Below are 144,179 nucleotides of genomic sequence, written 5' to 3' on the forward strand. Positions count from 1 at the left end.
AAAAAAGTAACACACAAACGCACCATATGGTAACGGTAACAAAGTTACTTTATTTAAAAAGTAATGAGTTACAGTATTAGTTACTGTCAAAAGTAACTGTGTTAAAGTAACACGCTACACTGATTAACACTAAGGTAAAAAAAAAGATAAATTAATAAAATAGAGCAAATAGGGAAATATAGTGGAACATACGCAGCCAACATGCCAAAGCCAAAAATATCCATCTCACTGTACTACACAAAATAGAAAATATTTCTGGAATAATGCTGAAAACATTTCACGGCTTAATAATTAAGGATTCGGTTTATTTAGACATCTATAATTTTAAGTGGATTAATGTTAAATTAGTAATCCAGGAAGTAAAACTTATATTAAAAACTTAACAAGAAGATGGAGTTAGTATAAGAACAAACCATCCCAGATCAAATGAACGTGATAAAATCATCGGAAATGACGGATCTAAACCCAGAATCATCTTCTTTATGGTACACAAAAATTATATTATTTTTAAAAATACATATACAGCTCACTTTTTTGTACCCAATTCCTTATGAGCATGGCTTCACAACCGGGACAGAATTTAAAGAGTTAATAACTGTTGTTGGTTTTTTAGTTTTTTGTTGAAAAATAATGTTTAAGACGGATTCTGAAACTGTGGAGTTTTTTTTAAAGGATTACAATTAAAGAACCTGTTATTTTAGGATAAGAATGATGCTTACTGTCACAGATCTTGAGGTTTGAGTGGTGGAGAAGAGAGAAAGCATATTATTTACCACATCCTAACCCACATGACTGGTGAATAAACCATACACACAGACACAAAGTCTCAAGAACTGTTCAATAAGATCGGACGTCTGATAAACACATCCAATTAAAAATGATCAAAACAAACAAATAAGAAAGATTCCTGTTTTTTCACAGGAGCATTTAAACAAGAAATGTAGTATTAAAAAATATTAAAAAAAAAAACCAAAACATCGGATCTAGTGGAAGCTCCTGTCATTTGTACATAAGGAGACCCACTGATCAGCTTCACCGAGTTACAAGATGCTTATATATAGCTAATTAATTAACTAATTTAATGAGCGTTTTATAGAACATACATTGATAATCTTAACAAATTCACTGAAATGAATCGACTCATCCTGAGGCTGACGGTTTGTAGAAATGTTTGTACTGTTTACATTGTACTGTATAATGTCAGATTCTTTCCTTGTTAAAAAAGAAAGAAAAGAAAAGAAAGAACCCTAATTTATTATAATGGGCAATTAATATTTTATTTCAATATGTTACAAGGCTATGTGTGTTTAAAAAAATAAATGAAATATTATAAATACATTATTATGCTAATATAATTTAATCTGATTTCATTTTTTATAATGAGTTTTATTTCTTATTTAGTTTTCTTACATTTTATCATATGGGATTGATGTGTGTAAAACTAAGTACAATGAATAAATAAATAAAATAATATTTTATTTTATGTTATAGAGCTTACCGTTTCAAAAAAATCGAATTTAATATAATAGAGCTGTGTGTGTGAAATAAAATCCAAGAAAAATAAATATATTAAGGCATATTTTATTTTATAAGTCTGCATGTAAAATAAAATTCAAGTACAATAAATATTTTATTTTATTGTATAAAATTAATAGATACGTTCAGCAAATAAGAAGAGTACTTGCACAGTTACATTCAAATATTTTTAAGCAAAAAGACAAAGAGAAACTGAGAGCTGGTGATGCAATGAGAACTTTCTTGGTATAGTTTGGAGTGTATTTGAGAAATAAGTCAACTGAAGTGATGAGAATAAATGGGCTAAATGTTTTTTTAGTGTCGTTTTAATCTGAAGCCGATTCTCTGAGGTATTCTATATTAAAAGCTTCAATAATAAAAGCTGTCCTTATTTCTAAAGCACACAGAAAGTATTCTCTAACACACCTAGCTTATATTGCAGATTAAAGCTATTTTAGATAGAAACATGAATCTTCGGTGTTAATAAAGAGGCCTGCATCTTTTAATGCTGTAATTATCGTGATGATAATTCTCTCCTGGGATTTCCACCACTGCACATTTCAGAACAGAGTCACTACCACTAGCTAGAGTAATAATCAGAATGTCAGGGTGTGTTCGGTCATCTCCTAAACGCGACCTCGTGCTCGGTGCTGTCAGGCACGTGGAAGCTGTTAAATGGGTCGCTGGCACCGTCGTCTCCGACGCTCTGAAGGTCGTATTCGTCGCTGGTGCTGTCGCTGGCACTGTCACAGGCGGCTCCTGGCTGACACTCATTTGAGTTGCTCTGCTTGCTATTGGTCGACTCGGCAGACTCGGTAGACTCATGACTCTCGCTGCTGGAGCTGTTGCTGCTTTTCATGGCGCTGTTCTCGACACTGTTGCTCTCGCTGCTGCTGTCAGAAGCTTTCGGCTGATTTTCATTCGACTCGGCACTGTTGCTCTCGCTGCTGCTGCTACTGCTGCTGCTGCTGCTGCTGTTGGAGTTGTTCTCTTGGCTCTCGATCGACTCGCTGCTTTCGCTGCTGCTGTTGGAGTTCTTCTCTAGGTTGCTGCTCTCACTGCTTTCACTGCTCTCTGTAGACTCGCTGCTCTCGCTACTGCTGCTGCTGCTCTTGGAACTGTTCTCCTGGATTTCTGCAGATTTGCTGTTCTCGCTGCTAACTAACGCCATGCTGACTGATGTGCTGTTGTCTTCAGAACTGATCTCCTGGGGGCTAAAGACACGGATCCAATTCTGTAGAAAAAGAGATCAGAAGTGAGATATTTTGAACCACAAAATATCAAAAATTGCTTACAAAACCACTTCATTTTAAGGTTTCTTCCATGTAAAATTTCATGAAGGTGAATCACCACAAACTCTCGAAAATGAACAAAAAGTGGAGGATCTTTGAGATGTGAATTTCCTGTATTAGATCAATGCAAAATAACAAATCTTATTATGATACATCAAGACATTTCTCAGATACACACAAGGTATCATAGGAAACATATAGTATATACTGTATATATAAAACATGTTAGGGTTACCTGTGAAACAAAATGTATTGAATAAAAATTCGACTTTTCATACAAAAGTGTAATGTTTTTTAATGTTTATTGACAGAAAAATTAAAATTGGCATCATATTAACTACTTCAAATCTGAGATCATTATATGTATAATGATGATGTCAGCCAAATGGACTAATTGTCAGACTAAACCATTTTTTCCTCCTGGTTCACATCCTATTGTGTCTCATCTCTTCAATCTGATTCTCTACTTTATTTGTTTATATCCCACACAAATAATACTAGAGTCTCACCATTTCTCTGGAGAATAATCTTACCTAGATGCTGTAGACTCGTACCTAAGAACTGCTCCTGTAATGATAGATGACTGCACTGTGGGGCATCTGTTCTTCCTGAACATCCTGTAAAGACTTGTCTCTAATCATTTACGCTCCCACTATCTAGACTCTATTTTGGAGATTTGTCTCAGGGAGTTTTTCCATGGCACAAATGCCTCTAGCTCACTCAGTAGTGGTCTTCATCTACGTCTGGAGTTTCTTAAAGAGGATCTTGGACAGTGTCTGTTGTTAAAAGCACTATACAGTTACTGTGTAAAAAATTTGAACTGACCCTTAAGTGTAAAACGAATACAAGAATGTTTGCATCCTTACACATGAACAGCAACTTTAAGGTGCAAGAAAAAAAAAAACAAACAAAAAAAATCCACTTGACAATACAATACACATGACAATATGTTACACTAACTAACATTCCTACCTTGCGCAAGTTCTCGTTGCTTCCTTGGCTGTCATCGACCGTCGTTCCAGTCTCTCCAGTGGCAAACTATCCCAAAATATAAATAATTATATTATTATAAAATATGTAATAGATAAAATGGACAAATATTTTTTTTTCCATTTGATCTTGTAGGGATGCATTTAAAAAAATAAATAAAATTTTATTACTTAATAGGCCTTAATAGTATGTAAAATAAAATCCAATAAAAAATATTTAAATTTAATAATTTTGCATGTAAAATAAAATTCTTGTATAATAAAAAATGCTGCATATTTAACTTTATTTCATTTCTATATAAATGTGACTAATCATCATAATACAATCTATAAAACAACATGGATCATGAAGTCTGAAGAAGTTTTAATGAGATCATTACCCGTTCTTCCAGAGAGTGGCTTTGGCTTTTTTCCGAAGTCTGTTCATACAAACAAACAAACAAACAAACAAACAAATGAATAAATAAATAAATAAATACATGTGTTAAAAAACTCAATATATCAAATATTAGACAGAATCCAATCTCTTTGACGTACCTGCTCAGAAGAGCTGGACTCTGTAGATTCTGAGGTCTGTTCAGAAATTTAGTTTAAAAAGCTTAGTTCGTTATTTGTACGGCTTAATATTGTGCAAAATAAAGTCTGAATATCAACTGCACGTACCGTGTCCTCAGAAGTATTTTCCTGTGAGCTCTGAATAAACAACAGCAACAACAAGAACAAACCCATGTTAGAAGATCATTTTAAAATGCATTTTTCAAACTGCTTTAAGAATTACAATTAAGCCTACATCTTGGTCTACAGCATTGATTTCTTCAGTAGATTCCGACATTGAGGAGGTCTGTGATGGAAAAAAATATGGAGTGTATTAGTAGTGTGTAACATTAGTAAAAATTTGATTATTATACATAGGAAAGCTGATTGAGAATACTCACAGAGTTTGACGCAGCATCTGTTGTCTCCATGGCAACGCTGTGCAAAATCTGTAAGAAATGGTTTATTTTTTCTTCATGTTGCATTCTTATGTTAAATTCTTTGTATTTTTTTTTTTAATTTTACATCCACTTACTGGATTTGCACTGGCAGCTCCGAGGAGGCAGAGAATCACCAAAGTCAGCTTCATTCTGCAACACACAATAAAAATCTGAGTTTCTTGTTAAAACAAAAGAGAGAGAGAGAGAGAGAGAGAGAGAGAGAGAGAGAGAGAGAGAGAGAGAGAGAGAGAGAGAGAGAGAGAGAGAGAGAGAGTCTTACCTGCTTACTTTCTATGTAAATCCCAGCGAGTGTCTGGTGTGTCTTCTTGTGCTGCTGAGTCGCAATGGAAAGTGTGGATTAAACACTTGTGCTGAAGTCAGGGATGAGAGAGCTGCTATATATCTGCCAGACTTTACGTTAAAGTGAGCACATCACTTCCTCCTTGCCAGCTCAGCTTTAGTGTAGTGTTGTGGGGGCATGTGCACACACACACACACACACACACACACACACACACACACACACACACACACACACACACACACACACACACACACACAGACACACGAACACTGTCCCACTACTTCCGCTTCTGTCTGTCTATTTTAAGACAGTAAACTATAGGGTGTGTGGACAGAGCGCACTGAGCATGCCCGTAGTCTCATCCCACACACAGGATGTGTAGAACGAAGACATAATAACTTTTTGTGGTAACTTTCTGCGGGCAGGTTATCCCCCCCCCCCCACCCCTTAAGCTCTGAATACTAATTATGTGTGTTACTGTATACAGACGCACTATGAAACACATGCAGTGTGTGATTTGATGTTAATTGAGAGGGGCAGTTGGTGTTTGGCTAGACATTCCTGTGTTTTACACATATAGCAGCACTTATATATATACATACACAGATGCACACAAAAAACAGTAATGTCTCATATGCACACACACACAAGCACAAAATGGCTCAGACATACACGTTTGGAAAAAAGTAAACGTCTCAGACACTTGCACAAGTGAATAAACAAACACTCACAAGTGCAAATAAAGAAGCATAAATGTCTCATCTATACACACAAACACAAACACACACAATCACAAGTAAAAATGTATTTTTTACACACACACACACACACACACACACACACACACACACACACACACACACACACACACACACACACACACACACAGACACACACAGACACACACACAGACACACACACAGACACACACACACACACACACACACACACACAGACACACACACACACAGACACACAGACACACACACACACACACACACACACACACACACACACACACACACACACACACACACACAACCACACACACACACACACACACACACACACACACACACACACACACACACACACACACACACACACACACACACACACACACACACACACACAAAATTGCTCTCCAACTTTTTCAGTATACACAGGATAGTTTGGAAGACAAAACTAACATGTAGTAATTTGTTAGCGTGCAAAAGTGTTCTAAAGAGCATTTTGTAAACTGAATGAGACACAAATTGAACGGGTAAAGGATGAGTGATCAAAAAATGTATGTGTGTATATTTTTCCTCAGGCATTGTGTGTAAAGGAAACCTGTGTGTGTGTGTGTGTGTGTGTGTGTGTGTGTGTGTGTGTGTGTGTGTGTGTGTGTGTGTATGTAGATGAAACATTTTTACATGGAAGATTGATACACTGCCTGACCGTTTTAAAATAAACTCTTGGCTGAATTATTTAGTCACTTTGCTTAGCTACTGTTTAAATTGTTTATATTTAGCAGGGGTATAGTGTAGGATTCTTAGGAAACCATTCAGCCTAATATTTTGAAGATTTCCCTCAAATTTGCAAAATACCTTCAATCTCAAGAGCACAACTACAATAAAAGCATTAATATTAGGAACATTTCAGAAAACATTCCTACAACAGTAAATATTTTTGACTTATCCCTTTTTCTCAAACCAAACATTATATCCGGACATTCCTTATTTGGTCTGCTGCATGCAACCAGAGGAAGTAGTATTCTCACTGTACAAACATTCCCCATAATAACAGCACATAATCAAGTCAGGACAGCTGCCAGACAATCCCACAGACACACTCACAGACACACAGCATGCACACACCCCACATGTCTGTCTGTAAGGACGTCTGAGTGAAACGAGGCCTCAGAAAGTCAGACGGAAAACTCTGGGTTACAAATGAGCATTGGGAGTTCTTTCAGTCGGGTTGGAGTTTAACTCCTGATTACTGTTTGTCTAAAACGGATATAAAAATTTACAAAAAACAACAAAAAAGAATTAAATATTTTAAGGACAAACAGGAAAATAAATAACAAAAAAAAACATGGTTGCATAAGTATGTACACCATCTTTTAACTGGGGCTGCGGCTGTGTTTAGGACGAACCAATCACAAACAGTTAAACAGTAATCATCATGCAGCTCACTCACGAAAGCCATCCAAATAAAGACTCGATAATTCCGTAGGATTTTTCTTCTCGGTTTCATCCGAATGCTGAATCAATGGCTCACAATAAGGTTACAAAAATGCATGGTCGAAATGTATTAATTACGAGAGGGTTATAAAATAATTCCCAAAACATTGGGTGTACCATGGAACAATGTAAAGACATAGATACTCATTAATACATAGAGAAAATGACATCACCATGAAAATGACAAGACAAAAACGTATCTGATAGGTTGCCAGGAAACCAAGAGCAACATTGAAAGAGCTGTAAAAAAAATCTGACATGTATTGAATACTCTGCATGAGAGAATCTGTCATATTCATCACATCTGCACTATGGGGCACGGTGGCTAAATTGCAGATGAATAGCAAAAATAATTTAAAAGAATTCAGATCAATAATTAGACCTTAACATAGGTTCATAACAACACTCGTCCCCATAGAAATCAGTGAATAAGTTACTATAGGAACACTAACGTATTAAAAAAAGCACATTAATTTGATCATGTGATTTACAGCTGCTGTTATTAAATAACAGTTAATTAATAAAAATAAATCTTCTTACCAAACTTGAAAATTCAGCATCACTCTGGTATAAAACATCATAAAGCCTGAACATCGCAGTCACACAGTGGTGCTGAGCTTCCAAATATCTAGAGAAAAAAATATCAAACTTTCTCTATTTTAAGGTTTGGAATACCCAAATATTATCCAGTATGATTATACTATTAAACCTACACCAATATGTGATGAAAAAAATGACAAAAAATTAAATTATAATATTTCCTGTATCATTCTAGACATTATATATGTGTCTATTTTGTCTCTGGAGGAAAAGTTCAATATGCCAAAAAGTTTGTGTAAGAGTGTTGAGTTCTCATTACAAGTCTATCATGAAATAGCTACAATAATGTGTACATGTGTCTCTGTGGTGAATTAATAACATATTGCTCTTCTGATTGAATCTTTGAGCCTTATTTGAAATTATTTGTCTAAAAATTTAATTTTCCACAAATTATTAGTTAAAATTTTAATAACTTATCAAGCGAAAATATCACTATAACGTATGTGATATGTGGATACAAGTACAATGCTTTAATTTAGTGACCAGTGTCTGTAAGAAAACCTGAATCACTGAAGCAAACAAGAAAGAAACAACTCCTAGTACAACCTTTTAGTGTAAATGTTTATTTAATATATTTTTACATTTAAAATGTATTTTTATGGCAAAAAACCCCAGACATATCTTGGGAGAATATCCAAAAGCCACCATTGCACCAAAACATTTTCTGTATTTGCTAGACGATGTCAGTCCTCTCAGCCACATGCTGTGGTTTATACATAAATGTGACATATAATTAGTCCACCCACACGAATGTGTAAGTCTTTTCAAGGTTTTGGCAGATGGTCTGCATGATGCCAGCTTCAAACAAACACACAGAGCTACTCATACTTTTCACTGGCTTACTTTCAATTCGGTTTCTTTAAAGACAGTAAACAGATTAAACGTTACCAAATGTCACTCATACTACTGTCCAAACTGCTTTGAGAAATCCTACAATTTATTGGGTTTAGATTAACGGAGTAATAAATGGAACAAACCATTTGTAACAATGCACCAATTTAAAATGACTCTTGAAACAAATCATTATATAATCAGTTATTATCTTAGGTTTATGTTTATGTTCTGTAAAGCTGCTTTGAGACAATATCCTTTGTTAGTATTGCTGTACAACTAAATTTTTATTTTAATTTGAATATCTGTAAGGTATTACCTGAAAGATTTGCACATAATTCTGATATTTTAGAGAATTATTTTCTACATCATCACTCACAAACTAACCATAGACCAGCCCCAGATTCTGAACAATGTTGGTCACATAACGTTTCAGTGTTATCGTTAAACCTACTTCTTGATTTGCAGTGTTCGTATGTACAGAGTAGCTCATTTAGGTCATTTAGAAAATTTTCCATATCTGAGCTGAAGAAATCTGTCAAACATGTTGTATACATACTAAACCCTGATTGACCAATGGTGGCCTGTTTTTCCAGTAATTAGGGATCATTAATAATCCATTTACAGGATATCACCTAGATGCACACTAACAAATTCCAGCTTGACCGGCTTTGCCGTTTCTGAGTAACAGCTATTTGAACCTAAACACCACCCATGAAAATGTTCTTCCAGTTTGATTCCAATCTATGTATAAAAATATGAATTACAGTTATTTGAGTAGAGCAGCTCTACATTCAGAATTGATTGACATATGGCACCAATATAGATTATAAATGTCAATTTCTACAGGTTATTACTTCTAAATGTTTTTGATAATTATGAAATTCACACGGGGGCACGGTGGCTTAGTGGTTAGCACGTGAGATAGGCACAGGCATCCCGTGACTTGAGTAGTTCGGATAAGCGGTAGAAAATGAATGAATGAATGAATGAATGAATGAAATTCACATGCTCCTGACTACTTAAACTGTTCACACTTTCCTGAATAATTTGACACCTGGTTTGGGAAAACCTTGGGCTTCAGAGGAAAGGTTCATCCAAAGCACGAAAAGGAATTTTGAGTGCCACTTACATTTCCCAGATTTCTTACCAAGTGCAACTTAGATTATCTAATTATTTTTTATAAAACTGAACATTAAGGGGCTTGGTTAAGGGCTCAGAAGCAGCAACTTGGTAAACCTGGAATTGAACTCACAACCCTCCAACTGGTAGCCCAACACCTTAACCAATAGGCTACCACATGCCCTGCACACACTTAAGCGTCTATGCTATAGCACTACCATTAGGCTGGACGCTTTACTTTAAGTGGTGGTGGGAATTCTGTACCATGTGACAAAGTTTGGTAAAATATTTTTTTTTAATAAAAATACTCAATAACATTTTGGCAATTCGAGCAACAGAAGCAATTATAGTTAGCATTCAGTAATGATTATTATTTATCTGGTGTTCTTGGTAGCATTTGTATTTGAGTTGTATTTATTTCATATTATAATCCCCAGCTAATCCTTAGTCGTGAAAACCACCAAAAATACAAACAAAACCCTAAGACTGGAAACTATGAACCTACACAATTCAGAAACTAGGGTAATAGTAAACATGGTTTAATTTTGCATTATAAACAAACAGGGTTATAAAATACACTTAATGAGCCATAATGAGAATAATGATAAAGGGAATGAGGGAATGGAGAATATTTGAAAACAGGAAGCTAGCCTTAATACCCATGAGAGTCTTGTGTGTTTGTAAAGTCTTGCGTATGTTTCTGCAGCCCTTGTAAGCCCAGTCTGCTAGCGTTCCTGCTATTTTGTGGTTTTGGCTTCTGTCTGCTTTCTGTAGCTGTGGTTTAAATTGTGATTTCTCTGTTTATTGTGTCTGCTGCTTTCTGAACCTTCCTATGAATTTTGACTAGGAGGCATGAAAATCCCTAAATAAAGTGATAAAGTGACCGCTATATGTGCTTAACACATATAGACCTTTATATATATATATATATATATATATATATATATATATATATATATATATATATATATATATATATATATATATATATGTACAAACAAACTGACCAAAACTGTGAAAAATAAAACCATTAATATGGACTATAAATTTGATATAAATATAAATCTTGAATTAAAACATATAAAACATAAATGTTTGTAGTTCTGTGCCATTTGACACTATAATGACACTATAACACCACTATAAGTAGTTCCAGGGGTAAGGCAAAAAAAAAAAAGTAGTAATGTTCTCTAAGAATCATAAATAATAAAATAATTTTAAATATATTGAAATTGAACACAGAACAATATGTACAATTGTTGATTTAAAATTTTTGTAAAAAGATATATATTTGTAAAGGTATTTGAGTCTTTAGTGTCAGTGGTTTTGTAAATACAGAAAGAAGACTTGTAGTTTCTCAATATGGAAAACAGAGAGAGTGCTGTGGGATATGCTATAACATAAATGATAACAGGTACCAGCTTTTGTGGATGTTCCCCAAAAATACATAAACATATTTGGTTAAGATACAAAATGTTATGTGTTAATAAATGAAATGTGTGATTATTGATGAATTGTAGTGGTATTAGAGGACAAAAATTCATCAGGCTGTGGTGTGAAAGAACAAAAATAATTGATTTTCACGCTAGAAACTGTAAACTCCTTTTATAGCATGCTTTGTAGAGGTTTTTATACAAAATACTCATAATCTTGACTACAGTAAGTTTAAATTTGTTTGTACTTTACTCGTAACTCGTTTCTTCTTGGATTTAAACACAGCAGTTTAGTTTGAAGCAGTTTGGTAAGTTCTGCCTCCTAGCTAAATGCTAGCAAGATTTTTAAACATAGTAGGAGATAAATAACAATTTAACAAACTGGAAAATCTGCATGTAAAGGTAAAGATGTGTATGTTCATCAACTGAATTCAGCACCTTCTAGAGGAGTTTTATTTATTCATTGACCCAGAGTTTGAAAAGTGCTTAGAAGTGAAGCTTTTACAGTGAAGTAATTTTGCCTACATGCAACACTTTATTTCACATTGTGACACATAGTTAAAGCAGGAAAGGATAATTATGAGTACGAATGACTCAGTGCAGAAAGGGCGTGTACACAGCAACACGGTGGAGGTCAGATCTCGGCTAAATATTTTGAGTTTCTCGTGCAAGCTTTATTACATGTCCAGCCTCTGAACGATGCTGCTGATTTTAGACAGGAAAAAAATTATTATGTCAATCGGGTTACAGGACAAAAAGATCACAAGAATAGAAGTGCAATGATTATTGCAAAAATATGCTATATAAAGTATATAAGTAAATAAATATATAAAAAAAATTCACACAATTTTTTTCTATCATTAAAATGTTAAAGATATCACTTTATATCTACAGAGATGTATATAGATATCAATAGAGGGAAAAACATAGGTCTCAAGGATAGTGCAAAGTCCTTTACCCTGAAAACTTTCCTGTGCTGGGAAACTTAAAAAAAAAGACAAAAAAAAAAAAAAACGAAAAACAGAAAAGTTAAAGCTTTACTTCTGACTACTAGACACTGATACAGGAGACTCCTTATGTAAATGTTGATTTTTTTAATGTTGTCTTACAGGCAACTTCACCACAGCAACTGTGGTAGAACATGTGGCATAGGTAATCATAGCTCAGTGGTTTTGAGTTTATACTAAATAATGAACGGATATGAGTTCAGTTCTCAGAAGCACCAATCTGCCACTGCCGTGCCCTAAAGCAAATAGCCTTTAACACCCACTTGCTCAGTAGTATAAAAAAGGAATCTCTTTTGACCAATCCGATTTGTTGCTCTCAGGGAAGTGCTTTTGCTCCTTGAAGGCAAACACAGAGAGAATGAGAACAAGCTTCTTCCCACAGGTCATTCAAACCATCAACCAAGAGAACACCAACAGTAGAGCTTGGACATTTCTGGAATAAACTGACTTTGCACAGCACCCTTTGCATTTTGTATTCACTTAAAAACTGCACACAGCTTTATTCACAACAGCCATTTTTTATTTATATTCACATCATTCTATATCATAAGTCATTGTATTGCTTTCATATGCATTTAAAAATATGTATATAGATTATTTTTCTTTTGGTGAAATGCACAGACAATTTAAATTGATTGAATGTAATTAATTTTTAATTTTACTAAATTAAATTAATATAAATGAATTTTAATCCCCTTTTTTCTATCTTATAACACAGACAGTTTTTGAGAGCAGCATTTTACTTTGTCGTATGTATGATTGCATGTATGTGACAAAGAAAACTTTAAATCGGATGTGAACTAGATAAAGTACTGCACTGCAGTAAACTGACAATATGTAAAATGATGCAAACAAACATCTAAGAATAAATGTCTAATGTTACAGGAGTGTTATGAAATAATCAATATAATACTAAATAAACGAATGCTAGATGTCACCTTGTGTTTCTGTATGCCCCCTATACCCCCCTCTCTACAGCCAGTCCTGGAGGCATGCTTTTCTTTCTTTGGCAGGAGCAGTGTTAGAGATGAGCAGAGTTTAGCACAAGAGTCAAACCTTCACACGCTCTTCCTGCTGAGCACAACATCCTATTAATACACTCATCTGTTCATCTTCGAAACTTTCCAGGTAGAGCTCTTTAATCTTATATATCAACTTGTTAAAGCCTTTCTTCAGACCTTTTGGACATTTGTATTGTGTTTTGTCTAATAGTAAGCTTGTTTTTATCATATTTAGCATATATATTTTGCTATCATTGCAAGTTGTAGTTTGGAGTAATATTTTATACAAAATTTCATTAAAACTAACATTGCCTAATGTAAAAATATTAATAAACACTAACCTCATCACTACAAGTAATGTTAGTGAATTTATGCTAACCACCACACCAAATAATTACAATTCTGAACAGTTTAATTAATCCACTCTTTATTTCATCCATGAGTAAACATATGTCCACAATAACCAATAAGAACATGTGTCTTAATTAATATGTAACATGTTCTTACATACATTTTAAACACAATGAATTTATGTTGTGGAACAAACAATTAGATGATTTCCTCATAAAACTGCATATCATTGTACCTAAGAGATTTTATACGGTTTTGCAGGCAAATTATCTATATTCTATTCCTCCATTTTTATTTTGCTTTACAAATCTTGAATATTTTACTGTATTTTCAGAGAAATTTTTGTGATTCCTGTATTTCTATTTTATATATTCATCCCTTGAGAAACCTATCTTCAGAGATATTGTCCTCTCTTACTGATCCAATAATGGCTGCTTTTTCTGTTGAAAAATAAAAGAAGTTTGTGTACATAGTCAGCTCTTTTTCCAAGCTACTAGCTTCTGATATTTGCTTTGCTTCTCCCGTTTGGAATGTGACTTTTGACTGAGGCGAGTCTCCCAAGCCTGTCACCATGACGACCCAGGCCATCATAATATGAGGCCTGGGTCGTCATGGTGACAGGCTTGGGAGACTCGCCTCAGTCAAAAGTCACAGGTCACAGAAAAAAGTCACAAAAGTCATTGGAGAAATTCACTGGGACAACTTTGTCCATCACACTAGTCCACTGTTGAGATGGACAAAGTTGTCCCAGTGAATTTCTCCAATGACTGCTATTTTTATTTTTAGGCAATACTTTTTAGCCAATTCTAGATCCATTTGCTGTTCTGGAACATCTCCATAACAGGTTAGATCCTGTTACAGCAGCTATTAACACTCACCCCTCACCAGCCTCCATTTTAAAGTCAATAACGCAAAAAAACAGCTTGCCATGATACAGAGAAACTGCAAATCAGAAGCCTTTCCTGTTACCACTTCCAACTTCTTTGATACTTAGTTCCTGATTTGACAATACATATTATTAATAGGGATACAGTGACCATGAAGTAAGCAAGCAACATTTTCCATGTTCTCCTTAGCTGTGGAAACGTAATTACATTATTGTCTTGTATACAGATATGGAGGTTGATATTCTGTGCCTCATCCTGTTGGCCTCCCTGTTAACTGTGTCTGTAAGTAAAAACTTTGGTAATGCTGCATTTCAAGCATCCCTTAAATGACACTGAAACAATACAATTATAGAAGAAACAAATCCTCTAGGATTGACATAATTGGCAGTTATTTTTAATAAGGCATAGTCAATAATTAATATAGAGAAACCATATTTGAACCTCCTTGTGACCATGAGCTATGTTTCATGAGGTCTACTAATTCCACAAAATCCCTAACTCAGACATCTCAGACATTTAAAATGTGTGAGACAGAAATTTTTGATCGGTTGAATTTAACCGTTCTGACTACAGAAAACTGATTGTTACAATTTATTTCTTAAAATTAATAAATTAATTAAAAAGGACATACTGGAATCACTGGCTTTACAACATGGAGGTTTTATTAGTCTGAAAAAATGTATGCAAGCCAATATGTTATTCCACAAGTATTAAGTCCTAGACTTAAAGGTGGGGTCTCTGTTGTTTGAGAAATGCTTCAGAAAACTGCGTTGGGCCACAAAACAAAACAAAAACAAAACTAACGTGTAGCCAATGAGCAGAAAGGGGCGTGTCTTGTCTATATGGGTGGAGAGAGTGTTCAGTGCGCATGTGTGACATTAGCAGAAAGCGGTTTTAACATTGACATGGCGGATAAAAACAAAGAAAAAGCGAAGAAAGGCTTACATTTGGGTTACATTTGGGTTATGGTTGTGTTTGCATTGGTGATTTCAAATGTCAACATTGGCTTTCAAACAACGGAGACCCCACCTTTAAGTTACACAATTTCATGGCTTATTTTGTCTTTATTTGTGGATTAAAATTTAAGGTGCAAAGTGCTCCTCATGAGAAGCAGAAGTCTCTCAATAGATGGACCCAAAATTCAGAGGAGAAGGTAATTTTCCCATAATACAATTTGGGATCACACGGTACTTTCTATTATACCTGAAGAATATGTTTGTATATGTTTTTTTTTCTTTTTCTTGCCCCAGGATGATGAGTTCCCAAATATTAAAGATTCAATTTTGCCAACATTCTTCCCTTTCGAGGCCAGTAGTTCAGAACCGGCAAATGAGGATGTGCGAAAGGAGATGTCAAATGGTGGTGATAAAACATCTGAAGTATATTCACTAAACTTGGAGGTATCTGATGGGACAGGCATTCCAGTGCTGCTGAGTGAAGAGATGCTCGCTCAACTTATAAAGGCTTCTGAGGAAGAACATCAAGATGTGGAGAACGATGAGGAAGATAGTGATGAAGATGACATCGAAAAAGTAGCAGATACAAATGTTAGGAATGTGGAAATATCATCAAAGCCTATAAACGATGGAGAGGAACAGCAATGGCAGCAAAAAGAGAAAGATTTTGTAGAGGGGGAGGTGGGGAGTAGCCCAGACTCAGAGATACCAGTAGATTTAGACTATGCTGATGACAGCATATCTACACAAGCTCAAAATTCCAAGATGTTTGGAGAGGAAGAGAACGTGGACAATGAGCTTCCCACAGCCATGGAAGACTATGATACACAGCCTAATCAAGATTATGAAAATTCCAAAGATGGACAGGAAGAAAAACTTGACCAAGCTATGCTTTCTGAAAATCTCCAAGATAAGCAGATCCTACCAAATCCTGAGACTGAAACAAGCAGTACAGATGAAGTCAAGGAGAGTAGAGACCTTGAAGAAAAGACACCCAAAGTACAGATGGAAAGCAAGAGTCTGGAAAAAGGGCAGATCGACCAGGCTTTGAGTGCTGAGGTGACCTCAGAGCATTCACCAGACCAAGAGGCTAAGAAAGAGACACAGATCTCACTCAACACGGTACAAAAGACAGAAGATTTATAGATCCATGAAACAGATACATAAGTTTTGGAATTTCTATAGAGCTTTATACTCAGCAATGTACACATTTCATCCTTTTTACAGTGGCTGACTTTGAAGAGTATAGCTATATAATATACATTTTTTCAGGTTTAATGTTTGTATTTTCAACTTGACTTGTCAGTAATGTTCTCAGTGCAAAGATATCCTCATCTCCCCAGGCCTCCTTTTTGGGAATGAACCCAGTGCAGATCAGGGCTGCAATGGATCTTTTCCCCAGAGACAGACCGACAGCTCAACCCAAATCCAGAACTGGAGCTGATCCAGGACAGGAAGCTTCAGTTGGTGGGTGTTGTAGACTCTTGTCTGAACAATACATAGTGCCAGATTCTGATCAAGAATGCGCTGAGCTTGGATTTCTTTAATACACACTGTCACCACACAGCTAATGGCTACCTAAACAAATTGTACTCCATCTCGGCCAGTGGGCTTAAGAAATCAGTGAGAGAGCTGGTTGGATTTGTGCTCTGACCAAACTGCCAGAACAAAAAGAATGTAGGCTCTAAAAGGCATCCCATAAAAATATAAATTATTGGAGATCGCATGAGCATTTAGTTACTGTATAGGAAAACTAAATATGCCAAACCTAAAAGTATGACAATAAAACAATGTGGTGTATATCTCAAAACAGGAATTTTGATAAAAATAAATAAATAAATAAATAAATGAATTTTTGGGGTGGATCACTTTGTTTACGATCTCTGAAAAAGTACAAATGCCATTTTTATCACTACGATTTTAAAGAACATAGCTGGGTCTGTGTTTGCTTTTTTAATAATAATAATAATAATATGGTTCCAGTAGGCAGGAAAGAAGGGTCAAAGGTAGATGACCTTCTGTTTATCTCAGAACTTAGAACTAAGTGCAGTACTAAACTTAATATTTTTATTCACAGGCTTGAAATCACAAACAAACAAATTTGTTACCATATATGTGCATTTTTCAGAGCCTAAAATCAATCAACAATAACTCATATTCATTCACTGCTTTATCCTAGTCAGAATTCTGGTGAAACTGGAGCCTATCCAGGGAACAGTGTGGACATTGCATTTCACTCTATATACACAATTCACTCTATATACACAAACATTAGCTATGACAGCAGAACTAAAAATGGAGAAAGATGCTAACACAGAGAACAATTTCAGACAGAGCAGACTGTACTGAGCAATGCAATATCTGTGATCACACTCTTAGATCAAACAGGAACAAGTACTTGAGTACTCGCAAAGGGTGCATGTGAAAGTCTGGGTTATTTCAGGGAATTTGTAAATTAAAGCAGGTGATTGTGATCAGTATTAAGGGGACTGTAAATGTAGATTGTGTGACTAGTCAGGTGATATTGCTTGTGGCATATGGGTTGACTGAAAACTCTTGGATATGGAATTTGTGGTTGATTGCCTTGCTGGCTGTGATGTGGTTTACTCAAGGGTATTCAGAATGTTATAGTTTGAGATGTGAACTGAAAATGAACAGTGTCTGCTTCAGTTAAAGTATCTATTAATCATGCCACATCCAGACTCGTGTGAGAACTTCCACTGTAAGCGAGGAAAGACATGCAAGCTGAACAATATGAAGAAGCCCGGCTGTGTGTGTCAAGAACCTGCAGACTGTCCACCAAGTCTTAGTGAGTTTGACCATGTAAGTACTGCAGTGTACTGCATTTTAAACTAATATTGTTAACCCTTGTTTTACCAGTACAATGGCATCCGATTCCACCAGCAGAATGGAAATCAATTTATGGGACATTTTTGATCAGTTTAAACAAATGATTTATTTTATAGGTGCAAGTCTGATATAAAACGAGTCAGGACTCATTGCTGGCTTTTTTTAGTGGTTGAAGAAAACTATTTCAAATTTTAGCTGCTTATGAACAAGAACTGATATTGATATCTCCATTTTATTTGATGACAGGAACATTCCTATGAAAAAAACTGTTCTATAAATATTTCGCCCCTAGTAGGCTAGATAAATACAGAAATACTTATGATAAACTACAAAACTACCCTGAGTGTCTACTTTATATGAGCCATTAACCACTGTGGTGTGTGACATGACAAAGACATGCAATGCTGAACATGGAGACAACAAAACTGGAGCAAATTCCATTTTGTGGCCTCTTGGAAAAAGTGTTAATTTTGTCCAAAATGGCTGCTCTTTCTTCGTAGGTGTGTGGAACAGATAACCAGACCTATGAATCATCCTGCCAGTTATTTGCCATCAAGTGCAGCCTTGAGGGCAGCAAGAAAGGTCACAGACTACATCTGGACTACACCGGCTCCTGCAAATGTAGGTCATGTCTCTTTCTGCTGTGAACCGGTGGAAGCCTTGGAAGCAAATGATGTAAATTCCAAAGAATTAGCTTAATGCTCAAACAAACAAATTCTAAAGGTGTGAAGCATTTAAAAAAATCTGATGAGATGATTCATAATAAGTCTACATAGTATTTTTTATGGTTTTTGCATGTGTGTGTGTGTGTATCAGTTATTCCACCATGTCTGAAGACAGAACTGATATATTTTCCACTACGCATGAGAGACTGGATGAAAAATGTGCTGCTGCAGCTCTACAAACAAGACTTCCTTACAGCCAAGCAGAGATCCATTGTGAGTATACATATATAAAATAAATTCACTTTAAGCAATTATCTGTATCAGGTCTGACCTTTTGTAAAATTTTGAATAGTTCTTCCAGTACAAGAAAACAATAATCACAATACTATATTAAAATGTATTTTAATTATTTTCCTATAGGGTGTGTTACTATAAATTGTACCTCCACACAATCAAATAAATTATTCTCTTTTGGTTTAAGTAATTTTCTATAACAGCAGCTTTGACAGTAGTTTTGGGCTGCCAGGCAAAACATAAGTTTATATTAACACACTTCTAAAAAAAAAATAACCTGTATGGTAGACACTCAACACAATCTAAGACTAACAATGGACAGATTTTAAAAAATGTGTACAAAAAGAAAAATGAGTCTGGAATCAGGAATGAGTCTCCAGGCTTAGTGCTTTGTAACACTGTGCTTGGTATCTAAAAGGTATTTCATTATGTGGGAATGACAATTTATAGCTGCTAGAATGCAATTGTAGAACTGACTTGTTTCATGGAAGCTATAGAGTTTTGTATAAACTTTAACTCATTATAAATCATTGGCAGGTTGCTGTGGTATGAGAAGAATAAAACATTTCTCATATGTTGTTATGGGAAAAAATTGAATTGAATTGATGGTTTATAAACTTCTTTGTATGTTCCACCCTGCTTTATTTATTTACAGTACTTCTCTGCAATCTGTGCTCTGGTCTGTTTAGGTTCAGAAGATGTACGAGGATGAGAGGCGTCTCCATGAAGGCGATCACCCTGCTGCACTCCTGACTCGGGACTTTGAGAAGAATTACAGCATGTACATATATCCAGTGCATTGGCAGTTTGCACAATTGGACCAACATCCATCAGACCAGTGTGTATTTCTTTTTAGAGCCGTTTCATTTTTTTATACCCATGAGGCATTTTTATCTCAGTCACATTAAGATTAAAGACTATGTCTTACTAGTATGAAATACAATATCCCACATACACTCCTCACACTTTTGTAAATATTTTATTATATCTTTTCATGTGACAACACTGAAGAAATTTTTTTTTTGCTAGAATATAAAGTAGTGAGTGTATAACAGTGAAAATTTGCTGTCCCCTTAAAATAACTCAACACACAGGTATTAATGTCTAAACCACCAGCCACAAAAGTGAGTACACCCCTAAGTGAAGATGTCCAAATTGGTCAATATTTTGTGTGGCCACAATTATTTTCCAGCAATTTCCTAAGCCTTTTGTGCATGTAGCTCACCAGAGCATAACAGGTTGCCACTGGAGTCCTTTTCTACTCCTCCATGATGACAATACAAAGCTGATGGATGTCCAAGTCAAGTTGGAAGACCTTGAGCTCCTTCACCTTCCATTTAAGGATGCCCCACAGTTACTCAGTAGGGTTAGTTTTGGAGACATGCTTGGCCAGTCCATCACCTTTACCCTCAGTTTTTTAAGCAAGGTATGGTCATCTTGAAAGTGTGTTTGAGGTCGTTTTTATGTTGGAATACTGCCCTGGGGCTCAGTTTCTGAAGGGAAGGGATCATGCTCTGCTTCAGTATGTCACAGTACATGTTGGCATTCATGGTTCCCTCAATGAACTGTAGCTCCCCAGTGTTGGCAGCACTCATGCAGCCTCAGAACATGACACTCCCACCACCATGCTTGACTGTAGGCAAGACACACTTGTCTTTGTACTCCTTACTTTGTCGTCCCCCACACACACTTGACACCATCTGAACAAAATTAGTTTATGATGGTCATATTAGAGCACAGGACATGGTTCCAGTAATCCATGTCCTTAGTCTGCTTGTCTTCAGCAAACTGTTTGCGGGTATTCTTGTGCATCATCTTTAGAAGAGGCTTCCCTCTGGGACAACAGCCATGCAGTTCGGTTTAATGCAGTGTGCGGCATATGGTCTGAGCACTGACAGGCTGAACCCCCACCAATTCAACTTCTGTAGCAATGCTGGCACATTCATACGTCTATTTCCCAAACACAACCTCTGGATATGACGCTGACCACGTGCACTCAACTTCATTGGTCGACCATGGCAAGGCTTGTTCTGAGAAAATCCTGTCCAGATAAATTGCTCTATGGTCTTGGCCACCATGGTGCAATTCAATTTCAGGGTCTTGGCAAACTTCTTACAGCCTACGCCATCTTTATGTAGAGCAACAATTCTTTTTTTCAGTTCCTCAGGGAGTTCTTTGCCATGAGGTGCCATGTTGAACTTCCATTGACCAGTATGAGAGAGTAAGAGCGATACACCTGCTCCCCATTCACACCTGAGACCTTGTTACACTAACGAGTCACATGACACCGGGGCAAGAAAATGGCTAATTGGGCCCAATTTGGACATTTTCACTTAGGGGTGTATTCATTTTTGTGAGAAACTTTTTTCTTGTTCTGGAATGTTATTTTTTTCATGTTTTCCTGGTTTAGGCTTCCTTGAGATACTTTAGAGTTGCTGTTATACTGGACTTCTGTCCAATGCTTTACCTGTCCACTACCTGTCCAGGTTCCTGTCTCACTCAGAGCTTGCTCCTCTGCGTGCTCCTCTGGTTCCTATGGAGCACTGCACTTCAGTGTTTTTCCATGAGTGTGATGCAGACAAGGACAAGCAGATCTCTTTCAGAGAGTGGTGCCAGTGTTTTGCGATTAAGGATGGTAAGATGCACAAAAGATTGAAGCTTTTCTTGACTTTTGATTCTTTTTAGGAATTCCGATATTACACTATACACTGCTGTTTAATTGTAACAATTAACTGCTTTCAATCAGAAGGATTTTCTGGCTGTGAGTCTGATATAAAATGACTCAGGACTCATTCGTGTGAGACATGTGTTTTTCCCTCTGATGGATAACTTTACACAGAACTTTAGTGGTTGTATATAACATAACGCCTTCAAATTTTAGATTATTATGAACAAGAACTTGGTGTATCTCAAAGAACAGAATTGGTTTATTTAAAGATTTTCAGGATATATTTGTAGGAGGAAAAAAATGTTTTGTGAATTTTTTTTTAAGGGTGGGGTGGTGTGGGGTGTGGGGTTTCGGTCAATTTGTTGCCTCTAGTAAGTTGGTAAAGACGGAAACATTTACGAAACACTACAAATTCTTAAAGCCTTGAGTATTTACTTACAAAAATTTCAATGCTAAACATGGCCACCACAAAACCAATTCTTTTTTTTTGATACCTACTGGGATAGTTTTGGTCGATTGACTAAAAGGAAACTAGAGAATGCAGAGGAACCCACATAGATATAGAAAAGAACATGCCAGATAGACAGTAACTTGAGCTCAATTTCAAAGCAAGGATAAGTTACTGTAACATCAGCTATGTCAGAAATCTAACACAAATATTTGAAATCATAATGATAATTAGAATGTTATGAAGCAGTGAATCAACAGTTAAGAATATCAACCATGTGGAACAACTTTACAGTTTTTTATGCAAATAGATTATTCAAGAGATTTATAAAAGAGCTATATATCAAAATTGTACTCTAACTCCCACCCCCACCCCCCTGTAAATGACAGCTATTCTACTAACAATACATGTAGCGCAATTGCTAAATATTGTGTTAATATCTTTCCTTCATGTCTTTTGTCCATGATTCCACATGAGCAGAGGACATGGACTCCAAGCTGCTGTTCTGAATGAAGGAAGTTTCTCACCATCAGAGTGTTCAAGCTAGTAGAGCTCTTTCAAAGGAGAGAAAGAAGAACTATTTTGATAGCAAACAAAGGAGTAAAAAATCTCTAGTGGAAGGACAAAGATGTTTTGTTTCTTACTATGTGATTTTTTTTTAATTGAGAAGCAATAGCTGCTCTTAAACTGAATATAGAAGTAAAGCAGTTTGTATTAGCATAGTGTTTTCTTTCTATTTTAATATTGATATAAATGAAATTGTGTATGTTATATCAATTAAAGCAAGGGAAAGGTTTCCAACTCAACAGAGTGTAGTAAATAGGTGTGGTTTTGAATTGATATGGTTTTAAACATTTAATTTGAAAGTTTTTTGAATGGAAACAACCTTTGGCACATGAAAAAATTATACACAATATTGCATAAATTACCACACAATTTGCATACAATGTTATAAAAATAGCTTAAAATGAACACATTGTCCATACAGTTTTGAGATGATTCCATAAAAAACATGAGCTTTTAAGAGCTTTTAGCATCAGATTTTAAGCAGCACTATTTACACAGGGCTCACAAGTATCACGCATTGAGCATGACAGTCCCTCATTTGGGTCTTTTGTCACGCTCTCCCGCCACACATTGTATTTGTCACACAGAAAAACTTACTATTTATCTTATCTTTAAAATGCCACAGCGCCCCAAAATGTCTCTGTCTGCACTGCTGTCTCTATGGAACCGGGCAGGAATCAAGCGTGTCTCCCCTGGAGTTCTTAGTCGAGCCTGACACTTTTCAGCCAATCAAAAAAAAGAGGCTACACAATAGCCAATCAGAAAATAGCACTATCTGCATAAGATTATGGGATGGAATTGTTCAGCATCATCCTCGTTCACCCACAAAGAAAACCACTGGAGCTGCGAGCATCACTTTGAGTACAGAGTAAGTCATGATCTCCTGTTTTAATGTTACAACAAATTCACTTGTTTGACACAAACAATGACATTGTGACTGCTGTTAGAGACGTTTCCCAGATAATCAGCATCAGTTTTTCATGAGTGTCTGTAACTTAGCCAACAGTTTTACAGCCTGTTCACTGACAACACTTGCTCAGGACAAGTAGTCTAGGCCAGTGGTTCTCAAACTGGGAGCCCTGAGATGGTGCCAGGGTGCCCTGCTTCACTGACAACACCTACTCAGGACAAGTAGCCTTGGTTTTCCTGCTTCCACATTCTAATGCTGATGCTGAGAGGGTATTTTTGATGGTCAGTTTGAACAAAACCTCAACACAAAATGGCTTGTCTCTGGACGGGACATTGTCTTCAATCATGACCCTAAAAATGGCTGGGCTTGAGCCGAACTGTTTTAAATGGGAGCAACATTACAAATGATAAAGGAGTCCAAAAATTCAAAAAACACTTACAATAAACAACACCAGTCATAATCTATCTATCTATCTATCTATCTATCTATCTATCTATCTATCTATCTATCTATCTATCTATCTATCTATCTATCTATCTATCTATCTATCTATCTATCCCTCTTTCTCTCTCTCTCTTTCTCTCTCTGTCACACGCACACACACACACACACACACACACACACACACACACACACACACACACACACACACACACACACACACACACACATACACACACACACACACACACACAAATACTTTGTATTTGGGTAAATTGTGTTCAGTTTGGTTTTATTTTTTGGAGGGTGGGGTGGGAAAAGGAGAGGTTGGGTTCGGAGATGTCACTCTTGCTTATCTTCAAAAGATTTTAAATATTTAATTAATTGTCACATTCTGCATTGATTCACCTCAAATTTGCTAAGGATTATGTTTGTCAGTCTATTTCTTTTGTCCTGCTTCCTAATAAAGCTATAATAGAGTGAAATTTAACCCTTCTAGTGCAGGGATACACTTTTTTGCAAAAAGCAGGGTTGACAATGGCAAGACGGAAAAGAAAGCTCCCTGAAATGGATCTAAATGTTTACAGAATATTCAGCATGAGCAGACTATCTAAAGAAAACAAAAAATTCTGTCTCATTTTATGATGCTTTCTTCAAATTTCATTAGCTAGATGTATAAGTCACAAACTATAAGGAGAGACAAAATCACACACTGAGGGTTAAACCTCCTCAAATATATCAAGAATACACATCAAAGTCAAAAATGACTTCAAGTTCAAAAGTTCAAAAATAGTACCATATCTCTCTAATATCAGACATTCAAAGCACATAAGAAAGTAGGGCTCTTTTAGATGAATCTCTGACACTAGAGATGATTACAAGGCTGTGTCTATGTGCTTTGACATTACGTATTGCATTCCGTTCAGTACCTACTTAATTCTATTCAATGTCAATTGCAGTCAACTGTGTACCTTCTGCAGTCAATTAGGTGCCTAATGCAATCATGTCAGTACCTACTGCACTGGATTCACATCTACTGCATTCAATTCAGTTCTTACTGCATTTGTTTCAGTACCTACTGCTTTCTATCCAGTACCTACGGCATTTGATTCAGTAATTACTATATTTGATTCAGTGCATACTGCTCAGCCATTGAAATGGTAGGTACTGATTATTATTTGTGTATTTATATGGTTATTTTTTCTCAAATAAGACCTGTCTATCTTGATACTTTATATCTGTCTTCACTCTGAAAGCAACTGCTCTCAAATATGTTCTGTGTTCACACAATGATCTCTTGGTCTACTGTCTTCTGTAGGTTCCTCACAGTCAGAATAGATTTTTTCAGTTTTCTACTAAATATAGTTACTGCTCTTACTGTTGCTTTATTGTTGCTTTATCACACATTCCACAGTGGATGATGATGATGATGATGATGATGATGATGATGATGATGATGATGATGATGATGATGACAGTAGTCGGATGCACATTACAGTTTTTCTCATTTGCTAAGACACACTAAATGAAACTGGGATCCGCTTGATCTTCCTCATCACATTATTAGCACAGCAGAAGTCTACTCTTGCAAATGTTTTAACACTTTTTCATTTGTTTCACACATTTTTCACACCCTTTGTCAAAACAGTTACCACAGATCTCGTTAAAAGACCCCAAACTCTATTGGATTCACTGTGTTGAACAAAAGAAAAAAATCTATTCCATAAATCTCTATGCACCTGTGTGAAACTCATTTGCACAACTCTTCAATCAGCAATCAGTCCTCATGCATCTATAAAAGATGCCACCTCTGTGTTGCTATTTGCAAACATGGGTCAAACAGACCGTAGGCATGGAAGGAGAGTAAAAGGCCATGGCAGAGGGGCCAGAGGAAGAGGAGTTTGTATGCATGGTGGAGGAGCTGCAGCAGCAAGAGGACAAAATCAAGCTCAAGTTTCAAATGAAATCTGGGCAACAATTATTGACCATGTCATCAATCTTGGCTTGTCCTTTAGAAAGGCTGGACAAAAGGTCCAGCCCATTCTGAGTGGGAGCACTGTGGCATCTATTGTCAGGCTTTTTCGGAATGAGAATGAGTAATTCACAATGTTACTGTAATGTATACCACTGTGTATTTTAGCTTTACTGTATTTCCCTCTTAGCAGAACAAACTGTGTCTACTGTAATGCAGATGTTTTATCAATCCCGTTTAGGTAACTGTTATACAGTAATGTCAATTTTGACATGCTTTTTTGCTTTTACTTGATAAGAGTTTGTTTAGTTCGCTGTGTTAATTGTTTTGAGAACTGTTACCTGAGTTTGGAGAAATGTACCAAATCGATTGAGAAAAACTGTAATTGGATTTCATCTGTATCTCATCAGATATAAAGTATATTTAATTTAGGACTATATATCAAAGTAACTCTGGGCATATCCATGCAAATTCATGCACTATCTATAACTAATGACTCTAATCTTGGAATGGATGTTAATATCATATGGGCTGCTATGAGTATGTAGAAACTGCTGATTTCCTGGAAATTTCAGGATGGTGCAAAAAATAAACCCAACAAACAAACAAACAAAATCAAACAAACAAAAACACTCTGAGTGAGTAACTGTTTGGTAGGTCAAAACACTTTGCTGTTAAGAAAGACTTAGAAGAATGTGGTTAGATGGTGTGGTTGAAGATGCCAGGAATGATATAGTAACCCCAGTTATCACTCTTTACAACTTTAGTAAGCGGAAAAGCATCTCACCATGCACAAAACATTAAGGTGGATGAGCTACAACAGCAGAAAGCTACACTGGGTTCCATTTCTTTCATCCAAGCAAAGGATCTGAGGTTATCATCAGAAAAATTATTACCTTGTCTTTTTCCTGTCTTCTTCTGTCCACTTTGGGCGACTCTCAAAAGTGCTATAAGAAGGATGAGTGAATGAATAAATGAGTTAACAAGCTCAATAAACAATAGTCATATAAAGGGAATGGAATGGAAACAGATGTTGTAGAGCAGGGGTATTCAATTAAAATTCAAAGAGGTCCAGTTACTAAAATTTCCTCCCAGCAAAGGTCCGAATCTTATATTGTCACTTAAAATAGTGTTCCCTCATGTTAATAAAATCAATAACGCACATACATTTCTATATAATTTATTGTTAAATTTCAAGTGTTTTCAAAGTCTGAACTTGTATGGCACTTGAATGGAAAACAATACTGTAGTTGTCTTTACTACATGTCAACAGACAACAGACACCGAATTTCTTCTGAATAAAATAAATAAAAATTGCAAACACAGCTTTGAGAAGCCTGAACACTTTTAATCTTTAAGAAAAAAAATTAAACAAAAGACTTTTTAGCTGCCCCCTTTTTAAATATTAACTACATTAATAACACAGGAACCTTGGGCAAAAAAACATTTCAAGTAAGATAGAACAGGGCAGAATTTACTAAATAAAAGAAAAGTGCAAAGCTTTGAGCAGCTCCCTTTTTCCTCTCTCCTTTCCACCTCTCCTTACCCCCTTTCCATCTTCCGTTCCTAGTGAGAGCAATGGGCATGTAACTGTCCTGCCAGCAGTTTGAATCTTAATTGTCCTGCCAGCGTAATTAGGTGCATTACTGCCACCTTCTGCTCTGGAGTATGGAACAGAAACAATCTTAAGATTAACTGCACATGAACAAAAGATTTATCTTTTTATTAATATCAAAGAGCTTATATAATCGTATAATATTAGATTATAATAAGGAGATGCTTAATATGATAATATTAGAATTTTAACGGGTCCGGGCAGACCCGTCACTCGGTCTGGATCCGGACCGCGGTCCGCCATTTGGTGATGCCTGTTGTAGAGCATATGAAAAGGCATGAGGTACAGAAGAAAGTTGGAAATTTGCCCAATTATCTTACAAATATGATATGATGATTATATGTATGATGTTTTATCCAAAAATCTGTCTTCTCAGTTTTCTAAGGCAGGCATCACTGTGTTGATATTTCTTACTTTCTACATTTACCAGACACCCTTATCCAGAGCAACTTACATTTATCTCGTTTATAGAGCTGAGCAATTAAGGGTTAATGGCCTTGCACAGGGGCCCAGGAGTGGCACCTTGGGGGCCTGGGGACTCAAACTCACAACCTTCCAGTCAGTAGTCCAACACATTAACTTCTGAGCTATCACTTCCTTACAGACACGTTCTTTCTACATTCTGCATTTTTACACCTTTGGCATGTGCTGTAAAGGTTTATTATCATTATTTTTAATTTAACTAAGATTCCTCAACACATATATGTATTGTATGGAATATAATTTCTACCTCGATTAGAGTTTCTGTATGTGGATTCTTGAGCGTCAGTAGATTATTTTGTTATGGACAGCAGATGGCAGTATTGCTCTACAGATACTTGATCTTTCTTTCTTTCAGACAATAGATGGCAATGTTGTTCTTCGGAGCACAAGAAACACCATTCTTTGGTCTAATTTATGGATGTGTAGCTTATTTATACTTATGTCTTTCTACCGATCCCGAGGCATCCAGAAATTGTACCAGCTCAGATCGTCTTTCGTGCCATGAAGATTTTGGACCTCCACTGAGATGAGGCCGACTCTGAGAATCCTGAGGCATCTAGAGATCTACCAGCTCCAGTTGGACTCTGTGATACTATATAGAGGAGATGTGAACTCCATGTGATCTTTTGCATCAATAATATTTTGCAAAATAATATTGATGCAAATCATTAATTAAAATCAGACTGTATATTTATAATCACATAGCGGTAGATTATTATTATTATTATTATTATTATTATTATTATTATTATTATTATTATTATTAGTGAATTTTTTCTTATTTTTTTAAACATAATTCACTATTTCATGTGGTCAGAAGCAGGAAGCAGGAAGTGGATAAATGCTGTATTTGATTTATGAGGGCCATTCCAAGAAAGTCATTATTAGAGCAAAAACACAGACAGGTCAGTTTGAACAAGGATAATAAATGATGAAAAATGTATGAAATAGTCAAGGAATAAATGCAAAATTCAAAACATTTTGATACATGGACACCATATTTTAAACCATACTTTATGTATGTATGCACTGGTCCTGGAAGAACAGTGTTTCATTCCACTGTGTTCTGCACCAGTGGTATAGGCTTGAAATGACAATAAAATATTCTTGACTTGAATTTGAATAACGTTTGACACTACGCACTTACACTGTGGATGAATTTTAGAATGGAAGTAGCATCTCAACTTGAGCACTGATGGATTGTTAATAACTGGGAGACAGACAGACAGACAGACAGACAGACAGACAGACAGACAGACAGATAGATAGATAGATAGATAGATAGATAGATAGATAGATAGATAGATAGATAGATAGATAGATAGATAGATAGATAGATAGATAGATAGATGTTTCAGTGTGAACAGGCTATTCACACTATGTATTGTACATAATGGCCTAGAATAGTATGTGATACATGCACAGCTATACAAAAACAAATCAAGGACTAACACAGAACAGGTGAACACAATCAGGTAACTGTACATTTGTGTGGTCAGGACACAAGCACAAGGTGAAGCAGGAATTATGTTAATCCGTTACTAAATTTTACTCCAGAATGTCACTTAATTTGACATATCACTGAGGCCAGCTTGGATAATGTTCGGTTCTATTTTACATAAAAAGACTTCGTTTCAGATAAACAAGTGATTTAGCATGAGAAGGAGATCAATATAGATGCTAACTCATTATCCTCGTCCTCATAGACTTCACCAAGTCTCTGTGGCATAAACAGTCCAATTAACACTAATTGGGTTAAAATATAGCGGTAGATTCAGCCTTGTAAACAGAAGTTAATTGAACATCGTTTAGCAGAGCACAAATTATGCATTGTTCGTGAATATAAATGAATCTTGTGGAGCTCAGGCTGCTTATTATTCTATAGAGACCGTTTATATGAATTAAATTATTCGCCTGGCGACTGGATGCAGAAAGTTTTCTGTTTTCCGGAGTCACTGCAACATTCACTTCCTGTTAGAAAATTCATGTCCTGTTGTTCTGCTGTTGTTTTCTACTCGTGATGTCGTTTATCAAAGAAATGAGCTCTGAGGTCTGTTACAGGGGCTCTGGTCTCCTTATTTAACCTGCTGTTCGGTGTGCCATTCGCTGGGTTGGTGTTAATAAATATACATGTTTATAAGGTGCAAACTAATTATGTGTATTCCAGCTAAAGTTAATGCTGATGCAAATTCCATTCATACCCATGTAACTAATTACAATGGTTCTTAACTCTGTGTGTGTGTGTTCTTTTTTACAGCTCTGATTGGATACAATGAGTTTTCAGCCTTTTTCACACATCTGAGCTACAGTGAAGTCAAAAAGAAATCGCTGCTAAACCTATGTCATCCTACATGCTTTCAGAGTTTCACAGTTTAATTAGATAAACATTTGCTGAGCAATTTATTAGGAACACCTACAAACCTGCTCAATCACAAAATTATTTGCTCAGCAGCACAAAGAATACAGTCATGCAGAGCTTCAGGTAAACATCACATCACATGTCATGTCAAGTCAAGAATCTTTTATTGTTATTTCAAGCATACAGCATATAGCTGATGCAGTACATGGTGAAATGAAATGTTTCTCCAGGACCATGGTGCTATATAGAACAAAAACAGAGCTAAGGACTTAAAGTAAATTGTCCTAGCCATAGAAAGCATTGTGAGGAACCTAGTGCAAACAGTGCAAGACAAAATCAGTGCAAACAGACAATACAGAACACTACAGGACAGATACACAGAATAGCACTAACCAGTGTGCATACTGTATAGAAATACTGCATCTCATGCAAAATATAGGATTATGAACAAAGAGGGTTCTTGTAAAGATTTATATACTGTACTTGTGTGTAATATCAGCATTTGGATGGGGTATTGAATTGTCAGCAACTGAGTGAATGTGCAAGACAGCATGTAAACAGTTTAATATGGATGGGGCTGTAGACATGGGTGTATATTGAATGAGTGTTGGAGTGTGTTTTTGATTTGGTACAGTTCACACAGGCACACAGGCTGGTTGCAGTATTTAACTATATAACTGCTTATCTGGGATTTTCACACACAGCAATCTATAAAGTTTACTCAGAGACAGTTCTGTTACTATAAATGTATTTGTGATGAGAGAGAGCAGAGGAAAATGATTAGCTAGGACTTTGTCTCAAAGCAGCTTTAGAGAACATAAGACATATAATACAAAAAGTTAAGATTAACATTATACAAAAGTTCAAGATTAATATTATACTTTAATTTGTTTTTGTATTTATCACCAATAAGCAAACCTGAGGCGACTGAGGCGACTGTGGTGAGGAAAAACTTCCTTAGATGGAAGAGGAAGAAATGTGAAAAGGAACCAGACTCAAAAGTGAACATCATCCTCATTTGGGTGACAGTGGACGGTGTGATTATAAACTGTTATAAACACCAGAGAGTGTTATGAATTATGCATAGTCATATACAGCCTGACATACAGTGTACACTGGCACATAATGTACAAACAAGGGTTTTAATGAATAGTGCAGAAAATCAGGTCAAACTGAGGTTATTGGAAATATAGCAAATTTTAATGTTATTGTTATCTTTGCATCCGCTTTGTTATATTGAGTTTTAATTAAACCATTTCGGGTCCATTTGTATATTGTGATGATTTCTTAACAAACTCTTACATTCTGGAGTCAGTTACTTCCTGCTTCTGAAACTTCAAGGTGTGTGTCCTCTTCATAAAACCTCTCCGGAATCATTAGCTGCTCCTGACGTAGATAATTTGATCATTACTGTGTCAGACTGACAGTTCATATTTGCAACGATATGGGTCAATAAGCAATTAGCAAATGAGTTTGATTGAGTTTAATCTAGCATGCTGAACCGTGTCTCCCCCTGAACAAGCCTTGAAATTGATCTTCCACTTGCGTGTCAGTAAATGAAAATAAGATGTTGTGCAAGCGTATCTTTCTGGATCATTTATAATTCAATATAAATCGACTTTTTCAGAGAATTTCTTTAGATGAGGAATGAACACGGGCTGCTACTTAATCTGTAATCTGCAGCACCATTCAGTTTAGAACCTCAGTGTGTGTGTGTGTGTGTGTGTGTGTGTGTGTGTGTGTGTGTGTGTGTGTGTGTGTGTGTGTGTGTGTGTGTGTGTCAGGGTAATGTAATGCCATCTATTCAAAATGTTTAAAAATATCTAAACATTCATCATTCATCTACCTGATAAAGAATTGTAGAATTAAAAATTGCACCACTGAATTCTTGAGTCTGATTGAAGGTGTAAATTCATTTTCTATACTCTAGTCCCCAGCTATCTGACAAATCACAGGTTTATATCAATTACATGCAGCCGGAAGGAGACCTAAAACCCGGAAACAAGCATTTTTTCAATGGACTTTTGGCTAAATGTCTGAAATAAAGTCTTTCATATCAATATATGTTCACGCTTTATTGTGTAACATAAAATCCATTAGTGATTCCCAACTCTTTATGCTTTTGTGTCTTGAAGAAGGTGGTTACTATTAAGTATCTAAACAGGACTACAGATGTTGTCGGGGACGTTAATTGTCATCAAACAGAACAGAAAAACTAATTTACTACAAGTTTGTTGTGTTTTTACTAATAACACACTTACAAACTTAGTTTGTTTAGTTCACAATGCTTGAGGCATATAAGAGACACAAATTAGTAAACTCTTATAAGACACCAGGTGTGAATCGTCACTGCTAGTTTAACCCGCCTTCTCTCTGTCCACAGCTAGCACTTGACCTTTCACCCCACCGCCACACAGTGATACATATCAGCAGCAGGTAAATGTACACTAAATCATTCTAATCTAGATCTAATCTAAATTGTAGATTTTCAAGATTAGTAAATACATAAATATGATAATAATCGTGACAGAGAAGGGTCAGAAGTTTTAAGAGAGATTTAATGACACTGTGCATAAGATTTCAAAAGACTTTAGAGTTCATAAATTTAATTTTATACCTTTGTTATATAGTTTTTCTGTTAATATTCTTCGGTAAAGCTGCTCAGAAATGATTTAAATTGTTAAAAGCGCAATACAAATAAATTGAATTGACTAACGCCTATTTGGGGTCGTTTGCATGTCTGCAGTTTGTATTGATAGCTTTGTCCCTTTGACTCACACACACACACACACACACACACACACACACACACACACACACACACACACACACACACACACACACACACACACACACACACACACACAGTAGTAGCAGGTGCAGTATCATGATTGCCGGCTGTTACACACCACACATGGAAAGCTGCAGGAATTCCCACAGGCTGGAAATAAACAGCACGCAGCAGGCACTAAAACCTCAATCCTAGAACAATATGTAATGTTTTTCATCCCACTGTTTTCACATTAACTCCACAGCTGCATCATTTTCTGTTTTCACCTGCTTCAGAAATGCAGACCCGCTGCATTACAGAGTACGATTTGGGCCAAAATATTATATTACAAAAAATTTTTTATGTAAACTATGTGTAATATTTTCACTGAAATCTGATTGCGTTTCTTCTTTAATGTGTATGAGATATAAGCAGCAAAAAAGCAGCAGACTCAATTATTTCTCACCTTTATACTGTAAATACTACAGGACTTAAACTAAATCTTAGATTCATTCATTTCTATGCATGCAGCTAATGTGAATGATACCATGACGACGGCTTTGGACTGCAGTTGATACAAATGGCTTTGCACGCAAGTCTCCAGCGGTGAACTGTTCATAACTTTAACATTTAGAATTAAAAATTAGAAAGAACTTCTAGAAGTGCATATATATATATATATATATATATATATATATATATATATATATATATATATATATAAAAATTTATTATCACACCCGCCGGTGTTTGCTCAGATGAACATAGCTTCCCGATTTGAGTCTTGAGGTTTCTTCCTCCTATGATCTCCTATAATCTCTTCTTGCATGCTCATTAGGGATAAATTGATTGATATATTTATGAATGTAAAGCTATTAAGCTGCTTTGTGGCAATTCCTATGGTTAAAAGTGTTATACAAAAAAAAAAAAAAAAAACTAAATTGAATTGAATGTGGTATACTGTAATGTTACCCTATACAAGTGTACACATAGAGTTCATCCTACAACATCTCTAATCTCAGTGGAGGGTTTCTTCTGCTTTTAGAGGAATAAATATAATGTGTACAGCTGCTGTGTTTTTTCATGGTCCCTGCAATATACAGTAGCTATTATTATAAGAACTGATAAAAAGAGCAGATTCACACAATTCTGTGTCAGAGAATTCCCAGAGTCTGTGTTTATCATACTATATATGTGCTGCTTCAACTTTTTTTGGCTTCAAGCTGAAGAGCATCTGGGATCTGGACAAACTAATGCAGGTTGCTAATCATTATGATGTTCTTTATTGCTGTGTGCTCTCCGGTCCTTGCTTCTAAGAACCATTTGAGCACAAAGACAGCTGCTCTATGAAACCCTCAAGGCCACGAAAGTGCGATCTCGGATAAATACATGGCATGATATGAAGTGAAGTCTTCGGAAATTTCTGGCATGTGTATAAATAATTCCTTGACTTGCTAAGTAACTCAGATGTCTAGCATGTTTCCTTTATCTGTGAAGTTAAAAGCTGAATGTAAAGGACATGTCAATGTGTCGTTATATCAGAATGAAAAAAAAAGTTATAATAAATTAATAATCCAATAAACAAACATTCACTTTATTTATTTATTTATTTATTTATTTGTTTGTTTGTTTGTTTGATAATTATAAAAATAGTTACAATACTTTTTAATATTTCTATAGAGTTTGTGCAAACAAACAAACAAATATAATTTACTTTCATATTTATTTATTTACATTGTTTGTTTGTTTGTTTGTTTGTTGTACAAACACCATAAATTTAATTACAAATATTTTTGGAAAATGATGTAATAATGATTATAACTAGTTTTCACTGAAATGTTTAAACTGTTTATTCTAGGTGTTCAGATGTATTGCAATCTAAAGGCAATAATTTGTTCTTGTTGTTTTTTTTTTTATTCAGATAATAAAGTGAGAATCATTTTGAAGAGCCAGATGTTCAAACATGAACACAAGGCTTGTTACCTCAGGAGAAAAGTCTACAGTGCACAATACATCACAACTTGTACATTATTGTAAAGAACTGATTCTCAACTGACTCACCTGGTTAAATAAAGAAATAACAACTAAGGGGTTGTGAGATTAAAACCGATTAAGGTTGTATTATAATATTTAAAAATATAAAACAAAAGTTGATTTCTAATCCTAATGTTTTGCTCAGAACAAAAATAATTTCCTCTAATTGTTTGAGTAGAACATTTCTCATTATTGTGTTTTAATGTTTATATTATGGATGTTGGCATGATATTTGGACAGCACTGTACTTATAACTCTCAGTTTAACATTATCTTTTATATATATTTATGTATTTATCATAGCTATTTACATTTGTATATTGGTCATAATTCATAGAAGAACACGTAGAAGTTTTTTTTATGTTATGTATGTTTTGTTTATTAATATTTCAATACGTTATATAATGTATATTTCAGGGGTTACATTTCTCTGTTTCTCAAACAAATCCCTATGATCTACATCTGACTATAAAATGTAGTCAAATGCTTTCAAATTCAAGATTTTATCCCATGAACTTCTTCAAAGTTCTAGAACAAATATGAATAAAAAAGATTTCCACAAAATATGAGTCAGTATGTATCAGTTATATCAAAAATATGTATCAGTAACTGAAGATGCTTCTCGGGTTTAGGTGATCTTGGTTGAATGAGATGGAGTGATTAATTCAATTCAATTCAAGTTTATTTGTATAGCGCTTTTTACAATAGACATTGTCTCAAAGCAGCTTTACAGAACATAAACATAAAGCAGAAGGTAAACATAATTAATGATAAAGGAAATAATGAATAATAAAAGAAATAAGAATTAACAGAATAAAAATTCTAGATTATTATTAGATGTATATAGTTCACAGTGTGTATGTATTTATTCCCCTATGAGCAAGTCTGAGATGACTCAGGCAGCAGTGGCAAGGAAAAACTCCCTTAAATTGGTAAAGGAAGAAACCTTGAGAGGAACCGGACTCAAGGGGGAACCCATCCTCATATGGGTGACACTGGGGGTGTGATTGTAATATACAGTCAGTTAAATGTTGTATTGGTGTGAGGTTTAAGGACTTCTGATCTTCTGAGTACCACAGAGTCTAACTGGAGATGTCTCAGGATTCTTAGAGTCGGCCTCGGCTCAGTGGATGTCCAAAGGCTTCGTCCCACAGAGGACGATGGGAGCTGGTACAGTGTCTGGATGCCTCGGGATGGGTACAAAGAGAAAAGCAGTGGAAAGGGATTAACATATCTGCCGTTCATAAAAATGTGCTGGTCTGATGTACTGGTGCATGATATTATGGGATGTATTATGTGTACGCCTGACTGAAGAGATGAGTTTTTAATCTACATTTAAACTGGGAAAGTGTGTCTGAGCCCCGAACACTATCAGGAAGACTATTCCAAAGTTTGGGAGCTAAATAAGAAAATGCTCTACCACCTTTAGTAGACTTAGATATTCTGGGAACTACCAAAAGCCCTGAGTTTTGTGATCTCAGAGAGCGTGAAGGATTGTAACGTGTTAGCAGACTAGTTAGATACATGGGAGCTAAACCATTAAGAGCCTTGTACGTAAGTAGCAGCAGTTTGTAGTCAATTCTATACCTAACAGGTAGCCAGTGTAGAGATGATAAAATTGGGGTTATATGGTCATACTTTCTTGTCCTAGTGAGAACTCTGGCAGCTGCATTTTGGACTAACTGTAACCTATTTATTAAAGATGCAGGACAACCACCTAGTAATGCATTACAATAGTCCAGTCTAGAGGTCATGAACGCATGAACTAGCTTCTCAGCATCAGATACAGACAGGATGTTTCTCAGCTTGGCAATATTTCTAAGGTGGAAGAAGGCTGTTTTGGTAGTATGGGCGATATGATTTTTAAAAGACAAGTTACTGTCTAGTATAACACCGAGGTCTTTCACTGTCGAGCTACTTGTAATAGTACATCCCTCTAAATGGGAGTTAAGGTGTGAGAGTTTATGTGCACTGGTTTTTGGACCTATGAGTAGTATTTCAGTCTTATCGGAGTTTAACAATAGAAAGTTGCAGCTCATCCAGTCTTTTATCTCTCTAAGGCACCGAGTTAATTTGGACACTGTGGCTATTTCATCTGGTTTTGATGAGATATATAACTGTGTGTCATCAGCATAACAATGGAAACTAATCCCATGTCTTCTAATAATGTTCCCTAATGGAAGCATGTATATAGAGAAAAGCAGAGGTCCTAGAACTGATCCTTGAGGGACCCCATAATTAACTGGTAGTAAACTGGAGGATTCACCATTTAATTCTACAAAATGGTATCGGTCAGACAGATAGGATCTAAACCAGCTTAAAGCCTGACCATGAATACCTGTGTAATATTGTAAGCGATCTAGAAGAATGTTGTGATCTATAGTGTCGAATGCAGCACTAAGGTCAAGTAGAACTAATAGTGACATACAGTCTTGGTCCGAAGCTAAGAACAAGTCGTTTGTAACTTTAACAAGTGCAGTTTCTGTGCTATGATGGGGCCTGAAACCTGACTGAAACTCTTCAAGGATGTTGCTCTCCTGTAAGAAGGAGCTCAGTTGAACAGACACAACCTTTTCAAGTATTTTAGACATAAACGGGAGGTGTGAGATAGGTCTGTAATTTGATAGTTCATTAGGGTCTAAGTTAGGTTTTTTGATGAGTGGCCTAATAACTGCCAACTTAAAAGACTTCGGGACGTAACCTAAAGATAACGAGGAGTTAATGATATTAAGAAGAGGCTCACCAGCTTTATGTAACACTTCTTTCAGTAATTTAGTTGGGATGGGGTCTAGTGAACATGTTGTTGATTTAGCTGTAGTAATAAGTTTATCTAACTCTTCCTGTCCTGTACTTGTAAAGCTGTGTAAAGCCTTAGGTGAGATTGTGTCACTGGTTGCTCTCATATGTTGGGCGTCACCTATTTTATTCCTGATACTTTCGATTTTATCAGTGAAGAATCTCATAAAGTCCTCACTACTGAAATGTGATGGAATAGTGTGTTCAGATTTCTGATTTTTTGTTAAACTAGCCACTGTGCTAAATAAAAACCTGGGATTGTTCTGGTTATTTTCTATGAGTTTGCTCAGGTGCTCAGCCCTAGCAGCTTTTAGAGCCTGTCTATAGCTGGACATACTGTCCTTATACGCAATTCTAAACACCTCTAATTTAGTTTTTCTCCATTTCCGTTCGAGGTTACGGGTTTCTCTCTTGAGGGTGTGAGTGTGACTATTATACCATGGTGCAAGTGTTTTATCTCTAACCTTCTGTAATCTGACTGGGGCAACAGTGTCTAATGTGCTAGTGAATATAGCGTCTATGCTGTTAGTCATTGCATCTAGGTCGTTTGAGTTTGAGGGTACATTAAGAAGTCCAGACAGATCAGGCAGGTTATTTGTGAATCTGTCTTTGGTGGTCGAAATAATGGTTCTACCGAGTCGATAACGTGGTGAGACACAGTTAGTCTGTTCTATAGGTAGTGTGTACATTATAAGGTAATGGTCTGTGATGTCATCACTTTGGGGTATGATATCTATATCAGTGACTTCTATTCTGTGTGATATTATTAAATCTAGTGTGTGGTTACGTCGGTGAGTTGCACCAGTGATGTTTTGTTTGAGCCCAAGTGAGTTTAGTAAGTCCATAAATGTGAGTCCTAAAGCGTCGTTTGTGTCGTCAACATGAATGTTAAAGTCTCCTACAATTAATGCTTTGTCAAAGTTAACTAATAGGTCTGAGAGAAAATCTGTGAATTCTCTAAGAAAAACTGTGTAGGGCCCTGGGGGTCTGTACACGGTCGCTAGAGCAAGAGACATCAGGGATTTCTTCGTGTGCACGTGCGATAGTGTAACATTAAGGACGAGCACTTCAAAAGAACTAAATCTAGGCTGTGTTCTCTGGGTAACAGTGAGGTAATCACTAAGGATAGTGGCGACACCACCTCCACGACCAGTCAGACGAGGTTCGTGCTTATAGATATATCCTGATGGTGTAGACTCGTTTAGACTGATGTATTCATTTGGTTTAATCCACGTTTCGGTGAGGCAGAGTGCAGTAAGGCTATTATCTAAGATCATTTCATTTACAATAAGTGCTTTGGGTGCAAGAGATCTAATGTTCAGAAGTCCAAACTTTAAGAACTGTTTTTGTTTGTTTCTTTGGCATTTTTCTGGTCTAATTACAGTAAGATTATTTCGAGGACTTCTCGTGTATTTACTTTTGGATCTCACTGCTCGGGGAACAGACACAGTTTCTATAGGGTGAGCTATGTGTGCATTTTCTGTGTCAATGTGCTGAGGTGAAGGATGGCTATTAAGATTTAAATTTAAAGAGTAGTTTACCAGTCAGAAGGTGTTCAGCGCCCTGGAGATGTGGTCCGAGAGGATCTCCGCTCCAACTCTGCTGGGGTGCAGGCCGTCAGCACGGAATAGCCTAGGACGCTCCCAGAAAACATTCCAATTATCGATAAAGAGTAGTTTCTGAGCCTGACACCATGACTGTAACCATTCATTTAAAGCGAAAAGTCTACTGAACCTTTCAATTCCTCACTGGTAAGTTGGAAGTGGTCCAGACACGATGATCCTCGTCGTGGGTGATGTGCTGCGAACCGTCTCCACCAGGGTGTTGAAGTCCCTCTTCAGGATCTCTGACTGCCTCAGGCTGGTGTCATTCGAGCCGACATGAAGAACCACAGCTTTGGTGTTTCTGCTCACGACTCTAGGTACCTGTGCAGAGACATCAAGAACACGAGCACCAGGTAAGCAGTTAACAGTGAGCACCTGCTTGCTGTTAATCATAACAGCAAGCAGGTTATGGAGTATCCTTCACTCTGCTCCATCCCCCAGAGGATGTGGTTTGACTCCGGTGTTGATGTTGTTGATGCCGATAGAATTCACGACTGTTTGCTATTGTAGTCCATGTCTGCCAAGCACTGTGTGCTTCTGAATGATTCATAGCAATCTGGGACTTGTAATGATGTGTCAAAACCTGGTGTTGTTAACAATAGTCTTAAAGCACAGATGAAATCATAGACTCACAGAACAGTGAGAATTCAAAATAACATCCAATAGCAGACAACTAAGTACAAAACTCAGGACAAAATGATATATGAAAATAAAACCCAACTAATGAGAGCATTAATAATAATAGAGATATGAATTCAGCTACTACTGCCAATGTCAATACACACATTTTAATCTTTTAAAAAGATTATATGGATTATGTGGAGCAACCTTCACACAAGGCCACTGTGTATGTGATGCTTCTATAGAAACAAGAACATATTACACCAAACCGTGCTGTTGTGCAAGAATACTGTGCATTTTGACCAATCAGATTTTGAGAATTCAACAGCACTGTGGTATAATCATAAGTGTTAATGAGTCGCAACCCTCACACTTTGTCATCTGCCCTTGTTAAACTCACTGCTGAATTTTATTGTGGTAATGTTTCCTTTCTGACAAGCATCAGCTTGTGCTGTGGATTTTAATGCACTGACTAGAGACGGACCATAAAATCAAAACAAATAAAAGATGTCCTGTTCCCCTTGAATAAAAATTAGCCATAGGAGATTATAGGAGTTCAAATCCAAGCTGCATTGTCCTGACTGTAGATAAATAGTCTGTATCTCATTATTACATTGTAAACTTGCTGACATTTGCTGTGTCATAATTTTCCTAAAACTAGCTAGCATCCTCAACAGGTGGTTCCATCCCTGAGGTGCGACATATTTGGTCTGGTGTATGTATGGTGTGTTTTAGTTGCTGCAACTTAATCATTTTTCAACCGAGCACGCCATCTGTTCAAAACAGAGCTCATCTGTGCTCGCATTACTGTTTATCTTATTAGGCGCCCCTGCTTCTAAAAATACCTGGCTAAATGATTTAGCTCTTCCTCTCCACCTGGCATGAGCTTCTCATCATCCCAAGTTAAACCCACGCATCCCATCAAAACCTTGACAAGTGCAGTTTTTTTATGTATTGGTACTATCTAAAAGCAATTAAACTAAGAGGAGAAGAAAGGTTAAAAATAATTTAGGAGGTGGGGTTTAGGGTGATGGTGATTTATTATCTGTCCAAGGTGAAACGTCTATAATATCTGCTTGGTTGCACTATGGATTTACTCCGACAGCAGGACAAAAAAGCAATTACTGCTTCATTTGATGATGAATTAAGCACAATGAGAAGAGTTTGTTCTGTTTTTTGAGTTATGAGAACAGTATGCACCATCAAGTTGTTTCACTAAACGCATTGATTCGGTTTGTACGTCAAGCCATGATTGCTTTTGATTGGTCCTGTTATAGAGTTCTTAAACACTGCTGTATTTTTCATCTATATATCTTGAAATTAAAGCTAATGCATGATGCATACTCCTGTCTCCTAATCACATAACCTAAAGCAAACATGTCATACAGAGAATGTGTGTTAGAAAATATGCAGAAATAACAACTGAATATTTTGTTCGTAATGACGTTTTTAGGTGTTGAAATTCTCACTCATTTTCTCACAGCTGTTTTTGTCCATTTGCTATATCTGAAGGACTTCATTCGGTATTCCACAGAGGAGGTCTCACCGTAGGTGTTGTTTATTTGGTATGGTCGAAGTAATGGAGTCTCTGAATAAAAAAAAAATTGCTTTAATTATGTCCCACAGCATACATACACACAAATGGAATATTAATATTGGATCATTTTTACAGGGTTGCTCTATTTCACCTACATCTCTAGCTAACAAAACACACTATCCAGGAAGAGATTAAGACTATCACATGCTTATTAAATGAATGCTAATTAACAAGTAGAAAAGGAATCTTGTATTTTTTGAGAACAGGACAGTCTAGGCATCCAATCCATACATTTACATTTATGGAATTTGGCAGATGCCCTTATCTAAAGTATAATACTGGTTCACTTGGACACAGACTAGGGAATCCATCGATCAAAAATTCTGTTAGGAGGAAATTTTGAGAACCTAGATGATTCTGAAAAGCCTTCTGATCATAATCTTGTCTCTGGGGTAAAATTCTCAGAAGAGATACTCCTACAAACTCTTGTTTTTTTCTTTTGAAGAAAAGATCTCAGCAAAAACTCAGATCTTTATCCATTCCTGGATCCTCACATCTTCTTTTTCTTGTCATCTGCCCCCAGTGTGTGTTTACATTCAATCAGTCTGTTTCCATACCATTACACACACACACACACACACACACACACACACACACACACACACACACACACACACACACACACACACACACACATATACACACACACACGTCATAACTAACTTATGTCACACTGTCATATTTTCACCAGCATGCTTTATCGCCCTGCCAGTTAAACACACACAACCCTGTCATCCTCAAAACGACGAAGCTCGACAAATCAAACAGAAATGTCAGAAATGTCTCTCAGACTGAGAGAAAAAACCTGCTATGCATATCTTAACATCAAAGCATCTGAGATGATGGAAGCAAACCCACATCTTATGTATCTGTTTTTTTTTTTTTTGTATCTTCTGACCACAATTTGCATTGCATTACTTTGAATGATAAATATTATCTCCTTTTATAACAAAATCCTTTTTTCTGACACATTATCACTTATTTATATTCTCATCTCACATCACTGAAGCATCATTGATTAACACTTCAGTGCCTCATGGGACTGTTTTTCCTCTAAATCCATTTCAGTGTTGTGTTACAGAGCTTCATCTCCCTCTGGGATGTTGTGTTTGATTTATTAGAGCAGGTCACTGAGATCCTCGCAGAGGACTAATAAATAAAGGTTTTTCCTCCATTCCACTCTCTCTCTGCAAACTTAAACATGACCGTAAACTGTTTTTTTTTTTTGTCCCCGTATTTATTATTTTTCCAATGAGCCATAAAAGAGAAATGTTTTAGGCAAGTAAAGCTGTTGTAGTTGTGGTGCTAGATCGTTCAATTCTGGGCACATTCAGACAAGAACAAATAGATATGAATGTTGGCGTTTCTATAGTAACAGCTTAATAATTTGAATGGTACACGCTTCTGATTAATGTGGAAACATGATGGGATATCCTTATAATAAGAATACATTATTTTCAATTTATTTTTAGGAGTCTGCAGTGTCAGGTCTGTGTAACAGAAGAACGGGGGCATAGAAGCCTTTATTATCGCCTCATGTACATTACAACACAGTGGAATTCTTTTCTTCACATACCCCAACTGAGGAGGTTGGGGTCAGAGTGCAGGGGCTATGATACAGTGCCCCAAAGCATCTACATTGGACACTGAGCATCAGAACTGGACCACTGGGGAATAGAAAAAGGTGGCCTGGTGTGACAAATCAATTTTTTATTTACATGTTAATTAAACAGGTAAAATTAAACAAATTAAACAGGTGGAATCCGGTGAGAGTCCTGCTTGATTGGGATGAAAGCCTGCATCAGTGCAAGAACTCACTGAAATAAAGGTGTAGATACACTCCTAGAGAAAAGGGAGGGAGTAAAGCAGAGACCCTAGAAAAAATGGATTTAAGGCTCTGGGTTAGAGATTAGAAAGTCAGGATTCAGGCCCCATCACCAACAAGCTGCCACTGTTGCATGCTCCACATGCTGTATCATAGCTGACCCTGCACTCTGACCCCAACCTCATAACAAGCACTTTAGACACTGATGATTCTTGGTTTTCCTTTAATAACTTGTTTGTAATAAAAGGTTTTTGCACTCCATCATCTAACCACTATACATTACATTAATTTGTGATATTCATATATTAGTGTAAAGATCATATCCAAGATTGATGTTTTAACAAAACACAGAGGCTGCATTTTCTTGTAACTTTTTTCAATCTTATTACTGAAACAGGAAAAATACTCCTGTACAGTAAGTCCTGTTTTCTTCTGTGTAATGTGTGTATTTGGTTGAGATTAATGCTGCACTAAGAGCACCAGTGTCCACTGGGACTTTATTAAGACTGTGTGTGAGATAAGTCTCTCTCTCTCTCTCTCTCTCTCTCTCTCTCTCTCTCTCTCTCTCTCTCTCTCTCTCTCTCTCTCTCTCTCTCTCTCTCTCTCTCTCTCTCTCTCTCTCTCTCTCTCTCCTTCCTGTAGAGCTGCAAATCCATTTTCTTTCCATTTATTTACACTTGTATGAAACCCAGGGTGTTCAGGGACCTCTGCTGAATCCTCACAGCTCATTTACACTGTATATAGTCCACTATATGTGTATTGTATTTTTAACCAATTAACCTTATCTACACAGTAAATCTTGGATAATGAGTTGGTCTTGAATATAGTGTCTAGTTGCCTCAGTTAAGCTTTTTTTTGCCAACAAATTAGAACTGGTGTTTTCTGTTGTCCATGTAGTTAAATGAAGACTCAAGAGAGCAATTTGTAAAAAAGTTTTCCATTATAATGGTTATGTTATAATAATGGGTCTTCCTGTAGCACTTAGATGTCTACAAATATCAGGAAAAAATACTTATAATAAACAGAATCACAAGTAAATATAAACACGCTATTGAATTTTAGAGAAATTAGCCACAATAATAGTATTTGATTTGATTTGACTATTGAACATTTTTATTATTTAACTTTGTTTGTTTGCTGCTTTTCAAGGACTGTTTCTCTTTTTCTTTTAAAACTAAGGCATCCAGAGACTGTACCAGCTCCAGTTGTATTCTGTGTCATGAAGATTTCAGACCTTTATTGAGAAGAGACCAACTTTGTGAGGATCTGGAGGCATCGAATAATATACCAGCTCCATTTGGATTCTGGTTCATGAGGATTTCGGGTATTCAAAGAGGAGACTACATGTGGTCTTCGAGGACAAACTCCTAAGAAATACAAAATGGTCAGACTTTATATTTATAATCACACCCAAATGAGGATGAGGTTCCCTTTTAAGCCTGGTTCCTCTCAAGGTTTCTTCCTCATCCATCTAAGGGAGTTTTCCTTGTCACAGTCACCTCTGGCTTGATCATTTGGGATAAACAAATCCAATATGTCTAATATTCGTTCTGAAATTTTGCATTATATTATCTTTGTATACCATAAAACTTTTTGTATTACGTTTCTTATGTTTTGTAAAGCTCCTTTGAGACACAAAATTTTTTTTAATTGAATTGTAACATGTTACAATTCTGCAGCATCTTGACTGCAACATTTTGTCACTATGGTAATTACCATGCTTATCATAATTGCCTTTGCTATGTAAAAAGTACATTGCAGTGCAGTGCAGTAATATTCACCAAGGGGCCTAATAACTGTGTTTACAATCTTTGCTCTAATAGGGACTGATCTGTCGTTTGTGGCTTTCCATTTTTCTTCTCCACCATGACAACAGCCATAGCTAAATGCTAATCAAATGCTAAATTGTGTTGTGTTTACATGGTAGACTGAATCACACCCATGAATTGACTCAGCAGTTACTGTTCTTCATGCAATTACCATGACAGTAATTACCTAAAGTATCGATCTGAACCATCCATCCATCCATCCATCCATCCATCCATCCATCCATCCATCCATCCATCCATCTAATATATTTTTAATGTGTAGTATCTCTGCTCTAGTTCTATGACCGGTGGCCCATACACTTTCCAGTGGTTTTGTTGTTTTTCATTGCAAAACAAATCCATTTTATCTTATTGAAAGTTAATTAACTGTCTAAATTAAGAAATATAACAATAATACTGTAATAAAATAATAATATTGTCTCAAATACATTAAATGTCTAAGCAACTATACTTCTACTTCCTGATTTTAACTGTTTTCCAGATCCATATTGATTACTAATGTCTTTGTTATGTCTCACTCCACAGTGGTTAATATGAAGCTCATATGAAAATAGACACTTAGGACTTTAAGAATTTGTAGTTGTTCATAGTTATTTCACTTTTATCTAGCCTACTAGGGGTCAGCTCTCTGACATGCCCCAAGTGCTTGGTTATAAGCATCTAAAATTTGAAGAATGTTATCCCCTACCAATAAAATTCAGTGTTAGGTTATGAACGGTCCTGTTCATTACTTATATGGACAGGATTTCTAGGCGCAGTATGGGGCCGGAGGGAGTCCGGTTTGGGGACCACAAGATTTCGTCTCTGCTTTTTGCTGAAGATGTTGTCCTGCTGGCTTCCTCAAACCAGGACCTTAAGCGTGCACTGGGACGGTTTGCAGCCGAGTGTGAAGCGGCGGTGATGAGAATCAGCACCTCCAAGTCCGAGGCCATGGTTCTCAGTCGGAAAAGGGTGGCTTGCCCCCTTCAGGTTGGTGGAGAGCTCCTGCCTCAAGTGGAGGAGTTTAAGTATCTTGGGGTCTCATTTACGAGTGAGGGAAGGATGGAGCGGGAGATCGAGATCTGTTGTGGTGAAGAAAGTTTACCGGTTGATCTACGTTCCTACCCTCACCTATGGTCACGAAATGACGAGATCCCGGATACAGGTGGCCGAAATGAGTTTCCTCTACAGGGTGGCTGGGTGCTCCCTTAGAGATAGGGTGAGGAGCTCGGTCACTCGGGAGGAGCTCAGAGTAGAGCCGCTGCTCCTCCACATCGAGAGGAGTCAGCTGAGGTGGCTTGGGCATCTGTTTCGGATGCCTCCTGGACGCCTCCCTGGGGAGGTGTTCCGGGCATGTCCAACCGGGAGGAGGCCCCGGGGAAGACCTAGGACACGCTGGAGGGACTATGTCTCTCGGCTGGCCTGGGAACGCCTCGGTATTCCCCTGGAAGAGCTGGAGGAAGTGTCTGGGGAGAGGGAAGTCTGGGCATCCCTGCTTAGACTGCTGCCCCCGCGACCCGGCCCCGGATAAGCGGTAGAAGAAGAAGAAGGTTATGAACAGAGACAAAAACACACGACTCACACTGAAAGACAACATATTCCTGACTCATTTTAGATCAGACTCACAGCTAGAAAATCATTCATTTGTTTATACTGATTGAAAGTGTCCCATAAGTTGACTTCTATTCTACCAGCAGAATGCAGCACCAGTATACTGAGAAAATGGTTTAACAGGTTAATTTAAGAATACCTGCTTGATCTGTTAGTGCATAAGAACCAAAAAGAACCTTTCAAATGACTCAGCCTCTCCTCCATAATTACTGAGAACACTGACAACACACAGAATCCTTTCAAACACAATAATTACAATCCCGATGTTTACACTCTGCAGTAATGGAGTTTTTAGTCTGAAATTCATGAAAAAATAATAAGAAACAAAGGAACTGCAAAGCCACTGAAAATAGTCTCACGAAGGGAACAATCTCTAACAAAACAAGAACAAAAAACATTGAAGTGTGCTTTAGTTTTCATTTTAATTTGAATTCAGAAAATCACAGGCAAAGTCGCTATGTGCTCATATTTCTGCTCTTATATTAGTTTATATTAATTCAATTCAATTCAATTCAAGTTTATTTGTATAGCGCTTTTTACAGTAGACATTGTCTCAAAGCAGCTTTACAGAACATAAACATAGAGCAGAAGGTAAACATAATTAATGATAAAGGAATAACGAATAATAAAAGTAAAAGAATTAACAGAATAAAAATTCAAGATTATTATTAGATAAATATAGTTCACAATCTGTATGTATTATCCCCCTATGAGCAAGTCTGAGGTGACTCAGGCAGCAGTGGCAAGGAAAAACTCCCTTAAATTGGTAAAGGAAGAAACCTTGAGAGGAACCGGACTCAAGGGGGACCCATCCTGATATGGGTGACACTGGGGGTGTGATTGTAATATACAGTCAGATAAATGTTGTATTGGTGTAAGGATCATGGACTTCAGATCTCCTTAGTATCACAGAGTCTAACTGGAGATGTCTCAGGATTCTTAGAGTCGGCCTCGACTCAGTGGACGTCCAAAGGCTACGTCCCACAGAGGACGTTGGGAGCTGGTACAATGTCTGGACGCCTCGGGATAGGTACAAAGAGAGAAGCAGTGGAGAGGGATTAACATATTTGCTGTTCATAAAAATGTGCTGGTCTGATGTACTAGTGCATGATACTATAGAATGTATTATGTGTACGCCTGACTAAAGAGATGAGTTTTTAATCTACATTTAAACTGGGAAAGTGTGTCTGAGCCCCGAACACTATCAGGAAGACTATTTCAAAGTTTGGGAGATAGATAAGAAAACGCTCTACCACCTTTAGTAGACTTAGATATTCTGGGAACTACCAGAAGTCCTGAGTTTTGTGATTTCAGAGAGCATGAAGGATTGTAGCGTGTTAGAATACTAGTTAGATACATGGGAGCTAAACCATTAAGAGCCTTGTACGTAAGTAGCAGCAGTTTGTAATCAATTCTAAACTTAACAGTTAGCCAGTGTAGAGATGATAAAATTGGGTTTCTATGATCATACTTTCTTGTCCTAGTGAGAACTCTGGCAGCTGCATTTTGGACTAACTGTAACCTATTTATTAAAGATGCAGGACAACCACCTAGTAATGCATTACAATAGTCCAGTCTAGAGGTCATGAATGCATGAACTAGCTTCTCAGCATCAGATACAGACAGGATGTTTCTCATTATTATTATTATTATTATATTATATTATATTATATTATATTATATTATATTATATTATATTATATTATATTAACAAGGTGTTTTTTTTGTTTTTTTTTAGATCTGTTGATTAACTGATATTGCTTAATCGTTGTGCTGCCTTCGTTAGCAGCAGCTGGTTTTGTTCAGGTGAAATGCGTGGAAATGAATGCATGCTGAGGCAAATAGAAAAATCAATAAAACCCTACCCTTTTAGCTTCGATGTTATGGAACGAAGCTGCAAGCTCGGCCAGCATCATACGATTCATCAGGTAGCTGATGACTCTCTAAGTCATTCTTATTTTTACACAAAACCAGAAGGAAGTCCAAAAGTTTCTCGTCTTCAGCTAAATAAGACAATATAGACTTTTATTATAAGATTTTCATTGTCCTTCTGTTATGAAATGTCCAAATGGTGTAAATAAGGAATTATGCTATGAAATGTAAAATGTTTTTTATCATTAATGGCAATGCATGATCCAGTAACATTTTCTGCACATTTCCTGCACAAGGCCCATTTTGTGGCAACATTCCTGGAATTTCTCTTGTTTATTTTCCTTCCATCCTTCCATCTTTTCTACCATTTATCCTACTCACAGTTACATGAAGCTTGGAGACTATCCCAGGTGACTTGGGAACGAGGCAAGAAACAGGGTGCCAGGACGGAGTGTCGGTCCATATCAGGGCACAGTTCCACCCACAACTGTTCTCACACCCATTTGCACACTACAGATTTAGAGATGCTAATCAGCCTACAACGCAAGTCTCTGGACTAAGGGAAGAAACAAGAGAACCCAGAGGAAACTCCTGAAGCACAGGGAATACATGCAAACCACACACACCCAGGCCAGATGCAGAAATCAAACCCCCAGTCCTTCAGCTGTGTAGCAGCTACCTATTCCATATGTAGTTTTGCTTTTATAATACAAATACTATATTATTATTATTATTATTATTATTATTATAAATATGATATATGATGTCTAATGAGTCTGTTTCTGTTTCTTTATTTTAGCTATTCTTTACAACACAATAAACACGGATTTATTTGTGGTGCTGTTTTTAAATAAATTACCACTTTTATGTGTTGGTGAAGGCAGATACTATATTTTTAATGAGGTGAAATTGTGTTTGGATTGCTGCAGACTGGGATTAAAAAAAGGAGTAGGTATCCTTGAGAATATCGGCAGGTTTGCCTCCTGCAAGTGAAAAATAACATTGATTTATGACACAAGAGCCCTTCAGCTTTCGACCTGTTCAGCCTGTTACCTAATGACCCTTCTCAAAATGTTACTTCCTTTCAGCTTTGGAAATCATGTTGTTTTTCTCTCACCTCTGCTTTTGAGAAATCTGTTTTGTAGTTAGAACATTTGCAATGCTAGATCTTTTCTCTTTTTGGACAATACATGTCAAATAGATGGACTGACTGACTGACTGACTGACTAACTAACTAACTAACTAAAATATGAAGTCCTTATATTTATCACCTGAAATCCTTTTCTTTGTGCCACAGTATTATATTTTCTGTCATTATGACAATTAGCTAATATCCAAATCATGTGTGATTATGACTTATAGGACATTTAAAGTATAAACAAATGAATGATTTTCTGGAAGTGAGTCCGATAAATCAAGTCAGGACTTTCAGTGTGAGACCTGTGTTTTTTCCACTGTAGATGTCACGATTGGAGCACCTGCCTCACCTCCCGAGAACCAACACCGAGAAGCGTCTCCGGAGTACTAGTCACTTCCAGACTGCAGTTCCACCAGCTGTTGCCTATTTCCCATGCTATATAATGCGACCCCAGTGCAAAGTCTCGATTTGCTATTGCGACCAGTCTGAGCCTTTTCCTGTGTTTTTCTAGTTCTGGTTTTGTCTACTCTATTTTGGTTTATCAATTGTTTGCCACTTGCCCTCACCTTCTGCCTGTATTTCCAACCACGATTTCTGCCTTTGCTATGTTGTTGTGTTTGCCGACCTCGCCTTTTGTTTACTAGTTTGTACAATAAAGCTGCAAATGGATCATCAGCCTTACAACGCGTGATTACAGTATATAACCTTACACAGAATTTTATCGGTTGAAGATAACACCTTCAAATTAGAGATGATTATGAACAAAAATTTCATACTTCTTAAAGCCTGTCTACTTTCATAGGAGCTTTATATTAACCACCACTGTGGAATAAGGCATGACAAACACATTCAATGCTGAACATGAACACAACAAAACAATTCCTTTTTTTAGCCTCTGTGAGATAGAGTTAAGTCAAATGATATGTGAAGTTGAAACATTTGAGGATTACATTACTCAGGATATACAATTATTTCCAGATATACAAAATTTTCAAAAATACCAAATCTATTCTAAGAAAGATCATACAAATGATTTACAAATAAACAACATATCCAGCTTGATATAAAAGGCCTTGATATAGCCAACCTTTCTTCAGCATAATTATTAATGCAGCTAATTACTGCTATTACTAAACATGGTTTGTATTTATTGCTTGTTATAGCCGAAGAGACAATTATGTTTTTTGTTCAAATATTTTGTCTATAATTTGTATCTTTTCTTTTTCCATATTTGCATTTTTTCTTTAAATGTATGTTTTTATGTTGTTTCAATGAAACATGTTTTCATTTTACTCATTTAGTGTCTTTTTTCTTAATCTCAGATGTCAGTACTCAAAGGTTCATCTGACAGTTTACCTCTTTTTCCTGCCGGATTTTTGCTGCTGTGAACTGTACACATTTATTCAACTTATGTTACACAAATAAAGTGATTTAGGGTTAAAGTACTGCTTCAATATATGGATAAGGTTGTTAATGCAGGATATGCACTTCACATTTAGTTAACATGGATTTTGTTATGAAATCATCAATCATTCAATCAATCAATGGTTGAACGTATGGCTGGATTATAGAAACTTGTGTATGATACCATAATTTTCATACTATTTAGAAAATACAGAAATATTCCATTGCATGAAATAGCGCTGGATGCACTTTCTCCGCTAGAGCAGGTTTAACTGGAACAGGGTTTTTTTTGGTCCCAGCAGCTTCTAGTCATTTCCTACTACATTAATCATACAATCCAAATGAAATCTGCTGTGAAATGTATCACGGCCATCTATAGAGGATCTCAGTGGCATGAGTAAAACGCTTGCTATGCTGGTATGATTTTAAACTTGTATTTTTATTTTCTAATCTTATAGATAAAAACTGAACATTCTGTATTTAAGATACAGGATGTAAAATTTATTTCAAAGCAGATACAAATCAATACAATTTAATGTGATAAACTTAATTAGGGTTTGTTTAAATTTACGTTAAACTTTACTATGTTGCTTGAGTTCCTGAGAATTGTTGTTTTTCAATGTCTTTTTTCCACCTAGGTTAGATATTGGAAACTAGGTTAGAGGTTTACACATACAGTACTGTACTTCACAGATTCACCTGTTCTTATGGTTATTGATAGTGTACCTGTTAAAAATTCTGCTTGTCTTGAAAAAACAAATATTACTTCAGTAGAAAAGGATCAGATTATAAACAAATTGGGAAATGTTCATATAGACCATTTTAACACATTCTACCAAAGTCAGATTTTTCTCGTGCGATCGGTTGACATTCAGAATCCAAAATATGTGGAGCCCACGAAACATCATAAAAGCACAAAAAGGGAACAAACCGAATACTCAGAAACTCGAAATTCAGATCAAGATACTATTTTCACTCAAGTCGCTGTAAAGATCATTTTAAATGATAATTCTCATGTACGATTATTTAATGTTACGTTATTACAAGTGCTGTTTATTTATTACAAGTTCCAAATTGCAAGTTGCTGGTTAACTGCTAAGTGATACTGAAGACTGTAGCACTTTCATTCTACACTCAATAAAAATGTAAATCACCAGCATTGCTTCTCCCATTTGATTAAGAGGGGAACAACCCAAAATTTTACTCAATGGTAAGAAGGCTAAACAAACAGTATACAAGAGCAATTACCTTGTGTACAAAACTTTATTATAAAGTGAAATTAAGGAACAAAAAGATTTGAATTATCTTTTTTTGGATTAAATATATCAAGGATATTCAGCAATTAGGGATAATGGTAAAAAATAAAAGGGTACAGAAATTGGTTTCAGCTAATGGTATGTGGAAAAGTGCAAGACATTAACTTTAAGAGACTTCAATCAAATATACATTTTTCTATAATCTGCTTAAACAAAAGAGAACCAACAGAAAGAAACAACATACACGAATGTGGAAAGAGGGGGAAACACAAGCAAGCAAACATTTTACTGTTTGTGTAGTAGGACCAAATAGGTATATATCAGAACTGCTTCCTAACCAGAGCTCATGTATAATAATTACTGCTTAAGTCTACATTAATACCCAGTAATTAACCTTATCTGTATGACATTTCCCATTTGGCAGACACCCTTATGCAAAGAAATATACATTTTATCTTATTTTATACAGCTTGAGCAATTGAAGTTTGAGGACCTTTGGTCAGAGGCCCAGTGATGGTGGTGGACCCGGGGCTCAATCTAACAACCTTCTGAGCTGTAGTCCAACACCTTAACCCCTAAGCTACCACATCCCCAGTATGAGATATTATAGTGTCAGTGTGGTGTTTTATTTAGCCAGTTATGTCTAAAGAAAGAAAGAAATAGACAACAAAAATCTATAAAAAGTGGGGTTTCCATGCCTGGCTCAAGGGCACCTCAGTCATGGCCTGCCCGAGACTGGAACCCACAACCTTAGGGTTAAGAGTCAGACTCTCAAACCTTTAGGCCACGGCTTAAAAGTGTAAGATTGTACCATAGGAATGAGTAACAAATGTTTCTCATTAACATTCTTGCAAAAGTGTATAAATAATTTGCTATTAAACAAAAACAAGCATTATTATGCATTAAACAATGCATTATTATGTTAAATACTATCACATTATCATTATTAACTACTGAAGAACACCACATTAAGTAATACTTCATTAGACCAAACATCATGATGGAATTTACATACAATTCAGTCTTTGTTCATCGATTTGCTCCTTCTCATCAAAATCTCAGAGGCGGTGTGGTTTCATTTTGCCATTTACAAGCATGCAGTGACGGTGAAGTGACATTTTCTTTGTTCCCTCTTTTGAAAATAAAATCGGGAATGTGAATATAGTGGAGTGTAAATATGAAGCACCTTTCCTGTATTTTCACCAGAACCTGTTTTTATACACACCCATTATTCTAGTGAACAAAGTGGAAGGTTGGGTTTCTGCAAAAAATATAATTATAAATATAAAATATAATTAGCTGTGACTTCTGGATGTGAGCTAGGCATTTAACTTGAACATTACTCAACGGATTGTAAACCTAAATAAATCGGTAAAATAAAACGGAAAATCATTACAGCAAATATATTGGACACACCAACTATAGAACTGTGAAAATGACTGCTTAATTCTCCATACTATTAATATAAAGCTATCAACCTGGTTACATTTACAGTACAAGTAAAACCTTAATTTCAAGCAAGCTGGTCATAAAGTCATAAGACAACTTACATTTTTTTTCTCTCAATTTTATACAAATGAGCAAAGAGGCCCAGCAGAGGCAGCTGGATGGACTTGGGGTTCAAACCTACAAGCTTCCGATTGGTAGTCTAACGTCTTAACCGCTAGGCTACCACATCCCACATCTGACACAGACAGGATTATTATAAAGTAGTGCAATAAAGAATTACTTTTCGTAAATGATCATATGTATGTGGACACCTGACTATTGAACATCCCATTCTGAAAACACTGGCATGTATGATACAACAGTCTATACCCTTCTGGGTGTGGATGTTGGAATTTAGTTTTGTGGGGATTTGTGTTCGTTTAGCTACAAGAGCATTAGTGAGATCAGACACTAATGTCGGGTGAGTACACACCATTTCCAATTCATCCCAAAGGTTTTCAGTGGGTTTGGATCAGGGCTCTAGTCAGAGGACACTCAAGTTCTTTTAGTCCAACCTTAACCTTTACACCATGTCTTCATGGAGCTCAGGGGCTTGGTGCACAGCAGCATTGTCAAGCTGGAACAATGTTTGGGCCTCTAAGTTCCAGTGAAGTTGAATTGTAATGCTGTTGCATCCCAAATCACATACATGTGCAGGTGTGTAGTAGATGCTGAGTGAGAAAATAAAAAAAAGAATAATAAATAAATAATCAAGACAGCTGTCAACACGCTTACAGACGGTCTTATAAATTAGCCCATGTGTGTTGTGTCAAAGTAAGCAGTGTTGCGTTATGTGCATTTGATTTGTGTCATTTGACAATCAACACAACAGTTCCATTTACTTCTATTTAAGTAAATACTACCCTTCGAACAATCATACACTAGATGGGAGAGTACATAGTGTAGGTGTGTAGTGTGTAGTACAGGGGTGGCCAACCAGTCAGAGACCTAGAGCCACATTTTTTACTGTGTTACCGCAAAAAGCCACCATACACATGGGCACACTTTAACATCACCTTTTTTTCCCACTGCCATTTTGAGAGCGAAACTTGACAAATTGTTTACTCAAATGATCTTGCTCCTACTGGGAAACTTTGAGGTATTTTCATCCCACTCACATGCGTGTTTGACAAAAATACTGTATTGAACTCAAGCGACACGAACACGCATATTAAAAACACACAAATATAAACTTCGGTATGAAAGTAAATCCTGCATGAAACCGGGAAAAGAGCCGCATGCGGCTCGGGAGCCGCGGGTTGGCCACCCCTGCGGTAAAAACATTTGGAGAAGAACCATACATAGGCATCATGTGTCAGTAAAGTTTTGACTGTAAACCATCATACGCTTGTCTTTTTTTTTTTTTTTTAACATATCTGATTAAGTGAAGCATTTCCAAGACTGTCAGCAGTAAAAGTCTTATTGTCTGTCTGAACGCACGAATGACTTTTAACATGTCGTTTGTCACCAAAACTCTTCCCGCACTGCATGCAAGAATATGGCTTCTCTCCTGTGTGGAGGTTCTGGTGGCGCTGGAGATCGATCTGCTGCGTAAACCCCTTTCCGCACAGTTCACAGTAATATGGCCTCTCTCCTGTGTGCACAAGCTGATGCCTTCTGAGGTTGTGTCTGCTGATGAAACCTTTTCCACACTGTGAGCACCGGTGCGGCTTCACTCCTGTGTGAATGTGATCGTGTTGCTGGAGAGAACTCTGGCACGAAAAAGTCTTTCCGCACTGTGAGCAGCGGTACAGCTTCTCACCGGTATGGATGCGCTCGTGCTGGCGGAGGTGACTGTGCCGGAAGAAGTTCTTCCCGCACTGCGAGCAGTAATATGGTTTTTCTCCAGTATGAACGCGTTGGTGGCGCTGGAGGTCATTCTGCTGAGTAAAACTCTTCCCGCACTGCAAGCAGTAAAACGGTTTCTCTCCAGTGTGAATAAGATGATGCCTCCTGAGGTTGTGTCCGCTCATAAAGCCCTTTCCGCACTGCAAGCATTTGTACGGCATCTCTCCGGTATGAACAAGTTGATGGTGCTGGAGACGGCTATGTCGAGTGAACCCCTTGCCACACTGCGAGCAGTGATGTGGCTTCTCTCCTGTGTGAATCAGCTGGTGCTCTTTGAGACTGCTTTGTTTACGGAAACTCTTTCCACACTGCAAGCAGTAAAACGGTTTCTCTCCGGTGTGAATGAGATGGTGCCGCTGGAGATCACAGCGCTGAGTAAAACTCTTTCCACAGTACGAACAGCGAAACGGCTTCTCTCCGGTGTGAATGCGCCGGTGGGTTTTTAGATTGATTTGTTGACTGAAATCTTTTCCGCACTGTAAGCACCGATATGGTCTCTCTCCGGTGTGAACGCGCTGATGTTGCTGGAGATGACTCTTTTTAGTAAAATTCTTTCCGCAGTGCACGCAGCAGTGACTTACCCTCTCCTTGCCCATTTCTTTATGAATCTGTCTATGATGATGAGAGAGAACCGGTCAATGACATTCCTCTCTGGGGCTGAACAGCTAGAGAAAAGAATGTTAGAAGACAGCATGAATGCAACGTATTACTCAGTAAAAAAAATAACTGAATCAGATTTGAAGTGATTAGAAATATTGTAGAACATAAAATTATATCTAGGTAGATTGATCTAAAATAATTGTTACTGAAGAAAACAGGAAATCTACCACAGCAATTAGCCAAGGACAACATCTTTTCATTTACTAATTAATAGCTTTGCGTGTTTTTTCACAGTTTATCACCAAGCTAAGCCATGTAATAACTTATGTCTCAGGTTCATAAGCCTGGTCCTGAAGTATGTAGTTATGCATAATTTCACTACGTGTTACCTTAGCTCTAAATGACACTTCATAGCCAAATTGTATTAGATGTGGTGAGAGAGAGAAACGAGGGAGGAAAAAAAACAACAAATAAACAACCAAAAAGGTTCTGGAGACTTTCACACTTCGACTCACACTGTACCCCTTATTACAACAACAAATATGCCTTTATAAAATGTTAATTTATGTCCTAAAAGAAAGCTTCAGCATACTAATGGGCAGATACTGTATGTTTCTCTATTAAGTAAAAAATTAAAAACAATATGTTTGTTACTAGCTATAGATTACTGTGTAGTATCTACTGTGATAGGAGTTATTTTAAGTAATTTTCATGTGGTAAATCCAAGTGGAACCCCTGCAGCCTTGGTCTGGCTTCAGACTCACTTGATATAAACTCTGGAATAACCATATTTTCTGTTTTTGTGTTTTTTTTTAAACTATTATTTCAGTGCTATTATACATAGTAAGGTATCTCATCTCTTCTGTGTCTCACAATGTTCTCCTTTCACTCATTCTACACGTTTACACTAACAATTGTCAACTAAAACATAAGCAGAGGTTTCTTAACCTCCTAAAAATAGTGAGGATGCGAGTTCGAGTCGCGTTCACATCCGCTGTAATAGCAGAACAGTGCAGAACAGCACTAGGGTCAAAACAGCTGTTACAGCAAATGACATAACATTGACACGCCAAAATCATTCCAGAATCTCACACTACTGTGCTGTTATAGGTCGACCCATTCACCTTCAAAAAGAAGTAGGTGAAGGTCTGGGGTTGATTGTGTGGTCAATTTTTCAAAGAAGGAATCTTCTCCTTTTGTGGTTATAATGAATTAAGCAAATGCAGATTACCTAAAGCTCAAGAATCTTCGTTCAGTTTACAACAATTCCCCTCATACATTTAAATATTTTTCTTGTGTATCAAACTTTATATTCTACTTAGAGGTTTGACACAATGAGCCTTGGCTGTAGGTAATAAGGCAGCAAAACCAGAGGATGGTTGACTAGATTATTTATTTCTGCTGGCGTTAGAAGGGAATTTTCCCCCAATATTCTCCCCAAAGCAGTCTTGCGTAATTCCCACCCCTCTGTCTGCCCTATCATACAACAGGTAACAACCCCAGGAGGGCAGATGTTACAAAGTGCTTACTCAGAGACATGTAAAGCCAGCCAGCTTTCTGCACTGATATTTAGGAACGTTCTATTCACCCTGTCCTCGTGCATGAGCTTAGACAACCAATGAATGCTTAGAGTGACTGTGATTGACAGCATGCCCAGTTTCTGCACTCTCAAGACTCCTGGCTACAGGTATATGAATAAATGCTTTTAATGGTCAAATGCTAGATTTTATCATTATTTATTAAAAAAAAACCACAAAGTTCCCAAAGACACCCTTTTCTTAAATTTGGTCATTTTAGACAGCTATGCTAACAGAGACAGTCATTAAAACTAAAATAAGACTGGAGTGGGAAAGACAAATGAATAGGAAGGAAATAAAAGTAAAGAGATTTACTTTGAACATGAAAATGATTCATGAGTATATGGAAAATCAGTCACGAAATCAGGACAAGAGACAAATACTGAACCTAAATCAGTGAAATAAAGTTTTCATTTAAATAGCAGAAGCACATGTAGCCTATTGCTCTATTTGCTATAAAAGAATAAATAACATACAACTTATATAAAAGAATAAATAGAAATGATTAGACATCTAATTCCAGATTTCATCCCACTTTGCTGTTGTAATAACCTGCACTCTTAAAGGAAGACTTTCCAGTAGATTTTTCATTTATAGTGTTTGACAGATGCCTGAACCGGAGACTTACATAAGTACTTTGAAGTCTCTATTAAAAAATACATCCTAATAACATTTCAGTGGGACAATGACCACGAAAACCAGTAGTCATTAAAATTGTTTGGGGAAATAATATAGTAAGAAAAGCACAGACAGACAATCACAAGGCAACACAAGCGATAATTTAAGTACCTCGGGAAGAAGTAGGTGTGTAAACATCCTAGGTGTGTAAAGAAGTAGAAGTAGGTGTGTAAATATGAAGACCGCAGGTGACTGATGATCAGATGTGGAAATATCTGAAATATGCACACAAAAAAATATTTTGCCTTTACATTATGTACATATCTTTAAATAAAATCTAAAATCGGGCTTCTGACTACAACGGCGGTATCATATATAGTTAATGATAGATTTTGACCGGGAAATAAATTCAAGAAGAAATAAAACTATAAATTAAACTATTAAAAAAAGTATGACAACATTAATAAATAGTTAAAACACAACCTGCTGTGCGGTAATGAGGAATAAAGCAGTACTTAACCATATCAAACAGGGCCACATGTATTCACTCTGTTGTTGATTACTTTCTTACAATGATCACCATTGTTCCCATTGACCAATCAGTGATCACCATTGTTCCCATTGACCAATCAATGACCACCATTGCTCCCATTGACCAACCAATGACCACCATTGCTCCCATTGACAATCAATAATCACCATTGTTCACATCGACCAATCAATGTCTACTATTGTCCCTATTGTTCCTAAACTAATGGTTCCACCTTCTTATCATTTCCTTCATGTTTATTTCCCGATTCATCTCCATTACTACTACTTGTCTGCATTTTTGACTGAAATATCGAATACAATTTGCAAATGTAAAACAATTCGACAAATAAATAACACTACGAAGTCTTACACTACTGATAATAAACATTCAGAGCAGGCGACAAATACTAAAACGTTCATTAACAACAAACAATTTTAACAAAATATGCTTCCGGAACTTACAAAGTCACGAATTTTAGAGTCAAACGACACTAACGAGTAAAGATTGTGACTCCGCAACAGTGACGAGACTTCCGGGTTGCTCGCTGCGTCAGTTCAACTACTGCGCATGCGCAGATTATTTTATCCATTCTGTACTGAGCATGCGTGCCATTTTTTTTACAGCATTACTTAAGATTCTTTATACCATTTACTCTGTGATCGTATTAATCACTTCTCATATACAAGTCCTTCAGTATGAGCTGTTATAATGATGCATTATAATACAATTATTATAGCTATAGCGTATTAATATTAATCATTCCTGTCACAGCCAATCAATCAACCAACCAACCAACCAATCAATCAATCAATCAATCAATCAAGTTAAAAGTAGATAAAAGTTCATACTACTGGCTCCATGTTGTATTTATATGTTTATAAAGGTAAAAAAATATTGAAACTATCCAGTAATGGTGTCAACTGGCCCAGTATTTCATTCACAAAAGCATACCATGCTACATAAATGTATATGTATACATGTATACTGTATGTGTATGTATTGTATTGTAATGTAACATCATATTATAATTATATGTTTGTAGGGATAAATCAGAATCAGAATCAGAAAGATCTTTATTGCCAAGTATGTTTTCACAAATGAAGAATTTGTTCTAGTACAGAAGCTCCACAGTGTTAACAGAATGGCATTGACAAGACATGAACATATATATAAAATATAGAGAGTTGTATGTACAGTGGAAAAATGTGCAAATTGAAATATAAATGTGCAAATTGAAATATATAAATAGTAAGTAGGTATGTGTTTTAAGTAAATAATGTAAGAATAGAGTTGTGTGATCTGTCAAGTGTTCATCCGATGGATTGTGTGTGTGTGTGTTCTGGGGTGAATAATCCAACCTCACACCTGAAGAAGTCTAAAGCATTTGCTGAAGAGAAATGGATGGATGGATGGATGAATAAATGAATGGATGGATGAATGAATGAATTAATGTATTGGTGGAAAAACAAACAAACAAACAAACGAATGAATGAATAAATAAATAAATAAATAAATAAATAAATAGATAGATAGATAGATAGATAGATAGATAGATAGATAGATAGATAGATAGATAGATAGATAGATAGATAGATAGATAAATATCTGTGCCATATCATGACTGGAAGTATTGCATTATAAATTTACATTTTTAATCCCACACTTAAAAAGCATTACTACCATTTGATAATCAAGGTTTATATACAAGCTATTTAAATAAATGCTGGCTAAAGACAAAATAAATCATCTAATGGCCAGTGAGCAGCTCCTATTGCTCTAATCAGCAGGATTTCTTCTTCCTCTTTTATGACATTTATGAGCTGATGCACCATGAACCTGCTGGCTAAGTAATTATGCTGTTACTTTGTGCAAAAATAGAGGTTAGAATGCTTTTTGAAACACATTTTTAAATAAACTGAAAAGGCTTAAGGATCAGGATGAGGTCTGATTGCTGGGAACACAATCAATTACTCTGTTCTGGCTCAGCCTCAGCAGCTAGACTGGTGTTAACAGCTGGACTCAGAATCATTACACATCTGCTGGTGTGTGTAATTAACTGCTGTATATGACATGAAGGATTTGGAAAAAATTATTTGGGGCAGCCGGACTGGACAGCAGAAAAACATTACCTGCTGATGTACTGTACAGAGTAGTCTGAACCTAAAGAGGGATGAGTCAGAAGTCAAACACCCAATCTTAGAGGCAAACATGCCAACCATTAATTCGCTGTCCCCTCATTAACGTCTCTAAAAATAATCTCTTACTTTGATTCTTCATACTGTGTTCATTCATAAAATTTTGTGCTGAAAATAATTTCATTTAATCAGAAATTAAACACTTTGGCACATGCAGTGTGTGCCCTGCGATGGGTTGGCACTCCGTCCAGGGTCTATCCTGCCTTGATGCCCGATGACGCCTGAGATAGGCACAGGCTCCCCGTGACCCGAGAAGTTCGGATAAAGCGGTAGAAAATGAATGAATGAATGAAAAAAATACACACACACACACACACACACACACACACACACACACACACACACACACACACACACACACACACACACACACACACACACACACACACACAATGTCTCACAGTTTCCTTGCCCTCCTTCTACCAATACTGACATGTAGAGAGAGAATGTATGCTTTTGTGTACGTGAGCGTGTGTGTGTGTGTGTGTGTGTGTGTGTGTGTGTGTGTGTGTGTGTGTGTGTGTGTGTGTGTGTGTGTGTGTGTGTGTGTGTGTGCAAAAATTTTTTTTTCTTCTCTTCACCTCTCTTGAGATGTCTAAAACTGAGCACCATCAACCTCCATCCTGCCATGTCATTTTTTTCACCATCCGAGCATCTCTCTCTCTCTCTCTCTCCCTCTCTCTCTCTCTCTCTCTCTCTCTCTCTCTCTCTCTCTCTCTCTCTCTCTATTTTGTCCCTGTTTGCTTGGCTGCACACATCAGCTGCTTCTCTTCATGAAGTGCTAATCATATGAATGGCAGCAAGTTTATCACCAAAGACTGTATTTACTGATGTGTGAGGTGAAACAATGAAACAAAGTCAGAAAGGACAGAAAGACGATGACGCATCCTTTAGCGTCTCATCACGTCTCCGTCTCAGGTCTGAAAACTTTAAGGGATAAGACAGAGTGAGCAACATAACAAGAGGCACTGAGGAAAAAAGGAAATCGAAGGATCTAGAGATACAAAAGAAGAAAGGTGGGACAGTAGAAGAGCAGCTCACTGAGGAGAAAGAGGATCTGAGGATGAGAGACTATGAGAGATAAGAAAAGAAGCTGAAGAGGCAACTGTAGGGAAAAGGCAGAGCTGAACATCTCTACCACAGCAGAACACACTCCACTGCTTCTCAACGCGGATGACTTAACCTGTATGAGAATCCACACACTGACAGAGACAACAAGCACAACATTTGCTCCCAAGTTAAACCTAAACGTGTGTGTGTGTGTGTGTGTGTGTGTGTGTGTGTGTGTGTGTGTGTGTGTGTGTGTGTGTGTGTGTGCGTATGTGAACAAATAAATTTCCCCTGCAGCCCTGATAAAGTTCACATTGAGTCAGCCGTCTAAGCTTCATGCTTCCATATAATAGATTTCAAGCAATGATATCATGTCACAGCCATGTCATTAACATAAACAAGAGTTTCTTTAGGCATTAAATGTGCAAATATCATCAACGTTTGTGTCTAGTTGTCAGAGGATAAATGTCACCTAACTCAAATTGTGCTTCTGTGCATAAAATCTTTTTTTCCATGACAATTTCCCTAGTAGTGTATGTACTCAAGATTTAATTGGTTTTAATCAACCACAAATTTCTGTAACTATAATAATTGTCTTTTGCTAATTTCACTTTTCTTTCCCTACAACAGCTAAAAGGCCACATTTTGGCACATCGTCTTCCTGAATTCTATTATATAATCCTTCTTGTCTAAAAAGATCCCTATTCCACTTTCTCTGTATGGCAAAACCTCGTTTGTAAAGCAATTAACCTGCTCTACACTAATAGTGGCTTATACCAGGAGTTCAATTTGACAGTTATAGGAGCACTGAATTGTAGGGTACCAATGTTTAATTAGCCTCAGATTTAACGGCTGATAGTAAATTTCAAATTTCCATCTCATTGTGACTTTTTAATCATAGCCTAACCTTTTACCAGAGCTCTCTGTCCTGTTCATTTAAAAGATCACTGCACTACTGAGGCTCCTGAGGCTGTTGCTGATCGCTCTACATGATTTACAAAGTGTTCGTTCATGCTGTATGTACTTGAGTTAACAGTGGTACAGATGGGTATGCTGCAATATACGTGAAGTGCTAAACACTACAGCACAGAACTTTTGTGCTATGATGTTACTGTAGAGAGTTTTCAATATCTTTAAACTGTTGATGGTTAGTAGTCTATAGGAGTCATTTAGGACTCTGTAGCAATGATCCAATGGTATTTTGTAAATATTAAAGCAAAAAATACTTAATTTTGGGCTTCGTTTTGAAGGAACTACTTGAACTGGTGAAATTACAAGCACTGGGTTACAAGCACTGGGACATTTTTAGCTTCTACCTGTAAAAACATGTATAAAATAACTTTGTTTGAGAGCTGTACTCATGTTCCATATGTGAATTGAACATGGACTTGAAGATTGTTGTGATTATGTCACACAATGCAACTTGGTCCAAATCTAGAAAATCTTGGGTCATACTGAAATATTTGCAAGCTCCTCTGAATATAATGGAGTTTGATTTATTTTGTTAATTTCTGGGATTGCAAAATGATAAGGAAGGGGTCATGTCGGTTAAGAATTAAACACTTCCTGTTTTAATTTGGACAAGAGGAATAAAATATTCCGGATGTGCTTTTACAGGAAAATAATTAATAACTACCCCAGTAACCACACTGAGATTTATTATTTTCCTTTAACATCATAAACTGTTTCATTTTTCTTATACCATAGAAATTTATTCATTTTTATTAATGAAACAATGACATACTGTTTATCTGTTTATGTTTAATGTTCTAAAGGTATTCACATTTTTCTTGTCTTTTAACCCTGTTCTTCAGCTTCTCCTGCACAAATCTGCACACGGTGTTGCAGATAAGAATAATGCAGATGTTCTCAGAGCAGTTGATTACAGAAGCTTAGCGTCAGTATTAGTTCGACATATTCTATTCTATGTACATCATAGTGTGTTCCCTTCAAACCTCATTAAATTATATTCAAATGAGATGTCAAGCTGACCTTTAATGCAAATCTCAACAACTCTATTTTAGTACAGATCACACCCACTGAAAAAAAAAAGTTTTGAGCATTGAGAGATTTTATGCTGAAACCTTAGCAGTGCATTTCTGTAATATAAATATAAGATAATATCTCTAGACCGCTTCATCTGCACCAATATTTTTTTATTTTTATTTAATTGTGTAGGATAACAGCAGTAAATCAGTGCATCACACACAGAGGCTGCAGTACCATGTTGTAGATAAAAAACAGAATATATGTAGTCTATTCTAATGGCTATTACCTCACAATCTTAATAATGTGAAAGAAATTTAACAAGTGAATAGTCCAATGATTCTACAGTATATACACTGCTTTATACATCCCTTGAGCAGAGAAAGTTAAGAGCCTTGCTCAGTGGCCCAACAGTGCCAACTAGGCAACTTGTTGGGGTTTGATCCTAGTCCTTCCAACCAAGAACCCAGAGCCTTAACAACCACAGCCACCCACTTTGTTTAGAGAGTGTTGCTCTTTGCACAACAGCACAGACACAGGTTGGTTCTTTAAAACAACTGTTTATTCTTTTTGGATGTTTGGTTCAAAGACAGTGAGAACTATATGTAAATGAAAGAATTACCAAATAGATCAAGTACAAAAATGGTACTCATAGCTTTTTACATTTACAAACAAAATACTTCTTTGGTTGCTTGCTATGACTAGACATTCTTGCATCGTTGAAGGTCTCCTGTAAGTCCACTTTAAAGTCTTTTGAACTTAAAAACAAATGATCACAATTTTAACTTCTAAAACATAATTATGCATTTTACCTCAAAATGTGCATTCAATAATATCGTATTTCAATTTTATGGTAATTCAAACTGATTGAATACAGAAAATTGAGTGAACAAACTTTTCACAAATAAAAAGAATATTTCTGCCCTGGCATTTACAGAGGGTTTGAGTAGCTTTAGGCAGGCACTGTACAAATCCAATTTGTTTTTTCACTACACAGAAACTAGATGTTGCAAGGGATAAAAGTATCACAAGAGTCCCTTGTGAATGAATTTGACCTTTCTACTGGTGCTGAGCACTTTCTGCATTCTAATTCTTTCTTAAAATGAATCATGGATCTGACACAGGTAGACCTTTCTGCTATTATCTCTTTCCCCTGCTTTTATTCTCTGGCTGAAACATTCAAAAGTGCTTCATAGCTCAGAGCCAAAGTGATGTTCAAATGTGAAAAGCTGTGTACTGTATTGAAGTCAGAGGGCAAATTATTAATCCTCCAACATTTTTTCTTCTATGATGTGAAAACCATCTGAATGAAAGTATATGAATGAAGTCTCATATTCAGCAGCAGTGCAGAAAAGAAAGGAATGTCTGAGATCAGACCTGTTCCCTCAGTGAAAAACACATTTTCTACATAACAAAAGGATCCGAGTTTGCAACCAGGGGAAAAAAACGTTTCCTGTTATTGTGCCAAATTGACAAATTAGCTGTTGCCGCTGTTCCAATAATCCCAGGACTATCTGCCTGTGTGTTTAACCTCCTTTTGAGACTAGGAGTAATTACTTGTGATTGAATCAGTGTCATACTTTTTCTTTAGGTGATGCTTAGCTGCACTCCAGTCCTGCTGGATGGGAAATTTAAAATAAACAGTCCCCTCTCATTTCATTTTCTCTCTGAGTTTCTTTGTTGTTTATTTAATGCACAGAATTAGCTGTTGCCATTCACTCCTACTGTATATCACTCACCACTAAAAGTGTGTGTTCTCATGGTGAGGTTCACACAAGGCCACCGATAATAAGATGGTCACGTTTTGGTCATGTGTGTGCCAAAATAAAAAAATAAGGGTAATACTGTATTACTGTAAGTTTATCAGAAGTAGAAAACAATAAAATATATTCTCAGCACATCCAATATTTTCTACAAACTTGTGGTCCCAAAATGCTTAACGTAGTCCTTTAAAACAAAAAATGCTATTTAAATATCCCAACATTATGGAAACATCCCAACAGACATATTCATAGCATCAATATTCCCACACTCACAGTCACCAGTTTTTTAATTTTTCACTTGTGTTTAAGAAAGTATATTTGTTTTGCATACATAATAAGCAATTTGGTAACAGCCTGTTTCTAGATTCCTGTAATTGTGTTTTGTATCTCTCTAGCTCTGATATACTGTATCTGTTTGTACCCTTTGCCTGTTAAATATTTTTGCTGTGCCCTTATTTTTTTTCTGCCTGTTCTTACTTTGACTTTTTGTTATAAACGCCTTGCATTTACATCCTTTACCTTTGAGTCTGATTTGTCACACACACGCACATTTCCATAGTACTGTATTATAGATTTATTTACAGAAAACAAGTTGTGGCCTAATGGTTAGAGAGTCTGATTCGTAATCCTAAGGTTGTGGGTTTGAGTCTCGGGCCGGCCACGACTGAGGTGCCCTTGAGCAAGGCACCGAACCCCCCAACTGCTCCCCGGGTGCCGCAGCATAAATGGCTGCCCACTGGGTGTGTGTTCACGGTGTGTGTGTGTTCACTGCTGTGTGTGTGCGCACTTTGAATGGGTCAAATGCAGAGAACGAATTCTGAGTATAGGTCACCATACTTAGCCATATGTCACGTCACTTTTAATATAAAAAATTAAAGCATTGCAAATCTGTAATTGATAGAATTATGGATTTAAACACCTAAATTGATGTGCTTCAAACGACAAATGACACTCATACTTCTGGATCCAGATGATGTTTTTTGTGAGAATTGATTTGATTTATAATTAAATATAGTTATAGTTTCTTTTTCCCCCAGTATATTTCATAACATAGTTATGACCAGGTTAGTATGAACAGGCTATTATTATTATTATTATTATTATTATTATTATTATTATTATTATTATTATTATTATTATTATTATTATTATTATTTCTAAAATAAAACTGGGAGCATGTGTTGTTTTTCACATTATTGCAGAAGTATATATTACCAGTCAGGAAAACTTATTTCAACATATAACAATTAAGTAACAAAGGAAAACAAATAAGTAACAAAGGAAAACCCTAATTTGCTTGCAAACAACTGAGGGTTGTAAGTGTCCAGAAATCAGTGTGAACTCAATAAAAAAGCATCAGGAGAGTCTACAGCCATTAGCTTCCCTCAACATCATGATATTCTGGAATATATATATAAAAATCACTTTACCTGCTTTACACTAATAGTGGTGTATCACAGCATTGACAGGAGAATGACACTTTTTCCATCAGTGAGTTACTGGGTGATTATGCTAACTTAGCCTTTTTTTGACCAACTCTAAATTTCAAAATTTCATACAAGGTTTATAACAGTTCTAATGGTTTTCCAGTACATTCCAATATATTTCCAGTTTCCCAGTATTTTTGACAGAACATTCTACATTTTCTATTTCTTTTCTATGTCAATTCCATTAAGGTATATTTATATTATATTTATATTTAATATACTATAGCAATGAAATATTATCCAAGACATGATAACTGATTTAAAAAAAAGATTTAAAAGATTGTAAAAAATTGTAAGACTTTGTTTTATCTGGTTTCCTTTGCTGCTAAATTGCCATTGATAAGAATAACTGAAACATATATTGTGTCATCAGCATAGCAGTAAAAACCGTAACCATATTTATGAATTGTATTCATAAATAGCATATATTAGAAAACAAAGCAGTGGTCTTAAAATAGAGACTAGTGGAACACCATACCATTGAGATTTAGAAACTGATAAGTGTCAGTCAGTTGAGACCTAAGGCATGAAAGAGATATTTTCTTAACCCCAGTAACATTTTCCTCTTTATCTATAAGAATAATATGTCAATAATAATGTAATAATTTGCCAATAATCAAAAGTATCAAATATTGCAGTGAGATCATGCAATGCAAACTTGATCAGAGACAAGCAGTGGGTCATTAACTACTTTAACCAGCAATTTTTAATTCTGAGATGAGGTCTAAATCCCAACCAAAGGATATGTACACTCTAAAAAATAAAACATTGGCTCAACTTAAAAAAATTGAGGTAACAATTTGCATGCATCTTTTTAAGTAGCTTCAATTTGTTTAGTACAACCAACATGATTTGACTTAACCTCTAAGAGCTAAATTAAGTTGAAACAACTTAATTTTAATTTCAAAGTTTTGGTGATATTAAGTGGTCAAATTACATAATTTAAGCTATTCTAACTTCTTTATTTTGATTCCATTCTACTTAGATATGTCCATGCAAATTGTTACCTTAATTTTTTTTGAGTACAAGTAACTTATTTCACTTCAATCAGGAGAAATAACACAGCAATTCCAGTTTTATGATGAAACTGGTTTATTATAAAACCAATGTCAACCTATGTACAAGAAGAGTGCTTTGACAAAACAATGCTTTGACAAAAAGATAATTATCCAGGACTAAAGTATTTTTTTCAAGTAAAGTCAAGTAAAGAATCAAGTATTTTTCTGGTAGGTACATATCAGAATAAAATAAAATAAAATAATAACAATAAATCACAGGGAACGTGGAAAATGAATTCCTACAACAGACACAATTGCCAGCTTATTGGGTCCACCTAGCTGAAACAAAGTTTTCTTACTTTTTTTTATTTTACCTTCATCACATAAACTACAGCCGCCATAAAGTCTCAAACAAATACAACACTGTAACCTTCATGTAAAAACTTGTCAACATTACAGCTTCCGTATGTGTATGCACAACAAAACTTTTACATGTAACATTTCAGGAATACAACAGTTTATTGTTTAAAGACATTACCTTCGGCCTAGCTTTCAGACCATCCAGCTCAAGAATTATTTTCTGAAACACCTCAAAAGTATTTTTTAGTTCCTTTGGGTAGCTGAGGTTGAGAGCATATACCAGCTCTAGCAGGGCACAGGCTCTGGATACATCCAGGTCTTGCAGGACTTCCGTTCCCTCAATAATAATACTGGCGTTGGCTGGGTCAAAATTTGTGGCACCTCATCATCCTAAGTAGATCAAAATCAATGTCAGTGTTTTAAGTCAAGGAAAGGAACAGGACATTAGACACATGAGTTAAATCTTAGGAGTTAAAACTTACTACACACGAAAAATTGCAAACTTAAAGAAATGTGTCAGCTGCCTAACCATCAAACATAATGCTGCAGATTGTATATGAAAGAAAAATAAAAACTCAAATGTTATAATGGCAAATTTACAAAAAGCTCAAGGTTTACAAGGTTACAAGATGGATCAACTGTAAAAACGTCACAGCAGATAAAGATGGCGTGCACACACATTGTCATGTTAGGTATTGTGCTTAAATTAACTTGCTTATTAGTTAACTATTTAACTTGTTACAGGTTTATGTATGTATGTATGTGTGTATGTAGGTATGTATATGTATGTATACATACTGTATATGTGTGTGTGTGTGTGTGTGTGTGTGTGTGTGTGTGTGTGTGTGTGTGTGTGTGTGTGTGTGTACGTATGTATGTATGTATGTATACAGGTATGTATATGCATGTATGCATATATATGTGTGTGTGTGTAAGTCTTAATCAACCCAGTGTAAACTTTAAATTCGGACGACACTAAACATGTTCGATATCAATTAACATCATTTAGCTGCCACTGTAAAACAAAACATAATGCCTATTTTGAACACACTAGCTAGCTAAACGTCTATTAACTTTAGAATCGATGAATTAGCTTAGCTCAAACTGTCTTTTCAGTTTAGTGTGTGAAAACAACTATTTACTTAAGTAAAGTTTGCCACATTCATTTTGTTTCATATTTAGGTTTATATGTATTTTGTCCACCGTGGAGGTAAGCTGATTTTGAGGAAAACGCGGTTGTAGCCGCCTCACTACATTACTACGAGAGAAAAGAGGTGTAGCGTTTAGCTCAGGAGTTATTGACTCGGGAAAATCGAATCTGTGAATCTGCGGACAACTTTACTTAAGTCAACGATTTTTTGTGCATACAGTTGGTAGCTGCTGAGATTAAAACAAAGCAAAAATATTAACTTACCTATATAGCCTCGATTCTCCTGTTTCTCCGGCTCCTAGTAGTCCTTCTCTGGCAGAAAAACACGTCCGGGCAAATTCCGCCTTTACTCAACTTTTAAAGGATGCTCACTAGATATACAAGTTTCACTAACTTAATATTTTTCTGTTGTTACGAGAAGGTAAAAGTGTGTGCTCAAAATCGATATATAATTAAGTTAAGACAGTATTCTTTATTTTAATTTTGAAAGACTTATTAAAATGAGTTATCAACTCACCAATACAAGTACATATTACAAACTTAATTATTTTAAGCTTAAAATATTGTTTATTTCAAGTTTTACAAACTAACCCAATGAATCATTTTTTAGAGTGTATGACATTCCCTTTGTAGGGCTCTTAGAGAGACGGGACACGGAAGAAGAGGCAGAGAGACTGGATCAGGGTTTAGCAGAAGAGTGAGTTTAATTGTCCAACACTGAAAGCATAAGGAAAAAGTAGGAAGGCAGTGAAGGCAAGAATAGTTCCCTGTAGGGGTCGCTGGGCAGGGGTCCAGGCTCTCTCTCTCTAGACAACAGGAGGAGGGCGGCAGGGTAGCGGCGGTGCAGATCTCTGCAGGCACGTTGTGCAGGCGCAGTCGGCGGTAGGGTCAGCCGGATGTCTCTGTAGAAAGATATCAGAACAAATAACAAGCATTAGTCTCGGTTAGGCCACACCCACTTTTCCTTCTCCAGCCGCTGAGCCTTGCTTCCTGCTGTGCTTTCCTCCTGGAGGGTGAATGCTCCAGCGGCGCTCCTGATTGGTCCGTGTTTTCCTGCCGCTCCACCCCGCTCTCACTTGCCGCGGTGCTGGCCATGGTGCTGAACTGCCGCCTGTTCCTCTCTCTCGCTTCCGGGTTGCCGCTGCAGTGGGCGAAGAGCGGTTATTCCTCAGTGTGGTGTTTGCGGTGGTGCCCGTGCCGCCGTCACACCTTGCAGATATGAAGTTAGATACTTGAAGGTTTGGGTTTGAATACTTTATAAGAAAAGGTTCACACAGTCCCACGAGGGCACTCATGGGATACAATATATTTTTTATATTAGTTAAGTATATCACTTTAGATCTAGTTTTTTTTTTTTTGCTAGATTAGAAACATTAACGGATTAACGGATCACACACATTTGACTGCTCAAATCAAAGTTAGGGTTAGGGTTAAAGGTTCAAGGTCAAATCTCTTTAAGGTCTTTAAGGTGATTTCTTGGCCATGACATTGGGGGTTTTTACACCTGGTCACATGCGTTTTCTCTGATCCAATAGCTATCTGATCATAAAAAGACCAGGTGTAAATGCCCTCCAAGACAGTTTCGAGACGGATATAAATCCGATCGTTCAAACCACTTCAGAAGGTGGTCTGGGACGGATTTCAGATGAAACTGGACAGGTGTAAATGAATGTGGTTGTTCAAGCCACATACGTCAGCACCATACTCCTCCTAAACGGAAGTACGTCAATCGCAGGTAACTCACGAGTCGTGCATCTTGCCAGAAACAAATATGTTTTCCTGTCATATGTGCTTCTCGTGTCTCTCAGCCTCTCCTGTCCTGGTGCTTCTCTCTGAATCTTATACATCATATATTTAATTTCATTCCTGGAATGTACTTGTGTCAAATATTTTACCCTTAGGGTGTTCTTCCCTTACAAAAGGATAAATTGAAATTCAATGGATTTCCCACTTCTTAAAAGTTTGAGCTGAGCATGGATGAGAGAAGATGCCCCAAGGGAATGCTGTCACAGTGAGAAAAATGAAGCCAGACATTAAGTAATTTATCCACATCTACTTAAAAAAATTAAACAAACAAACAAAAAAAAACCAGTGTGCATAGGGTTCTGTGTATCTTGTGATAGTATAATAGATCTTTAATCAACCTTGCACAAAACTTTTTTACCCATGGATTTTTAGGCTTGGTGTTACATTACCATAAAATTTTAGAAAGCATAATAATGGTTTATTACCTCACAAAACACCCTTTTAGGGGATTTCAAGAATATTTTTTATAGGAGCCCTTTTTTATAGGTGTCATTAAAATAAACTTAGAGATATAGGCAAACAATCAGATTAACCAGGCAATATTAAGGTTAGCAATACAGTTAGGTCAGAAAACCCATGACAAACAGGATCCCCTGGCTAAAGACAGATGACAAAACCAAGAAGCTAGCTGACCTCTTTCCCCTTTGGTATGTGATCAAACACAAGCTTGAAACTTTTGATAGACCGGTTATAGGAGGCATTTGCCTCACCTTCCTGGTCCCACATTGTTGTTTCGCACATCCGCACTTTGTGAGAAGGTTCATGAAGTGTGTGATCTTCTGACATTTCCTTATAGATTGCAAAATACAGAGTACCTGAAATAAGGATTTTTACATTGAGCTGCATCACCCACAAATTTATCTGGCTGAGAACATCCACAAGCTGGGTGAAAGAGGTGGCATATGGAGTGTACTAGCAAGGTTGATTTTGGCATCCAGTACGGTGAAGTGCTGCTGTTATTGTCCGAACAGCCAACAATGAGTTGTAAGTATCCATGGCAACCGGATTTGGCCCCGGGTTCTATTCCTGGCCAATGCACAGCTGGCTTTTGAGGAAGCTTGTTGAACGAAAGCCTTTTTCACGCAAGAGTTGCCAATGCTGCTCAGACTAGGCTCCTGGAGGCTTCCATGCTGCTCGATTATACAAGGAAAAGGGACTCAGAAAGGAACATATGCATCAGATGTATTAAACAGACTCTTAAGAGGCCGATGGACTATCCTGAGAAGAACCGTTAAAAGTCTGGTCAATCGCACTCGGCGGCGTCCTGGAGCTTTTCTTCTAAGCATTGTTGGGTCATTGCAGGAACTCTTGCTTGCCATGCTGAGGCCCGGGTTTTATTCCCGGCCAATGCACAGCCGGCTTTTGAGGCAGCTTGTTGAACGAAAGCCTTCTTCACGAAAACCTTCTTCACGCAAGCGTTGCCGATGCTGCTCAGACTAGGCTCCTTGAGGCTTCCATGCTGCTCGATTATACAAGGAAAAGGGACTCAGAAAGGAACTTGTGCATCAAATTTATTAAACAGACTCTTAAGAGGCCGACGGACTATCCTGAGAAGAACCGTTAAAAGTCTGGTCAATCGCACTCGGCGGCGTCCTGGAGCTCTTCTTCTAGGCATTGTTGGGTCATTGCAAGAACTCTTGTTTGCCATGCTGAGGCCCGGGTTCGATTCCCGGCCAATGCACAGCCGGCTTTTGAGGCAGCTTGTTGGACGAAAGCCTTCTTCACGAAAACCTTCTTCACGCAAGCGTTGCCGATGCTGCTCAGACTAGGCTCCTTGAGGCTTCCATGCTGCTCGATTATACAAGGAAAAGGAACTTGTGCATCAAATTTTTTAAACAGACTCTTAAGAGGCCGACAGACTATCCTGAGAAGAACCGTTAAAAGTCTGGTCAATCGCACTCGGCGGCGTCCTGGAGCTCTTCTTCTTGGCATTGTTGGGTCATTGCAAGAACTCTTGCTTGCCATGCTGAAGGCCTGGGATTTTATTCAGTGCAAGCTTATGGGTCGGCGTGTGTGCCAAGAGCCTTCACCGGGGAAGCATCTTACAAACGTCACCAATTCTGCTCTTATGAGGCTTCTTTAGCCGTTCAACGCTGCTCGATAATACAAGGTTGCTGAGGAGTGCTCTTTTAAAGCTGATTAAAACAGTGAGTGCCAGACAAGTCTGTTGAAAATAGAAAGGACACTACATAAAGGCATACAAACTTTGGCTGCAGTGGGTAACAGCACAGCTCTGCTGCACATGGGACTTTAGGGAAAAGTGCACTCTTACAAATTTTATGAACTAATCGCATGTTGATGTATTTGCAAATTAATAGTGCAGCACATCAAGGTGTAGAAACTGTCAGTGGTGCTCAAATTGACTTATGCTAAAGGTGCTCTCTTTCAAATTTGATGAACAGAATCACAGCAAGTTGGCTCATTTGCAAAGAAAGCCCGAAGCACATATGAATGTCTACTCTGCTCGTACGGCTGAACCGCGATCATAGCTCAACCAGAATTGACTTATGCTTAAGGTGCTCTCTTTCAAATTTGATGAACAGATTCCCAGCCAGTTGGCGAATTTGCAAAGCAAACACGAAGCACATATGAGTGTCTAACTGTGCTCATATGGCTGAACCGCGATCATAGCTCAATCAGAGCAAAAAAGGGGTCAAATCGATAACAGGGTAAACAGCCGCAAGACCTACGGACAGCCATGGCCGCCTTCGGAACTCGTGGACCAGAGCGCCGCTGAGTTGAGCAAATCGCTGCCGCAGAAGGAAAAGAAAAACCAGGTCAAGTACAAAACAGACGTAGTTTGAGTAGAACCATTAAAAGTGCCGGCCACCTCTGCCGAAGGGGTACCTGACCTTGTAACGAAGGCATTGGTGGTTCAGTGGTAGAATTTTATGAACTAATCGCATGTTGATGCCCGGGTTCGATTCCCGGCCAATGCACAGCCGGCTTTTGAGGCAGCTTGTTGGACGAAAGCCTTCTTCACGAAAACCTTCTTCACGCAAGCGTTGCCGATGCTGCTCAGACTAGTCTCCTTGAGGCTTCCATGCTGCTCGATTATACAAGGAAAAGGTACTCAGAAAGGAACTTGTGCATCAAATTTTTTAAACAGACTCTTAAGAGGCCAACGGACTATCCTGAGGATAACTGTTAAAAGTCTGGTCAATCGCACTCGGCGGCGTCCTGGAGCTCTTCTTCTAGGCATTGTTGGGTCATTGCAAGAACTCTTGTTTGCCATGCTGAGGCCCGGGTTCGATTCCCGGCCAATGCACAGCCGGCTTTTGAGGCACCTTGTTGGACGAAAGCCTTCTTCACGAAAACCTTCTTCACGCAAGCGTTGCCGATGCTGCTATGACTAGGCTCCTTGAGGCTTCCATGCTGCTCGATAATACAAGGAAAAGGGACTCAGAAAGGAACTTGTGCATCAAGTTTTTTAAACAGACTCTTAAGAGGCCGACGGACTATCCTGAGAAGAACCGTTAAAAGTGTGGTCAATCGCACTCGGCGGCGTCCTGGAGCTCTTCTTCTTGCCATTGTTGGGTCATTGCAAGAACTCTTGCTTGCCATGCTGAAGGCCTGGGATTTTATTCAGTGCAAGCTTATGGGTCGGCGTGTGTGCCAAGAGCCTTCACCGGGGAAGCATCTTACAAACGTCACCAATTCTGCTCTTACGAGGCTTCTTTAGCCGTTCCACGCTGCTCGATAATACAAGGTTGCTGAGGAGTGCTCTTTTAAAGCTGATTAAAACAGTGAGTGCCAGACAAGTCTGTTGAAAATAGAAAGGACACTACATAAAGACATACAAACTTTGGCTGCAGTGGGTAACAGCACAGCTCTGCTGCACATGGGACTTTAGGGAAAAGTGCACTCTTACAAATTTTATGAACTAATCGCATGTTGATGTATTTGCAAATTAATAGCGCAGCACATCAAGGTGTAGAAACTGTCAGTGGTGCTCAAATTGACTTATGCTAAAGGTGCTCTCTTTCAAATTTGATGAACAGAATCACAGCAAGTTGGCTCATTTGCAAAGAAAGCCCGAAGCACATATGAATGTCTACTCTGCTCGTACGGCTGAACCGCGATCATAGCTCAACCAGAATTGACTTATGCTTAAGGTGCTCTCTTTCAAATTTGATGAACAGATTCCCAGCCAGTTGGCGAATTTGCAAAGCAAACACGAAGCACATATGAGTGTCTAACTGTGCTCATATGGCTGAACCGCGATCATAGCTCAATCAGAGCAAAAAAGGGGTCAAATCGATAACAGGGTAAACAGCCGCAAGACCTACGGACAGCCATGGCCGCCTTCGGAACTCGTGGACCAGAGCGGCGTGGAGTTGAGCAAATCGCTGCCGCAGAAGGAAAAGATAAACCGGGTCAAGTACAAAACAGACGTAGTTTGAGTAGAACCATTAAAAGTGCCGGCCACCTCTGCCGAAGGGGTACCTGACCTTGTAACGAAGGCATTGGTGGTTCAGTGGTAGAATTCTCGCCTGCCACGCGGGAGGCCCGGGTTCGATTCCCGGCCAATGCACAGCCGGCTTTTGAGGCAGCTTGTTGGACGAAAGCCTTCTTCACGAAAACCTTCTTCACGCAAGCGTTGCCGATGCTGCTCAGACTAGTCTCCTTGAGGCTTCCATGCTGCTCGATTATACAAGTTAAAGGGACTCAGAAAGGAACTTGTGCATCAAATTTTTTAAACAGACTCTTAAGAGGCCGACGGACTATCCTGAGAAGAACCGTTAAAAGTCTGGTCAATCGCACTCGGCGGCGTCCTGGAGCTCTTCTTCTAGGCATTGTTGGGTCATTGCAAGAACTCTTGTTTGCCATGCTGAGGCCCGGGTTCGATTCCCGGCCAATGCACAGCCGGCTTTTGAGGCACCTTGTTGGACGAAAGCCGTCTTCACGAAAACCTTCTTCACGCAAGCGTTGCCGATGCTGCTATGACTAGGCTCCTTGAGGCTTCCATGCTGCTCGATAATACAAGGAAAAGGGACTCAGAAAGGAACTTGTGCATCAAGATTTTTAAACAGACTCTTAAGAGGCCGACGGACTATCCTGAGAAGAACCGTTAAAAGTGTGGTCAATCGCACTCGGCGGCGTCCTGGAGCTCTTCTTCTTGCCATTGTTGGGTCATTGCAAGAACTCCTGCTTGCCATGCTGAAGGCCTGGGATTTTATTCAGTGCAAGCTTATGGGTCGGCGTGTGTGCCAAGAGCCTTCACCGAGGAAGCATCTTACAAACGTCACCAAATCTGCTCTTACGAGGCTTCTTTAGCCGTTCCATGCTGCTCGATAATACAAGGTTGCTGAGGAGTGCTCTTTTAAAGCTGATTAAAACAGTGAGTGCCAGACAAGTCTGTTGAAAATAGAAAAGACACTACATAAAGACATACAAACTTTGGCTGCAGTGGGTAACAGCACAGCTCTGCTGCACATGGGACTTTAGGGAAAAGTGCACTCTTACAAATTTTATGAACTAATCGCATGTTGATGTATTTGCAAATTAATAGCGCAGCACATCAAGGTGCAGAAACTGTCAGTGGTGCTCAAATTGACTTATGCTAAAGGTGCTCTCTTTCAAATTTGATGAACAGAATCACAGCAAGTTGGCTCATTTGCAAAGAAAGCCCGAAGCACATATGAATGTCTACTCTGCTCGTACGGCTGAACCGCGATCATAGCTCAACCAGAATTGACTTATGCTTAAGGTGCTCTCTTTCAAATTTGATGAACAGATTCCCAGCCAGTTGGCGAATTTGCAAAGCAAACACGAAGCACATATGAGTGTCTAACTGTGCTCATATGGCTGAACCGCGATCATAGCTCAATCAGAGCAAAAAAGGGGTCAAATCGATAACAGGGTAAACAGCCGCAAGACCTACGGACAGCCATGGCCGCCTTCGGAACTCGTGGACCAGAGCGGCGTGGAGTTGAGCAAATCGCTGCCGCAGAAGGAAAAGATAAACCGGGTCAAGTACAAAACAGACGTAGTTTGAGTAGAACCATTAAAAGTGCCGGCCACCTCTGCCGAAGGGGTACCTGACCTTGTAACGAAGGCATTGGTGGTTCAGTGGTAGAATTCTCGCCTGCCACGCGGGAGGCCCGGGTTCGATTCCCGGCCAATGCACAGCCGGCTTTTGAGGCAGCTTGTTGGACGAAAGCCTTCTTCACGAAAACCTTCTTCACGCAAGCGTTGCCGATGCTGCTCAGACTAGTCTCCTTGAGGCTTCCATGCTGCTCGATTATACAAGGAAAAGGGACTCAGAAAGGAACTTGTGCATCAAATTTTTTAAACAGACTCTTAAGAGGCCGACGGACTATCCTGAGAAGAACTGTTAAAAGTCTGGTCAATCGCACTCGGCGGCGTCCTGGAGCTCTTCTTCTAGGCATTGTTGGGTCATTGCAAGAACTCTTGTTTGCCATGCTGAGGCCCGGGTTCGATTCCCGGCCAATGCACAGCCGGCTTTTGAGGCACCTTGTTGGACGAAAGCCTTCTTCACGAAAACCTTCTTCACGCAAGCGTTGCCGATGCTGCTATGACTAGGCTCCTTGAGGCTTCCATGCTGCTTGATAATACAAGGAAAAGGGACTCAGAAAGGAACTTGTGCATCAAGTTTTTTAAACAGACTCTTAAGAGGCCGACTGACTATCCTGAGAAGAACCGTTAAAAGTGTGGTCAATCGCACTCGGCGGCGTCCTGGAGCTCTTCTTCTTGCCAATGTTGGGTCATTGCAAGAACTCTTGCTTGCCATGCTGAAGGCCTGGGATTTTATTCAGTGCAAGCTTATGGGTCGGCGTGTGTGCCAAGATCCTTCACCGAGGAAGCATCTTACAAACGTCACCAAATCTGCTCTTACGAGGCTTCTTTAGCCGTTCCATGCTGCTCGATAATACAAGGTTGCTGAGGAGTGCTCTTTTAAAGCTGATTAAAACAGTGAGTGCCAGACAAGTCTGTTGAAAATAGAAAGGACACTACATAAAGACATACAAACTTTGGCTGCAGTGGGTAACAGCACAGCTCTGCTGCACATGGGACTTTAGGGAAAAGTGCACTCTTACAAATTTTATGAACTAATCGCATGTTGATGTATTTGCAAATTAATAGCGCAGCACATCAAGGTGCAGAAACTGTCAGTGGTGCTCAAATTGACTTATGCTAAAGGTGCTCTCTTTCAAATTTGATGAACAGAATCACAGCAAGTTGGCTCATTTGCAAAGAAAGCCCGAAGCACATATGAATGTCTACTCTGCTCGTACGGCTGAACCGCGATCATAGCTCAACCAGAATTGACTTATGCTTAAGGTGCTCTCTTTCAAATTTGATGAACAGATTCCCAGCCAGTTGGCGAATTTGCAAAGCAAACACGAAGCACATATGAGTGTCTAACTGTGCTCATATGGCTGAACCGCGATCATAGCTCAATCAGAGCAAAAAAGGGGTCAAATCGATAACAGGGTAAACAGCCGCAAGACCTACGGACAGCCATGGCCGCCTTCGGAACTCGTGGACCAGAGCGGCGTGGAGTTGAGCAAATCGCTGCCGCAGAAGGAAAAGATAAACCGGGTCAAGTACAAAACAGACGTAGTTTGAGTAGAACCATTAAAAGTGCCGGCCACCTCTGCCGAAGGGGTACCTGACCTTGTAACGAAGGCATTGGTGGTTCAGTGGTAGATTTTTCGCCTGCCACGCGGGAGGCCTGGGTATGATTCCCGGGCCAATGCACAGTTGGCTTTTGAGGCAGCTTGTTGGACGAAAGTCTTCTTCACGAAAACCTTCTTCACGCAATCGTTGCCGATGCTGCTCAGACTAGTCTCCTTGAGGCTTCCATGCTGCTCGATTATACAAGGAAAAAGGACTCAGAAAGGAACTTGTGCATCAAATTTTTTAAACAGACTCTTAAGAGGCCGACGGACTATCGTGAGAAGAACCGTTAAAAGTCTGGTCAAACGCACTCGGCGGCGTCCTGGAGCTCTTCTTCTTGGCATTGTTGGGTCATTGCAAGAACTCTTGCTTGCTATGCTGAAGGCCTGGGATTTTATTCAGTGCAAGCTTATGGGTCGGCGTGTGTGCCAAGAGCCTTCACCGGGGAAGCATCTTACAAACGTCACCAATTCTGCTCTTACGAGGCTTCTTTAGCCGTTCCACGCTGCTCGATAATACAAGGTTGCTGAGGAGTGCTCTTTTAAAGCTGATTAAAACAGTGAGTGCCAGACAAGTCTGTTGAAAATAGAAAGGACACTACATAAAGACATACAAACTTTGGCTGCAGTGGGTAACAGCACAGCTCTGCTGCACATGGGACTTTAGGGAAAAGTGCACTCTTACAAATTTTATGAACTAATCGCATGTTGATGTATTTGCAAATTAATAGCGCAGCACATCAAGGTGCAGAAACTGTCAGTGGTGCTCAAATTGACTTATGCTAAAGGTGCTCTCTTTCAAATTTGATGAACAGAATCACAGCAAGTTGGCTCATTTGCAAAGAAAGCCCGAAGCACATATGAATGTCTACTCTGCTCGTACGGCTGAACCGCGATCATAGCTCAACCAGAATTGACTTATGCTTAAGGTGCTCTCTTTCAAATTTGATGAACAGATTCCCAGCCAGTTGGCGAATTTGCAAAGCAAACACGAAGCACATATGAGTGTCTAACTGTGCTCATATGGCTGAACCGCGATCATAGCTCAATCAGAGCAAAAAAGGGGTCAAATCGATAACAGGGTAAACAGCCGCAAGACCTACGGACAGCCATGGCCGCCTTCGGAACTCGTGGACCAGAGCGGCGTGGAGTTGAGCAAATCGCTGCCGCAGAAGGAAAAGATAAACCGGGTCAAGTACAAAACAGACGTAGTTTGAGTAGAACCATTAAAAGTGCCGGCCACCTCTGCCGAAGGGGTACCTGACCTTGTAACGAAGGCATTGGTGGTTCAGTGGTAGAATTCTCGCCTGCCACGCGGGAGGCCCGGGTTCGATTCCCGGCCAATGCACAGCCGGCTTTTGAGGCAGCTTGTTGGACGAAAGCCTTCTTCACGAAAACCTTCTTCACGCAAGCGTTGCCGATGCTGCTCAGACTAGTCTCCTTGAGGCTTCCATGCTGCTCGATTATACAAGTTAAAGGGACTCAGAAAGGAACTTGTGCATCAAATTTTTTAAACAGACTCTTAAGAGGCCGACGGACTATCCTGAGAAGAACTGTTAAAAGTCTGGTCAATCGCACTCGGCGGCGTCCTGGAGCTCTTCTTCTAGGCATTGTTGGGTCATTGCAAGAACTCTTGTTTGCCATGCTGAGGCCCGGGTTCGATTCCCGGCCAATGCACAGCCGGCTTTTGAGGCACCTTGTTGGACGAAAGCCTTCTTCACGAAAACCTTCTTCACGCAAGCGTTGCCGATGCTGCTATGACTAGGCTCCTTGAGGCTTCCATGCTGCTTGATAATACAAGGAAAAGGGACTCAGAAAGGAACTTGTGCATCAAGTTTTTTAAACAGACTCTTAAGAGGCCGACTGACTATCCTGAGAAGAACCGTTAAAAGTGTGGTCAATCGCACTCGGCGGCGTCCTGGAGCTCTTCTTCTTGCCAATGTTGGGTCATTGCAAGAACTCTTGCTTGCCATGCTGAAGGCCTGGGATTTTATTCAGTGCAAGCTTATGGGTCGGCGTGTGTGCCAAGAGCCTTCACCGAGGAAGCATCTTACAAACGTCACCAAATCTGCTCTTACGAGGCTTCTTTAGCCGTTCCATGCTGCTCGATAATACAAGGTTGCTGAGGAGTGCTCTTTTAAAGCTGATTAAAACAGTGAGTGCCAGACAAGTCTGTTGAAAATAGAAAGGACACTACATAAAGACATACAAACTTTGGCTGCAGTGGGTAACAGCACAGCTCTGCTGCACATGGGACTCTAGGGAAAAGTGCACTCTTACAAATTTTATGAACTAATCGCATGTTGATGTATTTGCAAATTAATAGCGCAGCACATCAAGGTGCAGAAACTGTCAGTGGTGCTCAAATTGACTTATGCTAAAGGTGCTCTCTTTCAAATTTGATGAACAGAATCACAGCAAGTTGGCTCATTTGCAAAGAAAGCCCGAAGCACATATGAATGTCTACTCTGCTCGTACGGCTGAACCGCGATCATAGCTCAACCAGAATTGACTTATGCTTAAGGTGCTCTCTTTCAAATTTGATGAACAGATTCCCAGCCAGTTGGCGAATTTGCAAAGCAAACACTAAGCACATATGAGTGTCTAACTGTGCTCATATGGCTGAACCGCGATCATAGCTCAATCAGAGCAAAAAAGGGGTCAAATCGATAACAGGGTAAACAGCCGCAAGACCTACGGACAGCCATGGCCGCCTTCGGAAATCGTGGACCAGAGCGGCGTGGAGTTGAGCAAATCGCTGCCGCAGAAGGAAAAGATAAACCGGGTCAAGTACAAAACAGACATAGTTTGAGTAGAACCATTAATAGTGCCGGCCACCTCTGCCGAAGGGGTACCTGTCCTTGTAACGAAGGCATTGGTGGTTCAGTGGTAGAATTCTCGCCTGCCACGCGGGAGGCCCGGGTTCGATTCCCGGCCAATGCACAGCTGGCTTTTGAGGCAGCTTGTTGGACGAAAACCTTCTTCACGCAAGCGTTGCCGATGCTGCTCAGACTAGTCTCCTTGAGGCTTCCATGCTGCTCGATTATACAAGGAAAAGGGACTCAGAAAGGAACTTGTGCATCAAATTTTTTAAACAGACTCTTAAGAGGCCGACAGACTATCCTGAGAAGAACCGTTAAAAGTCTGGTCAATCGCACTCGGCGGCGTCCTGGAGCTCTTCTTCTTGGCATTGTTGGGTCATTGCAAGAACTCTTGCTTGCCATGCTGAAGGCCTGGGATTTTATTCAGTGCAAGCTTATGGGTCGGCGTGTGTGCCAAGAGCCTTCACCGGGGAAGCATCTTACAAACGTCACCAATTCTGCTCTTATGAGGCTTCTTTAGCCGTTCAACGCTGCTCGATAATACAAGGTTGCTGAGGAGTGCTCTTTTAAAGCTGATTAAAACAGTGAGTGCCAGACAAGTCTGTTGAAAATAGAAAGGACACTACATAAAGACATACAAACTTTGGCTGCAGTGGGTAACAGCACAGCTCTGCTGCACATGGGACTCTAGGGAAAAGTGCACTCTTACAAATTTTATGAACTAATCGCATGTTGATGTATTTGCAAATTAATAGCGCAGCACATCAAGGTGCAGAAACTGTCAGTGGTGCTCAAATTGACTTATGCTAAAGGTGCTCTCTTTCAAATTTGATGAAAAGAATCACAGCAAGTTGGCTCATTTGCAAAGAAAGCCCGAAGCACATATGAATGTCTACTCTGCTCGTACGGCTGAACCGCGATCATAGCTCAACCAGAATTGACTTATGCTTAAGGTGCTCTCTTTCAAATTTGATGAACAGATTCCCAGCCAGTTGGCGAATTTGCAAAGCAAACACGAAGCACATATGAGTGTCTAACTGTGCTCATATGGCTGAACCGCGATCATAGCTCAATCAGAGCAAAAAAGGGGTCAAATCGATAACAGGGTAAACAGCCGCAAGACCTACGGACAGCCATGGCCGCCTTCGGAACTCGTGGACCAGAGCGGCGTGGAGTTGAGCAAATCGCTGCCGCAGAAGGAAAAGATAAACCGGGTCAAGTACAAAACAGACGTAGTTTGAGTAGAACCATTAAAAGTGCCGGCCACCTCTGCCGAAGGGGTACCTGACCTTGTAACGAAGGCATTGGTGGTTCAGTGGTAGAATTCTCGCCTGCCACGCGGGAGGCCCGGGTTCGATTCCCGGCCAATGCACAGCCGGCTTTTGAGGCAGCTTGTTGGACGAAAGCCTTCTTCACGAAAACCTTCTTCACGCAAGCGTTGCCGATGCTGCTCAGACTAGTCTCCTTGAGGCTTCCATGCTGCTCGATTATACAAGTTAAAGGGACTCAGAAAGGAACTTGTGCATCAAATTTTTTAAACAGACTCTTAAGAGGCCGACGGACTATCCTGAGAAGAACTGTTAAAAGTCTGGTCAATCGCACTCGGCGGCGTCCTGGAGCTCTTCTTCTAGGCATTGTTGGGTCATTGCAAGAACTCTTGTTTGCCATGCTGAGGCCCGGGTTCGATTCCCGGCCAATGCACAGCCGGCTTTTGAGGCACCTTGTTGGACGAAAGCCGTCTTCACGAAAACCTTCTTCACGCAAGCGTTGCCGATGCTGCTATGACTAGGCTCCTTGAGGCTTCCATGCTGCTCGATAATACAAGGAAAAGGGACTCAGAAAGGAACTTGTGCATCAAGATTTTTAAACAGACTCTTAAGAGGCCGACGGACTATCCTGAGAAGAACCGTTAAAGTCTGGTCAATCGCACTCGGCGGCGTCCTGGAGCTCTTCTTCTGCCATTGTTGGGTCATTGCAAGACCATGCTGCTCGATTATACAAGGAAAAGGGACTCAGAAAGGAACTTGTGCATCAAATTTTTTAAACAGACTCTTTAGAGGCCGACGGACTATCCTGAGAAGAACCGTTAAAAGTCTGGTCAATCGCACTCGGCGGCGTCCTGGAGCTCTTCTTCTGGGCATTGTTGGGTCATTGCAAGAACTCTTGTTTGCCATGCTGAGGCCCGGGTTCGATTCCCGGCCAATGCACAGCCGGCTTTTGAGGCAGCTTGTTGGACGAAAGCCTTCTTCACGAAAACCTTCTTCACGCAAGCGTTGCCGATGCTGCTCAGACTAGTCTCCTTGAGGCTTCCATGCTGCTCGATTATACAAGGAAAAAGGACTCAGAATGGAACTTGTGCATCAAATTTATTAAACAGACTCTTTAGAGGCAGACGGACTATCCTGAGAAGAACCGTTAAAAGTCTGGTCAATCGCACTCGGCGGCGTCCTGGAGCTCTTCTTCTTGGCATTGTTGGGTCATTGCAAGAACTCTTGCTTGCCATGCTGAAGGCCTGGGATTTTATTCAGTGCAAGCTTATGGGTCGGCGTGTGTGCCAAGAGCCTTCACCGAGGAAGCATCTTACAAACGTCACCAAATCTGCTCTTACGAGGCTTCTTTAGCCGTTCCATGCTGCTCGATAATACAAGGTTGCTGAGGAGTGCTCTTTTAAAGCTGATTAAAACAGTGAGTGCCAGACAAGTCTGTTGAAAATAGAAAGGACACTACATAAAGACATACAAACTTTGGCTGCAGTGGGTAACAGCACAGCTCTGCTGCACATGGGACTTTAGGGAAAAGTGCACTCTTACAAATTTTATGAACTAATCGCATGTTGATGTATTTGCAAATTAATAGCGCAGCACATCAAGGTGCAGAAACTGTCAGTGGTGCTCAAATTGACTTATGCTAAAGGTGCTCTCTTTCAAATTTGATGAACAGAATCACAGCAAGTTGGCTCATTTGCAAAGAAAGCCCGAAGCACATATGAATGTCTACTCTGCTCGTACGGCTGAACCGCGATCATAGCTCAACCAGAATTGACTTATGCTTAAGGTGCTCTCTTTCAAATTTGATGAACAGATTCCCAGCCAGTTGGCGAATTTGCAAAGCAAACACGAAGCACATATGAGTGTCTAACTGTGCTCATATGGCTGAACCGCGATCATAGCTCAATCAGAGCAAAAAAGGGGTCAAATCGATAACAGGGTAAACAGCCGCAAGACCTACGGACAGCCATGGCCGCCTTCGGAACTCGTGGACCAGAGCGGCGTGGAGTTGAGCAAATCGCTGCCGCAGAAGGAAAAGATAAACCGGGTCAAGTACAAAACAGACGTAGTTTGAGTAGAACCATTAAAAGTGCCGGCCACCTCTGCCGAAGGGGTACCTGACCTTGTAACGAAGGCATTGGTGGTTCAGTGGTAGAATTCTCGCCTGCCACGCGGGAGGCCCGGGTTCGATTCCCGGCCAATGCACAGCAGGCTTTTGAGGCAGCTTGTTGGACGAAAGCCTTCTTCACGAAAACCTTCTTCACGCAAGCGTTGCCGATGCTGCTCAGACTAGTCTCCTTGAGGCTTCCATGCTGCTCGATTATACAAGGAAAAGGGACTCAGAAAGCAACTTGTGCATCAAATTTATTAAACAGACTCTTAAGAGGCCGACGGACTATCCTGAGAAGAACCGTTAAAAGTCTGGTCAATCGCACTCGGCGGCGTCCTGGAGCTCTTCTTCTAGGCATTGTTGGGTCATTGCAAGAACTCTTGCTTGCAATGCTGAAGGCCTGGGATTTTATTCAGTGCAAGCTTATGGGTCGGCGTGTGTGCCATGAGCCTTCACCGGGGAAGCATCTTACAAACGTCACCAATTCTGCTCTTACGAGGCTTCTTTAGCCGTTCCACGCTGCTCGATATGCCAGACAAGTCTGTTGAAAATAGAAATGACACTACATAAAGACATACAAACTTTGGCTGCAGTGGGTAACAGCGCAGCTCTGCTGCACATGGGACACGAATTTTATGAACTAATTGCATGTTGATGTATTTGCAAATTAATAGCGCAGCACATCAAGGTGTAGAAACTGTCAGTGGTGCTCAAATTGACTTATGCTAAAGGTGCTCTCTTTCGGTTCGATTCCCGGCCAATGCACAGCCGGCTTTTGAGGCAGCTTGTTGGACGAAAGCCTTCTTCACGAAAACCTTCTTCACGCAAGCGTTGCCGATGCTGCTCAGACTAGGCTCCTTGAGGCTTCCATGCTGCTCGATTATACAAGGAAAAGGGACTCAGAAAGGAACTTGTGCATCAAATTTTTTAAACAGACTCTTAAGAGGCCGACGGACTATCCTGAGAAGAACCGTTAAAAGTCTGGTCAATCGCACTCGGCGGCGTCCTGGAGCTCTTCTTCTAGGCATTGTTGGGTCATTGCAAGAACTCTTGTTTGCCATGCTGAGGCCCGGGTTCGATTCCCGGCCAATGCACAGCCGGCTTTTGAGGCAGCTTGTTGGACGAAAACCTTCTTCACGTAAGCGTTGCCGATGCTGCTCAGACTAGTCTCCTTGAGGCTTCCATGCTGCTCGATTATACAAGGAAAAAGGACTCAGAATGGAACTTGTGCATCAAATTTATTAAACAGACTCTTAAGAGGCAGACGGACTATCCTGAGAAGAACCGTTAAAAGTCTGGTCAATCACACTCGGCGGCGTCCTGGAGCTCTTCTTCTAGGCATTGTTGGGTCATTGCTAGAACTCTTGTTTGCCATGCTGAGGCCCGGGTTCGATTCCCGGCCAATGCACAGCCGGCTTTTGAGGCAGCTTGTTGGACGAAAGCCTTCTTCACGAAAACCTTCTTCACGCAAGCGTTGCCGATGCTGCTCAGACTAGTCTCCTTGAGGCTTCCATGCTGCTCGATTATACAAGGAAAAAGGACTCAGAATGGAACTTGTGCATCAAATTTATTAAACAGACTCTTTAGAGGCAGACGGACTATCCTGAGAAGAACCGTTAAAAGTCTGGTCAATCGCACTCGGCGGCGTCCTGGAGCTCTTCTTCTTGGCATTGTTGGGTCATTGCAAGAACTCTTGCTTGCTATGCTGATGGCCTGAGATTTTATTCAGTGCAAGCTTATGGGTCGGCGTGTGTGCCAAGAGCCTTCACCGGGGAAGCATCTTACAAACGTCACCAATTCTGCTCTTACGAGGCTTCTTTAGCCGTTCCACGCTGCTCGATAATACAAGGTTGCTGAGGAGTGCTCTTTTAAAGCTGATTAAAACAGTGAGTGCCAGACAAGTCTGTTGAAAATAGAAAGGACACTACATAAAGACATACAAACTTTGGCTGCAGTGGGTAACAGCACAGCTCTGCTGCACATGGGACTTTAGGGAAAAGTGCACTCTTACAAATTTTATGAACTAATCGCATGTTGATGTATTTGCAAATTAATAGCGCAGCACATCAAGGTGCAGAAACTGTCAGTGGTGCTCAAATTGACTTATGCTAAAGGTGCTCTCTTTCAAATTTGATGAACAGAATCACAGCAAGTTGGCTCATTTGCAAAGAAAGCCCGAAGCACATATGAATGTCTACTCTGCTCGTACGGCTGAACCGCGATCATAGCTCAACCAGAATTGACTTATGCTTAAGGTGCTCTCTTTCAAATTTAATGAACAGATTCCCAGCCAGTTGGCGAATTTGCAAAGCAAACACGAAGCACATATGAGTGTCTAACTGTGCTCATATGGCTGAACCGCGATCATAGCTCAATCAGAGCAAAAAAGGGGTCAAATCGATAACAGGGTAAACAGCCGCAAGACCTACGGACAGCCATGGCCGCCTTCGGAACTCGTGGACCAGAGCGGCGTGGAGTTGAGCAAATCGCTGCCGCAGAAGGAAAAGATAAACCGGGTCAAGTACAAAACAGACGTAGTTTGAGTAGAACCATTAAAAGTGCCGGCCACCTCTGCCGAAGGGGTACCTGACCTTGTAACGAAGGCATTGGTGGTTCAGTGGTAGAATTCTCGCCTGCCACGCGGGAGGCCCGGGTTCGATTCCCGGCCAATGCACAGCAGGCTTTTGAGGCAGCTTGTTGGACGAAAGCCTTCTTCACGAAAACCTTCTTCACGCAAGCGTTGCCGATGCTGCTCAGACTAGGCTCCTTGAGGCTTCCATGCTGCTCGATTATACAAGGAAAAGGGACTCAGAAAGGAACTTGTGCATCAAATTTATTAAACAGACTCTTAAGAGGCCGACGGACTATCCTGAGAAGAACCGTTAAAAGTCTGGTCAATCGCACTCGGCGGCGTCCTGGAGCTCTTCTTCTAGGCATTGTTGGGTCATTGCAAGAACTCTTGTTTGCCATGCTGAGGCCCGGGTTCGATTCCCGGCCAATGCACAGCCGGCTTTTGAGGCAGCTTGTTGGACGAAAGCCTTCTTCACGAAAACCTTCTTCACGCAAGCGTTGCCGATGCTGCTCAGACTAGGCTCCTTGAGGCTTCCATGCTGCTCGATAATACAAGGAAAAGGGACTCAGAAAGGAACTTGTGCATCAAGTTTTTTAAACAGACTCTTAAGAGGCCGACGGACTATCCTGAGAAGAACCGTTAAAAGTGTGGTCAATCGCACTCGGCGGCGTCCTGGAGCTCTTCTTCTAGGCATTGTTGGGTCATTGCAAGAACTCTTGCTTGCCATGCTGAAGGCCTGGGATTTTATTCAGTGCAAGCTTATGGGTCGGCGTGTGTGCCATGAGCCTTCACCGGGGAAGCATCTTACAAACGTCACCAATTCTGCTCTTACGAGGCTTCTTTAGCCGTTCCACGCTGCTCGATAATACAAGGTTGCTGAGGAGTGCTCTTTTAAAGCTGATTAAAACAGTGAGTGCCAGACAAGTCTGTTGAAAATAGAAAGGACACTACATAAAGACATACAAACTTTGGCTGCAGTGGGTAACAGCACAGCTCTGCTGCACATGGGACTTTAGGGAAAAGTGCACTCTTACAAATTTTATGAACTAATCGCATGTTGATGTATTTGCAAATTAATAGCGCAGCACATCAAGGTGCAGAAACTGTCAGTGGTGCTCAAATTGACTTATGCTAAAGGTGCTCTCTTTCAAATTTGATGAACAGAATCACAGCAAGTTGGCTCATTTGCAAAGAAAGCCCGAAGCACATATGAATGTCTACTCTGCTCGTACGGCTGAACCGCGATCATAGCTCAACCAGAATTGACTTATGCTTAAGGTGCTCTCTTTCAAATTTGATGAACAGATTCCCAGCCAGTTGGCGAATTTGCAAAGCAAACACGAAGCACATATGAGTGTCTAACTGTGCTCATATGGCTGAACCGCGATCATAGCTCAATCAGAGCAAAAAAGGGGTCAAATCGATAACAGGGTAAACAGCCGCAAGACCTACGGACAGCCATGGCCGCCTTCGGAACTCGTGGACCAGAGCGGCGTGGAGTTGAGCAAATCGCTGCCGCAGAAGGAAAAGATAAACCGGGTCAAGTACAAAACAGACATAGATTGAGTAGAACCATTAAAAGTGCCGGCCACCTCTGCCGAAGGGGTACCTGCCCTTGTAACGAAGGCATTGGTGGTTCAGTGGTAGAATTCTCGCCTGCCACGCGGGAAGCCCGGGTTCGATTCCAGGCCAATGCACAGCCGGCTTTTGAGGCAGCTTGTTGGACGAAAGCCTTCTTCACGAAAACCTTCTTCACGCAAGCGTTGCCGATGCTGCTCAGACTAGGCTCCTTGAGGCTTCCATGCTGCTCGATTATACAAGGAAAAGGGACTCAGAAAGGAACTTGTGCATCAAATTTTTTAAACAGACTCTTAAGAGGCCGACGGACTATCCTGAGAAGAACCGTTAAAAGTGTGGTCAATCGCATTCGGCGGCGTCCTGGAGCTCTTCTTCTAGGCATTGTTGGGTCATTGCAAGAACTCTTGCTTGCCATGCTGAAGGCCTGGGATTTTATTCAGTGCAAGCTTATGGGTCGGCGTGTGTGCCATGAGCCTTCACCGGGGAAGCATCTTACAAACGTCACCAATTCTGCTCTTACGAGGCTTCTTTAGCCGTTCCACGCTGCTCGATAATACAAGGTTGCTGAGGAGTGCTCTTTTAAAGCTGATTAAAACAGTGAGTGCCAGACAAGTCTGTTGAAAATAGAAAGGACACTACATAAAGACATACAAACTTTGGCTGCAGTGGGTAACAGCACAGCTCTGCTGCACATGGGACTTTAGGGAAAAGTGCACTCTTACAAATTTTATGAACTAATCGCATGTTGATGTATTTGCAAATTAATAGCGCAGCACATCAAGGTGTAGAAACTGTCAGTGGTGCTCAAATTGACTTATGCTAAAGGTGCTCTCTTTCAAATTTGATGAACAGAATCACAGCAAGTTGGCTCATTTGCAAAGAAAGCCCGAAGCACATATGAATGTCTACTCTGCTCGTACGGCTGAACCGCGATCATAGCTCAACCAGAATTGACTTATGCTTAAGGTGCTCTCTTTCAAATTTGATGAACAGATTCCCAGCCAGTTGGCGAATTTGCAAAGCAAACACGAAGCACATATGAGTGTCTAACTGTGCTCATATGGCTGAACCGCGATCATAGCTCAATCAGAGCAAAAAAGGGGTCAAATCGATAACAGGGTAAACAGCCGCAAGACCTACGGACAGCCATGGCCGCCTTCGGAACTCGTGGACCAGAGCGGCGTGGAGTTGAGCAAATCGCTGCCGCAGAAGGAAAAGATAAACCGGGTCAAGTACAAAACAGACGTAGTTTGAGTAGAACCATTAAAAGTGCCGGCCACCTCTGCCGAAGGGGTACCTGACCTTGTAACGAAGGCATTGGTGGTTCAGTGGTAGAATTCTCGCCTGCCACGCGGGAGGCCCGGTTAGATTCCCGGCCAATGCACAGCCGGCTTTTGAGGTAGCTTGTTGGACGAAAGCCTTCTTCACGAAAACCTTCTTCACGCAAGCGTTGCCGATGCTGCTCAGACTAGTCTCCTTGAGGCTTCCATGCTGCTCGATTATACAAGGAAAAGGGACTCAGAAAGGAACTTGTGCATCAAATTTTTTAAACAGACTCTTAAGAGGCCGACGGACTATCCTGAGAAGAACTCTTAAAAGTCTGGTCAATCGCACTCGGCGGCGTCCTGGAGCTCTTCTTCTAGGCATTGTTGGGTCATTGCAAGAACTCTTGTTTGCCATGCTGAGGCCCGGGTTCGATTCCCGGCCAATGCACAGCCGGCTTTTGAGGCAGCTTGTTGGACGAAAGCCTTCTTCACGAAAACCTTCTTCACGCAAGCGTTGCCGATGCTGCTCAGACTAGGCTCCTTGAGGCTTCCATGCTGCTCGATTATACAAGGAAAAGGGACTCAGAAAGGAACTTGTGCATCAAATTTTTTAAACAGACTCTTAAGAGGCCGACGGACTATCCTGAGAAGAACCGTTAAAAGTCTGGTCAATCGCACTCGGCGGCGTCCTGGAGCTCTTCTTCTAGGCATTGTTGGGTCATTGCAAGAACTCTTGTTTGCCATGCTGAGGCCCGGGTTCGATTCCCGGCCAATGCACAGCCGGCTTTTGAGGCAGCTTGTTGTACGAAAACCTTCTTCACGCAAGCGTTGCCGATGCTGCTCAGACTAGTCTCCTTGAGGCTTCCATGCTGCTCGATTATACAAGGAAAAAGGACTCAGAATGGAACTTGTGCATCAAATTTATTAAACAGACTCTTAAGAGGCAGACGGACTATCCTGAGAAGAACCGTTAAAAGTCTGGTCAATCACACTCGGCGGCGTCCTGGAGCTCTTCTTCTAGGCATTGTTGGGTCATTGCTAGAACTCTTGTTTGCCATGCTGAGGCCCGGGTTCGATTCCCGGCCAATGCACAGCCGGCTTTTGGGGCAGCTTGTTGGACGAAAGCCTTCTTCACGACAACCTTCTTCACGCAAGCGTTGCCGATGCTGCTCAGACTAGTCTCCTTGAGGCTTCCATGCTGCTCGATTATACAAGGAAAAAGGACTCAGAATGGATCTTCTGCATTAAATTTATTAAACAGACTCTTAAGAGGCAGACGGACTATCCTGAGAAGAACCGTTAAAAGTCTGGTCAATCGCACTCGGCGGCGTCCTGGAGCTCTTCTTCTTGGCATTGTTGGGTCATTGCAAGAACTCTTGCTTGCTATGCTGAAGGCCTGGGATTTTATTCAGTGCAAGCTTATGGGTCGGCATGTGTGCCAAGAGCCTTCACCGGGGAAGCATCTTACAAACGTCACCAATTCTGCTCTTACGAGGCTTCTTTAGCCGTTCCACGCTGCTCGATAATACAAGGTTGCTGAGGAGTGCTCTTTTAAAGCTGATTAAAACAGTGAGTGCCAGACAAGTCTGTTGAAAATAGAAAGGACACTACATAAAGACATACAAACTTTGGCTGCAGTGGGTAACAGCACAGCTCTGCTGCACATGGGACTTTAGGGAAAAGTGCACTCTTACAAATTTTATGAACTAATCGCATGTTGATGTATTTGCAAATTAATAGCGCAGCACATCAAGGTGCAGAAACTGTCAGTGGTGCTCAAATTGACTTATGCTAAAGGTGCTCTCTTTCAAATTTGATGAACAGAATCACAGCAAGTTGGCTCATTTGCAAAGAAAGCCCGAAGCACATATGAATGTCTACTCTGCTCATACGGCTGAACCGCGATCATAGCTCAACCAGAATTGACTTATGCTTAAGGTGCTCTCGTTCAAATTTAATGAACAGATTCCCAGCCAGTTGGCGAATTTGCAAAGCAAACACGAAGCACATATGAGTGTCTAACTGTGCTCATATGGCTGAACCGCGATCATAGCTCAATCAGAGCAAAAAAGGGGTCAAATCGATAACAGGGTAAACAGCCGCAAGACCTACGGACAGCCATGGCCGCCTTCGGAACTCGTGGACCAGAGCGGCGTGGAGTTGAGCAAATCGCTGCCGCAGAAGGAAAAGATAAACCGGGTCAAGTACAAAACAGACGTAGTTTGAGTAGAACCATTAAAAGTGCCGGCCACCTCTGCCGAAGAGGTACCTGACCTTGTAACAAAGGCATTGGTGGTTCAGTGGTAGAATTCTCGCCTGCCACGCGGGAGGCCCGGGTTCGATTCCCGGCCAATGCACAGCAGGCTTTTAAGGCAGCTTGTTGGACGAAAGCCTTCTTCACGAAAACCTTCTTCACGCAAGCGTTGCCGATACTGCTAAGACTAGGCTCCTTGAGGCTTCCTTGCTGCTCGATTATACAAGGAAAAGGGACTCAGAAAGGAACTTGTGCATCAAATTTATTAAACAGACTCTTAAGAGGCCGACGGACTATCCTGAGAAGAACCGTTAAAAGTGTGGTCAATCGCACTCGGCGGCGTCCTGGAGCTCTTCTTCTAGGCATTGTTGGGTCATTGCAAGAACTCTTGTTTGCCATGCTGAAGGCCTGGGATTTTTTTCAGTGCAAGCTTATGGGTCGGCGTGTGTGCCAAGAGCCTTTACCGGGGAAGCATCTTACAAACGTCACCAATTCTGCTCTTATGAGGCTTCTTTAGCCGTTCAACGCTGCTCGATAATACAAGGTTGCTGAGGAGTGCTCTTTTAAAGCTGATTAAAACAGTGAGTGCCAGACAAGTCTGTTGAAAATAGAAAGGACACTACATAAAGACATACAAACTTTGGCTGCAGTGGGTAACAGCACAGCTCTGCTGCACATGGGACTTTAGGGAAAAGTGCACTCTTACAAATTTTATGAACTAATCGCATGTTGATGTATTTGCAAATTAATAGCGCAGCACATCAAGGTGTAGAAACTGTCAGTGGTGCTCAAATTGACTTATGCTAAAGGTGCTCTCTTTCAAATTTGATGAACAGAATCACAGCAAGTTGGCTCATTTGCAAAGAAAGCCCGAAGCACATATGAATGTCTAACTGTGCTCATATGGCTGAACCGCGATCATAGCTCAATCAGAGCAAAAAAGGGGTCAAATCGATAACAGGGTAAACAGCCGCAAGACCTACGGACAGCCATGGCCGCCTTCGGAACTCGTGGACCAGAGCGGCGTGGAGTTGAGCAAATCGCTGCCGCAGAAGGAAAAGATAAACCGGGTCAAGTACAAAACAGACGTAGTTTGAGTAGAACCATTAAAAGTGCCGGCCACCTCTGCCGAAGAGGTACCTGACCTTGTAAAGAAGGCATTGGTGGTTCAGTGGTAGAATTCTCGCCTGCCACGCGGGAGGCCCGGGTTCGATTCCCGGCCAATGCACAGCAGGCTTTTGAGGCAGCTTGTTGGACGAAAGCCTTCTTCACGAAAACCTTCTTCACGCAAGCGTTGCCGATACTGCTAAGACTAGGCTCCTTGAGGCTTCCTTGCTGCTCGATTATACAAGGAAAAGGGACTCAGAAAGGAACTTGTGCATCAAATTTATTAAACAGACTCTTAAGAGGCCGACGGACTATCCTGAGAAGAACCGTTAAAAGTGTGGTCAATCGCACTCGGCGGCGTCCTGGAGCTCTTCTTCTTGGCATTGTTGGGTCATTGCAAGAACTCTTGTTTGCCATGCTGAAGGCCTGGGATTTTTTTCAGTGCAAGCTTATGGGTCGGCGTGTGTGCCAAGAGCCTTTACCGGGGAAGCATCTTACAAACGTCACCAATTGTGCTCTTACGAGGCTTCTTTAGCCGTTCCACGCTGCTCGATATGCCAGACAAGTCTGTTGAAAATAGAAATGACACTACATAAAGACATACAAACTTTGGCTGCAGTGGGTAACAGCGCAGCTCTGCTGCACATGGCACACGAATTTTATGAACTAATTGCATGTTGATGTATTTGCAAATTAATAGCGCAGCACATCAAGGTGTAGAAACTGTCAGTGGTGCTCAAATTGACTTATGCTAAAGGTGCTCTCTTTCGGTTCGATTCCCGGCCAATGCACAGCCGGCTTTTGAGGCAGCTTGTTGGACGAAAGCCTTCTTCACGAAAACCTTCTTCACGCAAGCGTTGCCGATGCTGCTCAGACTAGGCTCCTTGAGGCTTCCATGCTGCTCGATTATACAAGGAAAAGGGACTCAGAAAGGAACTTGTGCATCAAATTTTTTAAACAGACTCTTAAGAGGCCGACGGACTATCCTGAGAAGAACCGTTAAAAGTCTGGTCAATCGCACTCGGCGGCGTCCTGGAGCTCTTCTTCTAGGCATTGTTGGGTCATTGCAAGAACTCTTGTTTGCCATGCTGAGGCCCGGGTTCGATTCTTGGCCAATGCACAGCCGGCTTTTGAGGCAGCTTGTTGTACGAAAACCTTCTTCACGCAAGCGTTGCCGATGCTGCTCAGACTAGTCTCCTTGAGGCTTCCATGCTGCTCGATTATACAAGGAAAAAGGACTCAGAATGGAACTTGTGCATCAAATTTATTAAACAGACTCTTAAGAGGCAGACGGACTATCCTGAGAAGAACCGTTAAAAGTCTGGTCAATCACACTCGGCGGCGTCCTGGAGCTCTTCTTCTAGGCATTGTTGGGTCATTGCTAGAACTCTTGTTTGCCATGCTGAGGCCCGGGTTCGATTCCCGGCCAATGCACAGCCGGCTTTTGGGGCAGCTTGTTGGACGAAAGCCTTCTTCACGACAACCTTCTTCACGCAAGCGTTGCCGATGCTGCTCAGACTAGTCTCCTTGAGGCTTCCATGCTGCTCGATTATACAAGGAAAAAGGACTCAGAATGGATCTTCTGCATTAAATTTATTAAACAGACTCTTAAGAGGCAGACGGACTATCCTGAGAAGAACCGTTAAAAGTCTGGTAAATCGCACTCGGCGGCGTCCTGGAGCTCTTCTTCTTGGCATTGTTGGGTCATTGCAAGAACTCTTGCTTGCTATGCTGAAGGCCTGGGATTTTATTCAGTGCAAGCTTATGGGTCGGCATGTGTGCCAAGAGCCTTCACCGGGGAAGCATCTTACAAACGTCACCAATTCTGCTCTTACGAGGCTTCTTTAGCCGTTCCACGCTGCTCGATAATACAAGGTTGCTGAGGAGTGCTCTTTTAAAGCTGATTAAAACAGTGAGTGCCAGACAAGTCTGTTGAAAATAGAAAGGACACTACATAAAGACATACAAACTTTGGCTGCAGTGGGTAACAGCACAGCTCTGCTGCACATGGGACTTTAGGGAAAAGTGCACTCTTACAAATTTTATGAACTAATCGCATGTTGATGTATTTGCAAATTAATAGCGCAGCACATCAAGGTGCAGAAACTGTCAGTGGTGCTCAAATTGACTTATGCTAAAGGTGCTCTCTTTCAAATTTGATGAACAGAATCACAGCAAGTTGGCTCATTTGCAAAGAAAGCCCGAAGCACATATGAATGTCTACTCTGCTCGTACGGCTGAACCGCGATCATAGCTCAACCAGAATTGACTTATGCTTAAGGTGCTCTCTTTCAAATTTAATGAACAGATTCCCAGCCAGTTGGCGAATTTGCAAAGCAAACACGAAGCACATATGAGTGTCTAACTGTGCTCATATGGCTGAACCGCGATCATAGCTCAATCAGAGCAAAAAAGGGGTCAAATCGATAACAGGGTAAACAGCCGCAAGACCTACGGACAGCCATGGCCGCCTTCGGAACTCGTGGACCAGAGCGGCGTGGAGTTGAGCAAATCGCTGCCGCAGAAGGAAAAGATAAACCGGGTCAAGTACAAAACAGACGTAGTTTGAGTAGAACCATTAAAAGTGCCGGCCACCTCTGCCGAAGAGGTACCTGACCTTGTAACGAAGGCATTGGTGGTTCAGTGGTAGAATTCTCGCCTGCCAAGCGGGAGGCCCGGGTTCGATTCCCGGCCAATGCACAGCAGGCTTTTGAGGCAGTTTGTTGGACGAAAGCCTTCTTCACGAAAACCTTCTTCACGCAAGCGTTGCCGATACTGCTAAGACTAGGCTCCTTGAGGCTTCCTTGCTGCTCGATTATACAAGGAAAAGGGACTCAGAAAGGAACTTGTGCATCAAATTTATTAAACAGACTCTTAAGAGGCCGACGGACTATCCTGAGAAGAACCGTTAAAAGTGTGGTCAATCGCACTCGGCGGCGTCCTGGAGCTCTTCTTCTAGGCATTGTTGGGTCATTGCAAGAACTCTTGTTTGCCATGCTGAGGCCCGGGTTCGATTCCCAGCCAATGCACAGCCGGCTTTTGAGGCAGCTTGTTGGACGAAAGCCTTCTTCACGAAAACCTTCATCACGCAAGCGTTGCCGATGCTGCTCAGACTAGGCTCCTTGAGGCTTCCATGCTGCTCGATAATACAAGGAAAAGGGACTCAGAAAGGAACTTGTGCATCAAGTTTTTTAAACAGACTCTTAAGAGGCCGACGGACTATCCTGAGAAGAACCGTTAAAAGTGTGGTCAATCGCACTCGAAGGCGTACTGGAGCTCTTCTTCTAGGCATTGTTGGGTCATTGCAAGAACTCTTGCTTGCCATGCTGAAGGCCTGGGATTTTTTTCAGTGCAAGCTTATGGGTCGGCGTGTGTGCCAAGAGCCTTCACCGGGGAAGCATCTTACAAACGTCACCAATTCTGCTCTTACGAGGCTTCTTTAGCCGTTCCACGCTGCTCGATAATACAAGGTTGCTGAGGAGTGCTCTTTTAAAGCTGATTAAAACAGTGAGTGCCAGACAAGTCTGTTGAAAATAGAAAGGACACTACATAAAGACATACAAACTTTGGCTGCAGTGGGTAACAGCACAGCTCTGCTGCACATGGGACTTTAGGGAAAAGTGCACTCTTACAAATTTTATGAACTAATCGCATGTTGATGTATTTGCAAATTAATAGCGCAGCACATCAAGGTGTAGAAACTGTCAGTGGTGCTCAAATTGACTTATGCTAAAGGTGCTCTCTTTCAAATTTGATGAACAGAATCACAGCAAGTTGGCTCATTTGCAAAGAAAGCCCGAAGCACATATGAATGTCTACTCTGCTCGTACGGCTGAACCGCGATCATAGCTCAACCAGAATTGACTTATGCTTAAGGTGCTCTCTTTCAAATTTGATGAACAGATTCCCAGCCAGTTGGCGAATTTGCAAAGCAAACACGAAGCACATATGAGTGTCTAACTGTGCTCATATGGCTGAACCGCGATCATAGCTCAATCAGAGCAAAAAAGGGGTCAAATCGATAACAGGGTAAACAGCCGCAAGACCTACGGACAGCCATGGCCGCCTTCGGAACTCGTGGACCAGAGCGGCGTGGAGTTGAGCAAATCGCTGCCGCAGAAGGAAAAGATAAACCGGGTCAAGTACAAAACAGACGTAGTTTGAGTAGAACCATTAAAAGTGCCGGCCACCTCTGCCGAAGGGGTACCTGACCTTGTAACGAAGGCATTGGTGGTTCAGTGGTAGAATTCTCGCCTGCCACGCGGGAGGCCCGGGTTCGATTCCCGGCCAATGCACAGCCGGCTTTTGAGGCAGCTTGTTGGACGAAAGCCTTCTTCACGAAAACCTTCTTCACGCAAGCGTTGCCGATGCTGCTCAGACTAGTCTCCTTGAGGCTTCCATGCTGCTCGATTATACAAGGAAAAGGGACTCAGAAAGGAACTTGTGCATCAAATTTATTAAACAGACTCTTAAGAGGCCGACGGACTATCCTGAGAAGAACCGTTAAAAGTCTGGTCAATCGCACTCGGCGGCGTCCTGGAGCTCTTCTTCTAGGCATTGTTGGGTCATTGCAAGAACTCTTGTTTGCCATGCTGAGGCCCGGGTTCGATTCCCGGCCAATGCACAGCCGGCTTTTGAGGCAGCTTGTTGGACGAAAGCCTTCTTCACGAAAACCTTCTTCACGCAAGCGTTGCCGATGCTGCTCAGACTAGGCTCCTTGAGGCTTCCATGCTGCTCGATAATACAAGGAAAAGGGACTCAGAAAGGAACTTGTGCATCAAGTTTTTTAAACAGACTCTTAAGAGGCCGACGGACTATCCTGAGAAGAACCGTTAAAAGTCTGGTCAATCGCACTCGGCGGCGTCCTGGAGCTCTTCTTCTAGGCATTGTTGGGTCATTGCAAGAACTCTTGTTTGCCATGCTGAGGCCCGGGTTCGATTCCCGGCCAATGCACAGCCGGCTTTTGAGGCAGCTTGTTGGACGAAAGCCTTCTTCACGAAAACCTTCTTCACGCAAGCGTTGCCGATGCTGCTCAGACTAGGCTCCTTGAGGCTTCCATGCTGCTCGATAATACAAGGAAAAGGGACTCAGAAAGGAACTTGTGCATCAAGTTTTTTAAACAGACTCTTAAGAGGCCGACGGACTATCCTGAGAAGAACCGTTAAAAGTGTGGTCAATCGCACTCGGCGGCGTCCTGGAGCTCTTCTTCTTGGCAGTGTTGGGTCATTGCAAGAACTCTTGCTTGCCATGCTGAAGGCCTGGGATTTTATTCAGTGCAAGCTTATGGGTCGGCGTGTGTGCCAAGAGCCTTCACCGGGGAAGCATCTTACAAACGTCACCAAATCTGCTCTTACGAGGCTTCTTTAGCCGTTCCATGCTGCTCGATAATACAAGGTTGCTGAGGAGTGCTCTTTTAAAGCTGATTAAAACAGTGAGTGCCAGACAAGTCTGTTGAAAATAGAAAGGACACTACATAAAGACATACAAACTTTGGCTGCAGTGGGTAACAGCACAGCTCTGCTGCACATGGGACTTTAGGGAAAAGTGCACTCTTACAAATTTTATGAACTAATCGCATGTTGATGTATTTGCAAATTAATAGCGCAGCACATCAAGGTGCAGAAACTGTCAGTGGTGCTCAAATTGACTTATGCTAAAGGTGCTCTCTTTCAAATTTGATGAACAGAATCACAGCAAGTTGGCTCATTTGCAAAGAAAGCCCGAAGCACATATGAATGTCTACTCTGCTCGTACTCCTGAACCGCGATCATAGCTCAACCAGAATTGACTTATGCTTAAGTTGCTCTCTTTCAAATTTGATGAACAGATTCCCAGCAAGTTGGCGAATTTGCAAAGCAAACACGAAACACATATGAGTGTCTAACTGTGCTCATATGGCTGAACCGCGATCATAGCTCAATCAGAGCAAAAAAGGGGTCAAATCGATAACAGGGTAAACAGCCGCAAGACCTACGGACAGCCATGGCCGCCTTCGGAACTCGTGGACCAGAGCGGCGTGGAGTTGAGCAAATCGCTGCCGCAGAAGGAAAAGATAAACCGGGTCAAGTACAAAACAGACGTAGTTTGAGTAGAACCATTAAAAGTGCCGGCCACCTCTGCCGAAGGGGTACCTGACCTTGTAACGAAGGCATTGGTGGTTCAGTGGTAGAATTCTTGCCTGCCACGCGGGAGGCCCGGGTTTGATTCCCGGCCAATGCACAGCCGGCTTTTGAGGCAGCTTGTTGGACGAAAATCTTCTTCACGCAAGCGTTGCCGATGCTGCTCAGACTAGGCTCCTTGAGGCTTCCTTGCTGCTCGATTATACAAGGAAAAGGGACACAGAAAGGAACTTGTTCATCAAATTTTTTAAACAGACTCTTAAGAGGCCGACGGACTATCCTGAGAAGAACCGTTAAAAGTCTGGTCAATCGCACTCGGCGGCGTCCTGGAGCTCTTCTTCTAGGCATTGTTGGGTCATTGCAAGAACTCTTGTTTGCCATGCTGAGGCCCGGGTTCGATTCCCGGCCAATGCACAGCCGGCTTTTGAGGCACCTTGTTGGACGAAAGCCTTCTTCACGAAAACCTTCTTCACGCAAGCGTTGCCGATGCTGCTATGACTAGGCTCCTTGAGGCTTCCATGCTGCTCGATAATACAAGGAAAAGGGACTCAGAAAGGAACTTGTGCATCAAATTTTTTAAACAGAATCTTAAGAGGCCGACGGACTATCCTGAGAGGAACCGTTAAAAGTGTGGTCAATCGCACTCTGCGGTGTCCTGGAGCTCCTCTTCTAGGCATTGTTGGGTCATTGCAAAAACTCTTGCTTGCTATGCTGAGGCCCGGGTTCGATTCCCGGCCAATGCACAGCCGGCTTTTGAGGCAGCTTGTTGGACGAAAGCCTTCTTCACGACAACCTTCTTCACGCAAGCGTTGCCGATGCTGCTCATACTAGGCTCCTTGAGGCTTCCATGCTGCTCGATTATACAAGGAAAAGGGACTCAGAAAGGAACTTGTGCATCAAATTTTTTAAACAGACTCTTACGAGGCCGACGGACTATCCTGATTAGAACCGTTAAAAGTCTGGACAATCGCACTCGGCGGCGTCCTGGAGCTCTTCTTCTTGGCATTGTTGGGTCATTGCAAGAACTCTTGCTTGCCATGCTGAGGCCCGAGTTCGATTCCCGGCCAATGCACAGCCGGCTTTTGAGGCAGCTTGTTGGACCAAAGCCTTCTTCACGAAAACCTTCTTCACGCAAGCGTTGCCGATGCTGCTCAGACTAGGCTCCTTGAGGCTTCCATGTTGCTCGATTATACAAGGAAAATGGACTCAGAAAGGAACTTGTGCATCAAATTTATTAAACAGACTTTTAAGAGGCCGACGGACTATCCTGAGAAGAACCGTTAAAAGTCTGGTCAATTGCACTCGGCGGCGTCCTGGAGCTCTTCTTCTTGGAATTGTTGGGTCATTGCAAGAACTCTTGCTTGCCATGCTGAAGGCCTGGGATTTTATTCAGTGCAAGCTTATGGGTCGGCGTGTGTGCCAAGAGCCTTCACCGGGGAAGCATCTTACAAACGTCACCAATTCTGCTCTTACGAGGCTTCTTTAGCCGTTTCACGCTGCTCGATACTACAAGGATGCTGAGGAGTGCTCTTTTAAAGCTGATTAAAACAGTGAGTGCCAGACAATTCTGTTGAAAATAGAAAGGACACTACATAAAGACATACAAACTTTGGCTGCAGTGGGTAACAGCGCAGCTCTGCTGCACATGGGACTTTAGGGAAAAGTGCACTCTTACGAATTTTATGAACTTATCGCATGTTGATGTATTTGCAAAATAATAGCGCAGCACATCAAGGTGTAGAAACTGTCAGTGGTGCTCAAATTGACTTATGCTAAAGGTGCTCTCTTTCAAATTTGATGAACAGAATCACAGCAAGTTGGCTCATTTGCAAAGAAAGCCCGAAGCACATATGAATGTCTACTCTGCTCGTACGGCTGAACCGCGATCATAGCTCAACCAGAATTGACTTATGCTTAAGGTGCTCTCTTTCAAATTTGATGAACAGATTCCCAGCAAGTTGGGGAGTTTGCAAAGAAAACACGAAGCACATATGAGTGTCTAACTGTGCTCATATGGCTGAACCGCGATCATAGCTCAATCAGAGCAAAAAAGGGGTCAAATCGATAACAGGGTAAACAGCCGCAAGACCTACGGACAGCCATGGCCGCCTTCGGAACTCGTGGACCAGAGCGGCGTGGAGTTGAGCAAATCGCTGCCGCAGAAGGAAAAGATAAACCGGGTCAAGTACAAAACAGACGTAGTTTGAGTAGAACCATTAAAAGTGCTGGCCACCTCTGCCGAAGGGGTACCTGACCTTGTAACGAAGGCATTGGTGGTTCAGTGGTAGAATTCTTGCCTGCCACGCGGGAGGCCCGGGTTCGATTCCCGGCCAATGCACAGCCGGCTTTTGAGGCAGCTTGTTGGACGAAAGCCTTCTTCACGAAAACCTTCTTCACGCAAGCGTTGCCGATGCTGCTCAGACTAGGCTCCTTAAGGCTTCCTTGCTGCTCGATTATACAAGGAAAAGGGACTCAGAAAGGAACTTGTGCATTAAATTTATTAAACAGACTCTTAAGAGGCCGACGGACTATCCTGAGAAGAACCGTTAAAAGTCTGGTCAATCGCACTCGGCGGCGTCCTGGAGCTCTTCTTCTAGGCATTGTTGGGTCATTGCAAGAACTCTTGTTTGCCATGCTGAGGCCCGGGTTCGATTCCCGGCCAATGCACAGCCGGCTTTTGAGGCAGCTTGTTGGACGAAAGCCTTCTTCACGAAAACCTTCTTCACGCAAGCGTTGCCGATGCTGCTCAGACTAGGCTCCTTGAGGCTTCCATGCTGCTCGATTATACAAGGAAAAGGGACTCAGAAAGGAACTTGTGCATCAAATTTATTAAACAGACTCTTAAGAGGCCGACGGACTATCCTGAGAAGAACCCTTAAAAGTATGGTCAATCGCACTCGGCGGCGTCCTGGAGCTCTTCTTCTTGGCATTGTTGGGTCATTGCAAGAACTCTTGCTTGCCATGCTGAAGGCCTGGGATTTTATTCAGTGCAAGCTTATGGGTCGGCGTGTGTGCCAAGAGCCTTCACCGGGAAAGCATCTTACAAACGTCACCAATTCTGCTCTTACGAGGCTTCTTTAGCCGTTCCACGCTGCTCGATAATACAAGGTTGCTGAGGAGTGCTCTTTTAAAGCTGATTAAAACAGTGAGTGCCAGACAAGTCTGTTGAAAATAGAAAGGACACTAAATAAAGACATACAAACTTTGGCTGAAGTGGGTAACAGCACAGCTCTGCTGCACATGGGACTTTAGGGAAAAGTGCACTCTTACAAATTTTATGAACTAATCGCATGTTGATGTATTTGCAAATTAATAGCGCAGCACATCAAGGTGTAGAAACTGTCAGTGGTGCTCAAATTGACTTATGCTAAAGGTGCTCTCTTTCAAATTTGATGAACAGATTCACAGCAAGTTGGCTCATTTGCAAAGAAAGCCCGAAGCACATATGAATGTCTACTCTGCTCGTACGGCTGAACCGCGATCATAGCTCAACCAGAATTGACTTATGCTTAAGGTGCTCTCTTTCAAATTTGATGAACAGATTCCCAGCAAGTTGGCGAATTTGCAAAGAAAACACGAAGCACATATGAGTGCCTAACTGTGCTCATATGGCTGAACCGCGATCATAGCTCAATCAGAGCAAAAAAGGGGTCAAATCGATAACAGGGTAAACAGCCGCAAGACCTACGGACAGCCATGGCCGCCTTCGGAACTCGTGGACCAGAGCGGCGTGGAGTTGAGCAAATCGCTGCCGCAGAAGGAAAAGATAAACCGGGTCAAGTACAAAACAGACGTAGTTTGAGTAGAACCATTAAAAGTGCCGGCCACCTCTGCCGAAGGGGTACCTGACCTTGTAACGAAGGCATTGGTGGTTCAGTGGTAGAATTCTTGCCTGCCACGCGGGAGGCCCGGGTTTGATTCCCGGCCAATGCACAGCCGGCTTTTGAGGCAGCTTGTTGGACGAAAATCTTCTTCACGCAAGCGTTGCCGATGCTGCTCAGACTAGGCTCCTTGAGGCTTCCTTGCTGCTCGATTATACAAGGAAAAGGGACACAGAAAGGAACTTGTTCATCAAATTTTTTAAACAGACTCTTAAGAGGCCGACGGACTATCCTGAGAAGAACCGTTAAAAGTCTGGTCAATCGCACTCGGCGGCGTCCTGGAGCTCTTCTTCTAGGCATTGTTGGGTCATTGCAAGAACTCTTGTTTGCCATGCTGAGGCCCGGGTTCGATTCCCGGCCAATGCACAGCCGGCTTTTGAGGCACCTTGTTGGACGAAAGCCTTCTTCACGAAAACCTTCTTCACGCAAGCGTTGCCGATGCTGCTATGACTAGGCTCCTTGAGGCTTCCATGCTGCTCGATAATACAAGGAAAAGGGACTCAGAAAGGAACTTGTGCATCAATTTTTTTAAACAGAATCTTAAGAGGCCGACGGACTATCCTGAGAGGAACCGTTAAAAGTGTGGTCAATCGCACTCTGCGGTGTCCTGGAGCTCCTCTTCTAGGCATTGTTGGGTCATTGCAAAAACTCTTGCTTGCTATGCTGAGGCCCGGGTTCGATTCCCGGCCAATGCACAGCTGGCTTTTGAGGCAGCTTGTTGGACGAAAGCCTTCTTCACGACAACCTTCTTCACGCAAGCGTTGCCGATGCTGCTCATACTAGGCTCCTTGAGGCTTCCATGCTGCTCGATTATACAAGGAAAAGGGACTCAGAAAGGAACTTGTGCATCAAATTTTTTAAACAGACTCTTACGAGGCCGACGGACTATCCTGAGAAGAACCGTTAAAAGTCTGGACAATCGCACTCGGCGGCGTCCTGGAGCTCTTCTTCTTGGCATTGTTGGGTCATTGCAAGAACTCTTGCTTGCCATGCTGAGGCCCGAGTTCGATTCCCGGCCAATGCACAGCCGGCTTTTGAGGCAGCTTGTTGGACCAAAGCCTTCTTCACGAAAACCTTCTTCACGCAAGCGTTGCCGATGCTGCTCAGACTAGGCTCCTTGAGGCTTCCATGTTGCTCGATTATACAAGGAAAATGGACTCAGAAAGGAACTTGTGCATCAAATTTATTAAACAGACTTTTAAGAGGCCGACGGACTATCCTGAGAAGAACCGTTAAAAGTCTGGTCAATCGCACTCGGCGGCGTCCTGGAGCTCTTCTTCTTGGAATTGTTGGGTCATTGCAAGAACTCTTGCTTGCCATGCTGAAGGCCTGGGATTTTATTCAGTGCAAGCTTATGGGTCGGCGTGTGTGCCAAGAGCCTTCACCGGGGAAGCATCTTACAAACGTCACCAATTCTGCTCTTACGAGGCTTCTTTAGCCGTTTCACGCTGCTCGATACTACAAGGATGCTGAGGAGTGCTCTTTTAAAGCTGATTAAAACAGTGAGTGCCAGACAATTCTGTTGAAAATAGAAAGGACACTACATAAAGACATACAAACTTTGGCTGCAGTGGGTAACAGCGCAGCTCTGCTGCACATGGGACTTTAGGGAAAAGTGCACTCTTACAAATTTTATGAACTTATTGCATGTTGATGTATTTGCAAAATAATAGCGCAGCACATCAAGGTGTAGAAACTGTCAGTGGTGCTCAAATTGACTTATGCTAAAGGTGCTCTCTTTCAAATTTGATGAACAGAATCACAGCAAGTTGGCTCATTTGCAAAGAAAGCCCGAAGCACATATGAATGTCTACTCTGCTCGTACGGCTGAACCGCGATCATAGCTCAACCAGAATTGACTTATGCTTAAGGTGCTCTCTTTCAAATTTGATGAACAGATTCCCAGCAAGTTGGCGAATTTGCAAAGAAAACACGAAGCACATATGAGTGTCTAACTGTGCTCATATGGCTGAACCGTGATCATAGCTCAATCAGAGCAAAAAAGGGGTCAAATCGATAACAGGGTAAACAGCCGCAAGACCTACGGACAGCCATGGCCGCCTTCCGAACTCGTGGACCAGAGCGCCGTGGAGTTGAGCAAATCGCTGCCGCAGAAGGAAAAGATAAACCGGGTCAAGTACAAAACAGACGTAGTTTGAGTAGAACCATTAAAAGTGCTGGCCACCTCTGCCGAAGGGGTACCTGACCTTGTAACGAAGGCATTGGTGGTTCAGTGGTAGAATTCTTGCCTGCCACGCGGGAGGCCCGGGTTTGATTCCCGGCCAATGCACAGCCAGCTTTTGAGGCAGCTTGTTGGACGAAAGCCTTCTTCACGAAAACCTTCTTCACGCAAGCGTTGCCGATGCTGCTCAGACTAGGCTCCTTGAGGCTTCCATGCTGCTCGATTATACAAGGAAAAGGGACTCAGAAAGGAACTTGTGCATCAAATTTATTAAACAGACTTGTAAGAGGCCGACGGACTATCCTGAGAAGAACCGTTAAAAGTGTGGTTAAAACGCACTCGGCGGCGTCCTGGAGCTCTTCTTCTAGGCATTGTTGGGTCATTGCAAGAACTCTTACTTGCCATGCTGAGGCCCGGGTTCGATTCCCGGCCAATGCACAGCTGGCTTTTGAGACAGCTTGTTGGACGAAAACCTACTTAATGCAAGCGTTGCCGATGCTCCCAGACTAGGCTCCTGGAGGCTTCCATGCTGCTTGACTATTTATTATATATTTAATATGCTGCAGCGCCCACAATGTATCAGTCCGCACCGCTGTCTCTATGGAATCGGGCAGGAGTCATGCGCAATTCACATCTTAGTCGATCCTGACACTTATCAGCCAATCAAAAAAAGAGGCTACAAACAAGCCAATCAGAAAATAGCACCATCTGGGTAAGATTTAATGCAACAACCAATGAAAAAAAATTCATTTTTCATAGTTTCCCGAGTCAATAACTCCTGAGCTAAACGCTGTTTTGTAGCAAAACGCAGTTGTAGCTGCCTATTTATATTACTACGATAGAAAAGAGGTGTTATTTGTGTAGTAACAGCGTTTAGCTCAGGAGTTATTGATTCGGGAAACTCCAATCTGTGAATATGCGTCCAACTTCCTTCTCCTTCAGTTCTCTCCAGCGCTGGAAAGCTGATCCTATATTAACACGGGTCCTACAAACTCTCTCAACAAACACAATAAACAACACCATTCATAATCTCTATCTCTCTCTCTCTCTGTGTTACGTCCAAAGACGTATATTTTGTCTTGTCTTGTGGTTGCTGTTGTGTTGTCTCCTGCTCTCCTGTGGCTCCTCCCACTGTCTTCTCTCAGTTCACCTAATTGCTTCCTCCCAGCTGCACCTGTTTACCAACCCGGAAGGAAAGGAGTTTAAAAGCATAGCAGAAAGCTCAGTCAGCAAGACCTTTTTTTCTCCAAGAGCATGATCTGTGTTCTGCCCAGCACGCCATATTGAATTCCATGTTGTGTTTATTATCCAATGTTAGTGATCAGTGACTTTGGTTCTGATTGTTCTTTTGTTATCGTGTGTAATCTCCGGAATGGTAGGGAGGTGGGTGCCACTTTATTTTGTGAATCCTTGTTTTCTCCTGTTTTGTGTTACTTAGGGAGTGAGTTCAGGTATCTGTTATTTATTTTACTTTTGTGTTCTAGATTATCACGATTTCCACTTCCCATCAGGTGAACATGACAATTTGCTAACAAATCTGACTCTAAACACACCTGCAGTTAAAACTGGTCTCTTAGATTGTGTGGAAGTTGATTGTTCCGGTACAAGAAAGATCAGCTCTTTGGGAAGGTGCACGGGCATTTTCTGGTGTCAAAAGAAGGAAAAGATACAAAATCATAAGTTATATACTTTGTGTTCTAGATTATCAAGATTTCCACTTCCCAGGCAGTGAACTTTTGTTTGTTATTTTGGCTTTTGACCCCTTCTGAGATTTTGTTCCCTTCCTCAGTTGAACTTGAACTGATTTTTTTTTTTTTTTTTTTTTAAATCCAGATGCTTAATTAAACCTTTCAGATTCAATACGGAACGTTGTTGATGTGGTGCTGTGGCAGGGTCCGGGTTATGCTCTTCTCATATGTTAGGTCCTAAAACCCCTAGAGACGCGAGCAATGCTTGGGACGTAACTGTCTGTCTGTCTGTCTGTCTCTCTCTCACTCACACTCACACACACACACACACAAACACACACACACACAAAAATTAGTGTGCGATCAGTGATCCTTACCAAACACAACACTATCCCCCCCACCCCCCTTTGGGGTGTGTGTGGAGATGTCACGCTTGCCTGTTTTCAAAACTTGAGAATCCTGGTTAAGTGCACTCTTACAAATTTTAGAAACAGGCTAGTCGCATGTTAATGAATTTGCAAATTAATAGCGCAGCACATCAAGGTGTACAAACTGTCAGTGGCACACAAATTGACTTATGCTTGAGGTGCTCGTGTATAGTTGGAACAGAGTGCCAGCCAATCAAGTTGAAACATTTCTGCTGCTCTCCCAGGTGCTAAATGTACGTCAAGGTCAATTTTTATTAATTAAAATAATCTGTCTAGACTTCGGTTTGAATCCCACTCAGTGCAACTTTGAAAATAATTCTGCACACTACTTTGTGATCTATAAACACAAATACATATATTTAACACATTTCTGAATAATATATAACATTCTGTAAAGTGAGACGCACTAAATCAAAGAAATCACTGTTAATCATTATGTTTATTTGGCATTCTAAACACTTTAAAGGAGTAAAACACTATATAAAAAACACATGCAAGACTGCACATACATATTAATGCAACATTAATAGATTAAAACTTTGTTAGAAAATATATTTACATAATGTTTACTGCATTTGAAAGGAAATTTACAACATTTATTTTTAGTTTCTTCTTTCTGCCACCCATCTCTGTCTTTCCATGTCATAAAATGCAGACTTCTGAAACTCCTTCCAGGTAATTTTTTTCCATCCCCTGATGCTGGTAAATGGAAAAGACTTTTGAAGGAGAGTAAACATATTTCCCAGTTATTCCAGGGAAGTCTGTATGTAGGTGTGGACTGTTTGGGCCCTGTTTTAGTTACATCTTACACAACCTACACAGGCATCCAACATGGTGAGCTTCAGGCCTCTTGTGCTTTTGCTGTCTTTTCTCTTCCACCCGGTTGTTTGTGGATGCAAGTTCTCTCTGAAAGAACTCGGTTTCCATAAAGTCTTGAAATGCCATTCTGGGGTTTGTTAGTCCTTCACCACTTTAAGCTTTAAAGACCTTTGTAGAGCAGTAGAAATATCTGAAAGGGCCTTGTTGATTAAAAAGTGGACAGAGGAGCCATCGTTCTCATAGCAAGTCTTTGGCTGTCCCCAGGCAAGACACGTTTTTTCTGCTTTCTCTGCTCTGGTTGCTGTTGCTGCTGCTGTTTTTGCCTTTCCATGATGCCCTCAACAATTTTCTCTAAGCTCTCAGAAGTCAAGAAATTTGGGTGTATCATAACCATAGTCAAGAAGTTGTGTAGGAGGGCCTCTAGAAATGGCTGTAATAAAAAGACAAAATAATGATTTTCCAATTATAGCTACAGACCTTGACTATGGCAATCACTCATTCCCCATAACAAAAACACAAAGTAATCTTTCTTACTTGTAGGTGTCTGTTGCAGAGGAGGAGGGCTGCACACTGAAGAGCCAAGGGCAGAGGTTAATGAGTCTGAGAAGACAAATCGTAATTAAAAATCTATTCAAAAGTTGGACAATAAACAAAGAAAACAACCTGCATCCAATCTTACCATGTGATGCCTCAGCTGTATGAAGTGTTATCTGAAGATGAGAGATTTTCTAAAAAAAAAAAAAAAAAAAAAGATGGATAAACAATCCAATCTAAAATTAGAACAGATTCAGTACAACATAATGTTTTCAATGTCAGGTCATCTGAAACAACCTTACCATCTTTGCCACATTCCTCAATTATAGGTGTCCTGCAGACTGGAGAGCTGTCTGTGGAGCTGATGTCTGCTAAAACAGATAAGCATTGAGAGATTATAAATATGATTTTAAATGCTAAACAGTAAAGGTAGGTGAACATTACAATTTGCTAACAAATCTGACTCTAAACACACCTGCAGTTGAAACCGGTCTCTTAGATTGTGTGGAAGTTGATTGTTCCGGTACAAGAAAGATCAGCTCTTTGGGAAGGGGCACGGGCATTTTCTGGTGTCAAAAGAAGGAAAAGATACAAAATCATAACAGAATATAAGTTATATACACCATAGTAGATGAGAGAAATGTCCAAATATATAAGCAGACCCAGTTGTTCACTCTCCGAGGAGGCAGCGGGTGCACTTGGATTTTTGGACACACAACTGAGAAGAGACTAGTGTTAATTTCATCACCTATTTTTAATTTAGTCTTAGTCTTAGTCTTGGGCCAAATGTCCATGTTAGTTTTAGTCATATTTACTCATTCACATATCTTTTGTTAGTCAAGTTTTAGTCGACTAAAAGTCTCGTCATTTTAGTCTAGTTTTAGTCAAAAGAAAACTCAAGGTTGTAGCAGAGCCACATAAGGTGACAATGTCTTAATGCCAAAATGTTGTATAGAGTAAGCATTACCTTATTGTGTACACCGGTAATATATTCTGTTGCATTTGTGTTGCCCCGTTTACCGCTCTCGTGAGACCGCGCCGATGACGTCATGCAACTTACACGTGGACCGTTACAAGGTATCTTAGTCAAGTTTTAGTCGACTAAAAATCTCGTCATTTTAGTCTAGTTTTAGTCAAAAAATTTTAGTCTTTTTTAAAATAACCATTAAATTTCCAACTTAATGCAAGTTATACATGGTATTGCACACACCATTATTGATGATATCTGGAGCAATATTACATGTAATTGGTAAACTTGATTCCCTTACATATACATTTGCTTTTAAGCCCAATTATTAATTTTGATTATGATGTGATTGTGACAGGGGCTTGGGGAGAGGTTTCAGGTTGGGCGTGTTGAGTTTTTTCTGTCACCACTTTTGAATAAGAAACAATATCAAGGCTATAAAACTTGTCAAAACTCAGTGAATCACAAAAGTATCAGTGACAAGTTGAGAACATTCGTTTAAACAGTACATACACTCGAACTTGGCTGCACATCTCATATTTTACTTTATTGATACTGAAAAAGCAGAGACAATTGTAGACGAAAATGAAGAGAGATTTTATCTTAGTTTTTATTTTATACAAAACATTTTCGTCTCGTCTTTTTTCGTCAACAATAATGCATGTTAATTTATTCTTAGTCAGCGTTTTTGGACAGCGGTGCACTCTTGTCATCGTCTCGTCTGAGTCATGAAAAAATTGTTGTTGATGAACATATTTCGCCTCGTCTCGTCTGACGAAATTAACACTAGAAGAGACTGGATTTCATTACAACTGCGGGCATAATTAGCAAAGGATAACAGACCGCTCTTGCTGGGTCCCTCTGCCATTAAGACCCCTGTGGCCTCTTCCTGCTGAAGGTTCTTTATTAGGTAGATGGTGTAACTCATGTCATTTCCAAGAAGCCACCAGAAAAAACTTCCCCTTGTACTTTCCAAACTGCAGGATGTATTCGCCAAGAGATTTTTTTTTGTCAAAGGCATCGTCTCCTCAAACCCCGCTGCAGCCATCTCACACTGAATTTGTTGTAAGACAGGATTTGTTCTCAAAGCTCCATCCAACTTCTTCTGGACTTTTGCCAAGGACCAGCGTGCAAGAATGCAGTGGATTTCTTCTACGGACTACTGTTGTTTAGCTTCCCCGTCCATGATTGTATTTGCAACTGCTGATTTAAAAAAGGCACTAACAGTGACCTCGGCCAGGGAACCTCTTCCTCATTTGGGTGACACTGGAATACATAATGTAAACTTAAATAATGTCCTTTCTACAGTTTGTAGTCATGTGAAATTGTGCAACCAGGAGCTTATGAGGAACTAATAAGTAATTTCTAAATATATAGACTTAACCCTAATTCCTTCCTTCCAATAATTCCTTATTATTCATCGCTTTTAAAAATTTCAACCTGTTATATTTCTATCATGAGTTTCAGAATAATGAGTACCTCACACACGCATCTAGAACAGAGTTGAATGGATCATCAGGAAAATCCATGATAGTGCGTTGTGACCAAGCAGCAGGAGATCTCATTAATCAGAACAGCAGCAGGCCTGCATATGGTGTATATTTAGTTTTGTAGTTTTTTGTGTCATTTTTTTTTCCTTCTGTTTGCTATCCATGCATTTTTTTTCTGGTTTAATCACTGAAAACATCCCATTATCTGACTCTCTCTGTCTCTCTCTCTCTCACACACACACTGTCTATCCCTTTAACACTCCTTACTGACTAGCTTTATGAATTGGTTCAAATGTATTTTAAAAGTAATTATGTCTTCATTATACACTAACTACTTGAAACACTTGAATCTACTTGCCGACAAATTGGTTTAATTTTTTTTTTTTTTAAGAGTACTGCTATTCATTCATTGATTTTTTTTACCTCTTATCCGAACTTCTCGGGTCACTGGGAGCCTGTGCCTATCTCAGGTGTCATCAGGCATCGTGGCAGGATACTCCCTGGACGGAGCGCCAACCCATCGCAGGGCACACACACACTCTCATTCAGAACTTCTATTCTTTGTGATTAAATTGTTGTAAACTAATGAAGCTGTTACATGGATTATATCTTCTGTAGACACTTTCTCTCTACCTATTTCTTGTCCTGTTGGTGTCATAAACCTAGAATCTATATCGATTTGGATGCTCTAAATCTCTACACAAAATCTGTTTTGATGATAAATCAAGTAATAATTGATCATCTTTTTGTTTATTTTGAAACACTGAACATTATTTTATATTCATTGTAATGTATTCATTTTATATTGTCTGCAGGTATTTTACATTCAAAAATATTTATTTCCAGTGGCAGCTTGTTCTGGATTGCAGAGACAGAAACAATGATCCATGAAGCAGTGTTTGTTTTGCTGTAAGCCTGGTGTGTTTTTTTAAGAAGGGATTGAAAAATATTTTTACCTTTACTTTACATACATACTTGTATTATTATGGGGCACAAATGGCATCTATGCAATGGAATTAGTTTTATAAGTGGCTGCAAATAAACATATATTTTAATTATTCTCTTATTATATTCTATCTCTTTATTATTGTTTTCTGGCTTACCGCTTTGTAGAATTAAGAGGACAGTAAAAATGAACAGTCCAGAGCTACTGTTTAGTTACCCACAATGCCCTGTTTTATTCCAGCTGCTGTGACTGTGTGACCTTGGCTTTATGAGATAGACATGGACACGGCGTTTCCTCTGAGAGGTGAACCCCCGAGCGGTGTCAAAACTGCAGGATGGAAATTGCCGGCCTTCATAAATAACAAAGTGAAATAAAAAGTGTGCTTCTCTAAGAGGGAAATTACCTTTCGGCCAAAACAATTTTTTTGTGTCAAGCTCTTGTGTTGTGTAAATTTCCCAAAGCACATTTTCTCTGTAATGATCTCACAGATCCTGCAGCTGCTGACATCAATCATGACTTTAATCTCTTTCAGAGTTAACAAGAAAACAAGTGGCACAAAAAATACAGCGTGTTTCAAAGCGTGTTTCATATTTCAAATAAATCGAGACTTCTAACTAAACCTGCTACACCTTGTGGATACTTATATGGCAGTATAAAAGCTTGTGTCTTCACAGCAAAAATAAATTGCTATTCATTATGACACTGAAATGGCCACTTTGGCTTCATGGCTATTTTTTTTTTCAGCAGGACATCATTCTGGATTCTCTGCCATGCTGTAAGTTCAGGTTAAAGGTGCTTTATTGAACCATTTAGTTTAATTATACTAGGTTTAATGATGTTACTGGTCTCTTTTGCAGCAGGAAATTACCTATACTTGTAGTTAAGTACAGTATATAAATAGGTGCTGACTTTAAAAGCTTAATGTGACACATGGCATCACTTTCCAGAATTGATTTTATTGCAGTTTCATTAAAGCTCTTCTTTTAAATTTCTGACTGACAGATGTGTCACTGATACTTACAAATCCAGAGACTTTGGAGTCATCTCCTGTCAGCAAAGACACGAGATGTATATTTGTATGTAGGTTTGTATCTTTGTATTTATGTTTCATATATATCTGCATTGCTTTTGCAGGTTTTTGTTAATTGGATTAAGGAACTCTACTGGAGATCGGATCTGATAACACACTGAAAGCCAAACACACAGCAAGGACAAATAATTCAGAGGTCATATTTCAATATTAGCAGATAATCTCTCAAGTCTAAGAGTCATAAATCAGTGTATTATTCAGATTATTTAGACAGTCTAATATAATAGTTCACCTGCGGAGTGTATCCAAATTTTCTAGGTTCCACATTCACATGAAATCACATGAAGTTTAAACACCACTAGCACATGAAATCAAACATTTAACAATAAATACCATCCTCTGGTGACAAATCTTGTGATAACACTATTGAATTTCTTTGTCATGTCACACTGCACAGTGGTCGCTAATATGAAGCTCATGAAAGTAGACACTAAGGGCTTTTAGAATTTGCAGTTTTTTATAGTTCTTTCTGTTTTACGTAGCCTAAGTTTTTGGAACTTTTCTCCTGTCATCTTCACAGTATATAGTGATATTAAACCCATTTCTGCTCTCTGAGATGCCTCAGGTGCTTGTTCATAATCATCTAAAATTTGACGTTATCCACTAAAATTCTGTGTAAGGTTATCAACAGAAGGAAAAAGACATGCCTCACTCTAAAAGAGAGAACCAAGGGCTAACTCATTTTATATCAGAGTTACAGCCAGAAAATCATTCAGTTGTAAAGAGAGAGAGAAAGAGAGAGAGAGAGAGAGAAAAGAGAGAGAGAGAGAGAGAGAGAGAGAGAGAGAGAGAGAGAGAGAGAGAGAGAGAGAGAGAGAGAGAGAGAGACATAGAGCACTTGAATTGTTGACAATGTGCTCTTGTTAGTAGTGCAGCAGTGATCCATTTCTGTAACATGATCTTGTCATTTCATACAGCTGATCTCTGCAGGGAACATTTAATCTTTCTCTTCAATCATTTCTGATGAATGTCTCTTGAAATGTGAAGCTTCATTAAGACAGCTTTCTTCCAGTTTTTTCAGATGAAGATTTTTTTTGTATGTCAAAAAAGAAAATCAATCAGAAAAAAAGATGAACTGAATGATAGTCATCAAAGAAAATAGTGTCTAATGAAGAAAGAAATTTAAAATAGGATTAAAACCTCTTACGGGTCGCTGTGCCGTGCACGGCACGGAAGTAGAAGTGACCACTAGGGGATGACCCAGAAACAAGCTTCAATTCAACTTTAAAGCATCAAATCCTCCAAAAACACGAAAAAACCTATTTACCTAGTAAAGTTTATACTCTCAATCATTTTTTAAGCCCATACACAAAGCACAATATGATTCACAGCCTTCATACAATTAGAAAAAAATTTTGGACAAAACTGACCTAGGTGGCGCTAGACCGGTTTTTCCCTTACCTTTAGACGCGTCTCTTTCTTCACTGGGGTAATATATTCCAACACAAATAATCCACACAGGTCCAAGGAATTGAAATCTGTAAGCCTTTTAATCCAAAACGCTCTGGTCGCGTCGCAAATATTCCGTTAGTGTTCTGAAAACTGGAAACAGAAGTGCACCATCATCTCCTTTTGCCGCTCTAACTCCTAATTGGGACATTCAAAAATTCAAAGACTACGTCATACGTTTATAGCCCAGGTCCTAACGAATCAAATAAGCCCTCATTTGAGCCAATCGGTGCTTGTATGGCAGAGATAGACGGCTGGGAAGCCAATGGTGGCATGACCTAATTTTTGGGAACCCGCCTTTGACTGACAATTACTCCTTCCAATAGCAATGAAATGGGCTGGGACCTATACAGCCGTTTAGCCAATAAGCAGACGATTCCAACGGTATATGACATGCCTTACATTCTTTGCCTGTGTCTGCGTGAACTGGATGCGCAGAAGAATTCTTGCGTAATCCCTGACCTTTTGTCCCTCTCACAGCTCAGGGTGTCAAGTTACAGGCCTGTTTTCACACCAGAGTGATAGAGAGAGAGTCTAGGCTTGTTTATGGCTTTTCAGACTGAGCCTGCAGCCTTTTATTTCAAAGTTATATAGTAAACAAGTACACAAAAACGCTGCACCAGATGATCATGGCCGTAGAAAAATATTTTTATTGAAGCCATTTTTGGGTCTTTTGACTTGAAATTTTTTTTGGAGAAAGCCAAGACATGTGGCTATGACTCTCAGTTGTTATTTGGTCCCTAACATGTTCCAGAAAAATAAGATTAATCAGTTTATCAGGTAAACAACCCAGGCGGAAATGAAAACCTGCATTCAAACCCCTGTAACTTTGTGCCAGTAAGGCCTAGAATCAATCTGAAACTAGTTTCTGAAACTAGAGAATCTCTTCTTTCAAATGAGACCAGGCTCACCCTGGTGAGCTGTGTGTCAAAGTATGTGGGAGATGTACCACTTTTTGTTGGGTAGGTCATGTAGGCGAAAAAGCTGCAAAAGGGGGACAATGCTTAAAGGGGTTAAAAATCTAGCCCTCATGAACGTCGTTTATACGTCTGTGAATTATTTTGTAATTATGAGCATTATTTCATGATAATGACAAAAATATTCTTGTCATTGTTATTGTATATGATGTATATATCACAACCAGGGAAGGAAGGAGACAGAGCCATACACAGGATAGCTTCAAATGAATGGGGTTTAATAAATGCTAATGATATAATACAAATAATGATAAAGACAAAGACAGTAAAAGATGAGAATTAAGACAATACAAATGACAAGACCCAACCTTGACTAGACATAACCAATGATTCCTGTGGCAGCGCAGCTCACATTTATACAAGAGACAATGAGACAATTAGGATCAGGTGTGGAGACAGGGAGGAGCAGATGAAGGTGGGGCAGACACGTGATAACGACAATAACAATAACACATGGCCAGAAGTCCGGGCTGATCCCTGACAGTACGACCCCCCCCACCCCCCACCCCACCCCACCCCAGGCTCGGCTCCCAAAACGCCAAATCCTAACAAGGTCCGGGGCGAGGCAAATGGCGAGATAGATGGGGGAGCACAGACCACGCCGAAGGCAGATGGGGGAGCAAGGACCACAGTGAAGGCAGGTGAGGGGAGCAAGGACCACGGCGAGGCCAGTGGGGAGAGTAAGGCACACAGCGAGGTAGGCAAGGGGAGCCAAGGCATACGGCGAGGCAGGTGGGGGGAGCAGGGCACACGGCGGCGCAGCCAGAGACTTCCACAGCCAAGCTTAAGGGCCTAGGCGACATCTGAATCAGAGCTGAAGGGCCGGGCAAAGTCCACAGCCGAGCTGAAGGGCTGAGCGACGTCTACAGCCGAGCTAACGTGCCAAGCAGCGTTCCACCCCCGACGAACAGCGGCCAGACCCTTGCCTCGACAAACTGAGGAAAAGGGAGGGAGGGTGGGAAAAATCTTCCTATAGGGCCTGCAACACCCCCCGTGAATGAAGTGAGGCAACGTCCTCCTCGGCGGAACCGGAAATGGAGCAGCGTTCCTCACCAGAGCAAGGTGCGGGGTGATGCCCCAGGGCACCGGAAAAAAAAAGAAAAAAAGGTCCAGGAAGACTGACGGAACAGTCTGGGGGAGACGACGATTAAAATAGGTCCAGGAAGACTGACGGAACAGTCCAGGGAGAGACAACGATAAAAATGGATCTAGGAAGACTGACAGAACAGTCCAGGGAGAGACAACGATAAAAATGGATCTAGGAAGACTGACGGAACATAGGGGGGTAATAGGGGGATAATGACGAAAAAAAAGCCAGTCCGAGCTGGAAGCTATCCTGCTGCGTCCAAGTTGTTCTGGTTGTGACAGAATCATTCTGTCACAACCAGGGAAGGAAGGAGACGGACCCGTACACAGGATAGCTTCAAATGAATGGGGTTTAATAAATGATAAAGTCAAAGACAGTAAAAGACGAGGACTAAGACAATACAAATGATGAGACCTAACCTTGACTAGACGTAACCAATGATTCCGCGCTGCCATCGGCAACGCGGCTCACATTTTTACAAAAGACAACGAGACAATTAGGATCAGATGTGGAGACAGGGAGGAGCAGAGAAGGCGGGGCAGACACGTGACAGTATATAATAGTGTATATATGAATAAAAAATAAATAACCAATAACAAGCACTATCTGAGGTATGCGTAATAGTAACACAATGGCAATTCTATGAGACTACTCTCAAGAGCTGTAATTTCTAAATCCTTCCTCCAATTTGGATTTAAATACCCTCAAATTAAACCTTAGAGACTGCACTTTCAGCCCACTATACAACTATACAACTATAGCTTGAATATGTTTTAGTAAATACCTAAAAAAAAAAATATATGTGCCTGTGTCCAAATATATATGGACCTAACTGGATGGATGGATGGACAGATATAATTACACTCGTTGTTATGCATGAATTTCCTTAACAGTCATCATTATAAAAGTAGCCCACAGAGACGCTTGAATTCACACGAACTGTGAAGACCTCTAGTAAAATGATGTTTCTAGCTGGTGGATTTCAGAAATTTGAGGTTAAACTCATTTCTGTATGCTGTTCACGTGTGGAATAAAGTTGTTGATCTGCACATTGTGGTTTAATGGCATGATAGTGCTGTTTGACATTTCCTCCATGTTATTATTCATTATTATTATGTTTTTTTTTGTCCTCAGCCATTTTTCATGGTAAAGAAATATCAAACAGGGCAAGTTGTTCTGTTTCCACTTTATGCCATCATCTCATTTACCTAACATCTTTATTTTCCTTTCTAAATATTTGATGTCAGTTCATTAGAGAGCTTTTTAAAACTGGTGGTTCTGTGGGTGAGCTACTGTATAAATAATGGGCCGTGTGTCAACTTTGACAGGATGGTGAATTAGAGACTGGTGTGAGCTGTGAAGCGTTGCTTTATCTGCCACTTCAATCTTTGTTGAAAGTGAATTTAAGGCACATATTTCTGAGTGCTTTATTAGAGCAGGGGGAGTGACAAGGCTTTTTAAACTGTGAATTATGATTAAAGTTACACTCAGCTCTATTCCCATATGCCATAGGTGTGCCGGTGTACAATGTAGAGAGAGCTACAGATCACATTTCTTTGGTCAAACAAATAAATCTCTCTCTCTCTATTAAAATTATCCCAATCTGCGGTGAGGACAAACAAAAAATCCCTCAAAATCACTCACTATACTGTATCAACTGTCATAACATTGTACTGCTGCACAAGAAGGCCCCGATTTACTAACATCCCATACATTATGTTATGAGAGCCATGTGGGCTCCATCTGCTGGCCTGCAGAGGATTTGCTGCACTTGAGCATCAGGACTCTATTTCCCACTATTCATAGCACAGCACACCTGTTTCCTGTCTGTAATCACCCGGTCTATTTAAGCTCACTCAGAACTCTTTCATGTTGCGAGGTATTGTTAGCACTGTCTTCATACTGAGCTGTCTGTCTGTCTGTCTGTCTGTCTCCCTCCCTCCCTCCCTCCCTCCCTCCCCGTTTTTGACCTTGCTTGTTTTTTGTGTTTGTGAACGTTCGCTGCCTGCCCTGACCTACGCCTGGACTATTGACTTCTGCTTTTGGATTTCCTTTGATGTTGTTGTTACCTGATGTGTGACCCTTGCCCGTCTTGGACATTGCCTAATAAACCAGCATTTGGATCTAACCTGTTTCACGTCGTGACACATTATGTACACACGCTTACCCTATTATTTCTGGATAATCCATCTATCACCCATGCTAAAGAGGCATCAAATCAATACCAATATTGGTATCTAGCATCTCTTATTTACTCATCTCAACAGCAGTGTGTGCATATTTCACAATAAATAATGACAAGCAAACAGACTGCAAAAATATTAAAAGGAGGATCTACAGACACTACCTATAACTAAGACATAAGTAGGTCTTAAGTTAAAAAAAAATAAAACTCGGCATTAGGTGTTTGCAGCAGCAAATCAACGCTGCAATGCAAGAGCTGGTTAGACAAAGATAAATGTCTATGCTAGGTGAGTGAAAACAATCTTTCCTAGTATGTTGTGCTTGATGATCAAACACTATGGGTCATTGAATATGAGGGATTCAGTACAATGAGAACAATGAAATGTACTTTAGTGACTGCTTTACTGATGGACAGAATCTCTCTTAAATCTTGCTCTTCTTGCAATCCTACTCAATACAAGATAACTAATGTAGCTATCTAATACATTTCATTTACACTAGATAACTTAATAAACAATGAGCCTCATAGCTCAATGCATGAACACATGGTATCCCTGATTGATTAATACCATGTTGTTTATTCATTTCATTCAATTTCCTGTACATGCTTTAGCACATATCATTCTTAGGAGTCATATTCTTAAGACAGAAACCAAAAGCCAAAATGTGTCTGACAAGAAACTGTTGTGGAAGTTTTGAGGTTCGAGAGAATTAAAGCATAAAAATATCACACCAACAGGCACGGGCAAGAGTATAAAGGTTTTCACGGTTTATTGTGTTCAGCTTTGCAGAAGGACCCAACACTCTACGTGTAAAATCAGAGAGGAAGGGCCTCCATTATTGATAACACCAGCATTTTATAGACAGGAATAAAATGAAACAGGACATGTAAAACCAAAACATCATCCACCATTGGCTTAGAAGCATCGCCTGCTCATCTTCTGACCAAGCTAATCCCACGGGAACAGAAAAGGTCTCATGGGAAAGGTCTGATTAAAGGCAGTTTTAGGAAGAAACAACTGAAATCTCTAGTCACAATAACTACCAGCCATGGGAAATACAGAAGCCTAGAAGGACAGATTCATGTGTTCTTCTCTAAAGTAAAAATTTCCACTACAAAACTTAGATTCATTTTAGGAATTTATATGGAATTCAAGCCACATCATTCTCTGTATTTGACTTTACTTAATTCTCTGTGTATGAAGACCTTGTATCACAAATCATGGGTGCTTTTACTGAAGTGTTCATAATAGCATTTACTTTGCTATTTCCTTAGCAAAAATTGTTGTTTAGTTAACAAGCATTTGCAGAAATCCTTTGAAGATGAGTCTGAGATGATTCAGTTCAGTGTAAGACACCAAGGAAGTTAGAGCAGCAAATTTTGCTATGCATTAAATGCAGGAGGGATGAAGTTTGAAGGATATTAGACTGATATAATGTCTGATCTGGTTGTTGTTTATCAGTTGAGCTATTTAAGTAATTGGGCAAAAATTATCATGAGTTTGTGGTCGAATTTAGTAAATCTGAGAGTATTATTATTTAATATACTGCACACTGACTGATACCTAATGAAGAGCATTATGAGTAAAGCCTGTTCTCTGCTGGAAAAGGTTTCAAGGACACTTCTCAGCCCAGCCCTTTCTGTCTCTATAAGTTAGCCAATTTCCTTGACCATTAGGGGGCCATATTAATTTCACCAGCATCATGGATCCTATTATGGAGATCAGCATTGTGTTACCTTAAAAATCTCCTGATGTTAATCTATCATTAGTGGAACTCTAGTGTATGTCCTTTAGAGTACAAATAAAGGCTCTGTTTTGTCTGTGTTTTCTATTGTATCTGGGTGAATACTGATGGGTAGCCGTCTGGCTGTCAGTGCTTCTCAATAGAAATCATCTAGCACTAAGGAGTCAATGATACCCAGAGATACTCCATTGTTTGTTAAGATATTAGCTCAGAAGCATTCTTATATACTTCTATTCAATCTCTTTGGTAGGCTAGTCATTACAGGAACGTGTACTTCATCTACATGGCAAGAACATTTTCTCTTTTTCTGATAAGAGTTAGTTTGTATTGTTAAATGCTTCCACATCATTGTATAGTGAAACATTGCAAATTACCAAGATGATGACTCTTATCAGGACTGTTTTAAAGAAAAACTCCCTAATCCCAGAGAGCAGTGTATTGACTGAAACATATTATTTTCATATCATCACTTTTTTGCATTTCTTAAAAGCTTGAACACAAAACAAATTATTTAGCTAGTCTACTTGTTACGCATTCATATTCATAATTGTTTACAACTCAGATGCAAATTTAGGAATGATTCTTCATTTAGAGCAATCTGTGCTTGTGCGCGATACAAAGCTGTTACTGCCCAAATGAAATCGAGTGACATCTCAGTAGAGAGAAAGCCGCCATTATATGGGAGTGTGAAAGCAGCCGTGATGGATGTTACTCAAAAGTAATGACTAAACTTGAGGGCATTGCTCAATCGACAAGGACATGTTTGAAGCCATTGTGTGGTGATATGTCAAGTGAAAGGTTCACTCTGTATTCTCAACAGAAATCGAGTTGGTAGAATAAAAATCACTTCCAGCATTTGTGGCCTTGACGGAAACACCCAAATTGAAATATTGCAGCAGAGTAGCTCCTAATTTACAGTAAACAGATTTGTAATACTTTTGCCAAATCTGCCAGATGGATTATGATGTGCCTTAAACACTATTAAATGGTGTTTAGACAGATTTCAATATTTCTGATAATGACTGGATTAGAATTCATGTGCTTATGTAATTAAGACCGTGTTCTTATTATTACAGTGCTGAACCATTTGGAGAGTTTATTTACATAAAAAAGTTATTACAGTAAGAATCTTATATGGTGTTACTTTCTCCAATGGTTTATTAACCCATTGGTCTCTGAGCTATCAATCAGTCTTCGTCTACAGTAAATGTTTTATTATTATGTATCTCCCAGTTACAGCCCAAGGTAACTCTTAAAATGAATGGTTCAACAAAGAACTTAAAAAGACTCTACAAATTCACTTCATGGTTCTTCAATAGATGGTTCTTTATAAATATAGACAAGAAAATACAACATATTTAAATGGTAAAATTTAAACAACAAAGTTTCTTATTTATTTGTTTGTTTCTCATTTCAGTTTGAATTCTTTCACCAATTGCATCAAATATTCCTTGATCTTTTCTAAAGTAAATTATTCAGAATCATGTTTTAAAACCCCACAGTGTTATCTACATAGGGATACAACTACAAAAAGTAGTAGTGCTGAACCATTGTAATATAAAAGCTTCATCACTCTCCAAGGGCTCTACTTTTGAACCATTTTGTTAGGAAAAGGCTTCAGGCCAAGTACAGAACCCCAGGATAGAGAACCCAAAGGACCCAGAGAGAGTAACAACCCAAATGTGCTATCCTATGTTGCTGCTCCTCTATGCTTTTGATGGCATTTTTTATTAAACACAATTCCACAGATGTGATGTCAAATTAATCAAGTTTGTGACAAGCCAGTTATTAATTGCATTGAAACCATTCCAGTATTTTCTGCCAAGCAATTACACACCAGTGATGTGCTGTGAAGTGACGGCAATATTTAGTCTTATTAATTAGAATTTTAATTAATCTCCCTGATGGCAAATAACAATAACAGTGGCGGTGTCTCATATTTTTATTCAACCGAATCTGGTAATTAGATTTGGGTTCTGAGCAAATCCTGGGAGAAAAGATTAATTCAGTGAGAATGAGTATGTGATGAACATGTGTGTTACTGTAAAACACCTCTCATGTCAAATGCCACATCTCATTTAATTTTCAATTCAAATCTGAATATTATTTTTTCTAGTTGTTATGAGAGAGGATTTGCTGAATAATTTGTTTAAAACTGTCTAAAGGTTAAAAATGAAATTTTTGAACAAACGATTTTTATGAATATTCAACTTGATAACAGGTACAATGCATTAATGTTCTGTTAAAAAATATAGGTGCTAAAAAATATTGAGCCACCTGATTTTGTTTCATTTGAATAAAGCCTTCTTTTGCACTCACAACCATGAATTCTGAAATTGCTGATTTTCTTTTGTTTGGCATTTTTACTACTTTACTGCATTTGTTACTTTTAGCCCTGACATACTCCAATTGATAAAAATAAAAATAAAAAAAGGAGAGAAAATAAGCATTGACCATGTCACACTCTCCAAAGACTTCATCTGGTGTCCTGAATCCCTTTCTTTACTAACCAGGGGTGCCAAGGTTGTGCAGAAAGCTGGAAATTAAAGAAGTTATGAAAGATATCATGAAGCAAAAACCTTGAGTTGAACCGTTTCAAAAGGGAACCTGTCATCTAAGTGATGATATGATTATAAATCATTATAGAATACAGGACATGCGTAAAGACAAATAGTACTAAATGTTAAAATGATGCTCGGTATGAGCAGATTTTGAAAAAGAGTCCATGGTGGAGCACAACACGGTCTTTATGAATACAGCAGCAACTCATATGTACAAATATACAGAACTAAATGAAATTTATTCTCTAAACCAAAGGCAGGGTGTGATCAAGGCAGGACCAGAGAGTGTATTAAATGGCGCAAAACACTTTTGTCATTGTTGGACTTTCACAGTCAAGTATAAAAAAAGAAGAAAATTAAGATGCTGGCAACAAAACTGACCCCATAAAATCTAATTAATTGTGAGTGCATTTTGAGCATAGATTAGCAATTCACTAGAAACAGGTTGCTTTATTAGCTTAACATATCTCAAAAAAATCTTACAATATGTATAACTTGAGAAATTCTGAAAAGTATGATATTTTAAACGCTATACAATTATTTTCATAGTTTACATCAATTCTAATTCATATTAAATACATGTATATTACTGTATATTACTGTATATTTTCAGATGGGTTACACAGCCTACTCTTCAAAAGGATTTGTTCTGCCACTGATTTTTTCTCTCCTAGTGGACAGCAATGCCTTCGAGGCGAAATGGCACCACATCTTTCGTGTGATACAGCTGGTCATGAATCCTGACAAAAAAGAGCAATTTTTAATAGGAGGAGAGCAGCTGCACAGCCACCTTCAGAAAAACTCCACTTTTTTGGTTTCTCTGCAGTGTGTCAGAGGAGGTCCAATTGATGTACTGCTGTCTTGCAGTGACATTTCTCTCTAGACAGCAGCTGTACTGATAGAGCTTTCACTGAAGACCACAGACCTTTTTTCTCACCCCACAAGCATACTTGTGCAGGGACAGCTGGTATAAATGTGCTAGCATGGTTAAGATCCTAATATTTAAAAAATAAATATCAATAATGGTTTTAATTTTGTATTAACATCAGGTTGTTTGTTTTTAACAATTGTATTGTTTTTTATTTATTTTGTAGAACTCGCGTATTATCCAAATGAGCATGGATTCCCTTTTGATTCTGTGTCCTATCACGGCATCTTGCCACAACTAAATTTAAATATAAGTCTAATATTTAATCTTGAAATTTTTGTTATATATTTCTTATATTCGGTAAAGCTGCTTTGAGGCAATGTCCGTTGTTAAAAGAGCTATACAAATAAAGACGAATTGAATTGATTATCAAGAGCAAATTTATGTTGATCTCATTAATTGAACTAAAACCGTACCTGCTTGGTGGTGCTGTGATTTGAACTCACAACGTTCTAATCAATATTGCAAGGATTTAACCAATTAGCTGAGCTGAACTGAGCTACCATTGGTATTTGAAATATCCTTATGTTCAAGTAACAACATTCATAAACTAGCCAGTGTTGAATAACATGGGTTTGAGGTCACCAAATGGGTTTGATATCACCATTTCCTGAAAGATTTGTGTTTAAAAAAAAGCATTTTTGTATTTTAGAGCTTTTCTATAAAGGATATTTCTCCTAATATAAGCTTCATATTGTTCCCCACTGCGAAGTGGGACATGATACTGAATGCTGAACATGGACACAACAAAACAGGGGAAAATTAAATTTGTTGGAAAAATGTGTTAGAGTTGATCATGAAATTTTTCACTTCTCTTTGCCTGCCGAAGCTGCTCTAAAGATAATAAGGATGATTCTTCAAAAACAGACAAGGATCAGTTTGATGACATAATTGATAATAGTTCACTGAATATGCAGCAAATTTGCCACCTGTGGAAATAAAATATTCATGTCATACCTGGTGTAATTTAGCAGCGCTAATGTAGCATGAAGCCAGATGGTGCAGGATGTGCAGCAGGACAGAGGATAACTCTGCCGAGCAACCTGATGTATTAAATAGCCAGTGGGCCTTGTATAAATTCACATCAATCATAGCAAACATGAAAGCCTTTTTATATTGCCTTCAATCAAATAGGACTATTTATAAACTATCTGCATATTGCAGTGGAAAATGAGGCCAAAGCCCTGAAGGGAATCTGACTCACACTGATGGTGTAGTTTTGTAGAGAATGAATGATACATGTATTATAGGTTTATTTATTTTATTTTTTTCTGGGAGTGCAATCACTTCTGAGCTTATTTTAAATTAAAATTCTATTTGTCACATAGACAATCATACTGTACATGCCGTGAAATACATTTTATGCCGTGTTATAAAACTGTAACAAAAAATAGAATAGAAAAGAATAGCAAAAATTAAAAAAATATGATGGTAATAATTATGTAAAATTATGATTATAATTAGGGGGCATGGTGGCATAGTAGTTATCACATTTGCCTCACACCTCCAGGGTTGGGGGTTCGATTCCCGCCTCCGCCCTGTGTGGAGTTTTGCCTTGATGCCCTATGACACCTGAGATAGGCACATGAATGATTAGTATTATGATGGTAAAAAAAAATGGATTTAGCTCTACTGTACATATCACCAGACTGTTGGTGTACAGTATGACTGTTTTATGAGTAAATTGCAGAAAGGTGCAAGCTCTAGGTGTTGTTTTGGTTGAGGTCCCGCAGGTCTCCATCCTGTTGCTGATATTTTTCTGATTAGAACTCTTATAATCAGATGTTATAGATTATAACTATTTTAATCCTGTTTTGCTACAACAATATGATGATTACATATTATTATTATTATTATTATTATTATTATTATTATTATTATTATTATTATTATTATTATTATACATTTCTTTTTACATTTAATACTGTGGAACATTGTTCAAGTACAGCATGTTAGCTCATGTTTAGTTTAAAAATGTGTATAATACATCCTAGCTTTTCCATTTAAATCATTCAGTATTGTGCCCAATGTTAAAAAAGCTCAGCAGCTTTTTTTCAGCATCTAAATCTTATATGAGAAAAGGCTTGTCATTAAGTACGTGTTTCTCTAAAGGAGCCATAAATATGTTACACACAGAGAGCTGTGCTACTGCTGAGGTAAACACTGAACTGATAGACGACTCTCATTAATATATGAGTCACAGGTTTGAATAATGGCCTCTAATGCCTCCTGTCATGTCGGTTAATCCGTGAGTAAAAGGCTTTTCAGTCTGCTTTTTTTCACTAATTGAAGTTAAATTGATGCTTCTGCATGAAGAAAGTTTCTGATGTATAATTTCTGACAACACGTTACAAATGAACTTATTTCCTTCCTTGTCAGCATGTAAGGGCGAGAGAGGTTAATGCTGCTTTGTGGCTCAGGCACTTTGTGCTTCAGACGATGGAGGGATTTTAAATACGGCAGGGAGAAGAAGGATGACAGAACTGCTGAGAAATTCAGCCTCATAAATATACCACATCCAAACTCAGGCTGGATTTACACGAATAAAAAAAGTAACTCTCACTCCTCCCATGTGTTTCCATATTATTAAAGACAAAGTTATAATTAAAGATAGTGTTTTCATACAGTATTATTGGAAATAAGGATTGGGGATGTAGATAATAAAAATGGATGTTTTATATCACAGGTTAACGTTAATATAATAGTTATGCGGATGCTTAAACCTCCTTCAGCAAATTACAATTAATTCTTGTTCAATTCTGAGTTTTTTGAGTCTGTGATAAGTAAACGAATATAAAGCGTCAATTTATACTCGTTTTAATTTATACTCGTTTATGGAGTGAATAGTTGATTGTGAGGGAAGTTTGTTAGCAAGAGTGTATATGAGTCTTAGAAAACATTTTTGATAAAATGTTCCATCAAGATTCAGGGTACCATAAGTGCTCATAGAGTGGCACTGACATTGTTTATATGATTTTTAGCCTTTATCCTAACACTGCTCTAGACAAAAAAGTAACCACCAAACTGTGTATCGATTTTATATTTCATCCTAGACTTTGTTCTCAATGAGACAAGAGGGATCTGTCAGAAGATCTCCTCTTCCATCTAAGGGAGTTTTTTTTCTTGCCACAGTCATCTCAGCTAGCTCAGGCTTCTTCATTGCAGATAAATGTAAACAGTCAAATATTAATTTTGAATCTTTGTATAATATTAGTCTTTGTATATATATATATATATATATATATATATATATATATATATATATATATATATATATATATATATATACAAAGACTAATAGTAATATTTCCTATGTTCTGTAAAGCTGCTTTGAGACAATGGCCATTGTTAAATATGCTATACAAATAAAAAATCGATTGAATTGAATACATTAACTAATATTAATATATTTTAATAGTCATCACTTTTATCTGGATTATTTGCTGCATTAGAATCAATTTATAAATGTTAAAAACCATTTGCAGTTTAAGGGGAAAAAAAATATTAAATCCCTGAACTTTTGAACTGTTTTTGTGTTTACTCAATAGTCTGAGGCTGGAGTTATAAGAACATGTTGTCTCTTTCTCTGCTCTGATGGTCTATTGATTTTTCTGTGCTCTAAGTTCACTTGAGGATTTTCTCACAAAGGTAATACAGACGTGATATCATCTGAAATCTCTCGCTTAATCCTTATCTCCCTTAGAAGGGAAGCTGATTTTATTGTCACTGAGGAGGTTGTTTCCGTGAAGGTCTTTATATAGTACACACACACACATGCACACACACAGTACAGATCCACTTGTCAAATTGTCAACAATGAGACTGTTTAACTGACAAAGCAGTCTCTGCAGATGAATGTTTGCGAGAGAAGTAACTCAAATCATCCTTAAGGGACTATTTTATACCTGAAATTTCACTCAGTGTCTTGAAAAAGACGTGGATGGCTCAACGCCGTGTTATAAACGATGCTCACTCCAAGTCAAGATCACCAGTACAGTATTTCCATCACAGAATGAAGATAGAAACTGATGAATGAAATTTGATGAATGGAATTTTATTAATTTGCTTGATCACACACAGTAAAAAAGCACACACTAGTACACAATCTCACACACACTTGTAAACAATCATACACACCGGTACACAATCACACACATACCTGTAAAAGGTTACTGACCAGTATACAATCGCACACATACACACACCAGTAAACAATCACACAATAGTATACAATCACACACACACCTGTAAACAATTGTACACACCTTTACACAATTGCACACCTTTACACAATCACACAATAGTATCCAATCACATACACCAGTAGACAATCATACACACATGTACACATTCACATACATCTGTAAACAATCAGACACACACAAGTGTAGACATACAACTGACCAAATTCACACACATACACCAGTACGCAATCACAATTCATCAGTATTACTTCATACTGCATTTCAATTATCCTTTCTTCACTCAATAAAAAACTGTTCACCTCCCAGCCTTTCTTTCTCTCGTTTTTAAAGTTAATGAAACAAAAATATGAAATGTTACAAGAAAGTCCAGATTCTGTCCAGTGTTCCCCTGTTGCTAAAACCTAAAAGTTACTGCATTACCAAAGCATCTAAACTGCTGTGAATAATAAAGAGGTTTATTTTTATCACCTGATCTAGACAGATATGATTCTTGCTCACTGGGTCGAGCAGATTCCAGTATTTATTCTGCTTTAACAAATCATCTATGCAGCAGAAAGTAAATGAAGCAGTGAGATGAAGCATCACAGATCCTGACATATCAGATGTGTGTAATTACATTCATCCATCCGTCAGTTTGAATGTCAGTGTGCCTTGGTTTTATTTTTTTCATATTAAAACTGTATGGATACAATAACTTTAAAATGCCATCTTCATATGAAGCATTTGTACACAGAATACACGCAGATGCACATTCAATATTTGTGTCCATCGCTCTGCTCATAATTATTCATGGCAGGTTGGACTTTGGAGTGTTTTGACTGTCTGAGTGGCAGCTCGAAATGTTAGACAACATCAACAGCAGGAGTTAAGGAAAAAGAACACACACACACAAACACACACACACACACACACACACACACACACACACACACACACACACACACACACACACACACACAGCAAATTCTGCTGCTGCTGCTGCTGGACTGAGTGACTTAAGACATAAAAAAGTACTGAAGTGTGTGTATGTGTGTGTGTGTGTGTGTGTGTGTGTGTGTGTGTGTGTGTGTGTGTGTGTGTGTGTGTGTGTGTGTGTGTGTGTGTGAGAGAGAGAGAGAGAGAGAGAGAGAGAGAGAGAGAGAGAGAGAGAGAGAGAGAGAGAGAGAGAGAGAGGGGATCCAATGTCCTGGAATGTGGATCACCTATAGGATTATTATCTCTACCAAGGACACACTAAGTGGAGTAAGTAATGATTTTGAGATCAGCTTTAAGGAAGAGGTACAAAATGTGTTATTAAGATTGGATGTAAGCGGTTCTGGTTAAGCATGTTATAAATTATAAGAATTGAGGGGGGGGGTATCTAACTTTACTTTGATTTGAATGGCAGGAGACAGTAAATGATCTCGATAGGGGGTGTAAGCATATGTCCAGAACTGGACTAATGGCCTAAAATATATTGAAAAGCTTGAAAAAAAGGGCTTGTCACTGATCTTCCACTAGGGGGCAACATAGATTCATAAATTTCATACTGTTAGAAGGCTGAAAACTTGATGCTGTAGCCAGGAACTAATGAGTAACAGCAGAGGTTGGGGGTGGGGGTTAAATACTTCCTTCTTTCTTCTGCTGAATAGTTAAATGAACACAGGACACCAGATCTAAATAAAGTTCTGAAATATGCCTTTGCTTTCGTAATTCACATGTTGTAGAAAATGTCAGCATAAACTATTTATCCATTTATAGTTACATTTTCATATAATGGAATGTATAAGAATCAAGTTACCACTTTTTGTGTGTGTGATTTTAATAGTGTTGTGTAGACTATTTATCTTGACTTTGCGCAACATAAAGGTCCTTCTGAATAATCTGTTTACAAATTAAACAGTGTCGCTTCATTTTGTTTGGATCATTACTGACATTACACAGTTACCATCTACAACATGTAGATTTATCTTAGAGAACTAAGAGTTGTGCATGTTTGTTACACAATCCACTTGACTATAAACAGTTGTAGAAAGGACATAATTTTAATATCCACACTATCCGATGTCACACACGTTTTTTTTTTACTGTGGTTCCTCTCATGGTTTCTTGCTCATATCGTCCCACATTTGCTCATTAGGAAAAAAATATAAATTTAAATTTTAAACTCTAACTGTATGTGTGTAAAGCTGCTTTGTGACAATATCCGTTGTTAAAATTGCCATACAAATAAAATTGAATTGTACTTAATTAATAATTGAGAACAAATATTGGGTTCAATGATCAGAGTGAGTGTTTTATAGTTTTATAGTTCTCTCTCTCTCTCTCTCTCTCTCTCTCTCTCTCTCTCTCTCTCTCTCTCTCTCTCTCTCTCTCTCTCTCACACACACACACACACTCTCTCTCTCTTTCTCTCTCTCTCTTTCTCTCTCTCTCTATGTCTCTCTCTCTCTACATCTCTTTCTCTCTCTCTCTCTCTCTGTCAAGAGGAAATTTTAATGCTGCTAATTGCACACTGAGCTTGTCACCTTTCTGCTCTTTCACTCTTCTAAAAACTGACTGGATTTATAAGAGAAGCAACTACTCCAACACCGTGTATTTGTAGGTCTGACCATGTTTTCTTATTCAAGAATTAAACATGTTTTCAGCTTTAATTCGACACAGAATCTTGTGCGGTTTATTTGACCTGGAGCTGTGGGTTGATTGTATGTATTCCACTTTATCTAAACTTTGTTGCTCTTTGTAACAGACTCATGTTCAACTTGTAAATAGTTTTTTTTTCAAGGTCAAACTTAAGTTCTGCCCAATCCTGATGTAATGAAATGAAAATCCTTTTTAATCAGATGCAGTGCAACTGAAAGCAATTTATTGAATTGCCTCCTGACCTTGTTTTTCTACTATTATTATTTCTTTTTTTTCTATTTTTTTCTTAGTTTTAAACCTGTTAACCATGTGTAGGAAAAGTGGAAAGTTTGAAATGTATGGTGTGCTGAAATTTGTTTTATCACAATTTGTCCTCTGAGGTTGTTTTTTTCTCTCTTGTGACCTGATTGGTCAGGAGATAAAAAAACAAAAGCACATCGGAGCACATTTTCCTGTCCTGATACCTATTTTTGTGACAATCTTGTTATTTTAGCCTGCATTTGCATCCAGTCCCTTGAGTCTGCCTTGTGACATTCATTCATCCATTCATTTTCTACCGCTTATCTGATCTTCTTGGTTCACGGGGAGCCTGTGCCTATCTCAGGCGTCATCGGGCATCAAGGCAGGATACACCCTGGACGGAGTGCCAAGCCATCACAGGGAACACACACACTCACACACTACAGACAATTTTCCAGAGATGCCAATCAACCTACCATGCATGTCTTTGGACCGGGGGAGTAAAACCGGAGTACCCGGAGGAAACCCCGAAGGCACGGGGAGAACATGCAAACTCCACACACACAAGGCGGAAGCGGGAATCGAACCCCCAACCCTGGAGGTGTGAGGCGAACGTGTTAACCACCAAGCCACCGTGCCACCCTGCCTTGTGACAATTAGGGATAAATTAAATTTATAATGTATATTATAATGTATATGAATTGAAATAATTTTTTTGACAATGTCCATTGAATTGAAATAACTACAGCTCTAATGATAGGAATTGCATTTGTGTTGTGGACGTTCTGAGGTTCTGAGAGATTTAATTAAAGAATAAAGTATAACACTGGTAGACACGGGCAAGAATAAAAAGGTTACACAATTTATTGTGCTCAGCTGCACAGCAGGACCCAACACTCCACATGTAGCATGAGAGATGAAGGGACACGATCATTGATTACATCAAGATTTTATAAACAGAACTCAAGAAAACAGAAGATATGTAAAAGCAAAACATCATCAATCATTGGCTCAAAAGTACCTCATGCATCTCCTGACCAATCTAATCTCTCAGGCCAAGGTCTTTTAGAGGACCTATTGGACATTGTTTATGGACAACTCGTCCCCAGTCCCTACTGCCCTTGTAATAATCTTAACAAAACCTACTGATGACAATGTTAGTCTCTGGTCATGACGCACACAGGGTACAAGCATAGAAGGACAAAGCCTTATGAACATCTTAAGATTAGAAATTTCCACCATAATAATACATCATTTGTCATCATTAGTAAGGCTAACAAAAAAAACATCATTTCTACACACCCAAATAACATGATCAGAATTGTATAGATTTATTTTTCTCTAACAGCAGCTCATAATATGTTACTGTTATTATAGTAACTTACAAATTGACATGTATGGTAATGCACTTCCTTCACCAAAACTATCCATATTAACAGGAACACCTGTACCGCTTTTAGCCCTTAACCAGAGCAACTTATTTTATTCAGCACTGAGCGATTGAGGGTGAAGGGATTTGCTCAGGGGCCCAGCAGTGGTAGCATGGTGGACCTGGGAGTTGAATTCACAACCTCCAACTTGGTAGTGCAACACCGTTAGCACTAGGCTACCACATCCCACACACATTGCAAATTTCCTAACTTTTGCTTTGTTTGCAAAGCATTTACGTAATTAGTCTCCAGTGACAGGGCTTCTTTTCACAAAAAAGAACATACCAAACATCACGTCACATTGTTTGTGTGCTCCCTGCTATATATTTGTCTCAGGGATCTTCAGAACGAATCCAGTGTCACTGCAGACAAAGATCAGAGTGATGTGTGGAAAGGATTCTCATGATTCAGGGTGTGTTGTTTCTGTGGGGTGGTGTGCGTTATTTTGTTTTGGTGTGTGTTTGGGACACTTCAAGCCCACCAGAAATTAAATGGGTGAGCAGATTACAGTATATAGTTGAGAAGTGATTTTGCATGCACAAACAGTAGAAGCATTAATTCGAGTGCAACTCTTCTGCAAACCTTATGTACCTCTGGGAGGATTTAATGTAACATACACAACATGGCATATGAGAACCAAAATAATATGTAAACGTATGTCTGGTAGGATTATAAAATATTCTGCTATTTCTTGCTCAACACAGTTAAGAGCTCTAAAACTATTAAAATGTTACACTGTCATTGTGATTGTTGTCATGAGCTGCAAGACAAAGGAAGTACAAAGACAAGCACTGACCCTACTTTCAGAAATGTTGACTAATCTAGAAGATGCAGAAGAACTGTACACAAGACAGATATTTAAAAGTTAAGCATAATAGAAAAATATGTTTGTATCGAATTTATTTATTTTTTAAACAGTACACAGAGAGTCAAATAAATCGTGGACAAATGCTACATTTGGATGTTATGTGTGATGTGGTAGCCTAGTGGTTAAGGTTTTGGGCTACCAATCGGAAGGTTGTGAGTTTGATTCCTACATCCACCAAGCTACCACTACTGGGCCCCCGAGCAAGGTCCTAATTGCTCAGTTGTATAAAAATGAGATAAAAAAAGTTGTGTAAGTTGCTCTGGATAAGGGCATCTGCTAAATAATCTAAATGTACATTGCCATTACATTATGTGGATACATATATTTAATTAACAAATGAAAAAAAATACAGACTAGAGACAAAATGTTAATTAAGAGAAGCAAAGAACAGGAAGTGGTGGCCTTCCTTTTTACAGCCTGTAGTAAATGAGTTTTTAAAATCATAGCTAATCATAGCTAAACTTTGATATATCAATAACACTTCCTTATCTTTTTCCCACTGGTCTACACAGCTCTAACTAAAATTTTTATTTTATTTTACTTTATAAAAATGGGTGGCATCAATTCTGGTAAATGGCTTTATACATAATAAATTCATCATCATCCAATCCCTTTGTCTCTGATGATATTTATGTGCTGTAATAAAATTAGTTTTGGGCAGGTGGGAGACTTGAGCAGCTCTAGGAAGATGGAGATAGAAAGGGATTAATTTCATTCAGATTCACGAGAAAGGTGTGTGTGTGTGTGTGTGTGTGTGTGTGTGTGTGTGTGTGTGTGTGTGTGTGTGTGTGTGTGTGTGTGTGTGTGTGTGTGTGTGTGTGTGTGTGTGTCTGTGTGTGTGTGTGTGCGTGTGTGTGTGTGTGCGTGTGTGTGTGTGTGTGTGTGTGTGTGTGTGTGTGTGTGTGTGTGTGTGTGCGCGCGTGTGTGCATGTGTGTGTGTGTGTGTGCCATGTCCATAACAAATAGGATCCTCTTACATGAAGAGTATTTCACAGCACACACACACACACACACACTCACACACTCGCACACACAATGTGGTCCTGTAAAAAATGGACTTTCATCCATTTTTTGTAGTGCTTATCCTATTCCAGTGCATATCTTTAGATTCGGGGAGGAAACCAAACAACCGGGAAGAATCCGCCAAAATACAAGGAGAATACACAAACTCCACACACACACAATACAGAGACAGTACACAAACCTCAAAACCTGGAGATGTAAAGCAAACTTGTTAACCAAAAAGCCACAGTTCCTCCGGAGAAAGCTTTTTCTTCATTTTTAACAAAAAACTTCCAACTTTATTAAACAAACAACCAAAAACTAAAGGAGCCAAAAAGGAAACTTTTGGTTATAGAAGTCATTTGGTGTGTGTGTGTGTGTGTGTATGTGTGTGTGTGTGTGTGTGTGTGTGTGTGTGTGTGTGTGTGTGTGTGTGTGTGTGTGTGTGTGTGTGTGTGTGTGTGTGTTTGTGTCTGGGAGAAAAGAAGGCCACTTATCTAGATTCACATTTTAAACAGCTTATCTCTATCATGATTCATTTGTAACCTTTAGCTGCATGCTTCATTAAATGATATAAAGATGGACGGGAAAAAAGTGTTAAAGAAATGTACCCTAGTTGACACACAGAAATTTTGATCAGATTCCAAATTTGCTCCTAGAAAACCTTATTAAACAGCAAATGCGAATGACAGCCAAAAAGCTTTTTTTCCCAGCACATTTATGCAAGCTGTGCTCAAACTCTCCTTATTCTCTCGCTCTCCTGTTCACACTACTACACACTTGGCTTCAAGCTGATCAGCATCTGGGATTCAGATGCCTAATGTGCAGACTTATAATCATTGCTGTGTACGTTATTGCTTTCTGCTCTTCAGTCATTGTTGCTGAAAAGCTTTTTAGCTCAAAGAAAGCTGCTGTGTGTAACACTCAAGGCCAATAACAAAAACAAGTGCTTTCTAGGATCATTATGCAGGCTGTGTGAAAAGCCTTGTAGCTATAACCAGTCCACTTTCTTTAACTCATCAGATTTTAAGCCTTATTTCTATCTATGGCTAGTTGTTTTGTGGCATTAAGTTCTTCACCATCTCTCAGGGTACAAGTGAGATATTCAGTAAGAATCTCCTCTGTTCTAGCACCAAAGTATTGGAGTTACCTTCTCATCAATGTTAACAAGTGAAGATGTACCTCTTATAGCAGCAACCTATAACCGCTGAGGGGCGAAGTAGCAGGAAGAAACGTTGCTGATGCGTTCCACTTGTTCCTTGATCACATTTATTGACAAGACGACATTCATATTGTGCAGACTGATGAAACCCACAAACTGATAAACAAAAAAGCATATGATGATGCAAACCACTGAAGACACACTTGATGACTGATTATGTTGAAGTTTATGTGAAAGCCACATTAAAATACATCAATAAAGTTTACTGTCAACAGAAAGTAAGCTTTCCCGCTTACTTCCCCCCTCTTCCCATAAACGCTACCACACAGGAAATGGAGTGAGATACTTATATACTTGATTTCTTGTTTGTAACCAAAAGCTTTTTTGTTGCCAAAAGCTTTAGACTCATGGTATCCTTAGCTTTCAACCTAGAAAACCAGCATCAGTGCATACATTGACTTAAATTGACTTTGGATAAGGGCATCTGCGAAATCGAAACTAAAAGTGAAATTTGGTTGTTTGCAGAAATAAAAGACAGCAGAAAATTTTTGTGGCCCTATGAAAGTTTTTATTATTATTATTATTATTATTATTATTATTATTATTATTATTATTATTATTATTTATGAATTTATTTATTTGTCTGGTTTTCGAGCTTCAACTTTGTATTAACATAAAATATCATACATATGTTCCTGCCCAAGAGCAGGGCAGGGCTACAAAATGTAAAGCATGTTCAAAAACAAACACATTCTTAATGTATCTAAAAACACAGCATGCTATATGACTACAAACATAATTTATACATAAACAAAACAAAATTCCAGCGCCAAGCAGCTAAATAAACCAAACAGAAAATACGTAAACGTTGTTTAGCTAACAAACACTGACCCAAGAAATCTGCCTTTACAGATACAAACACAACCTTAACAATATTGCATATTGATTCCAGTGTTATAAAGATCAGCACTCTGTGACCAAATCTTACAGAACTAGAAGCAAAAATCCACAAACCTTTGATACAGTCATACTGTAACACTAAATTTGCTCTTACCTTTGGTGTCAGGATTATAAATCATTTTCCAATAGAAAATGGAGTGGTGGAGCTTAATTGAAAAAGTTCTGAACAGAGCACAGGAATACCTTAAATTATCTTAAAGCTATGTAAACAGGTGTTTATTATGGATTAGTTTTGTTCATTTAGTAAGTTATCGCATTTTTTATTCACCGAAGTGCTGGCTTGCTCTCTGAGCTCAATTGTTCGTCAGCTGTGGCATGGCTCATTCCAAACAGAACCCTAAATAGTTATAATTGGATGGAATGAACACCTATAGTGACATATAAATCAATTAAAATTAAGATTTAAAGTTTGGTAGCTTAGAACATATGCCATCCTGTGCTAACATTATTCTACAAAAACCTGGGTTTTTAGGCTTTCACTGCATGAATTCAAGGATGTGTGCCATATAAACTTGTAAAATTTTGTCAGGCAGAATTTTTTTTTGTGGTGTTCCTTCTCTGATCTGGTAATATATTTACTTATTTTAACACTTAACATTAACACTGATCATTAGCGCAATTTCATTAACATAACTCTCACAATCTCACATGTTACCTTAATTCTGGTACCATAATTATTCATATACACCTTGTAGTTTTTGAGATATATTCATTTTAAATTAAGCATGTAGGTTTCAAAGCAATAGGCTCACAAATAGCCCTAGATGGCTTAAGTCTGTACACTTGCTCTGATTTGTCTTACTAATTAATGTCTTATTCACTCGTAATGGTGCACATGTTGTATTATTGTGTACATTTACATTTACAGCATCTGGCAGACTCTCTTTTCCATAGCGAAGTACAAAAGTGCTTAAGTCTCATTGAATGCATTAACTCTGGTTCACTAGGCTACAGACTTAAGATACCATTTTTTTTAAATACTCACATACAACAAACAAGGAAGAAAGGAAAAATGACAGAATCCTTCTAATGTGGTAGAGCAGGAAACAAGGTGAGCATGTCACATTACCAATGTGCGAGGAAAAGGACAGATGCTTGTCCATGTTTACCCTAAGAGCTGTATCTGAAGGGGAGATCAGATCATTATGCAGGGATATTACAAGATCATGACCTGGGGACCTGGGGACCTGGGATGAAAGGGGGTTATTATTTTAGTGCACTTTACTACTTTAGTGTACTAATATTATTATTAGTGTCCTTTACTAAGTTTTTTTTTTCTTTTTTTGTAATACACTTTTATCAAATGACATTGTCCTAAAGCAGCTTTACAGAACATAAGAAATTCAGTACTTAAAGTTTATTATACAAAGATTATTATTATACAAAAGTTCAAGATTAATATTAGACTTATGTTTAAATGTGTTTGTATTTATCCCTAATGAACAAGCCTAAGGTGACTGAAGCAACTGTGGTGAGGAAAAACTCCCTTAGATGGAAAAGGAAGAAACCTTGAAAGGAACCAGATTGCAGGAAGACCACATGTAGTTAGCATCTCCTCTTTGAATGTCTGAAATCCCCATGAACAGAATCCAACTGAAGCTGCTACAATTTCTAGATGCCCCAGGATCCTCACAGGATTGGCCTTTTCTAAAAGAAGGTCCACATTCTTTAATATTAACAGGCTGTGTAGTGTCTTTCATGTTTTTTATTGTTACATGGTTTAACTTTATTGGTATTGCCTCATATTTCCCATAATATTTTCATTGTTATTACATTATATGGCATATTGCAGTATGTTGTCTACAGAGTCACATTGCTGTACAGTAGTGTGAGAATTTCATTATATTTTGAATGATTTGTATTCTGAGTACACAACACACTAAAGCTAATGATTTTGAACAAGGTCTTGTGTTTTATCTGATATATAATATCAGAGAAGTGCACTATATGAGATTTGAGATGAAATCTGACGATAAACCTTTCAGATGCTGAATAAAATCTTACAGGTCAGACTCTGATTAAAAAGACATCCCATATGAATTTTAAAAAGCACACCCACTCAATAGTGTTAAACCTCAGACACATGTAATCCCAGACAGACAAGAGGGGTTTTGAAGGTGATGGAGTTACATTTGTGATAATGAGTCAGTCATTCACATGACTCAGTTACTATGATGTGAAATAAAAGACAGATGCAAATTTCAGGCCCAAAGAACTGTTTAAGTTTCTGGAGATCCTTCTACTGAAGCCCTTTAGATATTCAAATGCATATTAACTTTGCTACAGTGTTTTGCATATTTATGCCTGTTCTTATCAGACTTTAAATAATGTCATCTGTTAATGAGCACATAAACAAAAAGTTTTTTTTTTCATTTAATTTTCATATTATAAATCTCTCTCATCCTATCTAAAGCTTCCACTTCCAGTTTTTCACTACCATTTTGCCTGCTGAGGCTCATATTTGTTAGCCAGTGCAGCTCGTAACTGAGCCGTGAAAAAAATAGCATTTAACACATGGATTGAAATAATTGTTTCAAGATCGACATAGTTACATGCCGTGATTCATCCAAAGGTTCGTCCAATCATGTACCATGTTCATTCATGTACCAGAGATCTAATCTCATTCAATCATCACAGCACATACTGTACATCACAGTCAGTATACCTTATAACAGTACATGTTTGAGTTTAGATGAAGATATTGAATCAGCTGCACTTAGATATTAGATATTTTAAAGAGTACTCTGAACGGTTTGAAGGATTGTACTTACAGGTTATCCCCATGACTTCCCAACACATCAGCATTAAACCTTACTTCAAAACTGTTGAAATTAGAAGTAAATTAGAGCAAACCACAATATTTGGAAGAGTTTATGATTTTTCCGAATTACTGCAGATTTTCTGCAGAAATCATCTTCACACCTTCAACTCCTTCAGCCAAAGTTTTCTTTGATCCACAAGCATCAAACATGATTATAGCTTTCACAGACAGCCATGTGTGGTTATACATGTGTGTATTCTCTGGTAGGAGATATATTTTTGAAAACAGTGAAATTACATCAAACCAGAACCAGATTGCAGGAAGACCACATGTAGTTAGCATCTCCTCTTTGAATGTCTGAAATCCCCATGAACAGAATCCAACTGAAGCTGCTACAATTTCTAGATGCCCCAGGATCCTCACAGGATTGGCCTTTTCTAAAAGAAGGTCCACATTCTTTAATATTAACAGGCTGTGTAGTGTCTTTCATGTTTTTTATTGTTACATGGTTTAACTTTATTGGTATTGCCTCATATTTCCCATAATATTTTCATTGTTATTACATTATATGGCATATTGCAGTATGTTGTCTACAGAGTCACATTGCTGTACAGTAGTGTGAGAATTTCATTATATTTTGAATGATTTGTATTCTGAGTACACAACACACTAAAGCTAATGATTTTGAACAAGGTCTTGTGTTTTATCTGATATATAATATCAGAGAAGTGCACTATATGAGATTTGAGATGAAATCTGACGATAAACCTTTCAGATGCTGAATAAAATCTTACAGGTCAGACTCTGATTAAAAAGACATCCCATATGAATTTTAAAAAGCACACCCACTCAATAGTGTTAAACCTCAGACACATGTAATCCCAGACAGACAAGAGGGGTTTTGAAGGTGATGGAGTTACATTTGTGATAATGAGTCAGTCATTCACATGACTCAGTTACTATGATGTGAAATAAAAGACAGATGCAAATTTCAGGCCCAAAGAACTGTTTAAGTTTCTGGAGATCCTTCTACTGAAGCCCTTTAGATATTCAAATGCATATTAACTTTGCTACAGTGTTTTGCATATTTATGCCTGTTCTTATCAGACTTTAAATAATGTCATCTGTTAATGAGCACATAAACAAAAAGTTTTTTTTTTCATTTAATTTTCATATTATAAATCTCTCTCATCCTATCTAAAGCTTCCACTTCCAGTTTTTCACTACCATTTTGCCTGCTGAGGCTCATATTTGTTAGCCAGTGCAGCTCGTAACTGAGCCGTGAAAAAAATAGCATTTAACACATGGATTGAAATAATTGTTTCAAGATCGACATAGTTACATGCCGTGATTCATCCAAAGGTTCGTCCAATCATGTACCATGTTCATTCATGTACCAGAGATCTAATCTCATTCAATCATCACAGCACATACTGTACATCACAGTCAGTATACCTTATAACAGTACATGTTTGAGTTTAGATGAAGATATTGAATCAGCTGCACTTAGATATTAGATATTTTAAAGAGTACTCTGAACGGTTTGAAGGATTGTACTTACAGGTTATCCCCATGACTTCCCAACACATCAGCATTAAACCTTACTTCAAAACTGTTGAAATTAGAAGTAAATTAGAGCAAACCACAATATTTGGAAGAGTTTATGATTTTTCCGAATTACTGCAGATTTTCTGCAGAAATCATCTTCACACCTTCAACTCCTTCAGCCAAAGTTTTCTTTGATCCACAAGCATCAAACATGATTATAGCTTTCACAGACAGCCATGTGTGGTTATACATGTGTGTATTCTCTGGTAGGAGATATATTTTTGAAAACAGTGAAATTACATCAAAACCCTGGATGTTCCTTAATGTCATATGTTTTTACTTATTTATGTTTTTTGTGGCACTAATGCCCTAGCTTGCTATAAATATGCTTGGAAGTAAAATGCTGACAGCCTCATAACTTACTTACAACTACACAAACTACACATTTGATGCCAAATTGCTGCTATTGCTGCAAGTTTAATGATATACACTCTAAAATTAAAATATCTCTTAAAAAACTTTTGATTCGTTTTTGAGCTATGAAACACAAGCATGACAATGTCGAACACACAGTTTACCAAACCTTCTCATATCCTTCCAAAAACTTTATCACTGTTAAACTGATCACTACGTTATTTAAACCGGATTAAAACCAGAATCTCTTTATTATATTATGTATATTTATAAGTTATTGTCTCTCTTTAATTAGACAAGACAAATACATATAGATGATTTTTTTTTCCTGAGAAATAATAATTCTTAGCTGGAACATCATTGTTTAACACTTTAGTGCCTCATTGGACAGTTTTTCTTCAAATTCTGTTTCAGTGTTGTGTTACAAAGCTTCATCTCTCTCTGAGATGTTGTGTTTGATTTATTAGAGAAGGTCACTGAAATCCTGAAATTTGAGTAATGAATTATTTATTTTCCTTAAATCCACATTCTCTCTGTAAACACAGCCATAAGATGTTTTTCTTGTTCTTGTGTCCTTGTTTTTATTAAGTTTCTTACCAATTAGCCATAAATGAGAAAAAATTTTTGAAAGTAAAGCTATTGCAATTCTGCTGGTGGATCGTTCAGATCTGTACAACCTCAGACAAGAATAAATAAGCTGCTCTGAGATATGAATGT

At 39.3% G+C, this 144,179-nt stretch overlaps 3 protein-coding genes, 1 long non-coding RNA gene and 17 other non-coding genes across 23 annotated transcripts; 18 read left to right on the plus strand and 3 right to left on the minus strand.

Moving 5' to 3' along the window:
- Positions 1–1,604: 1,604 nt before the first annotated feature.
- scpp1 (secretory calcium-binding phosphoprotein 1) lies at positions 1,605–5,262 on the minus strand. Of its 2 annotated transcripts, none has more exons than XM_027178649.2 (9): positions 5,059–5,262; positions 4,866–4,920; positions 4,732–4,779; positions 4,587–4,637; positions 4,460–4,489; positions 4,334–4,369; positions 4,177–4,215; positions 3,780–3,845; positions 1,605–2,749 (listed from the first exon to the last, which is right to left on the minus strand). In XM_027178649.2, exons 2-9 carry the CDS (start codon positions 4,917–4,919, stop codon positions 2,135–2,137), a joined length of 939 nt encoding a protein of 312 aa, XP_027034450.2. In that variant the 5' UTR covers position 4,920; positions 5,059–5,262; the 3' UTR covers positions 1,605–2,134. The 2 variants fall into 2 exon arrangements, with proteins under 2 accessions (XP_027034450.2, XP_027034440.2); XM_027178639.2 differs by having other exon boundaries at positions 5,051–5,262.
- A 6,605-nt stretch (positions 5,263–11,867) lies between these two features.
- sparcl1 (SPARC-like 1) lies at positions 11,868–23,173 on the plus strand. The gene is made up of 10 exons (XM_047812592.1): positions 11,868–11,921; positions 15,622–15,687; positions 15,785–16,612; positions 16,834–16,957; positions 18,192–18,313; positions 18,841–18,961; positions 19,157–19,278; positions 19,989–20,137; positions 21,786–21,934; positions 22,896–23,173. The coding sequence occupies exons 1-10, from the start codon at positions 11,868–11,870 to the stop codon at positions 22,922–22,924; spliced, it is 1,764 nt and encodes a 587-aa protein (XP_047668548.1). The 3' UTR covers positions 22,925–23,173.
- Positions 23,174–53,085: 29,912 nt separating this feature from the next.
- On the minus strand, positions 53,086–60,322 carry LOC113662869 (zinc finger protein 239-like). 2 transcript variants are annotated; one of them, XM_027178034.2, is made up of 3 exons: positions 60,222–60,322; positions 59,400–59,503; positions 53,086–57,098 (listed from the first exon to the last, which is right to left on the minus strand). In XM_027178034.2, the coding sequence occupies exon 3, from the start codon at positions 57,027–57,029 to the stop codon at positions 55,953–55,955; it is 1,077 nt and encodes a 358-aa protein (XP_027033835.2). In that variant the 5' UTR covers positions 57,030–57,098; positions 59,400–59,503; positions 60,222–60,322; the 3' UTR covers positions 53,086–55,952. The 2 variants fall into 2 exon arrangements, with proteins under 2 accessions (XP_027033835.2, XP_027033844.2); XM_027178043.2 differs by having other exon boundaries at positions 59,749–60,302.
- A 9,417-nt stretch (positions 60,323–69,739) lies between these two features.
- LOC113663065 lies at positions 69,740–71,248 on the minus strand. The gene is made up of 2 exons (XR_003445414.2): positions 71,014–71,248; positions 69,740–69,989 (listed from the first exon to the last, which is right to left on the minus strand). It is a non-coding gene; the product is annotated as an uncharacterized LOC113663065 (long non-coding RNA).
- A 5,770-nt stretch (positions 71,249–77,018) lies between these two features.
- On the plus strand, positions 77,019–77,089 carry trnag-gcc. The gene has a single exon. It is a non-coding gene; the product is annotated as a tRNA-Gly (tRNA).
- A 1,524-nt stretch (positions 77,090–78,613) lies between these two features.
- trnag-gcc lies at positions 78,614–78,684 on the plus strand. The gene has a single exon. It is a non-coding gene; the product is annotated as a tRNA-Gly (tRNA).
- Positions 78,685–81,475: 2,791 nt separating this feature from the next.
- On the plus strand, positions 81,476–81,546 carry trnag-gcc. The gene has a single exon. It is a non-coding gene; the product is annotated as a tRNA-Gly (tRNA).
- Positions 81,547–83,070: 1,524 nt separating this feature from the next.
- trnag-gcc lies at positions 83,071–83,141 on the plus strand. Its single transcript has one exon. It is a non-coding gene; the product is annotated as a tRNA-Gly (tRNA).
- A 1,180-nt stretch (positions 83,142–84,321) lies between these two features.
- On the plus strand, positions 84,322–84,392 carry trnag-gcc. Its single transcript has one exon. It is a non-coding gene; the product is annotated as a tRNA-Gly (tRNA).
- A 2,030-nt stretch (positions 84,393–86,422) lies between these two features.
- Positions 86,423–86,493, plus strand: trnag-gcc. The gene has a single exon. It is a non-coding gene; the product is annotated as a tRNA-Gly (tRNA).
- Positions 86,494–89,001: 2,508 nt separating this feature from the next.
- On the plus strand, positions 89,002–89,072 carry trnag-gcc. The gene has a single exon. It is a non-coding gene; the product is annotated as a tRNA-Gly (tRNA).
- Positions 89,073–90,596: 1,524 nt separating this feature from the next.
- On the plus strand, positions 90,597–90,667 carry trnag-gcc. Its single transcript has one exon. It is a non-coding gene; the product is annotated as a tRNA-Gly (tRNA).
- Positions 90,668–91,862: 1,195 nt separating this feature from the next.
- Positions 91,863–91,932, plus strand: trnag-gcc. The gene has a single exon. It is a non-coding gene; the product is annotated as a tRNA-Gly (tRNA).
- A 2,167-nt stretch (positions 91,933–94,099) lies between these two features.
- On the plus strand, positions 94,100–94,170 carry trnag-gcc. The gene has a single exon. It is a non-coding gene; the product is annotated as a tRNA-Gly (tRNA).
- A 1,054-nt stretch (positions 94,171–95,224) lies between these two features.
- trnag-gcc lies at positions 95,225–95,295 on the plus strand. Its single transcript has one exon. It is a non-coding gene; the product is annotated as a tRNA-Gly (tRNA).
- Positions 95,296–97,803: 2,508 nt separating this feature from the next.
- Positions 97,804–97,874, plus strand: trnag-gcc. The gene has a single exon. It is a non-coding gene; the product is annotated as a tRNA-Gly (tRNA).
- Positions 97,875–99,398: 1,524 nt separating this feature from the next.
- On the plus strand, positions 99,399–99,469 carry trnag-gcc. Its single transcript has one exon. It is a non-coding gene; the product is annotated as a tRNA-Gly (tRNA).
- Positions 99,470–101,322: 1,853 nt separating this feature from the next.
- Positions 101,323–101,393, plus strand: trnag-gcc. The gene has a single exon. It is a non-coding gene; the product is annotated as a tRNA-Gly (tRNA).
- A 2,167-nt stretch (positions 101,394–103,560) lies between these two features.
- On the plus strand, positions 103,561–103,631 carry trnag-gcc. Its single transcript has one exon. It is a non-coding gene; the product is annotated as a tRNA-Gly (tRNA).
- Positions 103,632–105,155: 1,524 nt separating this feature from the next.
- On the plus strand, positions 105,156–105,226 carry trnag-gcc. Its single transcript has one exon. It is a non-coding gene; the product is annotated as a tRNA-Gly (tRNA).
- A 2,167-nt stretch (positions 105,227–107,393) lies between these two features.
- Positions 107,394–107,464, plus strand: trnag-gcc. The gene has a single exon. It is a non-coding gene; the product is annotated as a tRNA-Gly (tRNA).
- Positions 107,465–144,179: the final 36,715 nt, after the last annotated feature.

Source organism: Tachysurus fulvidraco, chromosome 4 (genome assembly GCF_022655615.1).
Source record: "Tachysurus fulvidraco isolate hzauxx_2018 chromosome 4, HZAU_PFXX_2.0, whole genome shotgun sequence".
Lineage (NCBI taxonomy): Eukaryota > Metazoa > Chordata > Actinopteri > Siluriformes > Bagridae > Tachysurus > Tachysurus fulvidraco.

Bases quoted from the DNA above. Each gene is read 5' to 3' on its own strand.
- scpp1 (XM_027178649.2), bottom strand. From the start codon at position 4,919: ATGAAGCTGACTTTGGTGATTCTCTGCCTCCTCGGAGCTGCCAGTGCA. The intron at 4,490-4,586 runs GTAGGCTTAATT...TTGTTTATTCAG, and splicing joins TCAATGCTGTAGACCAAGAT to AGCTCACAGGAAAATACTTC. The intron at 4,216-4,333 runs GTACGTCAAAGA...TTGTATGAACAG, and splicing joins AGTCCAGCTCTTCTGAGCAG to ACTTCGGAAAAAAGCCAAAG.
- sparcl1 (XM_047812592.1), top strand. From the start codon at position 11,868: ATGAGTACGAATGACTCAGTGCAGAAAGGGCGTGTACACAGCAACACG. The intron at 11,922-15,621 runs GTCAGATCTCGG...TTAAAATTTAAG, and splicing joins TACACAGCAACACGGTGGAG to GTGCAAAGTGCTCCTCATGA. The intron at 18,962-19,156 runs GTAGGTCATGTC...TGTGTGTATCAG, and splicing joins CTACACCGGCTCCTGCAAAT to TTATTCCACCATGTCTGAAG.
- LOC113662869 (XM_027178034.2), bottom strand. From the start codon at position 57,029: ATGGGCAAGGAGAGGGTAAGTCACTGCTGCGTGCACTGCGGAAAGAAT.